This window comes from Scyliorhinus torazame, chromosome 17 (assembly GCF_047496885.1).
Source record: "Scyliorhinus torazame isolate Kashiwa2021f chromosome 17, sScyTor2.1, whole genome shotgun sequence".
Lineage (NCBI taxonomy): Eukaryota > Metazoa > Chordata > Chondrichthyes > Carcharhiniformes > Scyliorhinidae > Scyliorhinus > Scyliorhinus torazame.
Window position 1 is genome coordinate 6,256,344 of NC_092723.1, and position 144,179 is coordinate 6,400,522.

General features: G+C 48.8%; 1 protein-coding gene across 1 annotated transcript; it reads right to left on the reverse strand.

Annotated features, from left to right (window-relative positions):
* Nucleotides 1-20,483: 20,483 nt before the first annotated feature.
* On the reverse strand, nt 20,484-112,459 carry LOC140393671 (decorin-like). Its single transcript, XM_072479958.1, has 8 exons — nt 112,254-112,459; nt 77,875-78,090; nt 65,405-65,517; nt 62,774-62,987; nt 51,629-51,742; nt 46,105-46,198; nt 34,832-34,970; nt 20,484-21,007 (listed from the first exon to the last, which is right to left on the reverse strand). Exons 2-8 carry the CDS (start codon nt 78,083-78,085, stop codon nt 20,813-20,815), a joined length of 1,080 nt encoding a protein of 359 aa, XP_072336059.1. The 5' UTR covers nt 78,086-78,090; nt 112,254-112,459; the 3' UTR covers nt 20,484-20,812.
* Nucleotides 112,460-144,179: the final 31,720 nt, after the last annotated feature.

Genomic DNA, 144,179 nt, shown 5'->3' on the forward strand with positions numbered 1-144,179 from the left:
CCGGATATTCGGCGGGGGCGGGAATCGGGCCGCGCCGGTTGGCGGGCCCCCCCGCTCGATTCTCCGGCCCGGGTGGGCCGAAGTCCCGCCGATAAATTGCCTGTCCCGCCGGCGTAAATTAAATCACCTACCTTACCGGCGGGACAAGGTGGCGCGGGCGGGCTCCGGGGTCCTGGGGGGGGACGCGGGGCGATCTGACCCCGGGGGGGGTGCCCCCACGGTGGCCTGGCCCGCGATCAGGGCCCACCGATCCGCGGGCGGGCCTGTGCCGTGGGGGCACTCTTTCCCTTCCGCCTCCGCAACGGTCTCCACCATGGCGGAGGCGGAAGAGACTCTCTCCACTGCGCAAGCGCGGGAAACTGTCAGCGGCCGCTGACGCTCCCGCGCATGCGCCGCCCCGAGATGTCATTTCCGCGCCAGCTGGCGGGGCAACAAAGGCCGTTTCCGCCAGCTGGCGGGGCGGAAATCCCTCCGGCGTCGGCCTAGCCCTTCAATGTTGGGGCTCGGCCCCCAAAGATGCGGAGCATTCCGCACCTTTGGGGCGGCGCGATGCCCGTCTGATTGGCGCCGCTTTGGGCGCCAGTCGGCGGACATCGCGCCGTTTGGGGAGAATTTCGCCCCAGGTCCTGAAAGATTTGATTATTTTGTCCAAGCGAATAAAATTGTGGTACAAATTGTAGTCCCAACACAATCCCGAGTACAGTGTGGGCGGGGGGGGGGGGGGGGGGGGGGGGGGTGATATTTAACCTCCTGTGAAGTCTGGTGCAGCCAGAAAAACCAGGCTCGAAAAGCCATGATGACTTGCGGAGAAATTGCAGGCTTACCTCTCACCTAAAGCTTTGGTCATCGTCGAGAGGCTCAGGTTCCATAAACGTAACCAACAAGAAGGTGAATCAATCAGTTTATAGTTACTTTGAAGAAATTAGCTGAATACTGTGAATTTGGACATGTCTTGAACGACACCATTAGAGACAGTGTGTGATTTAAGAAGCAAAGTTATCCCAAAAGGTTTGTAACCAGAAAACAATTTAAACCTAAAGAAGGTTTAGAAGTCACGATCTCGATGGAATTAAGTTTGAGCACTCACTGGTTGGCATGGTGCGCAGTGGTTAGCACTGGGACTGCAGTGCTGAGGACCCGGGTTCGAATCCCGGCCCTGGGTCACTGTCCGTGTGGAGTTTGCACATTCTCCCCGTGTCTGCGTGGATTTCACCCCCACAACCCAAAGATGTGCAGGGTAGGTGAATTAGCCATGTTAAATTGCCCCTTAATTGGAAAACAAAATAATTGTGTACTCTAAATATTTAAACAAAACGTTTGAGCTCTGAAATCCCAAAAATTTTGGCACCGGTTCGAAATTGCCCCCAATTTACAAATACTGGGCACACAGCAGCAGATTGCTGTTGCAAAGATACAAAATGCAGGAGTTGTGGTAAAAAGGGTCACACTGAATCTGCATGTTGGAGAATGAAACAACAAATTCCAAACAAGAAGCATAGAAATCAAGAACCAAATGTATCAAGTGGAAAACGGAATGGAGGGAAAAGGACCCACGTGATACGAAAAGGACACAAAATGGACCAGTGTCACAGTCAGAAGACAAACTGATGTTGAACGTACTGGCCATTGCATTGCATGTGGGCAGCATGGTAGCATAGTGGTTAGCACAGTCACTTCACAGCTCCAGGATCCCGGGTTCGATTCCCGGCTTGGGTCACTGTCTGTGCGGAGTCTGCACGTCCTCCCTGTGTGTGCGTGGGTTTCCTCCGGGTGCTCCGGTATCCTCCCACAGTCCAAAGATGTGCAGGTTAGGTGGATTGGCCATGTTAAATTGCCCATAGTGTCCAAAAAGGTTAGGTGGGGTTACTGGGTTATGGGGAAAGGGTGGAGGTGTGGGCTTAACTCAGGTGCTCTTTCTAAGGGCCGGTGCAGACTCAATGGGCCAAATGGCTTCCTTCTGCACTGCAGCATTCTATGATGTATGATCTATTCTATGATCACCATACCCAGCTCGGAAATGCCCTTTCCAGTGCTCGCTCTGGCATGCCCTCTCCAGGCTCACATTCTCTCTATCACTGTGCCCACTCACAATGGCACAAGGGATAATCCACAGATTACCACCACTGAGTTCCTCTTCTTTAAACTATTCTCGAGCTCCTTTTCCGATGTATAGGCTCACTGTCCCAGGCCCTTTGGAGATGACCTAGGTTGTGGAAGCCATCTTCCTGCTACCATAGCCAGCGACAGAAACGTTAATGGGTCAGATGCCCACAGGGAGCTCAACTGAATTGCATAAGCAGCTAATTGAGGGTAAATTCTGAGGGAATTTTGCCTCCAGAAGGTTTGAGATCAAGGACCTTCCTTTATGAGCACTCCATGGCAATGGGTCCCCTTAACTCTCCACTGCTACCACAGGACCCCAGCTTCCCCCAACCAAACCCATCTCTCTTCGAGGGTGACCTATCATTGAGGAGTCTCACCCTGCAGCCTTAGCCATGGCCACCATGGGCAGTGGCACCGATGAGGCTGATGAAGTTGCTGAGCTGCTGGCAGAATGCAGCCCCGGTTCTCACCATCAGCCAGTCTGATCCGGCTCTCACCTGCATCCAAACACTCTAGTCAAAGTGACAGGAAGCTAATCAAGAGCTTGATGATCTCCACAGCGGAGGTTCCATGACATGAATTGTAGTCCCTTCTAAATACCACCTTGGGTAAGGTTAGTTAAATTCTTTACAGACTGGGATCAAACCTTCCTGCTCTAATAATTCTCACTTGTTCAATGAGTTTACAAATTGAGCCGGGAAAACATTGCTGTTGACCAGTTAACATGTATTGACTTCAAAACTGAAATGTGAGTGTCAGCTAAATGAGAAGGAATCATCCCTTAACAATAAGAAAAACTTACACACATCAAATCAAATTTCTTAAATTAATGACCAGAAAAATAGGTCTCGATGATTGTGGGAGATGGAAGTTATAGTGTTCAATTATTCTGAGTTTTATGTGAGTCTGATCTTTGCTAACTGTGCTTGATTGGTTGAGCCTGGTTGTAGACTCAGAGCAAAGCAAACATACACCACATATATGTGGGTTTTCTCCGGGGGCTTCGGTTTCCTCCCATAGTCTAAAGATGTGCAGGTTAGGTGGATTGGCTATGCTAAACTGCTCTTAGTGTCCAATTAGATGGGGTTACGGGGATAGTGTGGAGGTGTAGGGATAGGGTGGATGTGTGGGCTTTGGTAGGGTGCTCTTTCCAAGGGCCGGTGCTGACTCAATGGGCCGAATTACCTCCTTCTGCACTGTGAATTCTATGATTCTATGATAAGCAACGAGAATCAGAACTGTCGGTGTGAATGCAGATGGTTTGCGATTCCAGAGATATTTTGTAAATAAACCTACACCATACTTGTTATATTACGTGATCATAATATATCGTTACTCTTTGCTTTACTTCCAGAATGGTCTGATGGTTAGATTTCAAAGAAATTACCAATCTTCAATTCAAAGCAAAATAGATTTAATGAATAACAAATATAGAATTTACAGTGCAGAAGGAGGCCATTCGGCTCATCGAGTCTGCACCGGCTCTTGGAAAGAGCACCCTACACAAGGTCAACGCCTCCACCCCATCCCCATAACCCAGTAACCCCACCCAACACTAAGGGCAATTTTGGACACAAAGGGCAATTTTGGACACTAAGGGCAATTTATCATGACCAATCCACCTAACCTGCACATCTTTGGACTGTGGGAGGAAACCGGAGCACCCGGAGGAAACTCACGCACACACGGGGAAGATGTGCAGACTCCACACAGACAGTGACACAAGCCGGAATCGAACCTGGGACCCTGGAGCTGTGAAGCAATTGTGCTATCCACAATGCTACCGTGCTGCCCCCTATGGGTATAAATACTATAAATAATATAAATACTAATGAGTTTGTTCACTCTTACAGAACTGTAACTGATGATAAAGTAACTCAGAAGAAGTGTTAACTATGTTTAACTACACGTGCCAACTAAGCTATATCTCTCTAACACTCTGCTGTCAAGTCACTCCTGGTTCAAAGAGAGTGAAGATTCTCTGAGTGCAGTTTGTATAGCTGAATCTGGTGCTGCCATCTAGTGGTTGTCTAACACTATGATGCAGTTGTTAACCCTTCATATACCAGCAGGTATACAGATCACTACAACACTTAGAAACTAGCATCATCTCTGCATTACTCTGAGGCAAAACAGTCATATAAAATGTACAACAAAAGCAATGTTTTTTCACATAGATATTAATAGTTAGGAAGACAAATGGTGGAAAATAGATGCATGAGTCCTGACTGCAGCTCCCAGCGCCTCATTGGTATAGTCCTGTTCTGAATATCTTTAACTGAACATTCATATCAAAGGTTCTCCTCGTTGCTCTATCATGAGTTACAGTTTCCATTTTATCTGAGGCAGTCTGTTCCTCTCTTCCTTCACCATTACCCAATCTGAATCCTTGATCTCTAGGTTTTGATTCCTTCTTCTCAGTTGTTCATTGACCCCCCCCCCCCCCCACCTTTTCCTGAGCTAATAAAGTAAATCCTTCTCCCTTCCCCTCCCCTGCTGAATAAATTCAACAGCTGAAAACAAAACCCCGGGTATCAATGAACATCTCCGAGAGGGAAATTTGGCTGCATGCGTAAAACCAAAACTGAAGCAAAACCACATGACACTGATTGCCTTCCCTCCGAATCTCGCCACCAGGTATCCCCCGATTCCCAAAACGAGATAACGGGGCGGGATTCTCCGCTTCCCCAGCCCCATGTTTCTCGACGGCACGCCGATCGCTGGTGACACGATTCTCTCTTCCCGTCGCTTGTCAGTCTGCTTTCCCATTGAAGCCACCCCACACCTCCGGGAAAACCCACGGACGCGGGTGAGCTGCCAGCGGGAAAATCGAATCCCAACGACTGGAGAATTCGGCCAATAGCTCATCTTGCAGCAAGTCTGTTCCCTTTTATATCAGCTCATCTCCAATTAGAAATGGTCAACCTCGCATATTTTTATAAAATCTGTTTCGAAAGGACAGATTAGGCCTTTGTTTCTCGTTCTTTTCTTTTAAGACGTTCAAATTGCGGACTGTGAGGGCTGGCACGGAGGAATGACTTTTATTAAAAACATAGCTTCCAGAAAGTACTACACAGCCAGTCCATCATGCGGACACAACATCGTCATCCATCTGGAAGCCATTTAGATGGAAACATTTTTTCCAGATAAACTCACACAAGGCGCTTTGCTTCAAAACCTTACTGATCTGCCCCCAGAAATGCTTTACAACGTCGAGGGGATCTGCCAAGCACATGTGAAGAATTATGAAAGAAATGCCTGTTAAAGGGCCAGCTGTCTTACCGATCCCATCAACGGCTCTGAAAAATAATATGTACTGAATGATTTTCCAGCTTCTGACTGGGTTCTGGTGGTGGGATTAGGTGGTGACATGAAATTAGTTATTTTCGAGGATGCAGTCGTACAAAGATTCCACTTTCCAACACCAGTAATTTGACGCGGGTTCCTGGTCTGCTGTGTCTCTACAACACTCCGAAGGCAATCAATGTCAATGAGAACTGAGCGATTGCTAACCCCACTTCAACAATTAATGCCAAGTTATCTGCCAATATAGAGTAAAAATAAATGCAGATCTTATCCAACATTCTGGTTTTATCCTTTTCTGACAGTAAGGTGTATATTTTGATTTAATATATTTCACATCAGTCTAAAAACTTTTAATGCTACCTCTTAGCATTTGGTTCCAAACTATCCATTAAGAGAAAACCTATGTTGAACAAATCCAGTCCTGATCTCAAAAACAGAGCTATTTATGCCTGGAGGGAACTTTAAATCAATAGTCTTGAGTTGTCTCATTGCTTCATTAATGCGAATGATTAATACTTCGCACTAGGATCCGTGGACCTATTTTTTTGCAGTTTTTATTCAAACAGCTTTTACTGCAAACACTTCACATATCAGAAAGTACAAATATGCTATAATATCCCGGACGGGACCTGCAGAGTGGGAATGCTCGTCTTCCCCGTGCTCCTTGCGGAGTGCGAGCTCCCCCGCTGGGGGCGGGGTATCTCAATTACCCAGTGTTTATAGATTCGGCCAGTCAGGCACCGAGCAGAGAGGAAATAAAACTTTCTTCATATTTCACTCAGTGTTAACTCCCCATTTCCTTATTAAACTTACGGATTTACGAATTAGGAGCAGAAGTGAGCCATTCGGTCCCACAATCCTGTCCCACCATTTAATAAACAAAGAATAAAGAACAATACACCACAGGAACAGGCCCTTCGGCCCTCCAAGCTGTACCGGTCATAATACCACCCTTGGCCAAAACCCTCAACACTTCCTTGTGCCGTATCCCTCTGTACCCATCCTATCCATGTGTTTGTTTTCATGTGTCGGTGCAGACTCGATGGGCTGAAGGGCCTCTTGTGCACTGCAGTATTCTGTGAGGGGTAGGCAATCTGACTCCTTCTCCCAGCTCTGCTATTTAATCAAGGATAGCAGCTTCATGACCCATGGTGCCACAGTTATTCACTCAGACTGGCACCTTAGCAACCCTGGTGTCATGGACAGAATTTATGTGTTTTGTTTCTGCCCATGATCAGTGTCTTTTTTCCTACGCTCAGAGTGATGATGCCAATTTACAAATACAAAAGGTTACTTATTACCACACACTTTTTCCAAAGGTTTAAATGTACCGTCATACTCATTGAAATCACCCACACTATTACTCACACAAAGATTTGTTACAGATGAAGGAAAAATCAATACAATTGCAATTTATGAATCTTTCAGTCTCTTTTGGAACAAGCCTGCAGTTTCTGAGATGAGTTGAAGATAAGTGAAGGTCTAATAAAGTTGCAAAGCCTTTTGTAATTGATTTCCAGGAGGTTGATTCTCAGGTGAATTTTAAGTTTTACTAGTCCGGGATAGTCCTTCCCCTGTTCTGAAGGAATGACTGTTGATTACCTTGGCTGCTTCGTTGGCATGCAGCTAGATTGAACGTCATCTGGTGGCAACCTTGGAGATAGGCTGAGGGCAACATCACAAAAGAGCACATTCATGTGGCCTGATACTCACAGTCAACCTGCCCATGCATCATTTTTATTGAAAAAAATATTTTTATTGGCATTTTCAACATTGTATACACTGATATTTATTGTACAGTGTACAGTAAAAAAAGACTTTGTCTTACATTACTCGATTTACAGATTACTACTGTCCAGTTCGGCATGTCTTCCCCCCCCACCCAGCCACCCCCTCCTGCTATATTCCCTGGTCGATCCGGGGGTGTGGTCCTCCTTTTCCTTGCTCTCACCCGTCTCCCGCCCCCCCCCCACCCTTTCTCTTCTCCTTTAGTCGGCTTCGGCCGTATTGATTTGTTTTGTGGGGGATGAGTGGGGAGGGGGCGGGGGTGGTAGTCGGGGGGGGGGGGGGGCGGGGTGGTAGTCACCACTGATGTATATATTATATATTTAGGATGTTGATAGGTGCTTTACGGTAAGGCCCCTGTACGACAGGTACGGGGGTAGATCCCTGCCTGCTGGCTCCGCCCAGTAGGCGGAGTATAAATATGTGTGCTCCCAGTACAGTAGCCATTTCGTCAGACACCTGTAGGAGGCCACACACCTCAGTGTAATGATGCCTCGATTACATCCTACTCTAGTCTTTGTGTAATTGATCGTGCATCAGGGGGTTGCCCCCCCTTCCCCCCGTGTTGTCCCTCTTTGTCCGTCTCAGACTCTGCCTTCTTTCCCCCCTCCCCCCTGGGTTGTGCGTCATTGGTGTTCCTCCTTTTCTTTTGTTTTTTCCCTCTCTAGTCCTTCCAGTTCCCTGTTGCTGGCCCCGAACAGGTTTTGGAACAGGCCGACAAATTTCCCCCATGCAGTAAAGAAGCTTTCCCCTGACCCTCGAAGGGCGTATTGGATCTTCTCCAGGGAGAGAAATTCCAAGAAGTCAGCGAGCCAGGCACATCAGAGACGTGCTCGTGTCCAGCATCTGCTCGACCTACATCCGGCAGCGACTACTCGAAATCGGGGCAAAAGACCTCCAGGACATGCTAATGCTCGCCTCCTCGCTGGAGGTGGCCCGACATAATTTGGGTTTGTACCCCGCGGACTCTGCGAGCCCCCCTCGGACTTCCTCAGACTCAGCCACGTTACGGGCCTGCGCCGCGCGGCGACCCACTCATCCTGGGGGTACACCATGCTACTTCTGCGGGTAGGGCCAGCATCCACACCCACGCTGCCCAGCCCGCTCCGCGATCTATAGCGACTGCGAGAAGAAGTGGCATTTTGTGAGATTCTGCCTTGCCAGGCCCAGGGGCCAGAAAAACAAAGAACAGCCGCCCAAAAATCAGCCTCTCAGGCCCGCAGGCCTCGCAATGCAGCTGCGCACCGACCCGACACGCCCCCTTCTGATGCGTCATCCACCTCGTGCGAATCATGGGAACGGCCATCTTGTCGGCGGCCACCTTCTCGACCCGACACATGCGACCGACGGCGGCGGCCATTTTACGAGTCCGACTCGGCTGAGGACTCGGACTACCCACGAGTGGGAGCGATCACCCTCGGCTAAACTCGGTCAAACCATCTGCAGAACTCGATGATGAAGGTCGAAGTCAACGGGCGCGGCACTTCATGCCTCTTCGACTCCAGGAGCACGGAGAGCTTTATTCATCCAGAAACGGTAAGGCGCTGCTCCTTTCGCACCCATCCTGCGTCACAAACTATAGCCCTCGCATCCGGGTCCCACTCGGTCCAAATCAGGGGGCACTGTATCGTGGATCTCTCGATCCAGGGTGCCAAATACACCCGTTTCAAACTTTATATCCTCCCCCACCTCCGCGCCCCCCTGCTGCTCGGACTGGATTTCCAGTGCAGCTACCGAAGCCTGACACTGAAGTTCGGCAGACCCTTGCCCCCCCCCTCATGGTATGCAGCCTCGCGACACTGAAAGTCGCACCCCACTCGCTATTCGCGAACCTCACTCCCGACTGTAAGCCCGTCACCACCAGGAGCCGGCGGTACAGTGCCCAGGACATGACTTTTATCAAGTCAGAGGTCCAGCGTTTACTGGGAGAGGGGGTCATCGAGGCTAGCAACAGCCCTTGGAGAGCACAAGTGGTGGTAGTCCGGTCCGGAGATAAGAAACGGATGGCCGTGGATTATAGCCAGACCATAAACCGCTTCACGCAGCTCAATGCGTACCCCTTCCTCGCATAGCAGAAATGGTAAATCGGATCACCCAATACTGAGTATTTTCCACGGTCGACCTCACATCCGCCTACCACCAGCTCCCCATCCGACCAATAGACCGCCCCTATACTGCCTTCGAAGCAGCCGGCCAGCTCTTTCACTTCCTCAGGGTCCCCTTCGGCGTCACAAATGGGGTCTCCGTCTTTCAAAGGGCGATGGACCAAATGGTGGACCAGTACGGTTTGCGGTCTACATACCCGTACTTGGACAATGTCACCATCTGCGGCCATAACCAGCAGGACCATGACGCAAACCTCGAAAAGTTCCTCCAGACCGCCCGAGCCCTTAACCTGACCTATAGCGAGGAAAAATGCGTTTTCCACACAACCCGGCTAGCCATCCTCGGCTATGTCGTGGAAGACGGGGTCCTAGGTCCCGACCCTGACCGCATGCACCCCCTAAAGGAACTCCCCCTTCCCCGCAGCCTGAAGGCCCTCAAACGGTGCTTGGGGCTCTTCTCTTATTACGCCCAGTGGGTCCCCAAATATGCAGACAAAGCCCGCCTACTCATAAAGACCACCATATTTTCCCCCTCGGCTGAGGCTCGATTGGCCTTAAACCGCATCAAGGCCGGTATCACCAAGGCCGCTATGCGCGCGGTGGACAAAACTATCCCCTTCCAGGTAGAGAGCGATGCGTCAGACATCGCTCTGGCTGCTACCCTCAACCAGGCAGGCAGACCAGTAGCATTCTTCTCCCGGACCCTCACTGCCTCTGAGATTCAACACTCTGCAGTCGAGAAGGAGGCACAAGCCATTGTGGAGGCTGTACGGCACTGGAGGCACTACCTAGCCGATAGGAGGTTCACCCTCGTCACCGACTAATGGTCGATCGCCTATATGTTCGATAACGTGCAACGGGGCAAAATAAAAAATGATAAAATTTTGAGGTGGAGGATCGAACTCTCCACCTACGCGTACGATATCAAGTATCGTCCAGGGGAGCTCAACGAGCCCCCAGATGCCCTGTCCTGCGGCACGTGCGCCAACGCGCAGGAGGATCGCCTGCAAGCCATCCACAATGACCTCTGTCACCCGGGGGTTACCCGGCTCGTCCACTTTATCAAGTCCCGCAATCTACCTTACTCAACCAAGGAGGTCAAGGCCATGACCAGGGCCTGCCAGGTCTGTGCGGAGTGCAAACCGCACTTCTACCGGCCAGACAAGGCTCGGCTTGTGAAGGCTTCGGGGCCCTTTGAGCGACTAAGCGTGGACTTCAAGGGCCCCTCCCGTCCACCAACCGTTATGCCTATTTCCTCACCGTTATCGATGAGATCTCCCGCTTCCCATTCGCCATTCCCTGCCCTGATATGACCTCTGCCACTGTGATAAAGGCACTGCACAGCATCTTCACGCTGTTCGGTTTCCCCGCTTATATCCACAGCGACCGGGGTACATCATTCATGAGCGATGATCTGCGTCAGTATCTGCTCAGCAAAGGCATTGCCTCGAGCAGAACGATCAGTTATAACCCACGGGGAAACGGGCAGGTGGAGAGGGAGAACACGACCTGTGGAAGGCTGTCCTTCTGGCCCTACGGCCGAGAAGTCTCCCAACTACCCGCTGGCAGGAGGTCCTGCCCGACGCCCTACACTCCATTAGGTTGCTCCTCTCCACGGCCATGAATGAGACCCCTCACAACCGATTGTTTGTCTTCCCCAGGAAGTCTACCTCCGGGGTCTCTCTTCCACCTTGGCTGACGGCTTCGGGACCTGTTCTTCTCCGGAGGCACGTGAGGAGCCATAAAACGGACCCCCTGGTCAAGAAGGTCCAATTACTACACGCAAACCCCAGTTACGCCTACGTCGAGTACCCCGACGGCAGGCAAGATATGGTTTCTGTCCAGGATCTGGCACCCGCTGGTTCCCCCACTACAGACACCCCTTCCCTCGCAGCTCCCCTGCAGGACCCGGCACCCACTACAACACACCCCCTCCCGGCCCCACTCCGCGTTGGTGGGCGCCTACCGCGTGCACCCCCTAGCGCCCCCACACTACACACCCCGCCAGCGCCGGCACCGCTACCCTCAGCCCCACCTATTCCCCCTGCACCCCGATCCCCTACCCCGACCTGGACCAAGGCTCCCGGACGTGCTCCCGGACGTACCCTCAACTAAGACGTCCGTGTCTTCCGCACCACCGCCCGAGCTGAGGAGGTCGATAAGGACGATCAGGCCACCGAGACGAATGGACTTATGATGGCACTTCACCCCCGCCGGAACTTTTTTTTAAAAACAGGGGGTGAATGTGATGAACGGTTACTGTATTACTGCACCCTTGTCATCATGTAAGGTGATGTCCCCTTTAAGACCGGGCTTGGAACCCTGGGGGACTCCGCCTCCGGCTCCGACCACCTGGGAGCCGTATATAAGGGGCCGCCTTGCAGGCGGCACCCAGTTAGCACCCGTCTCGGCACCAGGCTAGTTCTTAGCTTATTAAAGCCTTCTTTACCGTTTACTCTCTAAGCGTCGTTATTGAGGGTACAACAATTACCGTGCCACCCATCTCAACATAATGAGATCAACCCGTATAGTATAATATACCACAAGGTAGCTTTCCAAACATTTGTACTAATTGAATGGCAGTGACTGTATAAAAGCTTCCTTTATGATGCCCATTGTTTTATTCTACATTGCAAAGGATCATAAATCAAATTAGTTCTGACTAAGCACCAGAAAAGGGGATTACAAAGCCAATAAGGGATATATTTCCATGGAAAATAAGAGGATTGACAAAATTCCATCGTGAATCATGGTGCTTCCAGCAGCAGTCTTTTTAATCTAAAAATGGCATTCCTTCTCCTGTTGAGGTGATGACTGATGGCGCAGAGAGCTGGAGAATTTGTTTTATTTTGCATCTACCTGTGGTTGCAATCCTCACAGAGTCAGCAGCACTTCGGGACTCGTTCTGCAGCCTCCTGACGGGGAAAGATAAGTTACAAGCAGCGATACATTGGCTGCCAGCGCCGATTGCCTCATATGTGCTCACTTCCATTTTAACATATTAATGTTCTGAAATGAGAGCTGATGTAAATGTAGGCATTGTTTAATGGTTCCGCGGCACTAAACATTTTGTCCAGTTCATTGAATTGCTCACCTGAAACTGTGACTCCTAAATTGCCGCACTGCAGTAATGTGCTCTCAAAATGTCGGGTGCCATCAACCAAATTTGTTCTAAGCGCGGTAACGAGTGGGAATGACTGAGTGTTTCCCGACGGTCGACCCGCGGGCATCACACCGCAAATGACTGTCCCACCAGTTGATTCACCAGGACCCCGCTAATGAGGGGGAGCAGCATTTAAACCGACCCCACAGAACAAACCCCAGAAAGCGCTCGGTCATGTCTCTGCACAGACCAGCTCCACGGTTCGGAGATGCCGACCTGGCCAGAACGATGGACGTGGCCAAGTCCAGACAGATACCCTGTTGCCCCGAGGGGGTCGGCAGGTCAGCCGCAGGTCAGCTAGCGCCGCCTGGGAGACAGTGGCAGCGGCTGTTAGCACGGGGACTGTCACCAGGAGAACCACCATCCAGTGGCGCAAGAAGCTCAATGACCTCCACCCGACCGCACGAGTGAGTTGGCATTGACGCCTGACACTGGTTCCACTTGCTTACCCCCACCCCCGATGCCCTTGCACCTGACATCGCGCCCCCTACACAATACCGCAGCGTGCCCCAGCTCACCCCACCCATGCCCGGCTGCAGTATACCCACCAGTCCTCCCGCCATGCCACCCCACCATGCCTTAAGCATGCGGCTCACAATGCCCTCTCTGTGCCCCCGCAGGAAACAGACGGGAAAGGGTCCAGACTGGCACCGGGGCTGTTTAGCACAGGGCTAAATCGCTGGCTTTGAAAGCAGACCAAGGCAGGCCAGCAGCACGGTTCGATTCCCGTAACAGCCTCCCCGAACAGGCGCCGGAATGTGGCGACTAGGGGCTTTACACAGTAACTTCATTTGAAGCCTACTTGTGACAATAAGCGATTTTCATTTCATTTCATTTTCATTTAATTTTCAGACAGCAGGGTCCTCACCCCCTGTGAGGAACGGGTCCTGCATGTCCTAGGGGTGGGCAAGGACAGTTGTCCCTGATGCCACAGAGGTGAGTATCCATCGTGTCCGTCCAGGTGATCTGTCACAGATGAGTTGATCACGCCAGGATGATGACCCTTCCCTATGACTGACCATTCTCCCGTAGGATCACCCTCTGATTGTGCCAGCTGATCTGGGGTGTCCTCTCACCCCCACCTGTGTTTCCCCCCCACCCCTTTCCACCTCGGAGGAGAACTCCGAAGATGCCACCGTCACAGCTGTCATTCTCACCTCCCACCAGCACAGAGACACACACCTCGGTGGGTGAAAGTAGTGGACAGGCTCCTGGGGCACAATCTGGTGAGCAGTACACAGTTGCAGACGCACATCAGGGGGACGCAGGAATGTCCAGGGGATGTCTGCTGGGCCCCAGGACCTAGCTGGTTGGGTGGGGGGGATGGTCGGGATGGGGGGGGGGGGGGGACGGGGCGGGGGGCGGGGAGGGAGGGAGTAGTGTGAGACGTGGGGGGCACAGTGGGGGTACATGGGTGAGGGGGGAACGGTGGGTGGGAAAGGAAGATGGAGAGGCCCGTCCAATGAGAAGTGGGCAAGGATGAGGGCCTCCCTGGTTCTCCGGGGATGCCGGAAGCTGGCCACCACCACCTGTCCAGTTCCTCCTCATTCTCCCTGGAGGTGCCCGGGTGTTCCTCCTCCTCCTCCTCCGGCATGTCACGCTGCTACTGTGTCATTAGCAAGTCCGAAGAGCCAACTGGTCATCCTACGGTGTCCCTCGAAGGGGATCTCCAACAGCCCCAGGACTTAGCTGCCGTGCACCCTCCCAGTGAAGCATGCAACATAAGAACATAAGAACTAGGAGCAGGAGTAGGCCATCTGGCCCCTCGAGCCTGCTCCACCATTCAATGAGATCATGGCTGATCTTTTGTGGACTCAGCTCCACTTTCCGGCCCGAACACCATAACCCTTAATCCCTTTATTCTTCAAAAAACTATCTATCTTTATCTTAAAAACATTTAATGAAGGAGCCTCTACTGCTTCACTGGACAAGGAATTCCATAGATTCACAACCCTTTGGGTAAAGAAGTTCCTCCTAAACTCAGTCCTAAATCTACTTCACCTTATTTTGAGGCTGTGCCCCCTAGTTCTGCTTTCACCCGCCAGTGGAAACAACCTGCCCGCATCTATCCTATCTAATCCCTTCATAATTTTATATGTTTCTATAAGATCCCCCCTCATCCTTCTAAATTCCCATGAGTACAGTCCCAGTCTACTCAACCTCTTCTCGTAATCCAACCCCTTCAGCTCTGGGATTAACCTAGTGAATCTCCTCTGCACACCCTCCAGTGCCAGTACGTCCTTTCTCAAGTAAGGAGACCAAAACTGAACACAATACTCCAGGTGTGGCCTCACTAACACCTTATACAATTGCAGCATAACCTCCCTAGTCTTAAACTCCATCCCTCTAGCAATGAAGGACAAAATTCCATTTGCCTTCTTAATCACCTGTTGCACCTGTAAACCAATTTTTTGCGACTCATGCACTAGCACACCCAGGTCTCTCTGCACTGCAGCATGTTTTAATATTTTATCATTTAAATAATAATTCCTTTTGCTGTTATTCCTACCAAAATGGATAACCTCACATTTGTCAACATTGTATTCCATCTGCCAGACCCTAGCCCATTCACTTAGCCTATCCAAATCCCTCTGCAGACTTCCAGTATCCTCTGCACTTTTTGCTTTACCACTTATCTTAGTGTCGTCTGCAAACTTGAACACATTGCCCTTGGTCCCCAACTCCAAATCATCTATGTAAATTGTGAACAATTGTGGGCCCAACACTGATCCCTGAGGGACACCACTAGCTACTGATTGCCAACCAGAGAAACACCCATTAATCCCCACTCTTTGCTTTCTATTAATTAACCAATCCTCTATCCATGCTACTACTTTCCCCTTAATGCCGTGCATCTAGCACGGTAGCTCAAGTGGATAGCACTGTGGCTTCACAGCGCCAGGGTCCCAGGTTCGATTCCTCGCTGGGTCACTGTTTGTGCGGAGTCTGCACGTTCTCCCCGTGTCTGCGTGGGTTTCCTCCGGGTGCTCCGGTTTCCTCCCACAGTCCAAAAGACGTGCAAGTTAGGTGGATTGGCCATGATAAATTGCCCTTAGTGATCAAAAAGGTTAGGAGGGGTTATGGGGTTATGAGGATAGGGTGGAAATGAGGGCTTAAGTGGGTCAGTGCAGACTCGATGGGCTGAATGGCCTCCTTCTGCACTGTAAATTCTATGAGTCTTTGATTCTATCAAAGTATAAATTTAAAAAAAAGTTAAAAAAAGTTAAATGGCCATCTGATACATCCTCCCCGTGTGTGCGTGGGTTTCCTCCGGGTGCTCCGGTTTCCTCCCACAAACCAAAGATGTGCGGGTTAGGTGGATTGGCCATGCTAAATTGCCCTTAGTGTCCAAAATTGCCCTTAGTGTTCGATGGGGTTACTGGGTTATAGGGATAGGGTGGAGGTGTGGACCTTGGGTAGGGTGCTCTTTCCAAGAGCCGGTGCAGACTTGATGGGCCGAATGGCCTCCTTCTGCACTGCAAATTCTATGATCTTTATCTTATGCAGTAACCTTTTGTGTGGCACCTTGTCAAAGGCTTTCTGGAAATCCAGATATACCACATCCATTGGCTCCCCGATCTTCAGGCAGTGACCGTGCACAAATTGGACATTCAGGGATTTGAACCCCTTCCTGTTAATGAAGCGTGCTCCCAAACCCTTGTTGCGCACAAGTTGACATGCGTGCCATCTGTTTCACCTTGAACTGGGGCAGTCTGGCGATGATGGAGAATCCTGAAGCCCAGGCACTTGATGGCCTTGGTCCAGGTCAAAGTTTATATAGTTAGCTGCCCGGGCAAACAGGGCATCCGTGACTTCCTAAATGCACTTGTGGGCTCAAGGTTGAGAAATACCACACATGTCCTCACTCAAGCCCTGGAATTATCCTGAGGCGTGGAGGTTCAGGGCTGAAGTGACCTTGACTATCACCTGGATCGGGTAGCCTCCTCCTCCACATGGTGCCAAGTCCACAAGGACAGGGCACAGGTGCCGCACTAAACCCTTGTTGAAACAGAGTCTTCTGTGGCACACGCTGTCCGTCATCTGCTCAAAGGACCAGCGATGCCTGTGCCTGTACACCTTGGGCCGCTGCCGGCTCCCACCTCCGGGTCCCCCTGTGACCTGATGGGTGGCCGGATCCTCAGGATGTGGGGCGGAATCCTGCACATGCTGACGTTGCTGCTACCGCCTTCTCTGATGTCTGGCCGCCTGACCTGCCATCCAACATGCCCTGCACATGCACTCACCAGCCACAGGGGGGGGGGCACTGGGCACCGGGAGTGGTTAGATCACGGGTGGCCCTTCGATCGGGGGTTCTTCCCGTTAATGGATTGGAGATTGTTCTCAATCAGTGATTGTTGGTTCCTTGACATGTTGTGGTGGAATCCGGATCTCACCAATGGGAGCGGGCCGATTAGATCGTAAACTGATTGGCGCCTGGTATGATTCCTGATTTCGGACTCTCCCGCTATCTAACCGGCCCACTCATTTTCGCAGCCGGCGCGATGTGGCCGGTGGATCGGGTCCGAAGATTTACAACCTTCGCAAAATTAAATTGCAACACATTTCAATGAATGACCAGGAATTGAGACCGTGTCCCACATTATTCTAGTCAGCAAAGTGAGCTGTCAGCTTTACAACACCTTCTTACCGCAGTTCACATTCCAGTTGGTGTAACTGCCAATGATTTTGACACTGCGTTGGGTATGAATTTGCCCAGATTTTTACTGAACATGGATTCAATGCAAAAGGACCGATCCAGTTCCTGAGTGAAAAGATTCCACCTCCAGAATGTGTTTCATCCTGAGTTGCAGGATTCTTCTCTTTGAACTTTGCAAGGAGGCTGTTGCTTTCATTAAAAAAAGATACAAAGACCCAAAGTCTGCCTTCAGCAGTGGCAGGAACGGGTGGTGGCAGATTGGCTGCCCATTATTTACCTTGCCTAATTGCCTTTTAAAAAATGTGACAGGAAAATCATGTGAAGTGTGCAGCAGGCAGCCAAACTGATAGCATCTGTTTCCCCACGTGGCGGAAAGTGAAAAGCTACCTCAAGTACGGCAGATTAATTGAAAGCTAGTCCAACTCTGAAAGGTTTCAATGCATGACTCAGCTTTGAACTGGCCAGCTTTGTTTTTACAGAAACCTGTGTTAACAGTAATGCTGACTCTGTATTTCCTGAAGTGAACCCCTTTCAGCACATGAACACTGCGGGAAGCAACGCGCAAGGAGTTCATTTGTTGTACTTGGTTTAAGTTGGTTTTGCTTCTGGATTCAAGGAGAGTCTTCGCCCGATCTTAATGACATTTCTCAAGGACCTATTGAAGATGCTCCTGAAATTATACGCAATCTTAGCTGGAGAACACTTGCTGGAAGCATGTCATCCTCCTCTCTCTGCTACTTAATAAAGGCATTAACTGTTTAAAACAAAAAGAAGAACACCTTATGCCAACAGAAAAGCAAATGGATGTGATATTCAACTCCATAGTTCCCATTTCCTTGGTGTGGCCACTGCAGTTTTGCCTCCAAAATAGTGTCCACGGCATCTGCTCACACTTCTGGTGCTTGCTGTACGGGGAGTGTCTGCTGGCAGGATGTTTCCCTGGGGCAACACCTCAGCAATCAGAGCTATGTGTTGGGCAACTGAATGCCCCACTGAGGCCACACTTAGTCCCACACTTTCCTGCACCAAAATGTTCCTCTTGCCAGTTCAGGGAGAGATCAAGGCACCATTTAAAAATGGAGCCCATTTCGCTAGACCGCCCACCGCGACCTCTGTACCGCCCAACATCCCAACTCACCAATTAGGGGGCCATCGGGCCCCCTGCATCCCACCTCATAAGAGCAGGGCACCAGCATGCCCGACCCCCAGAACGGGCAAGATGTCACCTGGGCATCTTGGCACTGAAGCCTGGCAGTGCCATATGGGCACCCTGGCATTGCCAGGTTGACACCCAGGTGACACCAGCAGGGTGCCAGACTGGCAGTGCCACGGTTGGTACGTGGGTGGCACTGGGGATGCCAATGTGCCCCCTGCCCAGAGCCCGCCCACCCACGGGCCCCCGGTCGCCTTGGAGACTCCCCAAGTGCTGGTACACCTGGTCCACATTTGTGGAAAGCGCTAAATTGCAACCCCTCGGAGTCTCTGAGGCGAGACAGTTCGATCCGGGGCATGGGGTAGATTCAGCGTAGGTGTATTCAATTGAGACCAACTGCTCACTTGAATGTGCAAATCAGGATCCTGACCTCAATGGGTGCGATCCAGAACATGATGCCTCATGAGAGCTCTGTAAATCTCACGAGAGGCCTTGTTGTGAGATTTAGTGGCCTTGCTGTGTCCCGGGTCGGGCGCGATGAGGCCGATAGATAGTGCCCACTATCTCTTTCTGTGGGCAATAACTCTTTGTTGGGTGAGTTATGGCTGTACTTTGAGACTTCCTATGATATAAATGAAAGTCTTTCTTTACAACTCGAGAAAAATATTGGAATTTCCCCAATTATTTTGAAGTTTGATGCCACTGCTGAACAATGTCTTCTTTTAATTAGCAAAGTGGAAGATTGAACACATTGGCCGGGATTCTCCGATACAGCGCCGGGTTGGAGATTCTTGCGCCCCCCCCCCCCCGGCGCCGGGCCGCCGATTCTCTGGCCGCCACTGCGGCGATTCTCCGCGCTCGACACGCTGAGTGCCCGCCGAGTTCCACCGGCATGGGTTACGTATGGTCCTACCCGGCGGGCCCTCGGAGTTCTGTCTGCGGGGGCTGCCCTGGTGGGAGCCAGGGGGATCCGACTCCGGGGGGGTCCTCCACAGTGGCCAGGCCCGCAATCGGGGCCTATCGATCGGCGGGCGGGCTAATTCCGGGTGGAGCCTATGTTCCTCCGCGCCAGGCCTCTGACAAATTGCCCAGGGGCCGGCGTGAGACGGCAACCCACGCGCATGCGCGGACACGTGCCGGCAATGGCGTGCCGGCTTTCGAGCGCACAGCACTCCAGCGCCGTACTAGCCCTTAGGAAGGGGTGATTGCCTGGGCCTGGAGGCCCGTTGATGCCGGTGTCGCTCGCACTGGTTTTGACGCCAGCGTCAACACTTGCCTGGGATTTTGGAGAATCCCGGCCATTAAGTTTTGGTTGGATATATGTATCCAAGAGGTTTCACGTGGAACCAATGAGGGAGGGTAGACTAATTGAACAACTCTTTCAGTGATCGAGCGTAGGCATGATTGGCTGAATAAGTGTTTGTGCTTTAATATTCTAGGGAACACATTCAACAGAATAATTCATGCATTGATATTCGACATCAGCTTATCTGTCTCCAGAATCTGGAATTGTATTCAAGTTGGAATAAGATCATTTCATTGTCCTTCCATTTTCAGAATTGAAGAACTGAGCCAGCTTTGCTTAGTTTACTTAGGAGACAGTCTTCAAGTCCATCTTATTTACTGGTTCCAAAACCTGAAGAAATAGCCCTCAGTACTCAAACAATACTTCACACTCACTGCTGCCAAGATACTCTGTAAATTCATGTGATTCTGTTCAAGATTTTGGCACTTACAGCTTTCTCCATTGGAGCAATGAACACGATACATATTACCACTGGCTCAACACTTAAGGTGTAGCAATTCTCTCACATATATTCCCATCGATGCAGACCTCATCCCCTGCAGAATTCTGGAGTGTTGCATACCTGGTGTTGTTGCTGAGAGAATGATAGTGTTGATAAATGCACGGTTTCCGATGCGTTAAATAGAGTGTTTGGGTGGCACGGCGGCACAGTGGTTAGCACTGCTGCCTTACGACGCCGAGGACCCAGGCTCGATCCCGGCCCCAGGTCACTGCCCGTGTGGAGTTTGCACATTCTCCCTGTGTCTGCGTGGGTCTCACCCCCACAACCCAAAAACATGCGCAGGATAGGTGGATTGGCCACGCCAAATTGCCCCTCAAGTGGGAAAAAAATTAATTGGGTACTCTAAATTTATTTTTTAAAATAGACTGTTTGCCATCAAATAATACCATAATATCAATATGGATATTCTGTAACATTTTTATTATGCAAACTGCAATGGAAAACTTGCTCGAAAGCTATTCTCTTTATGAATGCATGTTATTTGTGCATATTACAGTACATGCCCCTGCAGAATAGTAACTCAAGAAATGGCAAACGTATTGAAAAAAAAGGTGAAAAAATCCACATAAACTATTAGCAGAGTGAGTGTAAAAAGAAAATGTCGCTTCTATGTTTTAATTTCATATTTGCTATTCAGCAGTTTGAGTAAGGTCGTCCACTGCACAGATGGAAGTATGTGATCTGGAGTTTGGCATCTGGGACCAGTTTTCAGTCAATGTTCATCATGAGGCTTCAGTTAGGTCTTTCCAGTTGGATGAATATCCAGTCCACAGCACAGCGGAAGACTCCAGGCTCGATTTCCCAGTAGGGAATCGGGTTTCCGTACAAGCTAATCCTGCTGTACGGGCTCTTCATTGGGTCATCGATCTGAGGGCAAAAGTCACCGTCTTTTAAGTGAGCTATCTGGTTGTCATTGAGATAGAGGGCCTGTGATTGGAATCAGAAATAAAAAACCCAGTGAATTCTGAACACAACAATATAGGAAAACAAAACAGAGCTCAGTGTAATTATCATCCCTAATTGCCCTCGAATTGAGTGATTTGCTGGGCCATTTAATTTTTAAAAATAAATAAATTTAGAGTACCCAATTCATTTTTGCCAATTAAGGGGCAATTTAGCGTGTTCAATTCACCTACCTTGCACATTTTTGGGTTGTGGGGGCGAAACCCACGCAAACACGGGGAGAATGTGCAAACAACACACAGACAGTGACCCAGAGCCGGGATTGAACCTGGGACCTCGGCGCCGTGAACAAAGAACAAAGAACAAAGAAATGTACAGCACAGGAACAGGCCCTTCGGCCCTCCAAGCCCGTGCCGACCATGCTGCCCGTCTAAACTACAATCTTCTACACTTCCTGGGTCCGTATCCCTCTATTCCCATCCTATTCATGTATTTGTCAAGATGCCCCTTAAATGTCACTATCGTCCCTGCTTCCACCACCTCCTCCGGTAGCGAGTTCCAGGCACCCACTACCCTCTGCATAAAAAACTTGCCTCGTACATCTACTCTAAACCTTGCCCCTCTCACCTTAAACCTATGCCCCCTAGTAATTGACCCCTCTACCCTGGGGAAAAGCCTCTGACTATCCACTCTGTCTATGCCCCTCATAATTTTGTAGACCTCTATCAGGTCTCCCCTCAACCTCCTTCGTTCCAGTGAGACAAACCGAGTTTATTCAACCGCTCCTCATAGCTAATGCCCTCCATACCAGGCAACATTCTGGTAAATCTCTTCTGCACCCTCTCTAAAGCCTCCACATCCTTTTGGTAGTGTGGCGACAAGAATTGAACACTATACTCCAAGTGTGGCCTAATTAAGGTTCTATACAGCTGCAACATGACTTGCCAATTCTTATACTCAATGCCCCGGCCAATGAAGGCAAGCATGCCGTATGCCTTCTTGACTACCTTCTCCACCTGTGTTGCCCCTTTCAATGACCTGTGGACCTGTACTCCTAGATCTCTTTGACTTTCAATACTCTTGAGGGTTCTACCATTCACTGTATATTCCCTACCTGCATTAGACCTTCCAAAATGCATTACCTCACATTTGTCCGGATTAAACTCCATCTGCCATCTCTCCGCCCAAGTCTCCAAACAATCTAAATCCTGCTGTATCCTCAGACAGTCCTCATCGCTATCCGCAATTCCACCAACCTTTGTGTCGTCTGCAAACTTACTAATCAGACCAGTTACATTTTCCTCCAAATCATTTATATATACTACAAAGAGCAAAGGTCCCAGCACTGATCCCTGTGGAACACCACTGGTCACAGCCCTCCAATTAGAAAAGCATCCTTCCATTGCTACTCTCTGCCTTCTATGACCTAGCCAGTTCTGTATCCACCTTGCCAGCTCCCCCCTGATCCCGTGTGACTTCACCTTTTGTACTAGTCTACCATGAGGGACCTTGTCAAAGGCCTTACTGAAGTCCATATAGACAACATCCACTGCCCTACCTGCATCAATCATCTTAGTGACCTCCTCGAAAAACTCTATCAAGTTAGTGAGACACGACCTCCCCTTCACAAAACCATGCTGCCTCTCACTAATACGTTCATTTGCTTCCAAATGGGAGTAGATCCTGTCTCGAAGAATTCTCTCCAGTAATTTCCCTACCACTGAAGTAAGGCTCACCGGCCTGTAGTTCCCTGGATTATCCTTGCTACCCTTCTTAAACAGAGGAACAACATTGGCTATTCTCCAGTCCTCCGGGACATCCCCTGAAGACAGTGAGGATCCAAAGATTTCTGTCAAGGCCTCAGCAATTTCCTCTCCAGCCTCCTTCAGTATTCTGGGGTAGATCCCATCAGGCCCTGGGGACTTATCTACCTTAATATTTTTTAAGACACCCAACACCTCGTCTTTTTGGATCTCAATGTGACCCAGGCTATCTACACACCCTTCTCCAGACTCAACATCTACCAATTTCTTCTCTTTGGTGAATACTGATGCAAAGTATTCATTTAGTACCTCGCCCATTTCCTCTGGCTCCACACATAGATTCCCTTGCCTATCCTTCAGTGGGCCAACCCTTTCCCTGGCTACCCTCTTGCTTTTTATGTACGTGTAAAAAGCCTTGGGATTTTCCTTATCCCTATTTGCCAATGACTTTTCGTTACCCCTTCTAGCCCTCCTGACTCCTTGCTTAAGTTGCTTCCTACTTTCCTTATATTCCACGCAGGCTTCGTCTGTTCCCAGCCTTTTAGCCCTGAAAAATGCCTCCTTTTTCTTTTTGACGAGGCCTACAATATCTCTCGTTATCCAAGGTTCCCGAAAATTGCCGTATTTATCCTTCTTCCTCACAGGAACATGCCGGTCCTGAATTCCTTTCAACTGACACTTGAAAGCCTCCCACATGTCAGATATTGATTTGCGCTCAAACATCCGCCCCCAATCTATGTTCTTCAGTTCCCGCCTAATATTGTTATAATTAGCCTTCCCCCAATTTAGCACATTCATCCTAGGACCACTCTTATCCTTGTCCACCAGTACTTTAAAACTTACTGCATTGTGGTCACTGTTACCGAAATGCTCCCCTACTGAAACATCTACCACCTGGCCGGGCTCATTCCCCAATACCAGGTCCAGTACCGCCCCTTCCCTAGTTGGACTGTCTACATATTGTTTTAAGAAGCCCTCCTGGATGCTCCTTACAAACTCTGCCCCATCTAAGCCCCTGGCACTAAGTGAGTCCCAGTCAATATTGGGGAAGTTGAAGTCTCCCATCACCACAACCCTGTTGTTTTTGCTCTTTTCCAAAATCTGTCTACCTATCTGCTCCTCTATCTCCCGCTGGCTGTTGGGAGGCCTGTAGTAAACCACCAACATTGTGACTGCACCCTTCATATTCCTGATCTCTACCCATATAGCCTCACTGCCCTCTGAGGTGTCCTCCCGCAGTACAGCTGTGATATTCTCCCGAACCAGTAGCGCAACTCCGCCTCCCCTTTTACATCCCCCTCTATCCCGCCTGAAACATCTAAATCCTGGAACGTTTAGCTGCCAATCCTGCCCTTCCCTCAACCAGGTCTCTGTAATGGCAACAACATCATAGTTCCAAGTACTAATCCAAGCTCTAAGTTCATCTGCCTTACCCGTAATACTTCTTGCATTAAAACATATGCACTTCAGGCCACCAGACCCGCTGTGTTCAGCAACTTCTCCCTGTCTGCTCTGCCTCAGAGCCCCACTGTCCCTATTCCCTGGTTGTCCCTCAATGCTCTCACCTTCTGACCTATTGCTCCCGTGCCCACCCCTCTGCCATACTAGTTTAAACCCTCCCGTGTGACACTAGCAAACCTCGCGGCCAGGATATTTATGCCTCTCCGGTTTAGATGCAACCCGTCCTTCTTATATAGGTCACACCTGCCCCGGAAGAGCTCCCAGTGGTCCAGATAACGGAAACCCTCCCTCCTACACCAGCTGTTTAGCCACTTGTTTAGCTGCTCTATCTTCCTATTTCTAGCCTCACTGGCACGTGGCACAGGGAGTAATCCCGAGATTACAACCCTCGAGGTCCTGTCTTTTAACTTTCTGCCTAGCTCCCTGATCTCCTGCTGCAGGACCTCATGCCCCTTCCTGCCTATGTCGTTAGTACCAATATGTACAACGACCTCTGCCTGTTTGCCCTCCCCCTTCAGGATGCCCTCTACCCGTTCGGAGACATCCTGGACCCTGGCACCAGGGAGGCAACATACCATCCTGGAGTCTCTTTCACGTCCACAGAAGCGCCTATCTGTGCCCCTGAGTACAGAGTCCCCTATTACTATTGCTCTTCTGCGCTTTGACCCTCCCTTCTGAACATCAGAGCCAGCCGTGGTGCCACTGCTCTGGCTGCTGCTGTTTTCCCCTGATAGGCTATCCCCCCGACAGTATCCAAAGGGGTATACCTGTTCGAGAGGGGGACAACCACAGGGGACTGCAGTGCTGCCACTGCGCCATCGTGCTACCCTTTGCTGGGCCATTAAAGAGTCAGCCACATTGCTGTGGGTCTGGAGTCACATGCAGGCCCGACCAGGTAAGGAAGATAGACTGAACCAGTTGGGTTTTTAACAACAATGGTTCCATCAAAGTACATCACTAGACTTTCCAAAAAAAATTCCAATTAAGGGACAATTTAGCGTGGCCAATCCACCTTCAGATAATCGTCCAATTCTCATTTTGAAAGCCACGATTGATCCTGCCTCCACCGTACTGCCAGGCAGTGCATTCCACATCCTAACCAGTTGCTGCGTGAGAAAGCATTTTGGCATGCCACCTTTGGTTCCCTTGCCTTTCACTTTAAATAACCCCTGGTTCTCGATCGTTATGTCAATGGAAACAGCTTCTCCCTTCCTTCTCTGCCCATATCCTCATATTCTGAAATAAAGTGACAATCTTTCACTGCACCCTGCTAGTATAAGTCCATCTAGTGCACATTGCATAGGAAACTTGACCACATGCATATTCCACAAGTGGTGAAATAACCATGGATGAAACTGAAAGAGGCCAAGTAGACTTGGCACTAAATATGTTCAACCAAGGCAGAACAATCAAGAACAAAGCCAGTACTAACAATGAAAGAAATAAAGAATTGCATTTATAGAATAGAATCCCTATAGCACAGAAGGTGGCCATTCAGCCCATCGAGTCTGCACCCCAACCTAGGCCCACTCCCCCGTAAACCCATAACCCCACCTAACCTTTGAACATTAAGGGGCGAATTAGCATGGCCAATCCACCTAACCTGCACATCTTCGGACTATGGGAGGAAACCGGAGCACCCGGAGGAAACCCAGGCAAACAAGGGGAGAACGTGCAGACTCCACACAGACAGTGACCCGAGGTTGGAATTGGACCCGGGTCCCTGGCGCTGTGAGGCAGCAGTGCTAATTACTGTGAAGTGCCTTTCATAACCTCAAGTCATTCCAAAGTGCTTTGTGGCCAACTGTTGTATTGGGGGGAAGCCAGTAGCCAATTTGAACACAGCAAGCTCCCATAAACAGAGTCAGAGAAGTGACGGTGCAGAAGGAGGCTATTCAACCAATCAAGTCTGCACCAGGAACAGCAAATAAATGACCAGAAAATCTGATTTAGTGATGATGATTGAGGGGTAAATTTTAATCAAGACATCAGAGATAACCCTCCTGCTCTTCAAGATTGTGTCATGGTAACATTCACCCCCACCTGAAAGAGCAGCCAGAGACACATCCTTTTATGTCTTGTTTAAATGATGGTGCCTCTGACAATGCAACTCTCTCCCTCAGTATTGAACCGAGTGTTGCCTAATACATTGATGCTTAAGTCCCTGGAATAGGGTTTGAACATACAACCTTCTGACTCAGAGTCAGAGTGCTACCACCGACCTTCAGTGTGCTAAACAACATAGCTAAAACAGTGGTATATAAACCAGAGAAGATTGTGGTCAGACTGATGTTACAATCTCTACAGGGACTGATAACTTTCAAAAAGAGATTTGAACTAACGGAAAGAAATGGCATGCCAAGATTTCACGTTTTGAAATATTTGCTGTCGTAAATGAGTAAATTATCACCCTTCACCAAAAGCTATTTTCTGGTGAGCAATTTATACTCTGAACTACGGAAAGGGCTATTCCCATTTTATACTTATCACCCATCTCACTCTTCCCGGAATTACAGTTCTTATAGCAAACAGTTCCCTGCTGCCCCCCCACGACCAATGGGTTCCCGTATCCTGTTTCATCAAGTTGTAAATCTGGTGACTGTATCTGGGTGATTTCCACTGTTTTCAGAGAGTTTAAAAAAAATACCCCACCAGCAGTAAAGCCTGCTGGGATGATCCCCCCCCCCTCCCCCCCCCCTCCCCCCCCCAGCCATGCCAGGAAATATCACCCAGAATTCTCAGCTGTTTGCAGGATGTGTCTCCTTGACAAGAGATCATCTCCCTCCCACGTCCAGCTGTGGTAGCTCAAAATCCAAAACAGTCTCTTCCCTGTGCTGGCCACATGGAACTGCTGTCTGCGGCGTTCATTGATGTGTAGACGGGTCTGTAGCCTGATCTCAAAAATGGATCCCTCTGCCATCTTTGCCATGTCAAATGGAACACATCAACATTGCATCCAGGTAGAAATGTCAGTCTTGACCATAACACTCTTTCATTTTTGAAGCAACTGGGCAGTTTACAGCACAGCTGGTTACAATCCAATATGTTCAACACCTTTCTGGGACTTTGGATGTCTCAGAGTCTACCCATTGTTCACTCAGAGACAGCTGCCATTATCCCACCACCTTTTTCGCACTTTCTTCATCTTTAAAGTCCATTTGGACTTCCCAACAATCATTTTAAAAAGACACTGGGTGGCATGGTGGTACAGTGGTTAGCACTGCTGCCTCAGGGACCCGTGTTCAATTCCAACCTTGGGTTACTGTCTGTGCGGAGTTTGTACATTCTCCCCGTGTCTGCGTGGGTTTCCTCCAGGGCTCCGGTTTCCTACCACAGATCAAAGATGTGCAGGTTAGGTGGATTGGCCATGTTAAAATTGTACCTTCGTGTCCAAAGATGTGCAGGTCAGGTGGGGTTATTGGTTCACGGGGATAGGACGGGGGAGTGGGCCTAGGTGGCGTGCTCCATCAGAGGGTCAGTTCAGACTCAATGGGCCGAATGGCCTCCTTCTGCACTGTCGGGATTCTATCATTCTATGAAAACTATTGAAGCCTTCCTTTGATTTTTAACAATCAAACCACACAGGCTTACTATAAGGCAGTCATCAGAACAGGTCACATGATCCCCTACATTTAAATTAAATTTAAAATTCCAGTCCTAGAGACCTCCTAATTGGATCACTTCCCAGTGCTCTGTTCAGATCCCACCTGGGATAATGCATTCAATACTCATTGCCAGGAACTAAAAGAGGCATTTCTAAGGATCGGAGGCAATGCCACAGCCCTCTGTGAGAGAACTGGGTTCCAACAAAAGACGAGAGAATTCTGGCTCTGAAGTCAGGAAAGGAAGGAAATGAATCGTTATTTTCTGAAGGTTTAATTGAAGGAATTGGGAACGTTAACCCAGAACAATAGGTCAACCTGGGAGAGTAAAATGAAGAATCATTGGTCTATCAAAAAAAAGGTCAGCTGTGGAGTGATTCTAGAAATGTTTTCAAACAAAGGTGATTAATGTGTGGAATAAACTTCCAGAGCCAGAGTACTGGGGCCATGAAGCATGGAATATTTCCAAATGCCATTGGTTGGGATCTCTTTCGCTGGATGAGTAAATATTGACTGAATGGCATTTCCTCATCCTGAGTTCAATTGTTTATTCGCCAGCAACGCCCTCTGCCAAGTGGCTCGGACAACAAGCTGCTCGGTGATGAAGAAATACAGCTTGAGATATTGAATGTTTTTATCATGAGGACATTGCCATTCATTCATTGACTGCAGCCAACTTGGAGCCTGGAGCTTTTCACTAACATTCTGGACTCCGTTACAAAATGGCACAGATCTTTGCTTCCTATAAAAGCAAAATAGCGACTATCTGCTTCGTTCACGAGCCAAGGGAAGCTGAACGGTTTTGCAGAGGAGAAAAACAAAGGTGTTTATCACGTGGGGTAAAATGCAAAGTCACGTTTGGACTTTGCAACAATCGAGAAAGCCAAAAGCAAACTACAAAGCTGATAGTTTTTCATCTGCTCCATCAGTAAGAAACCCAAGGGATACCAGGGCAGAAATATATCCGGCAGGGGCAGCACGGTGGCGCTGAGGTCCCAGTGGGTTAGCCAGTGGGTTAGCCCTGCAGCCTCATGGCGCTGAGGTCCCAGGTTCGATCCCGGCTCTGGGTCACTGTCCGTGTGGAGTTTGCACATTCTCCCAGTGTTTGCATGGATTTCACCCCCACAACCCAAAGATGTGCAGGCTAGCTGGATTGGCCACGCTAAATTGCCCCTTAATTGGAAAAAAATGAATTGGGTACTCTAAATTTATATTAAAAAAATAGAAATGTATTGGGCAGAAACATAGCTTCGATACCCCTGAATTTAAAAAGGTCAAGAGGTGATCTTACAAAAACAACAAAGTCATGATTAAACAGAGTTGAACAGAGCTTTGCACCGACTCTATCTGGAGCACTGTGCTCATTTTAGACCTCTGTACCTCAAAAAGAGTATATTGGCCGTGAATAGGTGCAGGACAAGGGGCGTCATTCTCCGACCCCCCGCCGGGTCGGAGAATGGACGTTGGCCGCCGTGAATCCCGCCCCCGCCCCCGCCAAAGTCTCCGGTACCAGAGATTGGGCGGGGGCGGGAATCGGGCCGCGCCGGTTGGCGGGACCCCCCGCTGGATTCTCCGGCCCGGATGGGCCGAAGACCCGCCCAGAAATTGCCTGTCCCGCCGGCATAAATCAAACCTGGTATTTACCGGCGGGACCAGGTGGCGTGGGCGGGCTCTGGGGTCCTGGGGGTGGGCGCGGGGTGATCTGACCCCGGGGGGTGCCCCCACGGTGGCCTGGCCCGCGATCGGGGCCCACCGATCCGCGGGCGGGCCTGTGCCGTGGGGGCACTCTTTCCCTTCCGCCTCCGCTACGGTCTCCACCATGGCGGAGGCGGAAGAGACTCTCCCCACTGCGCATGCGCGGGAAACTGACAGCGGCCGCTGACGCTCCCGCGCATGCGCCGGGAAACTGTCAGCGGCCGCTGACGCTACTGCGCATGCGCCGCATTTCCGCGTCAGCTGGCGGGGCAACAAACGCCATTTCCGCCAGCTGGCGGGGCGGAAATCCCTCCGGCGTCGGCCTAGCCCCTCAATGTCGGGGCTAGGCCGCCAAAGATGCGGAGCATTCCGCACCTTTGGGCCGGCGCGATGCCCGTCTGATTGGCGCCCTGTTTGGCGCCAGTCGGCGGACATCACGCCGTTGGGGGAGTATTCCGCCCAAGATTTCCCATAATGATATTAGAGTTCAATTATAATATAATAATAATCTTTATTGTCATTAACACTGCAATGAAGTGGCTGTGAAAAGCCCCTCGTCGCCACACTCCGGCACCTGTTCGGGTACACAGAGGGAGAATTCAGAATGTTGAATTCACCTAACAGCGGGCGATATTCTCCCCCCCCCCCCCCCACGCCGGGTGGGAGAATCGCCGGGCGCCGCGTGAGCCACGCCACGCCGCCCCGACCCCCGCACACGATTCTCCCACCCCCCGCCCCCGAAATCAGCGCCACGGGAATCCCGCCGGGCCGCTCGGAGAATCGCCGCAAACGGCGAGCGGCGATTCTTCGACCCGGATGGGCCGAGCGGATGGTGAAAAAAATTACAGTCCCGCCGGGGCTCTGTTCGCGCCATCATGAAACGCGACTGCTTTCACGACGGCGCGGGCTCTTAGTCCCGGGAGCAGAGAATCCCGCCCAGCATGTCTTTCGGGACTTGTGGGAGGAAACCGGAGCACCCGGCGGAAACCCACGCAGACACGGGGAGAACGTGCAGACCCCGCACAGACAGCGACCCAAGCTGGGACCCTGGCGCTGTGAAGCAACAGTGCTAACCACTGTGCTACCATGCAGCCCTGAAGATAGGTTGCGTAAATATGGTTTGCATTTTCTTGAACTTAGAAGGATAAGGGCTGACCTAATTGAAGTCTTGAAAATGATAAAGGGACTCAGTAGGTTAGATTGTGTTGAAACTATTTATTCTGGTGTGGGAATTGAGAACAGGAAGTCAGGAACTAGGCTGTTCTAGAGTGAAGGTAGGAGCAAAGAATCATGGAAATCAGGAACTAGCTCCCGAGAGGCTGTGGAACCTCAGTCACTTCACTTTTCAAAGACTTAGATCACTAAATTTCAGTTGAGCGAGTAGATCAAGAGCTTTGGAGCAAATATGGGTAAAGAGAGTTAAGGTACAGAACAGGCATGGCCAATTTGAATAGTGGGGAAGCTCAAGGAGCTGATTGGCCTACTTTTGCTCTTATTTATTTATTTGGCCTACTCTTGCTCTTCTCTTCATGTTCCTGGCTACACCAGGGGGCAGTGGGCTGGTTTGAAGCATGTAATAATGCGAGGTATTGACAAGGTGGCTTCTTAAATAACAAAGTGACTTATTGGAACAATCTATCTACAGGACCAGCAGGTGAAATACACGTCTTTACACCTTGATTCCCAGGTCCACACTCCTCGGGGCCCCTGCTCTTCGTGCCCCGTGCTTTCTTCCCATTGGTCAGGTTTTGTGCACTCCCACGTGATGGACCCCAGGTGGGTCACGTGGCCCCTGAACGATCACCCCTTAAAGGGGCCGTGCTACCACATCCCCCCCCCCCCCCCCAATCCCCCCCTCCCCCCGCAATCCCTCAGCACTATATACATTACAGGAAAACAGGTAATTATTTACAATGAGGGGAGAGGCACAAAAGGGGTGGTAAGGTGCAATCTCTCATAAGGCTCTTTGGGCGACTTCTGGTGGAAGGCCTCAGTTCTCTGACAGGTTCTCCCACCATTGAGGTAGTGGTGTCATGAGCAACTGAAGGTTGTTTAAAGGTCGCAGAAGGTATGTTGGTGCAGACACCATCTCCAGTTCCCTCTGAAGTAGCAAGAGTGGCCTCTTCTGAACCAACCGATTTCCTCATTTCTGGCTTTGATGAAGAAACATTGGCAATAACCACTGGATCCACTTGACTTGCTGTTGGGGCTGCAGCCTCTCTCCTTCTTATGTGGTCTTGGTGCTTTCACACCTGTCTCCATTGTAGGTCTACCAAATACGATACAGGCCCAGACCGTGCTGAGATTCTCCCAGGTAACCATGATGGTCCAACCCCAAGGTTTCTGCCAAAAACTAGATTATCTGCTCTGAATGAACTTTGGCCGAGTCAGGGTATTTCTTTTGCGTAGTTTGTCTCGGCTTCACCCTCCCCGTTAAATTGGGGAACACCAGGTTGAGGTGAGAATGGAGATGGTGGCCTATCAACTGTTCCACTGGTGTGACCCTGGTGGTAATGTGGGGTGGGAGGGGGGGGGGGGGGGGGGGGGGTGGGGTTGTATGAAGCGAGGAAATTGGCTAACTTGGGATGCAATGGCCTGACCAGCTGTTTCTTCACCGCAGATTTAAAACTTGGTACCGTTCTTTCCACCAGACCATTTGAAGCTGGGTGATAGGGGACTGTACGGATGCGCTATATACCGTTCACCTGGACATAACGCTGGAATAACGCCCCAGTAGAGGAGGAGCAGTTCTTCTGGGAAACCATGAATTGCAAAAATCTGTTCTGCTTTAAAATATTATTACCCTTTCTTTTTAACTATCCTACTTGTAAAGAATTGTGGTCTCAGAGTCAGGCAGATCAGAACTCAGCTCCTCTCTCTCTCTCTCTCTCTCTCAACGCCTCTCCAAACTCATTGCCTCTCTGCCTTTCTGAGCTCCATCCAGCACTGAGCACATCTCCCCAAGCTGAGAAACATATCTCTGCAAGATGCAAAAGTACATTCACTTCCCAGGGGCCTCCCCAGACAATCCACGTCTTCTGGTCAATTTCACCTGCTATTTACGAGAAGCAAACCAAAATCCCTTTTAAAACATGACCATTGCAGCCAAACACACTCTAACCCCAGGCTTTTACCTCTTAACTTGTCTCAGTATTTAGAAGCTTATTTAGGGCTTATCCTCGGGGAATAGACCCAATAATGGTTTGTGATTGGTTATGATGGTAAAATGGCAGCCTTAAGCAATTTGATTAAACTTCTTTATGCCATAATTCACTGCTAGGCCCAATCTCAAACTGTGAATATCTTCTTTCTGCACCGGTAAACGTCCAGGAGGCAAGGGCCATAGGCCGACCAATGCCACCTTCCATTCTGTGTAGAACAGCTCCTAATCAAGTACCGGGGTGGGTGGGGGGGGGGGGGGCGGCCATATGGGCAGCCGGGGCGGTGATCAGGCAGGTTAGATGGAGTGGCGCGGGCCAGATAGTTGGACCTACTTTGTTGGTCCAGGTCTGCCGGCTGAGTCCGCCATCGCGTTCGGCTCAGCCTCCGGAGGCCGCCGCCGTGCGCATGCGCAGACTCGGAACTGCTGCGAGAAGCACTCCGGGGCCCTGCCAGCCCCCTGCAGGTAGCTAAATAAGTCTTAATTTTTTTAAGGAAAGTCTTGCGTGAAACGCCAATGTTTTTACGCCGGCATGGGGACATTGCCCCATTTCTAGAGAGTCCAGCCCCATGTATCTTTCAAATATGTTTAACTCGACTCCTCACTGTCTCATGGACTTATCAACTGAACCATTGGAATATAGTGAACCAAACGTTTATAAGGGGAGGGAAAATCCCCTGTTATCTCAACTGGAATTGGCTTGAATTATGGCAGGAATGACAGGTTAATGCGGCCTATTGCCGCCTTGGAAATTGAATTTTCCTTTCCCCAATCCCCATCAGGACTGCAGTTGCCCTCTCCTTCCCAGCCCTCCATGTGTAATACAGACCAGGCCAACAAGCATCCCTTCTTAATTCCTGCATTTGCCAGGGTGTAAGTCCTGGGCACTGGCAGCAAGGAGCCCAAGGAAGTCCTCTCCTGCCCAAACATCACCCTGAAGAAAACAATTCACCTCCACTCCCCACTAAATTCTTCTGAAAATCATAACTTGGAAAACATTGACGAAGTATTTGTATGTTACAACCTAGTCATGTAATTATCCAGTTAAGTGATTGTGTTACATTGCTCTGTGACTGATATTCAAGAATTCATTATTTAATGAGGGAATCAGTAGAGGTGCCCCCAAATTATGGAGGGCTCTGATTGACAAATAAGAAGGAACTGTTTCTATTGGCAGGGGGTGTGTAACAATAGGCTCCTTGGACACCTTCCAAATCCACGACCACTACCATCTAGGACAAGTGCAGCAGGCACATGGTAAGACCACCAGCTGGAGGTTCCCGTCCTAACCATTCACCATCCTGGCTTGGAAATATATTGGCGTTCCTTCACCGTCGCAGGGGCACAATCCTGGAACTCTCTCCCTGTGAGTGGTCCTACACCACACTGACTGCAGTGGTTGAACAAGGCAGCTCACCACCACCTTCTCGAGGACAATTAAAGATGGGGAATGAATGCTGGCCTAGCCAGCAACGCCCACATAACACGAATGAACAAAAAAATAAACACTACAGATAATTGTTTAAAATAAGCAGTGGTGATAAGAGGGGAAATCTCGTCATGCAATAGGTTATTTTGATCTGGAAAGGACTGCTTGAAATGGTGAAGGAACAAAATACAATGGTAATTTTCAAAGGGGAATTGGATATATGCTTGAAAAGAAATATATTGCAGAAAAGTTCTCCTATGGAGAAGGAGCAGGAAGTCAAACTAATTGAATAGTTCTTTCAAAGGATCGATGTAGTTATGACAAACCAAATAGTCTCCTTCTGTGCTGCCTGATTTTCTGAAACATTCTCATGAAAAGCTACAGTGCCTGATGTCCGAGGAGCTCTCCCATGTAAGTACTATTCAGCTTCCAACCTATTAACATTCCAAGACAGAAAGAGTAATTGCATGCATTCACCTGTCTAAACTCAATCCCAAGGGCCGACAGGAATGTCTGAATACTTCAACTGAGTCAAAAAATCTGTCTGAACATTTAACAAATTGGTTTTACGTTTTCAGGAATAAGTTGATCTCTTTCCACCGTTTCCTGTCTCCGTAAGCAGACACAACAGAAAGTGCATCAAAGCTCCACATCCCTCGCTGTCATAAGGGGCAAACCTATCCACTGGTCTCGCATTCTCACATTACCGAGTTCATCTCCTGAACATCAGCACCTTACCATAATGTTTTTGTGCTGGGGGAGGCCTGGAGGAATGGAAAGCAATCTATTGTTGTCTAGGTGGAGATCCTGGAGTTTAGGCATGTGGCCGAGAGTCCTGTTCGCAAAATACCTGATTTTGTTGGAACTCAGCCTCAACCTGCAATGAGAAAAAGGAAGAGATAAGAACCAAAAAGAGACCGGTGCAACGTACTGCTGTGAAAACGCAAGCAAATACCTTTACTGAGTGACGGCAGATTAGTCATTTGTAAAAACGGGAGTGAATGGTTCCATCGGGCCTGCTTCACCAATGATCCTCCCTATCCATGGGAATTCCAAAGAACTTGGTTCAGTTCGAGAGTAAGCAATTCCCCATGGCGAAAACTGGACCTCAAATGGAGCATACAGCTAATCAGACATGGAACGTGAGATTCCTGTTTTGGGAGAAGAATGGGAAAGAGGACCTCTGCCTGGAGTGGGTGAAACATTTGTGGTGGAATCTGATTTTACGTAAATGAATTGCAGTTCCTCTTTGAATTCTGCGGGCGGGGGGGGGGTTGCTGGAGTACCACACATAAGAACATACTGTCGCTAAGTGAGCTTCAGGGAGATCTGAAGAATGATCGTTGCTATTGAAAGGGGTTGATGACGGTATAGCATTAACTTCACTAAGCCTATTCTCTAGGGGCGTGGGTTCAAATCTCACCATGGCCATTGGTGGAACTTCAATTCAATTAATAAATCTGGGGTATAACATAAAGATAAGTGTTGAGGGTGACACAAAGAGTTTACAGAGGGAGATAGGCAGGTTGAGTGACTGGGCAAAAAGTTGGCAGATGGAGTGTAATGTAGGAAAATGTGAAGTTAGGCACTTTGGTAGGAAGAATAAAGGAGCAGAGTATTATTTAAATGGAGAAAGACTGCAGGAAGCTGCAGCACAGAGGGATTTGGGGCCCCCCATACATAAATCACGCAAAGTTAGCAGGCAAGCAAGTAAGAGGGAAGGCAAATGGAATGTCGGCTTTCATTTCAAAGGAAATGGCGTCTAAAAATAGGGAAGTTATGCTAAAACTATACCAGGCACGAATTAGATCACACCTGGAATACTGTGAACAGTTTTGGTCCCTTACCTAAGGAAAGCTATACTGGCATTGGAGGCAGTCCAGAGATGATTCACTCGGTTGATGACGAGCGTGGAGGGATTTTCTGCTGAGGAGAGGTTGAGTAGGTTGCGACTGTGCTCTTGGCGTTTAGAAGAATGAGAGGCGACCTTATTGAGACATATCGGATTCTCAGGGGGTTTGACAGGGTCGATGCTGAGAGTTTGTTTCCTCTTGTAGGAGAGTCTAGGGCCAGGGGGCATAATGTCAGAGTAAGGGGGTCACCCACTTAAAACAGAGATGATGAGAAATTGCATCTCTCTGCGTGGAGTGAATCTGTGGAATTCTTTACCGCAGAGAGCTGTAGAGGCTGGGTTATTATGTATGTTCAAGACTGAGATGGATAGATTTAATCAGTAAGGGAATCAAGGTTTATGGGGATACGGCGGAAAAGTGGGGTTGAGGATTATAATTTCAGATCAGTTATAAACTTATCAGATGGCGGAGGAGATTTGATGGGCCGAATGGCTTCTGCTCCTAGTCTTATAAAGCTAGTCTCAGTAATGATGACTATGAAATTGTTGTAAAAACCTAACTGGTTCACGAATGTCCCTTGGAGAAGGAATTCTACATCTTTACCCAATCAGGACTTCATGTGACTCCAGGCCGACAGCTATGTGGTTGACTCTTAATTGTGCTCTGAAATGGCCAAGCAGGCCGCTCAGTTCAAAGGGCAATCAGGGATGGGTATCAAATGGTGGCCTAGCCAATAACACACACATCCCCTGAAAGAATAAAGAAAACAAAACATTGCCAAGCAACAATCCTTGCAAAATATTGATCATTTTCAACAGAAGCCTCATTAAAATCAGAGAATGTTTCTGACACAACGGTTGGTCACTTGGTTCAACATGTCTGCGCCGGCTGAAGATCATCCCACTCGCCTGCACTTCGTCCGCAGCCCTGCAGCTTACAACACTGCGGAAAGGTAAAGTCACCATAGTCCCAGATGACCGTTGGCTGCTTTCCCCTAAGAGGGGGGAGAGCTGACTGGTGGTGATTTAACCCGAGTATCACCACACCTCAGGCAAGGGTACCTCAACCGGTACGGGAATTGAACCCCAGCGCTGCTGGCCTCGCTCTGCGTCATGAACCAGCTGTCTAGCCAAGTGACCTAAAAGGGACCCCCCCCTTGTGTACAGAACGGTGTACTGTTCTGGTCACCACACTATAGAAAGGAAGCGATTGCACTAGAGAGGGTGCAGAGGGGATTCACCAGGATGTTGCCTGGGCTGGAGCGTTTCAGCTGTCAAGAGGGACTGAGTAGGGCGGGGTTGATTTCCATGGAGCACAGAAGGCTGAGGGGGGACCTGATAGAGGTGCATAAAATTCTGAGGGGCATAGGTAGGGTGGACCGGAATGTACTTTTCCCCTTAGTAGATGGTCAATAACCGGTGTCATAGGTTTAAGGTAATGGGAAGGAGGTTTAGAGTAGATGCCAGGGAAACATTTTCACCCACAGGGTGCTGGGAATCTGAAAGGGTGGGAGAGGCGGGAACCCTCATAACTTTTAAGAAATATTTAGATGAGCATTTGAACCGCCATTGCATTCAAGGCGATGGGCCAAGTGCTGGAAAATGGGATTAGAAACGTTAGGTGCTTGATGGCCAGTATGGACGCTATGGGCTAAAGAGCCTCTTTCCGTTCTGTAAAAGTCTATGACTCGACTATGGTGTATATCTAGACACCCTCTAAGTGAGTTGAGGATTTCTGCCTCTACAATCCTTTCAGGCAGTGAGCCCCAGACCCCAAAAACCATCTGGGTTGAAAAAAAATGAGCTCTATTGGGAACTAAAGGGAGAAGTGACTTTTTCACGAAAGGCCGTTTCGGGCTCACTTCTACCTTTGGAAATGGCATCGAGTTGCTTCAATTTCCCAGGTCTCAATCAGGGTCAGCGCCTCTGATCCACCCTTTTAATCAGAAACGGCCCATCATGTCTTCAGCTGGCCCAGTCCATTGGGCCTGGGAATGTATCAGTGCAGGTGGGCGTGACTGGGTGTTCCACTCTGCTACACTTGCACTGGCAGAGCAGGACCTCAGGAGTCTTGACCCAAACTAACCTAAGTTGTTCTGGGTCCAAGCCAAATTGTGAGTGGCTAAATTTAAGTAGGATTGGATTGTTTGTACTTCGAACTTCCTGCATGCCCAGTTTCCATTGATTGTGCACTTTGAAAACATGTGCAGATCACAGCTGTGCGTGCATCAAACTTGCCGCATGCATAATTGTGAATTTCTGACAGACTTTAACATCTGTTTTTTGTTTCCAAATTGCATCATTCTTGGACCAGCAGCATCACAACATAACGTCAAAAATGAATGGATTCCAACATCTGTCTTAAGCCTAGTTCGCTCTCATCTATGTTGACATCTGGAGTGATTGGAAAAGAACACAACACTATGAAAACCTATTGTTCCCCGAGGATATTCCTCACCTGCGCCTAGACATGTAATGTGAGGGCAGAACTGGGTGAGATGTTTAGTGGGGGTCTTCTTTTCCCAGCGAATGGCATAGCTGTGGATCAGGCTGCCTGCTTGTGGTGAATGCTGTTTTACTGAATTCCTTCAAACAAGAGCAGGGGATATAGATGGGTAGGATAGGGATCACCTTGTGCAGGGGGTTGTTACAATTATGAGGTTTATAATATTATTACATTTTGGGACTGGAACTTTAAATCTGGGTGTAATGAAGTGCATCATGTCACCTGTTCTGCTGTCTGTCTGACAGCAAGCTTGTGTGGTTTTATTGCTAAACTTCAAAGGAGGTCTCAAATTGTTTTACTGAGAAGGCACAAGGTACAATTGTTGTAGATAATGGCAGTCATTTCTCAGTATATCTTGAGTAGACCCTGAGTTCCTCAAAGTCCCAGAAAGGTGTTGTTAGTATCCAATTGTAGACGGTTGTGCTATGAACTATCCATTTACTTCGAAGATGAAAGAGAGTTGGGACTAAAACAATGTTTCATGTTACCATGAAAAAGAGGACAGAGGAAACAATTTTTGAGATCAGGGTTAAAGGCATGCCCTAGAAATCCCATGAACATGGCACACAACAGTTTGTTTAGTGTGGTCTGCAGACATGTAAGATACAAGGCAATGAGCCCTGAATTTGAAGCAGAGAAAATGCTGACTCTATCATTCACCATACAGAAAGTGGGTGAGACGTGACTAAGTTTGTGAAGATTTAAAGGACGCTGGAGGATTTGCCTAGCTTGGACTAGTGGAAAGGAATCTGTATTGTAACCCTCAGAATGGGAACCCTCTGTGATTAGAAGCTATCCAACTGGGAAAGTGAACAGGGAGAAACCCATTGGGAGCTCGGAGCTGACAGTGTGCTATAAGGACCTTAATTCTGTGGAGAGTTCAATGTGTGATAAAGAGAATGTGTGAAGAAGTATGTACCTTTCTGTAATTCTAAATATAAATGCTACAAAAAGAAAATAAGGTTTAATCAATAGTATTATTTTTGAGTAATTTGTTGCGGAAAATTTATATTATACAAAATCTTATCGGGTTATTCTTTCAGTGAATTATTGGAAGTTCAAAGCTTTTTAAAAAAGTTATCTGTTTCTGTGGATATTGTAACAAGGTAGATATCTCAAATCAGAGCCAATGTCATCCCCTGGACTAGTTTGAATCAGTTATCAGACGGTCAGAGATGAATGTTTTACCTGCATTCCTCAAGGGCTCCTGATATAGAACATAGAACATACAGTGCAGAAGGAGGCCATTCGGCCCATCAAGTCTGCACCGACCCACTTAAGCCCTCACTTCCACCCTATCCCCGTTACCCAATAACCCCTCCTAACCTTTTTTGGTCACTAAGGGCAATTTAGCATGGCCAATCCACCTAACCTGCACGTCTTTGAACTGTGGGAGGAAACCGGAGCTCCCGGAGGAAACCCACGCAGACACGGGGAGAACGTGCAGACTCCGCACAGTGACCCAGCAGGGAATCGAACCTGGAACCCTGGCGCTGTGAAGCCATAGTGCTAACCATTGTGCTACCGTGCTGCTTTGTATCTGGTTTCCTTCCTTTCCTCTGAGATCACATTGTTCCAGGTGAGTGAGAACTCGTGATGGTTTGGACACCGGACCTACTCGGACAAGCTGAATAGACCCGCAGCTCCTTACCCATCGTGGGTTCTGGAGGTTCACTGATAATAAACATCAGCAAGCTGTTCAACATTGCTGCCAGGCCAAATCCTGTACCACCCCCACTTTCCATTGAATTACATTGAAATGGTTAGATCATTTCCGTTGTGCTAGGGCTATGACATTAAATCTCAAACAAAAGGAGGAAAGGGAAAGGCAAATAATTCACCTTGTGGAGTAACGTTTCAAGGTTGTTCTCTGATCACTGCCAATTTCAAGGGAAGTGAATGTCCTCACTTGGACTGCATAGTTCCGTCAATTTCTGGACAATTTTAGAATACTTTTGCATTGCCTGACCACTAATTACATTTTAAATCCATCACACCATCAGAATGCACTGGAGCACATGTCTGAAATGTTTTATCATTTGATTCAATTGTTAAATCTTCCTGTGGTCCTTCAGCACGTGTGACAGTGGAAAAGACACATGTCAATACTGTCATGATATTCAAACACACACATCATGATAGACACACCAACAGACAAATCAGAACACACAACACCACAGCCAATCACAGAAAGATATAAAAGCACAAACACGACACCGTGTGGTCAGTATTGGCTGGAGACAAGGACAAGGACAGACCTGCTACACGACACACTCAGGGAGACAGCACGTGCAGAGTATCCAGAACGAACTGTATACAAGAGTTAAAATAAAATAGAGTTGTACCACATACAACTGTGTTGGCTCATCTGTGCACCAGAGCACCCAACACCACATGGTACAGGAGTGGATCGATACCTGCCGGCATACCTCAGTGTACACAGACAACCAGCAGTGCCCAGGCAAAATGATAGAGCTCCCGGTTCCGCAGCCGCTCCAGTGCCACGGCGATCTCCGCGAAAACTGGCGGCGATTCCGGCAAGTGTTCGAATTGTTCCTGGTGGCAGCTGAACTCAAAGACCTGGATGATAGCGAAAAAATTGAATTTCTCCTCACCATCGCCGGTGCAAGGGCAAGAGAAATATTCACAAGGTTCAGGTTCTTCAGGAGGCAGCAAGGTACGATTACCAGGCAGTCCTGGACAAATTCTCCAAGTACTGTGAAGAAAACGCAATCCAATCGGCAAGTAAAGGTAAGAAAAGCGGCAGTATTCACCTCGTGGCCGGGATCCCGGAGCCCGAATTCCCAGAGGCTGAAATCCCGGGCCTGAGAGAGGGCTGGGTCGAGGTCGGTGGCCATCTTGCTAAAGGTATCACGCTAGCACAGTTGCGCGAGCAGTGCGCAGAACCGGAAGTTTCGTTTGCGCATGCGCGAGATGCTGCGCATGCGCAGTCAAGAAAACGGCCATCGGTAAAGGAACAGCGATCTGCGCATGCGCAGTCGCTTCCTACGTGCTACATACTGAGCGTCAGGATGTCAGAGGCCCCAGACCGCACCAATTTAAAGGGGAAACGTCCCAAATCCAATTTAAAAGGGAAACGTCCCAAATCAAAAAAACAAAAATCTGTTAAAGCTGTAAAACAACCTTTCCTCACCTGGAATGACAGCACATTGCCGCAAATTGACCCAGGAGATGAATTTGACCTCCGAAGAACCCTCCGACAAGCAGTTACCTACGCACAAGCCGATGATTCCGACCTCAAATACTTCGATTACGATCTTTACAGTGTTTCCGGACCTCGCGAGCCCAATGATTGCTCCGTGGTCCTATACGACTATGACTCGGACGAACCTTTCGTGTTGCACATTGGCGGCCCCCACATTGAATCCGACGCAGATGCGGATTCATTTTTCGAATTTGAAGATCTTCAACCCAGCAGATATGACGTCCCAACTTATCAGTACCGGATGATGCTGCAGCCTGACATTAACAGACAGGGAGCGGTGCAAGCCCACAGAGAGCGGCCTGCTGCCACACAGAGCGTGGTCCACGTCCCGCTCAGCATTCCCGACTCTATGAAAGAAGACATGCAAGACTCCAGAGCACAGTCCTTGCATGAACAAGAAGTGACTCCAGAGTCACAAGCCTCCACAGCAAGCTCGTGGAAAGACTCCACAATTGCAGAAACGCAAGACTCCAGCGCGCAGTCCTTGCATGAACAAGAAGTGACTCCACAGTCACAAGCCTCCACAGAGAGCTCGTGGACAGCCTCCACGATAGAAGAAACGCTTGACTCCGATGCGCAGCCCTTGCAGGAACAAGACCATGAGGGTCTAGCAACCTCTCCTGACCAACTAGCGGCAGATGTTGCAAGTCTGCCATGCTCACGTGAACAGCGCGAAGGCTATGACAGCCTACCATGCTCCACTGCACAGCAGCATGACCATGACGGTCTCTCATGCTACAATGAAGGGCACAGCGCTGATGACTGTTCAAGCCCAACTGAAGACAAGCCAAAGGAATCTCCTCTTCCAAGCCCGAAGGAAAAAGGTTCATGCGCTGACCTTCAGAATCATTGTAGCCGAACAGAGATTAATAATGCTGCACGGTCACAGAAGGATACTGAGGATTTGCTAAAGAAATTACCTGTATGTTTAACCACACTAACCCCAGTGATTAAGCAGTTATGTATGGGGAGTATAATGTGGGCAATTGAGAACAGTAAAAGAGAGACTGTGACCATGCCAGTCCCAGCAAAATCAGACCCAGAGACCATGAAGGCATGTACATTAGACAAAGATACATATGAGGTACCTGAGAAGAAAAGTGAAACGGAATGTTCTTTGGAAAATAGTACAATGTCGACAGAAACATTGGATCCTATATTCGAGACCATACATATGGGAGAATTTGGGGGTAATAAACAAGGTTCTGCAATGTCTGGGGGAAGATTTAAAATTCCAAAGAAGAAAAGCCCAAATGAAGGACAGCGGCAAGACAATGACAGTCCACCGACATGGTGTGCACCACCAGATGAAAACTCTGACAATTTACCCAACCCTAGTGAACAGCAAGCTGCTAATGAGGATCTATCCACGGGATGTGAGACGAGTGACGACAGCATCCCACTTCCCATGCGAAAGGTGCAAGGTGACAGACCTCACCTTGTGCGTACCGAGGCACTCGACGATCACGGTGGGACCACTGACGACTGCGGTGGTGGCGCACCGCTTCCACCCTCGATGGCTCGAGCCTCTCCACTGGTCGGTGCATTCCTGCATGTTCCGACTCCAGAAGTGCAGCTTCAGGGAATCTCGGCTGCCTCCAGTGAACCTGTTGGGACTCCGGACGGGGAGCATCGACAGAAGACAGACCGGACTCCAGATGGGGAGCAGCCAAGCGCCGACTCTGATTCGCGCACGCCAGACCTTGCTCCGGACGGGCGGTGTCGCTGCCTCGGTGATGGCACGCTCAGGGTGACGGCGGATGCCACGGCGACAGGGAGTGGATCGCGTGGCAGTCACACTGGGTCGGCAGTGGCGACCAGCACCGGCGGTCCAAGACGGACACACCAATTTGCGCCATCGCCAGACGTTGATGCGAGCAACAATTCTCTCTCCAAGGCGACATGCTACGACGTTTCTCTGCGGAGTCGCCCTTCCGGCACAGCAGGTGGCCGGAACCAGCGTGCACGGTCTCGGCCAACTTCCACATCTGGCACAGTCATCGCCTTGCATGATATTAGTGATGGTGCTTCTTCGATGGCAACGACCCATCGGCTACAAGATGCCGTCCACCAAAAACATAAAAAGAAAAAAGACTCCACCTTGTTCCTGGCATGCAGGACGGATGGATTGGGGCGTAGGCGCAATCAGCGAGCTTTGCGCCGCCTTCCACGCTCGCAACTGAACCGTACGCACACGCCGGATCCTCCACTGGTTCCCAAGGATGACTTCGTGGAGATGCCACGGATCATGCCCCTTCCATCGCCACCCGTGACCAGGCCACAGCAGCTAAAATCCTCCCCATGCAGAAGCTAAGGCTGTTTCTGGGACCTTGCCGTCTGTCAAATCCAGGGCAAACTTTATTGAAGCAGACAAGTATTTTCTCCCTTTTGAGTTGGCATGCCAGTCGAAATGTCCCCGCATAGTCAGCACATCATCTGACTGTTTACAGAAATTAATTGATAGAATTATAGAGACAATATGTGGTTGTTCTCAAGGACCACAAACCGACGAAGGTGTTCAGTTGCAGATAATTAAGGCCTCACTAACTACAGTAACATCTCAGCACATAGAAATACACGAAGGAACTGTGTTACAGGCTGTTAGAACGCGCCACAATATTCACCTGGCCAGCAAAAAAACTTAGTAAACCAAACCACAGCCAAGGCAACACTAACAAAGATGTTGAATGTTATATTTGCACGAATGAAAAACCAAGCACTGCACGAAGTACAACAAATGGAAAAGTAGAGACTTCGGCAGCAGCATCACCTCCAACAGTCCAAGGTGAACCAGTGTGAACCCAGATCTCCACAGCTGAACCGGCTTGAGGACCAGCCTATTCTTGAGGCGGTCACCCATTAGACTGGACTTATAACGCTGTTCATACGTTCAAAAAGTCAAACACTTCTGTATTATAACCTGTTGTTGTTTATCATTCCAGATATCGTCTGACCGGACCACTGTTCAAGCTGTTTTTTTTTTCTCGCATTCATGTTTTGTTATGGTACAACCTTGTTAGTGTGACGCACCCGACATCGCCCCATGTAAATAGTTACGTCATATACACACGCTGTACACAACACACACACACACACTCTTAGATGCACTCACGACACGATCATATTTATAACCACGTAGGCACATATCTTTGTAAAAAGGGGGGATGTCATGATATTCAAACACACACATCATGATAGACACACCAACAGACAAATCAGAACACACAACACCACAACCAATCACAGAAAGATATAAAAGCACAAACACGACACCGTGTGGTCAGTATTGGCTGGAGACAAGGACAAGGACAGACCTGCTACACGACACACTCAGGGAGACAGCACGTGCAGAGTATCCAGAACGAACTGTATACAAGAGTTAAAATAAAATAGAGTTGTACCACATACAACTGTGTTGGCTCATCTGTGCACCAGAGCACCCAACACCACATGGTACAGGAGTGGATCGATACCTGCCGGCATACCTCAGTGTACACAGACAACCAGCAGTGCCCAGGCAAAATGATAGAGCTCCCGGTTCCGCAGCCGCTCCAGTGCCACGGCGATCTCCGCGAAAACTGGCGGCGATTCCGGCAAGTGTTCGAATTGTTCCTGGTGGCAGCTGAACTCCAAGACCTGGATGATAGCGAAAAAATTGAATTTCTCCTCACCATCGCCGGTGCAAGGGCAAGAGAAATATTCACAAGGTTCAGGTTCTTCAGGAGGCAGCAAAGGTACGATTACCAGGCAGTCCTGGATAAATTCTCCAAGTACTGTGAAGAAAACGCAATCCAATCGGCAAGTAAAGGTAAGAAAAGCGGCAGTACTCACCTCGTGGCCGGGATCCCGGAGCCCGAATTCCCAGAGGCCGAAATCCCGGGCCTGAGAGAGGGCTGGGTCGAGGTCGGCGGCCATCTTGCTAAAGGTATCACGCTAGCACAGTTGCGCGAGCAGTGCGCAGAACCGGAAGTTTCGTTTGCGCATGCGCGAGATGCTGCGCATGCGCAGTCAAGAAAACGGCCATCGGTAAAGGAACAGCGATCTGAGCATGCGCAGTCGCTTCCTACGTGCAATATTGGCTGCAAACTTAAATGTGTGATTTCTTTGTGTGAGCACAATTGGTCCTCATTTGAGGATTGTTCAATTTGGGGCGAGTGCCTTCCACTCTCCTCCCTCTGTCTTTTAAACATTCATGGAAGATGTATGCATGTTTTCACTTTGAAATAGTTGTGGGGGTTAAATACATGCAGCCGCAGAGCTGGGAACTCCTCATTCGGTTCCGAGGGAAGGTTCTAATGGCCCAGCTGAAACATTAACTCACTTTTTTCTCCTTTCACAATGACGCCTGACGCGCTGAGCCCATTGCAGTGTAATTTTCTGTTTTTATTTCAAATACCGCATTTCAGGGTTGATTTTAAATATTGTACCTGATCAAAGTGCCGAGGTTTTTGAAGTCATCCACTTCCACTTTGAGGATTTTATTGCGGTCGAGATGCATCTCAGATATTGAACTTGGCAGATCTTGGATATAGAACAATATAAGCAGTTAGGACATATTAACAGTTTAGTCGATGACTTACACAAGGCCCTTCTCTTACTTTCATTACAAGTAAGTGATGTGTTGGGTGCTCTGGATCCGTGGAACACATACAGGCCATCAACACTTAAAATAGTGCAACACTATTTTATTAAGTCAGAAACTGTTGAACATACTTTCACTGTGGGTTAACACAATATTAGATTGAACTAAAGACCTATGCCTTGTCCTAACCAGTCTATGCACTCAGCACATGGTGAAGATCTGTGCTGCAAGCTGTAAGCTCTGTCCTACTAGGAGGCTGCAGCTCGAATTAATGGGAACTCTGATGCCCCCTGTCTTTATAGTGCGTGTGCTCTCACTGGTGATTGGCTGTGGGGTTGTGTGTGTTGATTGGTCCCACTGTGTGTCCATCAGTGTGTGTATCTGCACCATGATATACTGGTGTTTATTATGACATCCCCCCTTTTATAAAAGAATGTATATGTGTGACAATAAATAATGTATGGTGAGAATGGTCCTAACTACGTGTGGGGTGCGAAGACATATTTACAGGACTACGTACATGAGAACTAAGCTATTTACATGGGAAGGTGCCTGGTGCAGAGAAGCAGTATGCAACACGAGTAATGAGATCAACGCTATATACAAACCAGGGAAACGATCAAACAAAGCAACAGAACAATTCAAAAAGTCTATAAGTCTGCAAGGTTCATAAATTAAGTCTCTGAGGTGGGTGACGAATTCTAGTCGACCGCCTCAAGGGTGGGTCGAGAGCCGCCGGTTTCTGGAGCGGGCTGGACTGCATCAGAGTCAGGGGGATGCAGAGTGACAGGGAGCTCTGCATAGTCCATGGCAGGGTCAGCAGGAGGGCGAGGCGACAATGGAGGATCATGTAGCGAGCGTGGAACGAGATGAAGGGCGCGTCGATTGCGGCGCAGAATGGAGCCATCCGGTAGACGAACCAGGAATGAGCGGGGGGCCACCTGCCGAAAGACAACAGCGGTTGTAGACCAGCCACCATCCGTAAGATGGATGCGGACGTTGTCAGCTGGAGCCAGAGCAGGGAGATCAGCTGCACGGGAGTCATGAGCCGCCTTGTGCTGTGCACGAGACAGTTGCATCCGGTGAAGAACTGGAATGTGGTCGAGGTCTCGGACATGAATGGACGGCACCGTCGTGCTCAGGGTACGACCCATGAGCAATAGGGCTGGCGACAGGTCAGTGGACAGTGGGGCGGAGAGATAGGCCAGCAAGGCAAGGTAGAAATCGGACCCAGCATCGGCAGCCTTGCAGAGCAGCCGCTTGACTATGTGGACGCCCTTCTCCGCTTTGCCGTTGGATTGGGGGTACAGGGGACTGGATGTCACATGGGCAAAATTGTATCGCCTGGCAAAGTTGGACCATTCCTGGCTGGCGAAGCAGGGGCCATTGTCCGACATAACCGTGAGCGGGATGCCGTGTTGAGCAAAGGTTTCTTTACATGCACGAATGACTGCAGACGAGGTGATGTCGTGCAACCGTATCACCTGCGGGTAATTCAAAAAGTAGTCCACGATCAGGACATAGTGTCTACCCAGCGTGTGGAACAGGTCGATGCCCACCTTCGTCCATGGCGACGTGACCAACTCACGGGGCTGCAGGGTCTCACGTGGTTGGGCCGGCTGGAACCGCTGACAAGTGGGACAGTTGAGCACTGTGTTGGCTATGTCGTCATTAATGCCGGGCCAGTACACTGCCTCTCGGGCCCGTCGGCAGCACTTTTCCACGCCAAGGTGGCCCTCGTGTCGCTGTTCCAGGACAAGCTGGCGCATGCTATGCGGGATGACAATGCGGTCCAGTTTCAGAAGAACCCCGTCTACTACCGCCAGATCATCTCTGACATTATAGAACTGAGGGCATTGGCCCTTGAGCCACCCGTCTGTTAGGTGGCACCTGACACGCTGTAGCAAAGGGTCAGCCGCCATCTTGTGGCGAATTTGGACGAGGCGTTCATCCGTGGCAGGTAGATTGGAGGCTGCGAATGCCACATGGGCGTCAACCTGGCAGACGAATGCCGCTGGGGCACATGGAGTGTCAACTGCCCTGGAGAGAGCGTCGGCAATGATGAGGTCTTTGCCTGGGGTGTATACCAACTGGAAGTCATATCGCCGGAGCTTGAGAAGAATACGCTGGAGGCGAGGCGTCATGTCGTTCAAGTCTTTCTGTGTTATATTGACCAGCGGGCGATGGTCGGTCTCGACGGTGAATTGAGGAAGTCCGTAGACATAATCGGGAAACTTAACCACATCGGTCAGAAGGCCCAGGCACTCCTTTTCTATCTGCACGTAGCGCTGCTCCGTGGGGGTCATGGCACGTGACGCATATGCAATGGGAGCCCATGATGAGGCCTCATCACGTTGAAGGAGCACTGCCCCAATGCCGGATTGGCTGGCATTGGTCGAAATTTTGGTCTCCTTTGCTGGATCAAAGAAAGCTAAGACTGGGGCCGTGGTCAGTTTTACTTTGAGTTCTCTCCATTCGCGCTCGTGGGCAGGGAGCCATTGGAAGTCTGTCGTCTTTCTGACCAGGTTCCTGAGAGCCGTGGTATGAGAGTGGAGGTTAGGGATAAATTTCCCAAAAAATTTGACCATGCCCAGAAATTGGAGGACCGCCTTCTTGTCCTCTGGTGTTTTCATAGCTGTGATAGCAGCTAACTTGTCCGCATTCGGCTGCTCATCCAATTGGGAGATGTGGTCCCTGAGGAACTTGAGTTCCGTTTGACCAAAGGAACATTTGACCCTGTTGAGGCGTAGGCCCTGCTCACGTATACGTTTGAATACGCGCTGGAGGCGACTAACATGCTCCTGCGGGGTGGTGGACCAAATGATTATGTCGTCGACATAGACGCGAACACCTTCAATGCCTTCCATCATAACACTTCTGAAGCAGATATGATCCCAAACGGCATCCTGTTGTAACAATATCTGCCAAACTGGGTATTAAATGTGCAAAGTTTCCTACTGGATTTATCGAGCTGGATTTGCCAGAATCCTTTTGAGGCGTTGAGTTTGGTGAAGAGCTTGGCGCGAGCCATCTCACATGTGAGCTCTTCGCGCTTGGGAATTGGATAATGCTCCCTCATGATATTGCGATTTAGATCCTTGGGATCAATGCAAATTCTCAATTCGCCGGAAGGCTTTTTTACACCTACCATGGAACTGACCCAGCCGGTCGGTTCAGTGACTTTGGAAATCACTCCTTGGTTCTGGAGGTCCTGCAGCTGCTGCTTGAGGCGGTCCTTAAGGGGTGCTGGGACCCTGCGAGGTGCGTGCACAACAGGCGTGGCATTCTGCCTTAATAAGATCTTGTAGGTGTATGGGAGCGTGCCCATGCCCTCGAAGACGTCGTGGTACTTGTTGATAATGGCGTCGAGTTGCGCCCTGAAGTCGGTGTCCTGAAAGGCAGACCCGTCAGCAGGAGAGAGAGAGAGTGAACTCTCTGAACTAGGTTCAACAGCTTGCATACCTGCGCACCAAGCAGGGAGGCTTTCGAGGAGCTCACAATTTCAAAAGGAAGGATGGCTTTGCGTGACCTGTGCGTCACTTCGAGCTGACACGGGCCACTGGCAGCAATGGCATTGCCAATATAATCTAATAGCTGGCAGGCTGATGGAAGGTTGGCTGGTTTGACACAAAGCCTTTGGAGGTCAGACCGCGCAATAAGATTGGCGGAGGCACCAGTGTCCAGGCGGAATCGTATTTGGGACCGGTTGACCGTAAGGGTGGCACACCACTCATCGTCTGGATCAATGTTAGATACCGATAGAGGCTGGATTCTTTGCTTCGGGGACAGCCTGTTTTTGGTGACGATACCGACTCAAAAAGGTGACTTCAGGTCCTCAGTGTCAATATCGGGTAGTAGGTCTGCATCGGACTCGGTGACCGTGGGTTGAATGGCCCGGACATTCCTGCGAGGCTGGCTGGAGCGATATGAGTTGGCAGGCTGAGCTGATCTGCATAAAGCAGCATAGTGTCCAAGTTTGCCACATCTCAGGCATTGTCGGGATTTGGCAGGACATTGCCGCTTTAAATGGGCGGAGCCACAGTTGCTGCACGTTGTAGCGTCAGTACGTTCGCTGCACCACCGTGCATGTGCATTACGTTCATCGATGTCGCCGTCCCCTCGTTTGGTGCGCACAAGCGCGGGAGTCCGCGTAAAGCACGCAAAATGGCCACCCTCATCCAGGCTGAGGCCCTGAAGTTACTCGATTGCTTGGACCCGTTCCTCCTCGTGGGGACCTTGCTGTGCCATTTCAGCCGCTTGGATATGGGAATACTGACTAGTGGCGTGTTCGTGTAGCACGCAGGTCTCGATGCCGGTCGCTAGGGTGAGCTGCTTTACTTTGAGGAGCTGCTGGTGTAGGGGGTCCGACTGAACACCGAAAACGATCTGGTCGCGTATCATGAAGTCGGAGGTGGGCCCGTAATTACAGGACTGCGCAAGGATGGGAAGGTGGGTGAGAAAGGACTGGAAAGGTTCATCCTTACCCTGCAAATGCTGTTGGAATACATAGCGCTTGAAACTTTCATTCTCCTCTATGCTGCAGTGAGCGTCAAACTTGAGGAGGACCGTCTTTGACTTTGTTTTATCTTCAACATCAGCAAAGGTGAGAGAATTGAAAATGTGGATGGCATGGTCCCCGGCCATGGACAGAAAGAGAGCGATCTTCCTGGTATCCGAGGCATCCTCCCGGTCTGTGGCTTCAAGGTAGAGCTGGAAGCGTTGTTTGAATATCTTCCAGTTGGCCCCTAGGTTACCGGTGATGCGGAGCGGCGGGCGGACGCTGTCCATTTTGCAGGATGACGGTATGCTGGTGGAAGGCAGATCACTTGCAGGTAGGTCTAAGAAGTTCTAATACCCCTCAACTCCTGGTACCATGATGTGTTGGGTGCTCTGGATCCATAGAACACATACAGGCCACCAACACTTAAAGTAGTGCAACACTATTTTATTAAGTCAGAAACTTTTTAACTTACTTTCACTGTGGGTTAACACAATATTAGATTGAACTAAAGACCTATGCCTTGTCCTAACCAGTCTATGCACTCAGCACATGGTGAAGATCTGTGCTGCAAGCTGTAAGCTCTGTCCTACTAGGAGGCTGCATCCCGAATGAGCGGGAACACTGATGCCCCCTGTCTTTATAGTGCGTGTGCTCTAACTGGTGATTGGCTGCGGTGTTGTGTGTGTTGCTGTGTGTCCATCAGTGTGTGTGTCTGCACCATGATATACTGGTGTATATTATGACAGTCAGAGGTTTAAATATTGCAGATTTGATTCAGCTGTGTCATTGTAAATAAGTAACTCTTGACCGGGTGAGTCTCAAAATATTACAGGTTATCCTCGGCAGTGAGATATCCGACGTCCCTCACCTTTGGGAACTTCGGAAAGTCCTGTCTCAGTGATCCGGAGATATGACAGAGTTTTCAAGCCTTGAAAGGCTCCCTTTGCAATTCCTTTTGGCATCAGTGGGTTTCTACTTAATTCTACAGAGATTAGAGACATTTGTTAGGAAAGTAAAGATTTTCACTGGATATGATTATTTTCCAAGTTTTGAATCTATTTTAAATGCCCCGTAGAATTTGACAACACAGAGGATGAACATTTGGTTCATTTTGTCTGAGTCAGTTCAGACAAACATTCAACATTTTCTTTCTCGTTTTTCAAATATCTATCAATTTCCTTTATAATAGCTATCGAGGATTCTCCTTCTGTCAATATTTGGGGAAGGGCATTCCATGTTTTAGCCACTACCTGCAGAAAAGCATTCATCGTGGGCCGAAGGGCCTGTACTGTGCTGTACAGTTCCATGTTCTATGTTCTCTCCCCTGCTCTTTTGGGGAAGAATCCAAACATGTTTTCCATAGTTGACGATTTGACAACCAATGGTAAGAAACATTTCCCACTTAAATCAAATTTGAACAACCCAGTCAGATTTCCCCATGGGTGTCACTGTCCTAAGGGGAGTTTCTCTCGTCTTTTTTCATCCCCTCATCCCTGACCTGTACCTGCTCCACAGCCTGAACATTCTTCCCAGAATAGGAATTGCAAATAGGCCGCCATATTTACCAGAATGTTGCCAGGGCTGGAGACTTGTCACTACGAGGAGAGATTGTGGAGGTTGTGTTTTTTTCTTGGAACAGAGAAGGCTGAGTGGTGGCATGATTGAGGTGTACAAAACTGTGAGGGGTGGAGGTAGAATAAACAGGAGGAGCCCGTTTCCCTGGGCAGAGAGTTCAAAAGCCAGGGGGTCATAGATTCAAGCTGAGTGGCAGAAGGGTTAGAGCGGACATGAGGAAAACTGTTTCCACACAGGGGGTGGTGGGAGTCTGGAATTCGCCGCCTGAGTTGATGGTGGAGGCAGAGACCCTCAACTCTTTTAAAAAGTACCCGAGGGGCAGCACGGTGGCGCAGTGGTTAGCACTGCTGCCTCACGCCGCTGAGGTCCCAGGTTCAATCCCGGCTCTGGGTCATTGTCTGTGTGGAGTTTGCACATTCTCCCCGTGTTTGCGTGGGTTTCGCCCCCACAACCCAAAGATGTGCAGGTTAGGTGGATTGGCCACGCTAAACTGCCCCTTAATTGGAAAAAATGAATTGGGTACTCTAAATTTATTTTTAAAAAGTACCAGGATCTGCACCTTAAGTGCTGTAAGCTGCAGGGCTGTGGACTGGGTGCAGGAAGGTGGGGTTAGAAAGTGCACCTGTGTGTCTTTGGGTCGGCATGGAGAAGATGGGCTGAATGGCCCCCTTCTGTGCTGTATCACGTCTATGGTTATATTGTCCTATGCGTTTTGAGAAAATATAATGCAGACCAATGAGCTGTACCCGAACAGGCACCGGAATGTGGCGACTAGGGGCTTTTCACAGTAACTTCATTGCAGTGTTAATGTAAGCCTACTTGTGACAATAATAAATATTATTATTATTATTATGCTTCCTTCTGACAGATTATCTGCCATTCAAACAATCATGGATTCAACCCAAATCAGTGTATTTGTGTTACGATCCCAGTTGATGTTGTAACTGGATGGGAAGATCCCAGAATGGAACACTGGCTCGAAAGGCTATAATTGTTTTACCTTTTTTTGTATAAAATGTGGTGGAACAGAGTCGCGGGACCATTAATTAGTTTTAACCACAAGGAAAAAACATTTATTAAACATGAATCATTTGGACTATAATACAAATCGCCTTTGCCCCCTCCTTACTTTAACAAACACACACAGATTTGAAGACGAACATGGATTACAAAATAGATCTTAAGCTCCAATGGTCTCATTAAGGGCCTGGTTTAGCACACTGGGCTAAATAGCTGGCTTTTAATCAGACCAAGACAGGCCAGCAGCACGGTTCAATTCCCGTACCAGCCTCCCCGAACAGGCAGCGGAATGTGGCGACTAGGGGCTTTTCACAGTAACTTCATTTGAAGCCTACTTGTGACACTAAGCGATTTTCATTTCATTAACACAAAAAGTCCCTTGGAAGCACACAAGATTTCTGTGGTTACAATAAACACTCCGCTCTGAACCCAAGTTAGTGCCTTTGGTTTTTCTCCTCAGAATCCCTCCAGATGATTGTCACATGAGAGTTTCCAAACTCCACTCCCAAAAACCTGCTTTAAAATCTTCTCTCGTAATAATGCTTTCCCTTGGTGGTTTACATTCCAAAATCCAGTCCAGGTTTTACAAATGACACCTTTAAACAAAGTTTCTATTCCACTTTTAACAGCGAATCCACTCCAGGATTTCACACCAAACCCTTTAGAATTTCTTGATGTGGAGATGCCGGCGTTGGACTGGAGTGAGCATAGTAAGAAGTCTTACAACACCAGGTTAAAGTCCAATAGGTTTGTCTCAAACCCCTATCTCTGGATCTGTAAAGACTTGATTACCTGCAAATGCTCGCATTCAAAGTTTCGTCTTGCATCTTTGACTTTGTCTGGACATATGTTTCTGGAACATACCTCTTCATTCACCTGAGGAAGGAGCTGTGCTCCGAAAGCTAGTGATTTGAAACAAACCTGTTGGACTTTAACCTGGTGTTGTAAGACTTCTTACTTAGAATTTCTTGGTCTTGGCTGCTGTGCAAACTGTTCACATTACTTTAACTCTCGATTCACAGGCCCTGTATTAAAATGACATCAACTGTTTCATCCACCTCTGAAGTCTGCTGTCCCACTTTAAATCTAGTTACTGCAATTGTCTATTTAACTCAGAACACTTTGTTTACTCTTCCTTGAGTTCTTCCGAACAATACCTTGGACGCTGTTTACTTAACACCGGACTTCTTTGACAGTCTTTCTGTTTCAATTCCCTGGTTACCTGGACTGTATTTTATTTCTGAGCAAGCTTGCATCTTTGTTCCTTTTCCTGTTCAGCTTCTCCTAGCAGGGTTAAGAGCTGTTCACTCCTCAGTGACCTTGCTCAAACTGCTCTGGCTTCCAGTTAAAACTCAGAACAAAGGAAAGCCCCTCCCTCTGGAAAGTGGCCTCCTGTTGTGAAGCATATTCTATTCAGACCAGGGTGGCACGGTGGCACAGTGGTTAGCACTGCTGCCTCACAGTTCAAGGGACCCGGGTTCATTTCTAGACTCGGGTGTTGGTCTGTGTGAAGTTTGTACTTTCTCCCCGTGTCTGCGTGGGTTTCCATCGGCTGCTCCGGTTTCCTCTCACAGTCCAAAGATCTGCAGATAAGGTGGATTGGCCATGCTAAATTGCCCTTTTTGTCCAAAGGTTAGGTGGGGTTACTGGGAATAGGGATAGGGGGGGAGGCATGGGCTTAAGTAGGGTGCTCTTTCCAAGGGCCGGTGCAAACTCGGTGGGCCAAATTACCTCCTTCAGCATTGTAAACTCTATGATTCTATGATGTTTCACACCGTAGCCCACTTTAGGCACACTATAAACACAGTTGGAACTTAACCGACCCACACACATGCAAGCACCTTTGTCCAGCCGGAAACTAACTGTAGGTTTTACCCTTCCAGGCACAGAAGCATTAAATTAAACACATCTAAAACTATACCTTGGGCGAAATTCTCCCCCAACGGCGCGATGTCCGCCGACTGGTGCCAAAAACGGCGCCAATCAGACGGGCCTCGCGCTGGCCCAAAGGCAGAATGCTCCGCATCTTTGGCGGCCTAGCCCCAACATTGAGGGGCTAGGCCGACGCCGGAGGGATTTCCGCCCCGCCAGCTGGCGGAAATGGCGTTTGTTTCCCCGCCAGCTGGTGAGGAAATGCGGCGCATGCGCGGGAGCGTCAGCGGCCGCTGTCAGTTTCTCGCGCATGCGCAGTGGGGAGAGTCTCTTCCGCCTCTGCCATGGTGGAGGCCGTGGCGGAGGCGGAAGGGAAAGAGTGCCCCCACGGCACAGGCCCGCCCGCGGATCGGTGGGCCCCGATCGTGGGCCAGGCCACCGTGGGGGCACCCCCCGGGGTCAGATCGCCCCGCGCCCCCCCCCAGGACCCGGAGCCCGCCCACGCCGCCTTGTCCCGCCGGTAAATACCAGGTTTGATTTACGCCGGCGGGACAGGCAATTTCTGGGCGGGACTTCAGCCCATCCGGTCCAGAGAATCCAGCGGGGGGTCCCGCCAACTGGCGCGGCCCAATTCCCGCACCCGCCCAATCTCCGGTACCGGAGACTTCGGCGGGGGCGGGGGCGGGATTCACGGCGGCCAACGGCCATTTTCCGACCCGGCGGGGAGTCGGAGAATGACGCCCCTTATTTCTGACATTTACCAATACAAATATGAATCCCTTAAAACTTCCTTTGTTTTCCTGAAGTTTATGTGGAAAGGTAGCTGGTTATTAATGCAATATCCGTGCAGAATGTCTAAGATACTGATCCAACATTACAACCGACATTATACAACCCAGTTAGCTGCATTCCATTGATGACCCATTTCCACTCAGAAAAGAACCACAGGATTTCAGCGAGTACCTGATCTTCTAATCTCCAGTAATCCGAATGACCCAATTATGGAATCTGACTATTCACTCCTGTCTGACTCTGACACCCACCAGCCGGTACACATACTATCAACTAGAAGATGGACTGGCTGAAATGTTATGTAAACCAACATGGACCAAATCAAATTTCTACAAGATAAATCGTGCCTCGCTAAGAAGAAAAACATTATTGGAGCACGTTTCTCAGGTTGCGAATTGAAAGGTGGCTGAGGGGAAAGATTTCATGTCCAACCAACCAGGTGAGACTAGTGTATTTATTGTTGGAAAAATCGATGCTAATCAACAACGATGGACCGAAAGAACCTGATTTTCCCACTCCAATCAGGCCGTGTAAATCAGGAGATGGGGCCTACTTAAGATATGTGGTGGAAACCTCAAAAATTGACTGTCGAGGTATTCATGCAGAACCACAGGGGTAAGGATCTCAGGATGAAAAACCGAGGACCAATGATGAACCATTCCCAAAGACATCCATGAATTAAAACTTCAAGCAGTCTTCAAAACCCATTGACGGGCTGTTAGGAATGATTCATTCTCGTGAGAGGATCAAGAGGGGAAGATAGCTAAACTGCCCCCAGCCATATACATATATCAGAACCGTTTAATTTTACAGGAATGTTGAACAATTGCACTAGTGGCATGACCCACAACATTGTCATGAAAGCAGCATTCTACATTTACTTAAGCCGGTATTTGATCCATGATGCAGAGGGATGAGTTTAAAAAGTTCCCATATGGTAAGGTGTGGTACCATGGCCCCTTTAAGAGGTTGGGCTCCACAGATCACGTGACTGGTTTGGGGGCCAATCGCACGGGAGTGCGTGAACCATGGCCAATGGGGAGTTTGCGCAGGACCCTGGGAGCAGGACCCCGGGCTGTGTGGAGCAGGGAAGTGAAGAGTGAAGACCTGTGTGCAGTGCTCTGAGCCTGTTAACTAGCTGCCTTTGCCTTCCATCAATAAACCTCTTTGTTAACGACTGGATGCCTCCATTTTGTGTCTCGAGCCAGCGCATTGGCGACGAGGTAAAGTTTCTCGATTGCAGCCGAAAGTCATCGTGAATCGAGTGGGGACGAGAGGAACAGCTGAGAAAGTAGAAAAGCTTCAGCAAGAGTGGTACAGTGATTAGCACTGCTGCCTTGCAGCATCAGGGACCCAGGTTCAATTCCGGCTTTGGGTGACTGTCTGTGCGGAGTCTGTACATTCTCCCCGTGTCTGCATTGGTTTCCTCCGGGTGCTCCAGTTTCCTCCCGCATTCCAAAGATGTGCAGGTTAGGTGGATTGGCCATGATAAATTGACCAGGGATGTGCAGTTTAGATTCTGGGGTTACGAGGATAGGGTAAGGTGGACAGGGGAGTGGACAAGTGTAGAGTGCTCATTCGAAGGGCTGGTGTGAACTCGATTGGACGAATGGTCTCCCTCTGTACTGCAGGGATTCCATGATTCTGCAAAGAGTCAGAATCATTTAAACCAAGCTTGGAAATGCCTGTCGTTGGGAAACTAGACCTATTTGACCATGGAGCTGAGTCATGGAGTCAGTATATCGAACGGCTCCAGTTCTTCTTTATCATGAACGAGATCCCAGGTGAGGACAAGCAGAAGGTGATACTACTGAGAGTTTGTGGGCCCTAAACGTATAATTTGATTTGGAACCTCACATCCCTAGAGGCAGCTGACTTGAAGACCTTTGACCAGATCGTGAAATTGGTTCAATAACCTTACAACCAAGGCCCTTGATCATCCTCCAACGTTAGAAGTTTAACTCTGCAGTGAGGGACCATGAAGGGTCTGTCTCAGTTTTCACAGCCAGGCTTCACCAGCTTGCTCAGCACTGTGATGTTTGGGACCAAGCTTAGAGGCAAGTTGCACAACCGGCTGGTTTGTGGGATCCATAACCTTAATATTCAGAAGAAGCTCCTGGTGGAAACAACAATTACATTGGAAAAAGCAATTGCGATAACTCAGGCGGCGGATTGTGCTAAAAAACGTTCCATTGAGCTTCAAAGCGTGGCGGAAGGGGAGGATAACCAAGTATGGGTCGGTATGGCCATGATGTCTGCGGCAGGATCAACAGGCACAGCTCACAGGCAGACACTGTCCTTGAGACAGGAGCAGAACCCAAGGATTTGGTAAGAACTGGGCGTCTGACCGAATCCGAGGTGGATTGTGGCCATCCCCAGGAGACCCGCCATGTTCGGACGTTCGTGTGCTTGAAGCAGAGTTAAAGAGATTGGAAGAGCTGCGGATAATCAAGCTGGTTCAGCTTTCAGAGTGGGCGGCGCCTATAGTCCCTGTCCTTAAACCTGATCGGTTGATAAGGATTTATGGGGACGATAAGCTGACCATAAATCAAGATGCCCGGGTCGATTGGTATCTGATTCCCCGAATTGAGGACCTCTAGACCAAGCGATTGGGGACCTCACCTATTCAGAATTGTTCCTCGGTTATGCCTACCTGCCACTAGAATTGGATGAGGAGTCTCAGAGATTTGCTACAATCAATACCCACAAAGGCCTCTTCCAGTATACTGGACTGCCATTCGGCATTGCTTCAGCCCACGATGGAAAATCTCCACCGGGGAATTCCCTAGGTAATGGTTTACTTTGATGATGAGCTAGTCACCAGTACACCAGAAGAACACATGACCAGCCTGGAGGGAGTGTTAAAGAGGTTTTGTGATGCAGGGGTCATCCTAAAACATGAAAAATGCGCTTTTCAGGCCTCATAATTGACGCACCTAGGATTTTGCATGGATGTAACAGGGTTGCACCTATTGGAAGAACAGGTCAACGCAATACAAGGCGTCCCTGCACCCAAAATTGCAGCAAGCTTAAGTCCTTGCTCGGTATGGTCAATTACTCTGGGAAGTTTATTTCGGATTTAGCCACAATAGTGACACCATTACACCAGCTATTCAAGAAGAATCAGAGGTGACAATGGAGGGAGCCCCAAGAGGAAGCCTTCAGAGTTGTGAAGCAAGCGTTACAGTCGTCAAACCTCTTGGTGCATTTTGACCCGGGGGAGCCAATCGTGCTGACGTGAGGTGTATCTCCTCACGGTACAGGGGCTGTTTTATCCCACAAAATGGGAAATGGCTCGGAACTCCCAATCACCTTTGCTTCAATTACTTTTTCAGAAGCAGGACATAACTACGTCCAGATTGAGAAGGAGGGTTTAGCGGTTCTATTTGGTGTGAAGAAGTTTCACCAATCTGTATACGGTCGACAGTTCAACATAGTGACTGTCCACAAGCAATTACGGGGCCTGTTAAGTAAGATAAACCCCTGGCGCCCACAGCCTCGCGAAGGTGCAGCTTTGGGCCTTGTTGGCAGTTTACAACTATGCTTTTCAGCACTGGCCTGGGGCGGAAATTTCTAATGCGTTAAGTCGCCTGCCCCTACCCAAGAGTATTCCGCCACCACCGGTGCCTCAGGAGATCATTCCAGCGCTGAGCTCTCTGAACACCCTGCGAGTGTCTGCGGGGCATATCTGCAGCTGGATACAACGTGACCCTGTCCTTTCAAAGGTTAAATGAATGATACAGTCTGGCTGGCGATACGAGAAGTCTGAACAGCTGAGAGCAGATGAGTTGACATGTGCAGACGGCTTGAATGTGTGGGGTTCACGGGTGTCCATTCCGATTCAGGCCAGGGGACCGCTCCTTCAAGCGTTCCACAGAACCCACCCAGGGCAGACAAAGATGAAGATGTTGGCGCAGTTACGCCCGGTGGCCAGGCGCAGAAAAAGCCATTGAAGAACCAACACAACAGTGCCGCCCTTGCCAAATGCAGCAAACCTTGCCATCTTCTGCCACGCTTCATCCCTGGGAATTTCCAGGTCGCCCATGCACCAGGTTACGTGGGCCCATTCCTGGGCAAGATGTCTTTGTTGCTGGTAGATGCCCACTCTAAGTGATTATCAGTTCAGGAGATGGGGACCACCACCTCAGCAACCACAGTAGATGCCTTACGTCAAGTGTTTGCCATTCATGGCTTCTCGAGTCAATAGTTTCGGACAATGGCACCACATTACCGGCGATGATTTCCAGAATTTTGTGAGAGCAAATGGCACGAGGACAGCTCCCTACCACCCAGTGTCGAACTGTCTGGATGAGAAGGCTGTTAAATGTCATGAAAAAGCAATCCGATATCCACTTGGCCAGAGGTTGGCTATTTTTTTGTTGTAACCACACATTCAGCCATGGGGGTCACACCCGCTGAGCTGCTCATGGGCCGCTGTTTGATATCCCAATTTGATCCTGTATTCCCAAATTTGTCGGGGAGGATGGAAGCACGTCAGGCCTCCCAGAAGAGCCAGAGCAGAGACAGGACAGGTCGTCTGGCGGAATGTCTTGTATGAAATTCCACTGCCAATTCACCTTGGTTAGAAGTACGGGTTGTGGCCCAGTCAGGGCTGGTGTTCTACGTGGTCAATGTGGTCAACAGGGAGACTGTTAAACAGCATGTTGATCACCTGAGGAGCCGAGGGGTAGTGTCCCCCAGCGTGGATTCGACAGTCCAGTGAGCATCGTGAATACTCCTTAACTCAGTCCAGCCGAGGGGAGCTAGAGACTCACAGGAACATAGGGCCATTCAGCCCCTCGAGTCTGTCCTCCCATTCAATGAGGTCATGTCTGATCTGTGACCTAACTCCATCTACCTGCCTGTGGGCCATATCCCTTAATATCTTTGTTTAACAAAAATCTATCTCAGATTTAAAATTAACAAATGTTCCAGCTTCAACTGCTGTGTATGGGAGAGAGTTCCAAACCTCTACCACCCTTTGAGTGAAGAAGTTCTTCCAAACATCTCTCCTGAACGTTCTGGCCCTAATTTTTAGACTATGCCCCTTAGCTTTAGAATCTCCAACCAATGGAAATAGCTTATCTTTATCTACCCTGTCTTTCCCTGTTAATATCTTGAATACTTTGATCAGATTACTCCTTAACCTTCTAAATTCTAGCAAAAACGGGTCTAGTTTGTGTACTCTCTCCTCATGACTCAACCCCTGTAATCCAGGTCTCATTTTTGTAAACCTACGTTGCTCTCCCTCTAAGGCCAAAATATCCTTCCCAAGGTGTGGTGCCCAGAACTGCTCCCAGTGACTTCGAGTGGGGTCTAACCAGGGTTTTGTAAAGCTGCAGCATAACTTCTATCTTTTTATTTTCCAATCCTCCAGATATAAAGACTGGCATTCCATTAGCCTTTTTGATTATTTTCTGCACTTGTTCCTGGCATTTTAAGGACTGATACGCTTCCGTTTCTGTTCAATCTGCTGCGTCTGTCGAGGCCAGCGAGGCCAGTTCACCTGTCATACAAGTAGGCCCTCCTGAGGTGGCATCGACTGTGGACCACTCCACTGCCCAAAAGAGTGCCAAGCCTGTGGTTGGGCAATGGAGGTCCGAGAGGACCCGGAACGCTCTGGGCCAATTAACATTTTGATGGACTCTTTTTCCTAGGTTGTCCCTGTTAACCATGGTAACCTTTGTACATAGTGTTGGGGTAGTGTGTTAAGGGACTTAAGGGGGGAGGGCTCTGGTAACATGGCCCTCTAAGGGGGTGGGCTCCATGGACCATGTGGCCAGCTAAAGGCCAGTCACGCAGAAGGGCCCGAACCCTGTCCAATGGGCAGTTGCGGGTGGCCCTGGGAGCAGGATCCCGGGCAGTGTGGAACAGGGAGCTGAAGAGTAAAGACCTGGGGCGGGATTCCCTCAGCCCTGGGCCGGGCCGGAGAACCCCGCGACCAGGCCATGCCGCCCCAACGCCGGCACGCGATTCTCCGCAGAGCGGCGTGTTTGGCGCGGCGCCGGTCGCGGGCCGGGATGGGCCGAGCGGCCGCAGTTAAAACGCTGAGTCCCGCCGGCGCCATCCACACCTGCTCGCAGCCGACGGGAACTCTGCGTGCAAGGGTCGAAGGGTCGGGTGGCGGCCTGGGGGGGGGAGGGGGGTGAGGGGGGGGGGGGGGAGGGTGGCTCCAGCCCCGGGGTGGGGGCTCCGATGTAGCCTGGCCCGCGATCGGGGCCCACCAATCGGTGGGCCGCCCTCTCTGTCCCCCAGCCTCCTTTCCTACGCACCGGCCCCTGTAGCCCTGCGCCATGTTGCATCGGGGCCGGCGCATTGAAGGAGGCCACCGCGCATGTGTGCGTTGGCGCCAGCGCCATTGCGCATGCGGGGATCCCGTGGTGCACAGTTCACGCCTGTAGGGGCCAGAATTACTCCTGGCAGTGGCCCATTCACGCGATGGCGTTTACGACGGCGTGGACACTCTGCTGCGGGATGGGGGGATCCCGACCCTGTTGTACAGTGCTCTGTGCCTGTCATCTATCTACCTTCACCTTTCATTAATAAACCTCTTTGTTTATTACTGGAAGCCTCCAGTGTCTGTCTCGAGCCACCACAGCAGGAATATAAAAATCCAGGAATTTTCACCCACAACAAAGTTTCGCATAATTTACAATTATCATGAATTTGAGGGCCTTTTCTAACAATTAAATCTTCTTCAATAAACCAATTCTTCGTTCAAAATTATACACCCAGGATTCCGAATTTTTCATACCGAGAGCAAACATGTTGGACATTCCATCAAAGGGTTTCTTTTTCACATAGTTTATTTTGTTGTCACATATGTGGAGTTCAAGTAGAGTCTTTGGCATGTTGTCTGGAACACTGCTGATTAGATTCTTGGAAAGATATAAGCGTCTGAGATTGTGGAGTGAGGAAAAGGCCTTGGGGTGGATCTTCCGCAATCTGTTGTTCACAAGAATTAAAATCTAAATTAAATTAGAAACAAAGAGGAAATGAACGGAGAATTCAGGAACAAAGGTGTAATTTTCTGAGTGCACAATCACAGCCGGCACCCTCATCCATTGTCAGTGAAAATTGTAAAATTGTGGGCGTTCCTTCCACATGTGCTTACAAAACTGTCCCAGAATATCGGTTGCTGTGAAACCTCAGTGCCCCCTAACGCACTTTACGGCCAATAAATGCTAAATGTAGTCACTGTTGTTATGGAGGAAAGGTGACAGGCTATTTGTGCACCACAAGGTCCCACAAACATGTAGCAGTGATTAATTTGTTTCGGTGAGTACGGTTGAGGGATAAATGTTGCCGAAAACTCCCCCCACCCCCCCCCACCCACCCGCTTTTCGGAATCTCAAGGGAAGCAGGCAGACCATTGGCGGCACAGGAATAGAGGGCTTTTCATACACAGAGGGAATGAAGGGAATAGAGGAGCTTTTCACAGTAACTTCATTGAAGCCTAATTGTGACAATAAGCGATTATTATTATTATGAATGGTGCACGGAGAGTATATCAGCAAAGAAGTCAGGATAAATCATTATGAAACTGAAGGGAAGTACAAAGCAATGGATAGTTGGAGTACTGTGAGCAACCCTCGTACCCCTCGCCTAGAAAGGATATTAAAGCCCCAGAATTCACACAGCCTTGACTCACCAGGGTGATATTGGGAATTTGAAACCATGGAGTGAATTTGCTTCCAGGTTGAGAAGTCTCACAGTGTGGATGAAAGTGGGACCCACATCCCTGTCGGCTGGCAGTGGCCTACGATCAGGCTGCTACCAGGACTGCAATCAAATTGAGACTGGTGACCCACCTCCCAGAGCTGCTAGTCCAGTGAAGGGACGGGCCGAATCGGAGCCTCAGCTCCATCACTGGTGCAAGCGACCAGTGCTGCGACTGAAGATGAAAGGGAGGACTCTTCAGTGCTGAGACACCCTCAAAGATAGGTCAGTTCGTTTTAGGCCCCAGTGATCATGAGGGGGCCTCACGTCTCTGGGACCATGTTGAAAGGCCACCAGGCGGTCTCCCCACACTTAGTGTAGTCAACACCGACAAACTGCAGCAGAGGCAGGAAACCTCCTTTAATTGTGGATTTAAGTATCTCAATTGTAACCCATCTGGCAGTTTACTGAGGTTCCCAACACTTATAATATGTCATTATGGCGGGAAAACATCATGCTCTCTCCCTATACCCTCCCCCACAACTACTCAACATCCCACCTCCCAATGGCAGCAGGGTGGCGCAGTGGGCTAGCCCTGCTGCCTCACGGCGCCGAGGTCCCAGGTTCGATCCCGGCTCTGGGTCACTGTCCGTGTGGAGTTTGCACATTCTCCCCGTGTCTGCGTGGGTTTCGTCCCCACAACCCAAAGATGTGCAGGTGGATTGGCCACGCTAAATGGCCCCTGAATTGGAAAAAATGAATTGGGTACTCTAAATTTTTTTTTTAAAAAAACATCCCACCTCCCGTCCAATTGCCACAAGATCAATATAGTTTTGAGGGAAAAACTGAGACACTGGGACATATCCCACTGGAGCAGCGACTGCTAAGAGGAGACCTGTTCAAAGTTGCTGGAATGAGAATGGTTTTCCTCTGATTGTGTAGTTAATAAAAGGTGGCCAGTAATTTTGAAGTACCACAAAGAGAAAACGGAGAGGATTAGGAGAACTATCTTCAGCGAAGAACATGGATTCTTTACCACAGGGAGTGAGGCAGGTCGGGTTGGGGGGGGGGGGGGGTTTCAGCCTGGGTTGTTGGGGGGGTGGGGGGTCCAGGTCTGAGTGGCGGGGATGTCAAGGGGGGCGGGGGATGTAAACCGGATCAGGTTGGGTTGGAGGGGGTTTGGGGGGTGGGGATGCCTGGGGAATCCCATATGTGTGGGATGTCGGGGTAGGGAATACAGTAAGGAGTTCTTAGTTTGGGAATCTGACTTTGGGGAGCCAGGACATTACGGGCCATGAATCAGAGTATTTAGTAATTTTAGTGAATATAAGCTTTATACAATTAAACAGAAACGAAAGCTGACCCATCGGGAATGAACAAAAGGTTGTTTCTAGCTATTTATTTCGGGGTGAATATTTGTGGCAGCCTTCCATCTCAGAAGACAATGGCATGTGCCTTAGTGGTCAGCTCTGCGTTAAGTATCGCCTGGTGTGACTCAGAGGCCCCACATGGCTGCCCCTGCCACATGAAGACTGGGAATCTGCGCAATCTGCTGGCCACAGTCATCTCTGGGCCACCTTCTCGGCCAGCCGAGCTTTTCATTTCATCTCGCCTCTTCCAGTCAGTCTCCAAAGGTCCTAGCCATTAGCAACTCCCACCCAGGCGTCAGGGGAAAACTGCCTTCTACAATATCAGGCTGATTCTCACAAATGTTTAGTTTCCTCACCTGAAGGTTCTTCAGATTTTTGAAATCATTTTCCTTCAGCTCTCTGATCTTGTTATTCTGAAGATCCAGCAAGGTGGTCTCAGGTAAAATGTATGCAGGTACTTTTGCAAGACCTATAACAGACCAAAAGGTTATCTTAAATAATCCTTGACTCAATATTTGAACCATGTAAGCTCTTATAAAAGGTAGTTCAGCTCTAAAGATGGCATTAACTTTTGGCTGAATTTAATTTGCATTGGAAATTGCACATATGATTTGATTGCGGAGCTGCCTTTGCATCATTTACATGGGCGGCACAGTAGCACAGTGGTTAGCACGGTTGCTTCGCAGCTCTAGGGTCCCAGGTTCGATTCCTGGTTTAGATCACTGTCTATGTGAAGTTTGCACGTTCTCTCTGCATGGGTTTCCTCCGGATGCTCCGGTTTCCTCCCACAAGTCCCAAAGACATGCTGTTAGGCGAATTGGACATTCCGAATTCTCCCTCTGTGTACCCGAACAGGCGCTAGAGTGAGACGACTAGGGGATTTTCACAGTAACTTCATTGCAGTGTTAATGTGAGCCTACTTGTGACAATAAATATTCTTAATTAATTCTTGCTCATACTCCAGGTAACAGGCCACAGTAAGACACAAGGGTGACCATATTTCCCTCAGATGAATGCAGCACGCAATAGAACTATAGAATTCCTACAATGCAGGACTGCAATCAGCCCATTGAGTCTGCACCGACCTTCCGAAAGAGCATCCATCCAGGCCCACTCCCCTGCCCTATCCCCATATCCCCACCTAACCTTTTGGACATTAGGGAGTAATTTATCACGGCCAATCCCTCTAACCTGCACATCTTTGAACTGTGGGAGGAAACCGGAGCACCCGGGGGGAACCCACGCAGACACGGGGGGAACGTGCAGACTCCGCACAGACAGTGACCCGAGGCTGGGATCGAACCCGGGTCCCCCGCGGGGTCTGTGAGGCAGCAGTGCTAACCACTGTGCCGCCGTGCCATCCCACCTGGTAGAATGACTCATATTCATGAATCAGAACAAGGCTGTACAAATGTTCAAATAAGATCAAGTTCACTGGAAAAAAATAATGCACGAGAACCGGAATAGCTTTTGGTAATTTCTGTCTGAAACATCAGCACTAAGTGTGATAAAATGAGCACTTCTCAAAGTCACACTCCAGCTTTTCTGTCGAAACTGGAGCTAATATATTCAAATTATTACCTTGGGTTTAGCACAAGCAGATGTAAACTTGGGTTGGCAAAGTCTTTTTAATCAATTCTGAGTTGGTCTGGGAGGGAACCAACAGTCCCTCACTTGCATATATTTGATCAGCTGTGTAATTTGCTTAACAAAAAATTCTGAAACTCTTGCAACGGGTAAATTTTCCGACACTGCGCACAGCAGGAATCGTCAAGGGCGGGACGGACATTTTAACAGACCGGTAAAAGGTCCATTGCCCTCGGACAGGAATGTTCGTTTCCCCGGCGGGAGAGGCCAGAAAGGAATTGTACACTTCTTATGTTCAGTCTTCTCGTGTATTTTTGTCGGAAGATTCTGAGTAATATTACTATGGCCACTGAGAACAATTGAAAAACGTGCTGCATATGTTTGACCTGAGTTATCTGACTGTCTTCATTTACTGAAGAGATTTTTTTCTCAATTCTGGAATTGTTTGTCTGATCATCATTAAAAGAATGTGCAAGTTCCTGTGACATTTCCAGATTTTATTTTGATTTGATTTGATTTATTATTGTCACATGTATTAGTATACAGTGAAAAGTATTGTTTCTTGCATGCTGTACAGACAAGGCATACCGTACATAGGGAAGGGAGAGACTGCAGAATATAATGTTAGTTGTAGCATGGTGTAGAGGAAAGATCAACTTAATACGAGGTAGGTCCATTCAAAAGTCTGATGGCAGTAGGGAAGAAGCTGTTCTTGAGTCGGTTGGTACGTGACCTCAAACTTTTGTATCTTTTTCCTGACGGAAGAAGGTGGAAGAGAGTATGTCCGGGGTGTGTGGGTCCTTAATTATGCTGGCTGCCTTTCCGAGGCAGCGGGAATTATAGACAGAGTCAATGGAAGGGAGGCTGGTTTGCGGGATGGACTGGGCTACATTCACGACCTTTTGTAGTTTCCTGCGGTCTTGAGCAGAGGAGGATCCATACCAAGCTGTGATACAACCAGAAAGAATGCTTTCTATGGTGCATCTGTAAAAGCTGGTTAGAGTCGTAGCAGACATGCCAAATTTCCTTCGTCTTCTGAGAAAGTAGAGTAAAAATCCTCTCCATGTGTGCGATGGAATGGCAGTGTGGTAGTGAGTGATCTGGTGTTGCGGATAGACATGGATACATGCGCCTGATAATATAATTCCTAAATCAATTTGGAATAATACAAAAATATAACATCATCTGATGCTTACCCTTGGTTTGTTTCAGAAGCAGTATTTGGGCAATTTGGTAATATGAAATGCAATAGACTTGGGGGGGGGGGGGGTGGGTGCAGAAAAAATGAGCCAATTTTCTACATTTAAAGAGAAGGTTGGGATACCTGAAATGAAATGAAAATCGCTTATTGTCACAAGCAGGCTTCAAATGAAGTTACTGTGAAAAGCCCCTAGTCGCCACATTCCGGCGCCTGTTCGGGGAGGCTGTTACGGGAATTGAACCCGCGCTGCTGGCCTGCCTGGGTCTGCTTTACAAGCCAGCGATTTAGCCCACCTAAGCTGAAATATGAGTCTATCCCTTTAAAGACTGGAGATATGGTCACCCAACTGTAACTGTTGAAGCCTTCTGAGTGAGAGTCCACATGACTAGTGACAGTGACTAATGACTAGGTTTGCGTTGTAATTTTTAACAGAGTTTTCATGCATTATGGAAATATGTTTGTAAATGGATCTCCAGTCATAGGGAAAATGACAATAACAAATGAAAGCTTACTCGACAGATTCCTGACAAGAAAGTCTTTTCCCTTGACGAAAGTTTGAACAGTTGGTGCCTGTATCCATGGGAGGTTAGGGGAGTGTAAGGTGATCTTATTGAAATATATAGAATTCCTGAGGGGATTTGACCAGCTTTGTGGGAAGTCTAGGTGTAGCGGACACTGTTTAAAAGTTAGGGCTCCCTCATTTAAATCAGAGATGGGGGGAGAGAGTCTTTTTCTCTCTGAGGGTTGTTATCCTGTGGAATTTTACTCCCCAGACAGTAGTGGAGACTGGGTCAAAGCTGAGTTAGAGGAGTTTGTGATCAACAAATGTGCCAAAGGTTCTGGGGGGAAGACAAGAAAGTGGTTTTGAGGCCACAGTTAAGTCCACCATGATCTTCTTGATTGGTGGGGCAGGCTTGGGGTTGAAAAGCTTTAATCTTGCTCCGAATTCTTGTATTCTTGTGTTCTTATTAACAAACATCAGGGGCAGAGATTCCCTTCAATCTGTTTTCAGGACTGAATTAGGTGTCACCCCTGGAGGGCACTCAGCAGGGAGGCCTAATGCTGGTTCCACATTAAGCAAAGAAACCCCGTTAACAGTGTACGGATGAGCAGTCAACATCTGTCCTGCCTCCACCAGCGGTTTCCTCATTTACTGGGGATTAATTCCAGGCCTTTACGTTGGCAGCAACACAAGGAAGTGAAGGAGCAATGGGTGGGGCAGGGATGGCGGGAAATCAATCAGAAAAGCCTCAGCGCTGGGGGAAGGGTTGGTCGGTGTACTCTTGCTCCTCACGGCTGGACAGAAACGATTTTTACACATTGCGACTCTGAGTTTGTTGAAACTCCCCTCATGCCACCCTAATCATCAAAATCCACTCTCATCAGCTCTGGTAGGTTTGTCACGTGTTCCGACATGTGAGATATAAAATACGTCATGTACTGGATCACGCTGAGTGACCTTTCAGTTCTTTCTGCTCTTTTGGAACTTCCATCTCAGAGACAGCTGTGACTTGTTCATGGCACAGCTTGACTCTGTCCAGCGTGTACACCGTTCCGATTATTACGATCCCGGACCAGACCCCACTCGGATCCTGGACAGAAACCTCAATATTTTATTTAATTTGTAAGACTGTGAGGAAAGTATACCTTGCTCCTGAAGTGACTCCACGCACAAAGAGGGATATGGTATATTAAAACAAACATTATTACGAACACAGTATTACTAACTTTAACCTTATAACATAGGTTGGCACAGCGGCACAGTGGTTAGCACTGCTGCCTCACAGCGTCAGGGACCCGGGTTCAATTCCAGCCTCAGGTGACTGTCTGTATGGAGTTTGCACGTTCTCCCCGTATCTGCGTGGGTTTCCTGCGGGTGCTCCGGTTTCCTCCCACAGTCTAAAGATATACGGATTAGGTGGATTGGCATTGCTAAATTGCCCTGAGCGTTCAAAGATTTTCAGATTGTGTGGGGTTACGGCGATAGGGCTGGGGAGTGGGCCTTGGTCGGGTGCTCTTTCAGAGTCCTGCTACATTTGGTCTGTTCCCAATCAAAACAGCCATGAACTGTTTGGAAAGAAACTGCTAGTCCATCCACAGACAGATAAGTAACTGAATTGCATTGAGAGCATTGAGTTCTGTTCCCATCCCAATCTAAAACAAAACTCAAACCCCAGAAACTGCTTCAGCCCCAGGCACCTCCCATCAACAACATCATCTTACTAAGCTGAACACAATGGGCGGGCTCTTCCGTCCTGCCAGATCCGATTTCTGGTGCAACGTGCCCCCGCTGGCAGCAGGATTCTCTGTCCAGGCAGCCGGCCAATGGGGCTTCCCATTGTGGCCACCCCCACACTGTCAGGAAATCTGCGGGCGTGAGTGCGCTGCCGGCAAAGCAGAGGTCCCACCGAGGGACAATATCACCCAATGTATCTAATTATGTGATCCCAGCAAACCTCTTAATATAAACAAAAGTCCATTGCCCAAACTTTTAAGATACTTTAATTACACATCTTTTAACCACAAAGCCGGGCTGCTTTGAAAAGTAGGATTTTTAAAAATGTGACTGCAGCAGTCTCACACACACTAACCCAGGCGTTTAACCCTTACTGCACCAAATACATATATTATGCTGTATCTGAAACTCCTCCATTCATCACACACAGAACTGGCATTCTATCATCTTGACGATGTCTGCATTTAGCTCGATCCCAACTTTCCTGGTTCTTTCCTGGCATCAGGGTGATGGTGGTGATCTTCTCCACCTACACCATAGCTGTAGCTATCATCAACTGTACTGACTGTAACTTTACTAGTTTGTAAGTCTTGTCTACTTCCTGAAGGTTCCTCATCAGGCTTCATGCTCCAGTCACAATTCATAGCGCTGAGCTATCTGAAAACCTTTGCCTCTGCCAGTGCTGGTGTGACCTCTTCCAGAGCTGGCGTGGGGCAGTGATTCTTTTTCGTTGCTCGATTAACATCTTTGGAGAGCAAGCAAATCTGTAGCCTCAACCACCCATGGTCTGCCAACTGCAGTCTTTTTTCTGCTCAGGACCTCTTTTTCTGTTTCTGTTTAAATAGGACCTCCCCTGGCCCCACCCCATGCAACCCCTGCCTTTTGACCGCCATTTTCTCTCCCTTTCCTCAGCCTGGGACTCCTGTCTGAAATGATGCCCAGCCTCTGGGTCACCTGATTTTGCGGTATTTTCTTTTTACGTCGGCACACCAGGCCCCAAATCCTCGGCCCAAAGTGTACCGCGCAGGCGCTGCCCATTCCCATTCCACGCACACACGGCAACTCCCTGTGATGTTCTTTGTGTTGCTTATTTCAGGATGGTTGGCGCAGTGTTCACAAAGACCACAAAATAGCTTTAACTTAAACAAAGCTATAACTTTATTAACACTACTAACTTCGATTCGGCACGTACTCCTCAAGAATGCACAGTTGATTAATAACATCTAAATTACAGTCATCTACAGCTAATCCCACTACTGGTTTAAACTATGATCTGCTCTCACTTACACTATCTGTACCTCTGACTCTCACTAACTAACTCCTGCACACACTCTCCCACAAGGCTTAGCATCACTGCCTTATATACTTGTAACTGTAGCTCCCTCTAGTGGCCACTCTCAACACTTCATTAACCCTTTGTTATGGGCGAGGCATTTTCAGAACCCCAAAATGTATCATGGAGTTCAACCAACCTCTCCCTTTAATGGATTGTTGCTTTTGAAGCACACGGCTTGTTCTCCAGGTGTGATATTACAATTATGGACATGTGGGTTTTTAAACACAAAACAATGTTTATTCCATGAACTCAACTTAACCTCTTAAATAAACATTGGATCTCTTAACACCCCTTACTTCAAAGATAACCCCGAAAATATTACAACACTAAATAATCCTTCAGTTATCCCTTTCAACATCCATGAGACTTAACACCTTTAAACGGAAACACAAAAGGTTAAAGGCTTTACTATTATGAGTTTGAATCACCCAAATGATCCAGAGATAGTCTTTCATGGCAGAGATCACAGCAGATCCAGATCACTGCAAAACACAGACACACACCCAACCTCTTTTTCAAACCTGGCTTTCTCCCTTCAAGCAGCTCACAGCAAACCAGAACTTCTCAAGCTGCTGTCTCAAACTGGCTTTCTCCTTTTAAGCTGCTCACAGCAAAACCAGCCAGGCACTTTTAAGCTGCTCTCAGCAAAACCAGCCAGGCACTTTTCAGCTGCTCTCAGCAAAACCAGCCAGGCACTTTTAAACTGCTCTCAACAAAACCAGCCAGGCACTTTTAAACTGCTCTCAGCAAAACCAGCCAGGCACTTTTAAACTGCTCTCAGCAAAACCAGCCCGGCACTTTTAAACTGCTCTCAGCAAAACCAGCCAGGCACTTTTAAACTGCTCTCAGCAAAACTGAAACCAAAAGTAGAAGTGAGCTCAGCTCCCCTCAACCTCTGACATCACTTCAGTAATATGATCAACCGCATTCCTTAAAGGTACATTGCTTAAACATGCATTTCTTAAAGGTACTCTCACATGATACCTTGCAGTGCTGACAGTTATGATAATACCACACCCCCAAGACCTGTCAGGAATTGGGGATCCTGGCCCATGCTCGCTGACCAGATACGCCTGCCTCTTGTAACAATCTGCTTCCCTTTTGCAAATATGATTTTCTGTTGACTAAGAAGCGAGGAGAGAAAGCAGTTAAACGTTGTTTTTATTAAAATTTGGGGGAAAACAACTCGGCCCGCCCCACAAACAGCAATATCTGTCAATTGGAGTTGACCATGCTCGCACCGAGGTTTACAGTCTAGACAGCCCCACCCTCCTGGCTGAGGACGGAATTATATGGGGAGGACAGAAACATGGGGGAAATTGCTGACGAGAGTTTAACTCAACCACGTTTGCTCCACGAAGATGGAGATGAACATTAACTTAGTATCGAATTTCAACTGAGGTTTGAAATTTTAATCATCAGACCCATAAAGATAATTGCCTCAGCTGAACAGCTACAATCCGCAATGTTTTATCAAATAGACAGGACAGTAATCCTTTTACAGACTTATCTCCTTCTTTATATACAAAGTTATATACAAAACGGCTCCACAAATTTTCACCAGGGTCATGCAAGGCCGTTGGACGGGACAAGGCAGGGTCAAGCAATGCAGTCTAATTTGAATCACGTCCATTTTCAACTAATTCGGATGTTTGCATAAACCCATTTCAAACAGCGTAAAGCTGGTGGTCATGCATACTTTTGAAGCCACGCATCATCCCACAGTTAGTCCCTTTTCTCATTTCCTTCGAAACAGAATGAAGCTGACACTGTTTGAATGCGGCAATAGCCAGAATGGTAATTATGTTCACCCTGCAACGTGACTCCTGTCTGCTTTATAAAGGAAATTGCCAGTTCAGCTCTTAGGTTCCTTCCAGATCAGATGTTGCAGTGACTACTGTTCTGATCTTGCTCATTTTGTTCATTTTTTCCGACTAAATGCTGTCCTCAGGGTTTACCATTTCTAAAAATCTGTTCTCGATTAACTGAAGGGAGGACCGTGTGAAAGTGCGATAACATTTACTGACTCGATTGTACAAATTCCACACGCCAGCCTTTCAAAACGTCAGAGGTCGCAATCAGCCCCTCAGCGCCATATTTAGCCAGAGAGTCATCGAGTCCTACGGCACAGAAACGGCCCTTCGGCCCTCGCATCTGTGCCGGTCAAAAACAACCAGCTAACTAATGTAGTCAGACACAGAGGCGTTGCTGGATTCTAACTGCTCCATTCTTAATCGCTCAACATTTGGTGGCCGTTCCTTCAACTGCCTGATGCCTAAGCTTAGGAATACCCTCCGTTAACTTCACCAACTCACTTTCCCCCTCAGACATTCCTTAAAACCTACCTCTTTGATCAAGCTCTTGGTCATCTGACCTAATATCTCACAGGTGACTCAGTGCCCCATGTCGCTTTGTACTTCTCTTGGGATGTTTTATCATGTTAAAGGTGCTATATAAATATAAATTGTTGAATGTTGTGGAATGTGCTGCCTGGAAGTGTGGAGGTTCAATGGAGGCATTCCAAGGATATTAGTTGATTACTTGAATAGAAACATTGGGCAGGAGTATTGGGAAAAGGCAGGAAATGGCTTCATCGTAGAATCCCTGCAGTACAGAAGGAGGCCATTCAGCTCATCGAGTCTGCATCCACCTTCCAAAAGAGTACCCTACTTAGGTCCAATCCTCTGCCCTATCCCCATAACCCCATCTAGCCTATGGACACAAAGGGGAAATTTATCATGGCCAATCCACCTAACCTGCACATCTTTGGACTATGGGAGGAAACCGGAGCACCCGGAGGAAACCCACGCACACACAGGGAGAACGTGCAGACTCTGCACAGTTACCCGTGGCTGGAATTGAACCTAGGTCCCTGGCACTGTGAGGCAGCAGTGCTAACCACTGTGCCACGGTCCGGCCACTGCTTGCTCAGAGAGCTAGTGCGGACATGATGGGCCAGCCGACTTCCTTCTGCACCGGAACAATTACGTGATTCTTCTTAACCCCAATGAGTATAGGCCCAACCTGCTCAAACCTTTCCCATAAGATAACTTCTTACCCGCAGGATTCAGTCAATTGAACCTTCTCTGAACTGCTTCTACGTAAGGAGGCCACGACTGTACCCAGTGCTCCAGATGTGGGGTGGAGGTCTCCGGTCCCCCAAGCATGGTTCTCGGCCGCGCACCGCGCACCTGCAGGAGGATTCTCTCTTTCCACCGCTTGTCAACGGGATTGACAACCTCAACCTTTATGCCTCCGGGATCGGATTGCTGAAAATGCATTTCCGATGTCTGTACCGCTCTGGTGGTGCCCTGCAGTACACCACCCAGAGGGTCTCCCGCTTTGTGGTGGTCTGCTCTGCCCTCCACAACCTGGCACAGCAGTGGGGTGTCATGCTGGAGGAGGAGGAGGGACATGCAACCTCATCTGACGGGGAGGCCGATCAGGAAGGGCTGGCGGATGAATCCGGGGAGAAGCCAGAGGATGGAGGACAGGCGGAGGCAAGGGTCACCCTGCCGGGTTGAGCAGGGAGGCCCTCATCATCTCCAGAGTCTCATAGGACAAGGCTGGGTCTATGGGACCTTCAGGCCATCTTTAAATATCTTATTGATCTTTTGCGGTTTGCTGCTCCGTCTAGGTGTGTCCCAAGATGCACATCAGAGGTGGAGGAAACCTGCTGCTTTCTGTGCCCTATGGTCTCTGGAGGACCTGGAGACAGAGGGCCCCGGCCGTCTTATCGGCATCACAGATGTCACCGTGCCACCCTATTCTGTCCACTGCCCACGAGATGGCAACCTGCCCTTGCATCTCGGTGGAGGGCGTTGGTCTTATTCCAACATTGGTTGACGTTTCTCCCCACAATGCTGCCTGAACTGGCAGCTGCTGCCACTGCCTCTCCGGTGGCATTGTTGACCCTGCTGCTGGTCCTCTGTCCCCCTGAGGAGAACCGCTTTCCCACCTCTCATCCGCAGCATCGAGAAGCCTGGCCAGAGCGGCATCGCCAAAGCGAGGAGCAGGCCTGCCCACTGCCGTGCTTGTGTGTTGACTGGGATTGAGTGGTGAGGGGGGGTTTAAAAGCAGCTCCCTCTTGATAGTGGCGAGGTGCTGAGGTGCGAGTCTGGCGAATCAGACGGCGAGGCAGCCAATCACGGCGAGAATCTCATGGGGAATTATTTTTGGATGATGTGCCATTGAGGACGGGCCACAATCTCGCCAGCGCGGCGGTCGAGAAACTCCCCGCCAAACATGGCCAAATGATACTTTGAAATGTTTCCGTTAAATCATGCCCATGATTTTCAACTTTCATCTGACTGGGAGTTTTGCAATTTGAAATTAAACAGAAAAAAACTAATTCAAAATGTAAGGCCACCTTCCAAGGTATCGGTGAAAAACCGCCAAACCCAGAGACCCAACAAGCTCGTCACTGTCTGAAGAAGATGCAAAGTGCCGGTTATTGAAACAAGTGGTGCAGGGAATGTGAAGGAAGTTTTAAACGAAGCAAACAGCCCAAACTATCTATATATCTATATCTATCTATCTATGAAAATCTGCACTCTCTCCCCCTCTCTCGTTTGAAACAAGTGTATTCACTAGTTCTGACGTGAACTTCTGTAGAGGCCTCCAAACGAAGCGGGATCATGTAACAATTGCAATATCTTTTATATCTGACCACATCCACACACCAACACCAAATCGGCCACAATGTTTAACAATCTACCTCTCAAGGACAAGCAGAGGACACTTGAATGTACATTTAACTTATTTTTATTGAATTCTAACTTCTCTTATTTCTGATGTGTGTTTTTACTTCTTTTTATTGGGTTTCGTGGACAATAAATTTGCTGTTTCTGAAACTCAAGAAAACGTTTGTGAGGGCCACGAAGAATCCAGCATGAGTTTTAGACTCAAACAGAAAGTAACTTTATTTATAACAAGATGTACAATGCTCACTACTGATTCTTTCTCGAGCCAGTACCACACTGGCCAGCTCCATTTGTACAGCTTCACTGCTAATGATTCACCCCCCACCACCCCCAATTGGGGGAGCTCATGTGGGGCTGGATTCTCTGTTTTTGGGACCATGTCCCCACGCCGTCGTAAAAACTGTGGATTTTCACGCTAGAAAACCTGGCGTGAAAGAGCCACATATTCCTTGCCCAGTAGGGGGCTTGCAGTGACCCAGTGTAAAACTAGCAGCTTTTGCTGCAGATACGGGCCCCCGCACTTCCGGGTCGGAGGTCGCGCATGCGCACGGCGCCGGCCTCCAGCGGCTGCGCCGTTCTCCATGGCGGACTCAGACCGCGGAGCTGGACATTACAAATTGACCTCCCCGATCGGCTGCCAGCCCAACCCTGACTGCCCACCCAAACATTGCCCAGTCGCGTATAAGGCCCCCCCCCCTGCCCTCCGATCGGCCCGCCCCAACCAGGGCGGCCGCGGACTGAGTGCGTAGCCACCACGCTAGTTTCCTGACCGGCAGGACCATGAGAGTCCACGCCATCGGGACTTCGGCCGGTTGGGGGCGGAGAATGGCGGGGCGGGCTTCCAGCAATGGCTGCAGAATCTCTCCGAGTACGCCGCTTTTCGGGGCCCGCAGAATCGGGGAACCGGCCCCGGTCCCGTTCAGGGAAAAGGATTCTCTGCCCCGGCGCCGGCCGCGATTTCGGCATCGGGGTGCGGAGAATCCAGCCCCATATTCCCCAAGGAACATGGGGTAACCAATTGTCCCAAGCCAAGAGGATCCGGGCAGGTTATAACAAAAACCTTGTTTGATTGGCTCCTTGTTACTCACTGCTTCAATGGTTAAATACATTCTGCTTTGTAAAAGTCATAACCCCATTAAAAAAAAGAGACTGAAACCTTTGTTGTGAGCAGCCAAGGAAGTTGAATAGAGGGTAGCCAGTTCAACCACTCTCCTGCAGTTAACAAACATGTGTGTCAACATTAGGTAAGGACTAAGCTGTCATGGCCATTGAGTGTTGCTCATTGACTAGACTCAGAAAAAGAAGGGTTGCTTGGTGTTATGTTTCTATGTTGCCACAATGAGAAAGGTATGGAGGTAACTATAATCTGGTATATTTAGGGTGTTGCTCATACAACCGAGATGGTGATCTGATCAAAGCCCGCTCACACTCTGCTGACCTCGCTGCACATCACGTGATGCTGAATCAGCAAGAATGTATTCCCAGATACGGAACACATCGTAACCCAACATCAGACAATGCATTCGGGAAAGGAAAAGAAAGTCATGGACATTAAATGAAGGAAAGTCAGAATTTATATGGAGCTGACGGGCCCCTCAGTTACTCCAATGCCTAAAGAAAGTGTTTCTGCCCCAAATGTCCTTGTGTACTTAAAGCAGGAGATCTTTTCTGAATGAATTTTGGAAGGGGACCAATCAGAATGAGAAACATGTGCAATTTCAATTCTGCTTTCTTGCAGTATAAATGGTTTGAGCTTTGCTTACCTAAATTCGAACACTGCACCACACTCATGTGACAGCGACACCTGGGTGGACATTTGTATCGACGGACAACAGGAAGCTCAGGAGTTGGCCCGGCTGCAGATCCTGATTCCTCTCCCACAAAGTCGAAGAAGCTAGATTGCTTGAAGGGTTTCGCCTGGCAGAGCACGAAAGCCACCAGACAGGATATGAAGACCTGAACCGCTCCACTCATGGTGACTGAAATGAAGAGAACAGCAGGATTACAGCATCTGTGTAAGTTGTTGCTGCTTGCATTGGTCTAAGGTCTAACTTACATCCCTTTCAACAACACTTCCTGTCCTTAACATTCCCCATTTTCACAATGCCAGACAAAGGAGGGCCTTACTTTGAGGCAGTTTATTTACTCAATATAGTTTTATACCCTTGCTAGCCGTCTTCCCTTCTGTTACGTACAAACTCCTCCTCAAAGAACATGTTGGCAGCCAATGGAAGTGCGTGTCTCAATGCTGCTGCACAGCAGACACCTGGGGAGATCCACCTCTTTGTAACCTACACCAGCTCGACTAGTCTCTGGGATCTTGGGATCCCTCCAATTCTGCTCTCTTGTGCATCCCCGGTTTTCATTGCTCCACCAATGGCAACCAGGCTTTCACCTAACTCGGTCCAAACCGAACCTCTCTGATTCTCTAAATCACCCCCCCCCCCCCCCCCCCCTCACCCGTCCCGCCCCTGTAAAATGTTCCTTAACTCCTACCTTTCTTGAACGCCTTCTCATCACAGGCCATAATATCTCTTCATCTGGTTCCGTGTCAACCTTTTTTGATCGCACTTCTGTAAAGCACCTTGGGCCTTTTTGCCACCTTAAAGATGCTATACAAATGCAAGTAATTATTGTTGCTGAGACTGCCCCATCAGTTCTTCCCACACTGCACTGGCACATTTGAGCACTAATGGACTTTAATCGAGTAAATTCACGAAAATAGTCAAAAATCAAATGTTGCAAAGCATTGATTTTTAAAAATGTATTTTCATAGCCATCAAATTGAGAGATTTTTTAAATACACAGAATTACAATCCTTTTCCAAGAATTGCTTCCTGTGAGAAAGCAGGAATAATGGGCGCGATTCTCCACTCCCACGCCGGTTGGGAGAATCGCCTGCGCCGCCAAAATTTCTGGGGACGCCAGTCCGACGCCTTCCCGCGATTCTCCCAAGCGGCGGGAATGGCCCGGTCGAGTTTCGCGGTCCGCAGGCTGGAGAATCGCCGGAGACACCGAAGATGGCGATTCTCCGGCACCCCTGCTATTCTGAGGCCTGGATGGGCCGAGCGGCCAGGCCAAAACGGCGGGTTCCCCCCAATGCCGTCCACACCTGGGGCGAAATTCTTCCCCAACGGCGCGATGTCCGCCGACTGGCGCCCAAATCGGCGGCAATCGGACGGGCACCGCGCCGCCCCAAAGGTGCGGAATGCTCCGCATCTTTGGGGGCCGAGCCCCAACATTGAGGGGCTAGGCCGACGCCGGAGGGATTTCTGCCCCGCCAGCTGGCGGAAATGGCGTTTGTTGCCCCGCCAGCTGGCGCGGAAATGCGGCGCATGCGCGGGAGCGTCAGCGGCCGCTGACAGTTTCCTGGCGCATGTGGGAGCATCAGCGGCCTCTGACAGTTTCCTGCGCATGCGCAGTGGGAGAGTCTCTTCCGCCTCCGCCATGGTGGAGGCCGTGGTGGAGGCGGAAGGGAAGGAGTGCCCCCACGGCACAGGCCCGCCCGCGGATCGGTGGGCCCCGATCGCGGGCCAGGCTACCGTGGGGGCACCCCCCGGGGTCAGATTGCCCCGCGGCCCCCCCCAGGACCCCGGAGTTCATTTATTTAAACGAGGCACATGTGAACATATCCACATGGATAGAAAACTTGAAGACATCTGCAGCAGGGCTGTGTGCACTGCATTCTGCTCACAGGCTAAAGTGAAACGGAGGCTGGATGACATGACACACTTCCCTTCTACTGATGTCATGCTGCTATCCCTTCAAGGCATATTACAACACCCCCTTTCTTATTAAAGATACTCTTCCCCCCTTTTAACGTCATAGAGCCATCGAGTTTTTACAGCACGGAAAGTGGCCCGTCCCCACTGTGTCTGCCCTTCCCATCATGCACCTAGCTCCTCTATCCCATTTTCCAGTACTTGGCCTGTAACCTTGTATGCTGTGGCATTTCATGTGCTCATCGAAACACTTGTTAAATGCTGTGAGGCTGTGAATTTGTTGTCACAGCTATAAACCTGGCAATTCCACACATATATTTTATCATGAAAGTTGATCATCCCCTCTTGCAGCTTTAAGAGATGCTCCTTACTTTCTGAGCGAGTAAAATGGGTGAGAGGAGGTAAATTGCTATTCACTGCTCTGCCAAACATGAGCTCTGTTGGTTTGGAAGAGTTGCACTTGAAGGTATTTCTCTCAGATGTAACATTGCAATGTGCAGATCTTGCTTATTCAGTCACATTTAAGAATTTGGAATGTTACTGTGTGCATCATTCATTCAGCTTGGCTGTTAGATCTAGGGTGATGGCGAAATGTAGTGTTGTTGATATTCCACTTCTCATATAAATCCTGAAATGGCTTAGCAACAAATCGCAGGCCATTGCCCATAATGATTGCTCGAGGCACAGCAAATAAACTGAAAATAGTAGTTAGAGTGTGCATAGCAGTTGTGCCTGATGTGTTGTTAAATAATGGGGTAATTGTTAGAGTAATCGACGATGACGACAAGGTCAGTGCCATGTACATGAAAGAGATCAGATGAGCTTTTGGACCAAGAAACTTCTTCTTTGTGTTCATTGTGTGGACTTGAAGACCCACTGAAGACCACATTGTGTTCTTCACATGCCTCACACTTCTTGGCAACAACTCCAATGCCTTAGCTCATTCCCAGCTGTTTGCGGGATTCTCTGTCGGTGGGATCCTCCGCTTCGCCGGCAACGCACCCATACCCGCGGTTTTCCCGACGGCGTGGGCTGGCCACAATGGGAAACCCCATTGGCCGGCTGACGGAACGGAGGAGCCCACTGCCGGCGGGGGTGCACCGCGCCGGAAAACAGGGCTGGTGTGTCAGAGAATCCCAACCTGTCTCTCCGCGAGTCTTCCCCTCCAATCTATGTCCATGTGTCATTGATGAAGTTGTTGAAGAATATCAGGTCCAAAGATCCCCTGGGAGATGCCCAGCCGTCCCGATTAGGCCAAAATGGTCTCACGTGTCCGTGAATTGAATCAGGCCATATTTCAGCGATGGTTTTCCACAGTTTCTGGGATTTGCGTGGTGCAAAATGTACCACATCAATTTGGAGAACATCTTCAAGTTTGATGTCAATGAAGCAAACCTGTGGTTCTAAGGATACATCTTCTGTTTTCACTGGGTTAGGCAATCGGCAAAGTGTATCCGGTGTGACCATCACGTGACCTGGCTTGTAGCTAATCTCACAACCATAGCCTTGAATCTTTACCAAGGCACGTTGAAATCGTGACGGTATATTGGTCAATGGTTTTCGGCAATCCATCTCCGGTGGCTTGTGGTCGGTTTCCACCACTAGGTTGATCTGCCACACGTCAATGGCACATTTCAGACAGTTGGACACCAATCCATCATTGCATGCTGCTTCCGTCAATAAATGAAGATTAGGTCATGTTAGTGCTCTGTTCATCCAACAACAGCAACGCCATTGGCAATACAGATACATTCTGGCACAATGCATGTAATGCAGAACATATGAGCTTCAACGGGATCCTGGATAACATATAACCCAAAGGAAATCATTGAAAACAGTATCGTCCAAAATGGGTATAAAATGTATATTCAGCTCCTCGGACTTCTCCACGAGATGTACCGACCGGTAACCATGCTTGTTATCAAGTTTGCAAAGTATTTTGCACCTGCTAATCTTGGATTTAACACTTCTGATGCAAGGACAACATTTCAAAGCTGTATTTAAAGTCATGAATCGAGATATATTCTCGGTGATCCATCCTCCACGGCACTCGGCACTAAACGATGCAATCTTGCATTCTTCGAATAATTCTGTCTTTCTCCATCTTGTCCCGATTGACCTTCAATTTGTCTTGTAAACTGATGCTGCATTTATGTGGTGGATTAATTGACTGACTTGCATTCTCCTGAAAATGTAATTTTGCAGCTGCCTCAAAACTGCTGCTTTTGTCAAAATATTCTGGGTATTTTGATCCGGATTGCAATCCTTAGGCAATTAGAAAGAATTTTTTTATGCCACGTGAAAAACACCATGCCTGAGCACAAAACATCTGAGGGTCACCTGAGCATGTCAATCAAGCTGCATTTAAACAGCTCGCAGCACTTGATCTCATTCAACCTGGGAGGGTGGCAGCTAGAAGACCGGCTCCCAGATTCTCGGAGGGGGCCCTCACTCGAGTGCTGGATGTCATGGAGGAGAGGCGGGTCACAGTCTATCCATGTGTTGACAGGAGGCCCTCCAGTAAGGTCACCGATCCCGCCTGGGAAATGGTGGCAGGAATGGTCAGTGCCAGCAGCCTGACCAAGAAGATGGGAATTAATGTAGGAAAAAAATGAATGACCTACAATGACCTAACTAGGTTTAGCTCAGTGGGCTGGACAGCGGGTTTGTGATGCAGAACAAGGCCAGCAGCGTGGGTTCAATTCCCGTACCGGCGTCCCTGAACAGGTGCCGGAATGTGGCGACTAGGGGCTTTTCACAGCAACTTCATACTTGTGACATTAAAAGCTTATTATTATTATTGGGCAGCACGGTAGCACAGTGGTTAGCATTGTTGCTTCACAGCGCCAGGGTCCCAGGTTCGATTCCCGGCTTGGGACTCTGTCCGTGCGGAGTCTGCACGTTCTACCCGTGCCTGCGGGTTCCCCCGGGTGCTCCGGTTTCCTCCCACAGTCCAAAGACGTGCAGGTTAGGTGGATTGGCCATGCTAAATTGCCCTTAGTGTCCCAAAAAAGTTTAGGAGGGGTTATTGGGTTGCGGGGATAGGGTGGAAATGAGGGCTGAAGTGGGTTGGTGCAGACTTGATGGGCCGAATGGCCTCCTTCTGCACTGTATGTTCTATGTTCTATCAGCAAAGGTAAGAGCCCCCCGTCTCCCCTTGGCGCACAACCCTTCTGCCACATCCCGGAATGTCACCTCTATCCCACATGTCACCACTCCGCAGGTTCCCAGCACCTGACCTCCAGCATCATCCTGAAACCTCCTCCCAGCATTCCTCATCAGTACCCCTTCCTGCGTAAATGTAGCGCACACACCTGTCAGTTGTCCTCAACTCTGACCCGTTAGGCGGCTGGCTCACGTCATCCCCATTTGTGTCTATAAAATCTTAGGAAACCCCAGAAGGTAAATTAAACAACACCTAATTCATAAACATAAAGTAAAGGTCGTAATGCGGCTTACAGCTCACAGGTTCCAGTCGGGAATACCCGGAAGTGCCGATCCCCATTTGGGTCGGCATGCTAAAGGACGGATGTACGAGCACCAGCTGGGTGGATCTTTGCCCAATAGCGGGGGAGCTTGTATTCTGTGAGTCCCATGGGGAGATCAGTCAATATGTCCCTGTGCATCTCGTGAGGGTTATTATATCCTCCCCCACACACCATGTCCAAAGATTCTCCTCCAATGGGTTGTTGGGGGGGGGGGTGGTCTCCTTCGCCATTGTGGCTGGCCTTCCACCAACTGTGAGGCTGGGCTGGGGGACAAATATCATGTCAGAGAGCATCCTTTTTGTGCAGAATGACAACAGGGCAATATTGGGGTTCTGGGTCTGACTGTGACCTCCTCCGAGAGTACTGCGGGTTCTGTGTCCATATCCGAGACTGAGTCATCCATGGTGTCATGTGAGAGTGCCTTTAAGAAATGGATGTTTAAGCAATGTACCTTTAAGAAATGCAGTGATGTCAGAGTGTGGGTGGAGCTGGGCTTTAGATCAGCCATTTTGCAGTTTAGTTTTCAGTTTTGAGGAAAAGAGCTTGGGGTGTGTCTGTGTTTGCAGTGAGCTGGATCTCTGCCATGAAAGACTATCTCTAGATCATTTGGGTGATTTAAACTCATAATAGTAATGCCTTTAACTTGATGTGTTTCTGTTTAAATGTGTTAAGTCTCTTGGATGTTGAATGGAATAACTGAAGAATTATTTAGTGTTGTAATATTTTCGGGGTAATCTTTGAAGTAAGGTGTGTTAAGAGATCCAATGTTTATTTAAAAGGTTAAGTTGAGTTCATTGAATAAACATTGTTTTGTGTTTAAAAGCCCACGTGCCCATAATTGTAATCCCAAACCTGGAGAACAAGCCGTATGCTCGGAAAAGCAACAATAGCATTAAAGGGGGAGGCTGGTTGAACTCGATGATACATTTTGGGGTTCTGAAAATGCCTCTCCCATAACAATGGCCCGGGGGGAGCTCCGATGCAGCCTGGCCCGCGATCAGGGCCCACCGATCGGTGGGCCGGCCTCTCTGGCTGGGGGACTCATTCCCTAAGCGCCGGCCCTGTAGTCCTGCATTGAAGGAGGCCACTGCCCATGCGTGGATCCCGCGGGACCCAGTTCGCACCGGGATCGGCAGCTGGAGCGGTGTGAACCGCTCCAGCGCTGTGTTGGCCCCATGTAGGGGCCAGAATTAGTCCTGAGAGCGACGGCGTTTACGATGGCGTAAACACTCTGCCGCGGGATGAGAGAATCCCGCCCAGAGTGTGGCGCAGGAAGTTCCGCCTCAACAAGGAGCCAGTGCGGCATCTGTGTCATGTCCTCGCGGACTTGGCACCATGTGGAGGAGGAGGGCACCCGTTCCCGGTGGCCGTCAAAGTCACTGCAGCTCTGAACATCTATGCTTCAGGGTCATTCCAGGGCTTGAGCGGAGACTTGTGTGGCATCTCACAAGCCACAGCCCACAAGTGCATCCGTGAGGTCACGGATGCCCTGTTTGCCCAGGCAACAAACTATATAAACCTTTAACGTGGCCCAGGCTCATCAAGATGCCTGGGCAGCAGGATTCTCTGCCATCGCCGAGATGCCCCAGGTCCAGGGGGTAATAAATGGCATGCATGTTGCCTTGCGCTCACTGGGCCGTCTGAGAATGTTCTACATCAACAGGAAGGGGTTCCACTTCCTGATCTTCCAGCTCATGTGAGACCACCACATGAGGATCATGCGTGTGTGTGCACGCTTCCCATGGAGTGTGCACGAGGGCTACATCCTGGGGACATCCCCAGCCTCTTCGAGGACTATCCCAGGATAGCTGGTTAGCTCTTGGGGGATAAGGGGTACCCAATGAGGACCTGGATAATGATGTCAGTATGAGGGCTGATGACCGATGCAGAGACCCGATACAACAAGGCCCATGTGGTCACCCGGGTGTCATTGAGCGGATCATCGGACTCCTTAAAATGCGGTTCCGATGCCTCGACCACTCCGGTGGTGCAGTACACCCCCCAGAGGGTCACCAGCTTCGGGGTAGTCAGCTGTGCCCTCCACAACCTGGCACAGCAGCAGAGCGATGTGCTGGACTTGGAGAGGGAGCAACATGAGGCCACCTCCAAGGAGGTGGACGGGAAGGAGCAGGAGCAGGTGGGGCTGGAGGGTGAGTCTCGGGAGGACCTGCAGGATGAGCCAGAGAATGGAGGACAGGTGGTGGCGGCGAGGGTTCGGCAAACCCAGAGGGCCGGGGGAGACCTCACCCTCACCCGCTTCACATAGGACGTGGCTTTGTCTGTCATCCTGGCAATGCCCACCTACGACAGGGACATGCTTTGGAGTGCCTCGGCAATGTCCACCTGAGGCTGGGACACGTACCCCAGCATGTCGGACATACGCCGAGGCCCGAGGCCATGGCCGTCACTGACTACGCCACACTTTGGACACCTTCACTCATGCTCCCAACGTCGTGCGCCAGGCTCTCTACTGCAGTCGCCGCCCTGAAAGTGTTGGCCTCAGCGCCACTCATTGCCGGCACCATCTCCTGTGCCTGCAGTCTCTGGTACTCCTCCAATCGGCTATGGACCTGCTGGAGTGTCGCGAACATCCCCTCTGAATCTCACCCTATCCACTGCATCAGCTCCGTGTAAACCTGGTGCAGAGACTCAGCATCTGACTGGGATCCAGCTGGGTCCTGGGATCCAGCAGCCCTCCGACTGCTGTCTCCCCTGGGCATTCCAGCCTCTACCTGATGCACATCAGCAGCTGTGTGTTGCTCACCAGAATGTGCCTCACTGAGACCTGACCACTACTGAAGCCCACCGAGGTGTCTCTGCGCTGGTGGAGGTTGGCATGGGCGGCTCTCCCTGGTAATGGGTGGTTTGGGGCACAGTTATAGTGCTGGGCGGGGGCACTGCCAAGGGGCCGGTGCCAACCCACCCACCTGTGCGGACCGGTGGAGGTCGTTGATCGTACGGCACTTGATGCCGGTACTCCTGGTGATGCTCCTTGATCTGATGGCCGCTGCCACTCCCTCCCAGGCAACACTGGCTGACTTGCGGCTGACACTCCGAGCCCCTCGGTGGACCAGGGCATCCCGTCTGCGCTTAACCGCATCCAACAATCTGGCCAGGTCCGCATCCCCGAATCGTGGGGCTGGCCTCCTCGGTGGCCTGGCTGTGGGCGGTGTGGGGTTTGCTCCCCCTTGTTGGTGGGGATCTGGTGGGTGCGGTCCCGGCGAATCAGCCGGCGGGACCATCATTCACAGCACAAAGTCTTATTTTGTGTTCTAGTTAATGTTTTATAGCAGTGACGGCCACGCTGGGCCCAGCGCCAAGAAGCTCGTGGCTTTTCCCACTCGCTACCACACTTCGTAACCTTTCCATTGAATCGTGCCCTTCGACTTGCTATCTTCCAATAATTTCATTGTCCAGCTTCTGTTTTTGAAGGAGCTGAGAAAGTTATTTCCTCCCTCGCTACTAAACTCTACTACCTCGAGTCCAGTGAAAACTAAATCCAAAAGATCTTTTTTTTTAATGTATTTTATTCTGAACATATTAAAATTATAACAACACAAATCAATCATATTTTCAACACCCCCACACCTCACAGTTTGCACAATTTGTAATAATATGTATATTGACTGGGATGTAAAGAGTTAACAAGTTAATGATAATGCTTCTTACCACTAGAGGGAACCACAGAACAGTCATATATATATCATGTGACTTGGGATATTCTGGGAATTAGGAGTTAGAAGAGGGTCAGGCAGAGAGAGCAGATGTGTACTTGAGAAATTCTGCAAGTTAGAGATAGCATAGTTTCACACAGTAACCTTCAACTTTAGGAATGTGAACAAATCTTAGTAGTGTCATAAATTTATAGGTTTGTTCGTTAACAAAGCTTTGTGTTCTCTATTTAACACTACACATCCAAGCCATCCAGATAAAGCAAAATAGAGAACACAACAGAGTTTCCCCCCCCCCTTTTCACCCCCTGCACTCCCCTTGCCCCACCCCCGCGACAATCAATTCCTCAAACATTGTCATGTCCAGACCCCACCCTACCTCAAAGCCCTCTGCTGATCCCCTCAACTCGAATGTCATCTTTTCCAGCCGAAGGAAGTCGTACAAGTTCCCCAGCCAGGCCGCCACCCCCGGTGGTGTTACCGACCCAGCCAGGTGCCACCCCCGGCGGTGTTACCGACCCAGCCAGGTGCCACCCCCGGCGGCATCACCGACCCAGCCAGGTGCCACCCCCGGCGGTGTTACCGACCCAGCCAGGTGCCACCCCCAGCGGTGTTACCGACCCAGCCAGGTGCCACCCCCGGCGGTGTTACCGACCCAGCCAGGTGCCACCCCCGGCGGTGTTACCGACCAGCCAGGCCGCCAATCCCAGCGGTGTTACCGACTGCCAATCCAGCAATATCCTTCGCTGAGCAATTAGAGAGGCGAAGGCCATGAAATCGACCCACTTCCCCTCCATCAGCTCCAGCATTTCCAATACCCCAGAGATCATCACCATTGGGTCTGGACTGATCTCCACCCCTACACTCTTCCATCGAGTCCCAAACACGCCTCCCAGAATCCCTCCCACTTCTCACAGCCCCAGAACATGTGGGCAGTAAAAGCTGAAACTGCGTCGAACCTGTGTGTCTTGTTTCCCTCTCCTGGGATATCGACACTCATAGAATCCCTATGGTACAGGAGGAGGCCATTGAGCCCAATGAGTATGCACCGACATGCTGAAATAGCACCCTATTTAGACAATCATCCGTCGCACATAACAACCGTACTGACCTACCCACTGCTCACCTTCAAAACGAGGCCTGATTCAGTTTGATATCTAGCAAAGCTCTGATACCAATTCAGCCATGCTCCTGCTTGGCCTATGTCCTTCTGAAGGCTTTCTAATAGTGACAGAGATGCCTCCAGAATTGCCTTTAATGTGCTGTCGCCAGATAATATTTCTGGGAGTGTTCAACTAATACAGAATATAGTCTGCAGAGAAATCGATAGGGGCTGGATTCGCCAATTTTGCGGCCTTGTCCGGAGGAAGCATCCGGTCGGAAGACCAAAAAGTTGCCGCCGACCCTGCACCGATGCTCCGCCCGGTGGGGGGCTAGCAGGCGCGCCACGTAAAGCCCCCGACTTTACCTGCTGATATGGACGTGAATTGCTGGGTCCGTGGACGTGCATGCGCACGGCGGCGCCCTGCGGTGGCCGCGATGTACAACATAGCACCGGCCACGTGGACCCGGTCTGCCAGATAGTGCCCGCCTGGAAACCCTCTCGCCACCGCCAGTCCTCCCAGCCCCCGCGGGAGACCCCCTGCCAGCGGAACGGCTCCCCCCCCCACTGACTATGGCGGCGTTGGACACAGTCCGCAGCCGCCAAGCCAGGTTCACGACCGTTGAGAGGACATGTGTCCCACGCCATCGTGAAGTCGACCCCTCGGGGGAGGAGCATGAGGGGGGTCCTCATGTGACGTTTTTGAGGGGCCTGAGCATCTGAAAAACAGCGGCGCCCCCGATTTCGGCATTAAAATGGATTCTCCGGCTGATCGCCAAACGCGATTCCGGTATCAGCAATTCCGTCCAAGGGCTTTATTGGAAAACATCTTACTGCTCTGGCCATGTCATCCACCAGGCGTAACGAGGGAGCGCAAACCATATGATGCTGCCTGGCTTCCTGTGGTAATATACACAGAATCTTAGCAGATTAAGCAGTTAGAATTAAACCATTACACCAGAACCTGGTCTAAGTTGGCTTGGGTAAGCCGGAGTGATGTCGGGCTGCAACAGTTGACCTCCGCCCCCCTTGACATGGGTGGAGAAAACCAGGTAAAGTTCACATTCATGAACTTCACCTGGGAACCCCTGATAGAACCTGTACATTGTACAAAACAAATAAGGACAGATCTGAGCTGTGATGTTCCCGTTGTCAACGCCTGTTGACCCTCGTTGTCTAAGTCCGCAGGGATCAGTGCTGGGACCTTTGCTGTTCGTAGTCTATAAAAATGATTTGGAGGGAAATGTAACTGGTCTGATTAGTAAATTTGCAGACGACACAAAGGTTGGTGGAATTGCGGACAGCGATGAGGACTGTCAGAGGATACAGCAGGATTTAGGTCATTTGGAGACTTGGGCGGAGAGATGGCAGATGGAGTTTAATCCGGACAAATGTGAGGTAATGAATTTTGGAAGCTCGAATGCAGGTAGGGAATATACAGTGAATGGTAGAACCCTCAACTGTATTGAAAGTCAGAGAGATCTAGGTGTACAGGTCCACAGGTCACTGAAAGGGGCAACACAGGTGGAGAAGGTAGTCAAGAAGGCATACAGCATGCTTGCCTTCATTGGCCGGGGCATTGAGTATAAGAGTTGGTAAGTCATGTTGCAGCTGCATAGAACCTTAGTTAGGCCACACTTGGAGTATAGTGTTCAATTCTGGTTGCCACACTACCAGAAGAATGTGGAGGCTTTCGAGAAGGTGCAGAAGAGATTTACCAGGGTGTTGCCTGGTATGGAGGGCATTAGCTATGAGGAGCGGTTGAATAAACTCGGTTTGTTCTCACTGGAACGACGGAGGTTGAGGGGCGACCTGATAGAGGTCTACAAAATTATGAGGGGCATAGACAGAATGGATAGTCAGAGGCATTTCCCCAGGGTAGAGAGGTCAATTACTAAGGGGCATAGGTTTAAGGTGCGAGGGGCAAGGTTCAGAGGAGGTGTATGAGGCAAGTTTTTTACACAGAGGGTAGTGGGTACCTGGAACCCGCTGCCGGAGGAGGTGGTGGAAGCAGGGACTATAGTGACATTTAAGGGGCATCTTGACAAATAGATGAATAGGATGGGAATAGAGGGATACGGACCCAGGAAGTGTAGAAGATTTTAATTTAGACGGGCAGCATGGTCGGCACGGGCTTGGAGGGCGGAAGGGCCTGTTCCTGTGCTGAACTTTTCTTTGTTCTTTGTTCTTTGTTCAGTTCCGTATTATATCAGGTGAGCAAGGTACTGGAGAGTACCTTGGATTGGACCAATGGATTGCTCCTCCAGCAAAATCGGTCAGCAGAGGAAAGGAGAAAACAAGGGGATAGGACCATGTTGGAACGCGGTACAAGTGGAATGATAGGATGGTGGCCGTTATAATCAGAATATTAAGGGAAGTTTTACTGTCGTTTTACAAAGCCCTGATATATAATTCTCAAATCTGACCTTGGAAACAATATTTTGGTATGTGATTGGCAGGTGTACTGCATAAATTCACCAGAATGTTACCAGGGTTCCAGGAGTTATATATGGAGATTACTTAAATCAGGCTGGAATTTCCTGAAATGAAGATTGTGAAGTGGTGAGTTTTTAGGATTCTGAAAGGAATTGATAGGGAAGATGGAGGGAGACTGCTGAGGGAATCTACAAAGGGGATTTAACTGTAAAATCAGAGCCAGCTATTCAGGAGAGAAGTTAGGAAACATTTCTATACAATTGCATTGTCCCACTAAAAGTCATGAATGCTAGCTCAATTAACAATTTTAATGGTTTAGCTGGAAAATAGGGTATATGAAGGGAGACGGTGCTAAGGCGGGTGGATAGAGTTAAGGTACAGGTGAGCTGCGATTTTGTTGAATGACAGGACAGGTTCAAGGGGCTGAATGGCCTCCTCCTGTTCCTTTCTTCGTTCAATGTTGCAATTCTCCCAGAAGGCCAACCTGGACAAAAGAAATACTAATCTGCAGTTTCATAATGATATGGCAATGTGTCAGGCTCAGCCATGGGGCATTAGGAATGGGATTGAAGGGAAGCTGAGCATGTCAGTTCGAAAACAGGGAAGAAATTTGAGAGAGGATTAAAATGAAAAATTCCAGACAATGGTGGTAAACTACATGTGATAGAAATATTGAGACATCCGGAAAGTGAGAAAGCTGATCCGTACTAAAATTCAGACAATGACTATGACACAGATTATACCGAGAGAAATGGTTCTGTTAATAAGGCCCTTGTCATTCCATGAGAAACAGATGTCGCTCTATATATATATATTCTATATATCGGCAAGGACCTTACCCGACGACGGCCAATATTGCACCTTTGACTAGGCTCCCCTCTACTGGATACGTGCATTATTACACAACAATCGTATATTAAAGACCACAGTTCAATTTCTTGGGCAGGTAAGTCCAACTCCGGGTCTGACTTCCTCAATGTTTTCCTTCTAGCCACTGAACCTCAATGTAAACACAAAATGGTTTAAAAGTCCTGCCTTAATTTCCACTAGCTCATTGCCTCAGTTTGCTCCTGATGCACGATCAATTGCACAAAGACTAAAGTTGGGTACAACTGTGGCTTTATTACAGTCAGATGCGTGGCCTCCTGCTGCAGCTGGCGAAATGGCAGGGCACTGGAGGTCATGCATATTTATACAGTTCTCCGTGGGCGGAGCCAGCCGGCAGGAGCTACTGGCGAACCTGTAGTGCAGGTCCTACCTTACATCTCCTATTACAGTGGTTCACCAAAGCTCCCCCATCTCCCAAGGAATTAAGTACAAAGTTTTCAACCACTTTTTTCAAATCCCTCTGCAGCCTCTCCCAGTCTCATGGTCCAACGCAGTTTCCCCTTTTCTGTGCATTGACCATCCTTCTGCTCTATCTATCTGGCAACAGAACAATAGAGCCACAGGAATGTTACAGCGCAGAACGAGGCCCAAAGTTATAGGAAAAAAGAAACCAGCGGCTCATTTTAATCCCACTTTCCAGTACCTGGTCTGTAGCTTTGCAGGTTACAGCACTTCACATGAAGATCCAGGTGCGCTTAAAATGAGGTGAGCATTTCAACCTCAACCACCAATTTGGGCAGTGAATTTCAGACGCCTACCATTTTCTTGGTGAAAGGTTTTTTCCTCGTTTCCCCTATAATCCTTCTATCAGCCACCTTAAATCCATGCCCCCAGTAATTGACCCCTCAGCCAGGGGGAAACAAGATATTCCTGTCCACCTTGTCTAAGCCCCTCATAATTTTGTACACCTCAATTAGGTCACCCTGTAGCCTTCTCTGTTCTAGGGAAATCAACCCAAACTTAGCCAATCTCTCCACAGAGCTGCGATTTTATAACCATGGGGACATTCTTGTAAATCTCCTCTGCTCTCTCTCCAGAGCAATTATGGGCAGGATTTACCAGCTGTTGCAGAAATTCCGGTCCTACGGCGCCGCACGGGTTTCCCGGCAACGAGGGACGCTGTCACCAGGAAATTCCATTGACAACGGGCAGCACGGTAGCATTGTGGACAGCACAATTGCTTCACAGCTCCAGGGTCCCAGGTTCAATTCCGGCTTGGGTCACTGTCTGTGCGGAGTCTGCACATCCTCCCCGTGTGTGCGTGGGTTTCCTCCGGGTGCTCCGGTTTCCTCCCACAGTCCAAAGACGTGCAGGTTAGGTGGATTGGCCATGATAAATTGCCCTTTGTGTCCAAAATTGCCCTTAGTGTTGGGTGGGGTTACTGGGTTATGGGGATAGGGTGGAGGTGTTGACCTTGGGTAGGGTGCTCTTTCCAAGAGCCGGTGCAGACTCGATGGGCCGAATGGCCTCCTTCTGCACTGTAAATTCTATGATAATCTATGAACGGCAGGCCGCCTCCGTTGCCGAAAAACCTGCGGTGTGGTGTTCTTTGTGGTTCTGATCCGAGGATGGTTGGCGTAGTGTTCACAAAGACCACAACTAGCTTTTATATTGAACAAAGCTAAGGATTTATTTACACTACTTAATTGGATTCAACACGTACTCCTATATAATAAACAGTAGATAATAAACATACAATCTACACTCATCTACTACTAATCTCTACACTAGCACAATAACTATGATCTGCTCTCACTCACACTATCTTTCCTACAGTCTGTCTTCAGCCACTCACCCACAAGACTTAGCATCAATGCCTTATATCGTTCTGCATCTAGCTCCCTCTAGTGGTTGATTTGGACATAGCATTAACCCTTACAGTTCTGTACATTTATTATAATGTCACATGGGGCAGTGTTGTTGGTAAATTCTGCCCTTTATCCTTCCTTTAATGTGGTGACCAGAACTGTACACAAAACCCCAGCTGTGGCCGAACCAGCGTTTTATGCAATTCATCAGTACACCCCTGCTTTTACATTCAATACCGCACCCAATAATGGTAAACATTCCATACGCTGCCTTGACCACCTTGTCCACCTGTCTTGCCACCTTAAAGGACCAGTGGACATGTACTCCAAGGTCCCTCACTTCCTTAAACCATCTCAATACGTTCCCATTGACTGAGCATTCCCTTGCGTTATTACCCCTCCCAAAATGCATTACCTCACACTTTTCCGGATTGAATTCCATTTTTCACTTCTCTGTCCGCTGAGACAAACCATTGATATCATTCTGGAGTCGACAGCTATCCTCTTCACTATCTGGGCGGCACGGTGGCACGGTGGTTAGCACTGCTTCCTCACAGTGCCAGGAGCCTAGGTTCTAATCCAGCCTCGGGCGACTGTCTGTGTGGAGTTGCAGGTTCTCCCCGTGTCTGCGTGGGTTTCCTCCGGGTGCTCCGGTTTCCTCCCACAAGTCCTGAAAGATGTGATTAGGTAGGGTTATGGAGATAGGGTGGGCAAATGGGCGTAGGTAGGGTGCTCTTTCAGAGGGTCAGTGCAGACTCAATGGGCGCGAACGCCCTCCTTCTGCACTGTAGGGTTTCTATGGTTTCTATCAACTACATGCCAATTTTGTACCATCTGCAAATTTCCCAATCATGCCTCACTGATTTTAGTCCATATCATTAATATATACAACAGCAAGGACCTAACACTGAGCCTTGTGGAACACCAGTAGAAACAGCTTTCCATTTGCAAAAAACATCCTTTAGCTATAAATGGCAACATTCTTCGAACTTCTTAGACGTGAACTGAGTATCATTGTCACTTACAACCTGCTGTGGTGTTCCAAATCTTGCGAATATTTCCTCTAGCTTTGTTGTGTTATCACGGATTTCATAATCACTACTATTATGTTCTGTAGACTGGCCAAAGTGAACGATGAACTACAGAACATCTAGTTTAAATAATTTATTATGAAACAACTGCGTGATAAAGGTAACTAAGATAAATAAAATAATAAACTACTAACGCTAGTTAACTATTATAGAGCTTTTGCAAAATACGTCTGTCTTCTGGCACGACTTACTCCCAACTCCCCGGTCATAGGGTCATGTGGTGGATTTACACTGCCACCTAGTGGTCGCAGGTGGTGCATAACCTTATGCGCAAACTTGCTTCATGCATATCATCACAACTACTTCTGGCCATTTAGAGTGTATGACAACTATGAGAAATGTGCAGATGTTAAAGTTTGTATTTAGTATTTTTGCTGTGATTACAAAGGGAGAGAATCATTGACTTGGAAGGAGCAATGTAATCATTTGGAACATGACACAAGAATGTTGGGTGCTTTTGGATTGGAGGTGACATAGTTAATGTGAGGGGCCAAGTTTGTCAATTGTTTGTGGAACACCAAGCTGGACAGACGGGGTTCAGTTTGCTCTTACAATTCTCTCTCTCTCAGAGGCTTTGTACCAACATAAGCAACTGGAAATCCTTCTTGTCGTTTTTATCCATGAATGGTATTTAAGATATGTTGATTTGTTTAATTGGAATATATCTATCTATATAGATGCAGGATGAGAAAACAAGCAAAATATTTGAACCGTTAAATGTGAGCTATTTCTTTGTTGCTCATGTGTATAATTCTGTGTTTAAATTAAAGTTTGTTTTATCATAAAAGCTGTCTGCTGGTCAGTGTTGTCACTCATAAATTTCCAAACTAAAAAGTTGGGTTCACGTCCGGAATCCCATAACAAATCGGGGTTCTCGTTCTCGGATCCAAAAGAATTGGGTTCTAGTCTTGGATCTTTACAAAACAATTGGAGTTTTGGTCCGGATTCATAAGAAGTGTGCATCCGCAGTCACTAGGAACATGGGACCGTCAACGGGGTCAATATAGTCTGTCATGGGTGTGTCAGCCATTCCCACAGTGACCAGTGATGTGCCTCAGGGGTCGGTGGGACCACAACTTTTCAAAATGTACATGAACGATCTGGAAGAAGGAACTGAAGGCTAAGTTTGCAGTTGATACAGGTATGTCGAGGGACAGGTAGTATTGAGGAAGCAAGGGGGTTGCAGAAGGACTTGGACAGGCTAGGAGAGCGGGCAAAGAAGAGGCAGGTGGAATACAATGTGGAAAAGTGTGAGGTTATGCACTTTGGAAGGAGGAATTGAGGCACAGACTATTTTCTAAATGGGAAAAGGCTTTCGAAATCAGAAGCACAAAGGGACTGAGTTCAAGATTCTCCTAAGGTTAACGGCAGGTTCAGTTGGCAGTTACGAAGGCAAATGCAATGTTTGCATTCATGTCGAGAGGGCTAGAATACAAGAGCAGGGATGTACTTCTGAGGCTGTACAAGGCTCTGGTCAGATCTCATTTGGGGTATTGTGTGCAGTTTTGGGCCCCATATCTAAGGAAGGATGTGCTGGCCTTGGAAAGGATCCAGAGGAGGTTCACAAGAATGATCCCTGGAATGAAGAGCTTGTTGTGTGAGGAACAGTTGACTCTGGGTCTGTACTCATTGGAGTTTAGAAGAATGAGGGGGATCTTATTGAAATTTACAGGATACTGCGAGGCCTGGATAGAGTGGACTTGGAGAGGATGTTTCCACTTGAATGAAAAATGAGAAACTGAGGCCACATTCTCAAACTGAAGGGACGATCCTTTAAAACAGAGATGAGGAGGAATTTCTTCAGCCAGAGGGTGGTGAACCTGTGGAACTCTTTGCCGCAGAAGGCTGTGGAGGCCAAATCACTGAGTGTCTTTAAGACAGAGATAGATAGGTTCTTGGTCAATAAGGGGGAATCAGGGGTTATGGGGAGAATGGGGATGAGAAACATATCAGCCATGATTGAATAGTGGAGCAGACTTGATGTGCCGAATGGCCTAATTCTGCTCCTATGTTGTATGGCCTTACGGTCTTAATGGTTTCAGTGGTGAAGTGATTCTTAATTTTGCACAGGGTTGACCTTGCCCGACTTTTTCTTCGATTTGTGCATCTAACCCTGGCCAGCAAAATAACTGGGTGCCAGTTTCTTCACCCTCGCCACACCAGGATGTCCTTCATGCAATTGGTCAAGGACTTTACTACACAAGCTCAAAGGAATAATCGCTCAGATTTCCCATAATAAAACTTCATTCTGAACTATCGACTCAAGTCTTCCTGTGATGTAGATGTAGGGCTTGATCTCTGGATTGTTACAATGTAGGTCTGCCGTTGTCTCTTTTTGGAACAAGTCCATCACCTTCCCCATCACTGCATAGGTTTTTGTGTATCTTTGAACCTGAGATGAAGTCACAGGTACAATATCCACAGAATGAGAAATATAGGATGTTGAGGATTTGTTCTTCAAATTCTTGCTTGATTTATAACGTCAATCTTGACAAAGCATCAGTATTTGCATATTGCCTTGACTAACGATATTGGATATCATAAGTGTGTGCCGGTCATATCCAAGAACATTGTTGTAACCTACCAGCTACTAAAGAAGGCATACCTTTATACGGCCCAAAGATTGTCGTCAAGGGTTGGTGATCGGTCAAAAGAGTAAAATAGTATCCTAACGGTAGTGGTCAAACCTTTTTACCCAGAATATGATGTCCAAAGCCGCTTTTTCTAGCTGAGCAGAATTCTTTTCGGTACTCATAAGAGTTTATGAAGCAAATGCTGTTGGACGTTCCACTCCTGAAGGCATTCTGTGCAAATTAACTTCCACAACTCCAAAGGGCGATACATCACAAGCAAGTTGTAACTTCAGCTTGGATCTGTCGTGAACCAACAGCTCTGGATTCTGCAAGGCATCTTTCACCTCCTTGTATTCATTTTCACATTTTTCTGACCAGTGCCTTACCCGTTTGGCACATAAAAAGGATAGGTGGGGTTATGGGGTTGCACCCAGGTAGGGTGCTCTTTCTGAGGGTCAGTGATGACTCAATGGGCCAAATGGCCTCCTTCTGCACTGTAGGTGTTCTATGAGTCTAGTCTATGAAATTCCCTTTTGTTACATAAGTTCATAAGATACAGGAGCAGAATTAGACCATTCGGCCCATCGCGTCTGCTCCGCCATTCTATCATTGCTGATATGTTCCTCATCTGCTACCTACAATGTTACAGACCAAGAGCTGGATTGTGAAATCAGCCAGAGCATCTCCTCCCTAGAACACATGACCTAGGAGCGGGAGTCGACAATTTAGCCTCCTGAGCCTAACACCCTCAATGTGATCATGGCTGATCCCATCCTGGCCTCAACTCCACCGTCCTGCCCGCTCTCCATAGCCCTTCAACCCATTTCCAATTAAAAATCTCTCTAACTCCTCCTTAAATTTACTCACTGTCCCAGCATCCACCGCACTCTGGGATAGTGAATTCCACAGATTCACAACCCTTTGGGAGAAGTAATGTTTCCGCAAATCTGTTTTAAATTTGCTACCTCTTATTCTAAGATTATGATCTCTCGTTTTAGAATGTCCCACAAGAGGAAGCATCCGCTCCACGTCTATTTTATCCATATCTTTCAGCATCTTACGAAGTCTTACAACACCAGGTTAAAGTCCAACAGGTTTGTTTCGATGTCACTAGCTTTCAGAGCGCTGCTCCTTCCTCAGGTGAATGAAGAGGTATGTTCCAGAAATACATATATAGACAAATTCAAAGATGCCAAACAATGCTAGGAATGCGAGCATTAGCAGGTGATTAAATCTTTACAGATCCAGAGATGGGGTAACCCCAGGTTAAAGAGGTGTGAATCCATACCTCTTTGTCTATATATGTGTTTCTGGAACATACCTCTTCATTCACCTGAGGAAGGAGCAGCGCTCTGAAAGCCAGTGACATCAAAGAAAAGAAAAAAAAAAAACCTGGTGTTGTAAGACTTCGTACTGTGCTCACCCCAGTCCAACGCCGGCATCTCCACATCATTTCAGCATCTTGTAACTTTATCCATACCTTTCAGCATCTTGTATACCTCAATTAGTTCTCCCCTCATTCATCTAAACTCCAGACAATACAGGCCTAACTGTTAAATCTCTCCACTTACGACAAACCATGGGCGGGAATCTCCGCGAACCACTTCAGCGCCGAGGAATGGCGTGAACCGCTCCGGTGCCAGCCACCCTGAAGGTGCAGAATCCTCCGCACTTTCAGGGGCTAGGCTGGCGCCGGAGTGTTTGGCGCCATGCCAACTGGCGCCGAAGGGCCTCCGCTGGCCAGCGCGAGTTGGCGCATGCGCGGGAGCGCCAGTGTGTGCTGGCGTCATCCATCCCAGCGCATGCGCAGGGGGATTCTTCTCTGCACCGGCCATGGTGGAGGTTGGCAGCGGCCGGTGCGGAGGGGAAAGAGTGCCCCCACAACACAGGCCCGCCCACCTGTGGGCCCCAATTGGTGGGCCCCAATTACGGGCCAGGCCACCGTGGGGCCACACCCCGGGGCCAGATCCCCCCGCGTCCCCCCGAGGACTCTGCAGGCCGCCCGTGGAACCAGGTCCCGCCGGTAAGGACCTGCTGTGACTTACGCTGGCGGGACCTGCCGAAAAGGGGCGGCCACTCCACCCATCGCGGGCCGCAGAATCGGGGGGGGGGGGGCCCAGCAGCTGCCTACCGGCACACCGCGATTCCCGCCCCCGCCAAAACTCCGGCGCCGGAGAATTCGGCAGCCGGCGGAGGTGGGATTCACTCCCGGCGGGGTTCGGAGAATCCCGCCCCACTTATCTCTGGAATCAATTTAGTGAACCCCCGCTGAACTGCCTCCAATGCCACGACATCTCCTCAAACAAGTGGACAAAAACTGTGCACAATACTCCAGGTGCAGTCTCACCAATACCTTGTATCGTTGCAACAACACTTCCTTACCTTTATACTCAATTCCTTTTGCTATAAATGTCCACATCCCATTTGCTTTCCTTATTATCTTCTTCCTCCCTCCTGGGCACCAGAGCCGCCTGTGGTGCCACAAAATTGGTTCTGACGACATTCCTCTGAAGATCCAACATCCTCACCACTACCCAAAATGGAAAACCGATAGATGAGCGGGACCCCAGGGGATTCCTGCATCTACTGCCTAGTGGCCCATCCATTCCCATTCTGCCACCAGGCTCCGAAGCTGCGGCATGACTATGTCTCTGAATTTACGATCCATGTGGCTCCTAGCTCAGCGTCATGTACCGCGGTGACTCCAGCCAGCACTTGAGCTCTGAAACCTGGTGCTCAAGTTTCTTTCAGCTGGTGAAACGTTCTGCACATGTGACAGTTTTAGACACCGGTCATATCCACAGGTTCCCACATATTACAGGACATGTATCACACACGACTAAACTGTCCTGCCATGGCTTCAATTTACTTCCCTAATGTTAAATTTATTTTACTTTTGCTTATCTGCATTACTTTATTTTACCTGGCCTTGACTTAACTTTACTTCGCTATTTCTTGTGTTTCTTACTGAAATCGAAGCAGCTACTTTTTAAAAGAAATGTGTTTTTCTAATTTCAGCCACTTAAAGACCCTCCCTAACAGAAGCTTCTCTCCAACCAATGAACCTATGTTTCTCCCCTATTCAAGCTCAGCCCTCTCATACTGCTTTTCTGTTTTCCCCCAGAAATGTAAAGTGCCCAATTCTTTGTTTCCAACTCAGGGGCAATTTAGCGTGGTCAATCCACTCACCCTGCACATCTTTGGGTTGTGGGGACGAGACCCGCGCAGACACGAGGAGAATGTGCAAACTCCACACGGACAGTGACCCTAGGCCGGGATCGAACCCGGGTCCTCGGCGCCGTGAAGCAGCAGTGAGAACCACTGTGCTGCAGTCGGTCCTTCTCCTTCAGGTGGGTCCCCTGGAGAAGACTATGTCGTCGTTCATACTTTTCAGGTGGGCGAAGACTCTCGATCTTTTCACTGGGCCGTTAAGTGCCCTGATGTTCCAGGTGACTATCTTGATTGGGGGGTTCCTGTCCCCCCCCTCCTGCAGGATCACCCATACTTGCCTTGTGGATCTGCCCCTGCGCTCCGGCGTTTCCCTTTGTCCAGGGGCCATCCAACATGGCCGCCATCTATGTGTACGCCATGTGGCTAAGCCCCTGCACTCCGGGGTCTCCCTTTGTTTGGGGACCTCCAAGGAGGCTGTTTGCGGTGCCTTTGCGTTCCTTGCTGGCCTGTGTGATCTGTCGTAGCCAGCCTAGCACCCTCCCCCCCCCCTTATCCCTCAGTTTTCCCCTTGGTTTGGTCTCCCTCCTCCCCATCCTTGTGAGTGTCCCCCCCCCCCCCCACAGCTTTTCCCCCACTGTTTACTCCCCATTGTCCCCCCATCTGTGGTGTTCTCTACTCCTGCCACCAGGAACCCTCTCCCCAATGGGAGATGTGCCGCAATGCTGGTTATGTTGCCTCCCCAGTCCATAATAATCTTTATTGTCACAAGTAGGTTTACATTAACACTGCAGTGAAGTTACTGTGAAAAGACCCTAGTAGCCACATTCCGGCGCCTGTTCGGGTACACGGAGGGAGAATTCAGAATGTCCAATTCACCTAACAGCACGTCTTTCGGGACTTGTGGGAGGAAACCGGAGCACCCGGAGGAAACCCACGCAGACACGGGGAGAACGTGCAGACTCCGCACAGACAGTAACCCAAGCCGGGTATCGAACCCAGGACCCTGGAGCTATGAACCAAAAGTGCTAACCACTGTGCTACCGTGCCACCCATATGCTTGTGGATGAACTCCTTTGCGTCCGCCGGTGTGGTGAAATAGTATTCCCTGCCCTGGAACGTCACCCAGAGCTTGGTGGAATACAGGATTTCGAAATGCACCTTGTTTTTATAAAGGGCTGCCTTGGCTTTGTTAAATTCGACCGATTGCTCTGGTTGGTTGCGGCCTTCTCCAGCTCCCTGATCATCGCTTCCTGCATCTCCAGCCGCCTTTCCGTCTTCTCAAGCGGCGCTTGCAGGGTGCCTAGTGCCTCCGCTACTGTCACCTTTACTGTTGTCATCATTTCCATTTTAATGGCATCCTTGTGCTCTTGACGTTCCTGCGTCAGGAACTCCCTCCATTCGTTCTTCTGGGGAAGATCCTGCGTTCGCTCTGCCGTTCCTTCCCGCTCAGGTGTGGTGAGGCCTCGTCGCCACGCATGCTTGGCATCACCTCAGTCCTCCTCTCACAGCTCTTACTGCCTTTGCCGCCTGTTCGGCCCCGAGGGTCGCTGCTGCTCGACATGTCTTGATGGTGTTGGAGGAGGTTGAGGGTTTTTTCCCCCTGCATTTAACGGGCTATTTTGGGTTGAAAGTGCCTACATTTGTTTCGAGAGGCAGAGCCACCTTTCGTGCATCTGCACAGCACATCCCCGACACCGGAAGCCCTCATGTATTATGTTTCTAAGTTCCCCTGTGAATGATCAATCTAAACTCTCACATCTAGTGATTCCAAATAAACTGTCTGAGAAACATGAATAGTTTGTGGAACTTAACCTCAAATTAACATTTGTGGTCTTTAAATTATAAGACAAGAGAAACGCGAAATGTAAACCATACATTTCTGTGTCTATAATTGCAGATTAACTTTTACTTTGGTAGTTGACACTCGGAGTGCTCACATTGACATCTATAATTTCGCAACCGCATCACAGCACAATTCTCAGGCTTCATGTTATTTTGATAGAACAAAGGGACTTTTTTGGGGATCCGTGTTTAATTCCAACAATGGAACATTGTTTGATTTCCTCACACCGTATCGCTCAGCAAAGGAAAAGGAGTCATTCAAATATTAATGTTTATTTTTAAAGAAGTACATTTTCTTCCATTTTTATCCCCATTACCCACATGAATCCTACTTTTTGTTCATTTTCCACAGATATGAAAACAAAGATTGTTGTGGCTGGACACTCACTCATCAGCTCGGAAATCTAGCCAGTTACGGAGCAAAGAATCTGTGGGTTAAAGGTTTGTGATATGGTACGAATTAAGTAATGGCATGATGGGAAAACTGGTCAATGGGAAGACTGGTCAAAATGTTTGATGCAATGTAAGAAAGGCTGAACTACTCATTGCAGCTCACCAGGCCCATGTAAAGAATGCTCACAGTTCACCAGACCTCTGTAAGAAATGCTGCCCTAACCATTTCAGACTGAAAGACTGATAAGGCCAACTCTGCATAATTTGAAGTCTGAAAAAGATCAGAGAAGGTCAAGCCATTCCAAAACACCGGACCTCGGCAACTCCTGATAAAACTAACTCGTCATAACCCAGGGCCATAGGAATTAAACAAGATAAGTTATAGAATTTACAGTGCAGAAGGAGGCCATTCGGCCCATCGAGTCTGCACCAGCTCTTGGAAAGAGCACCCTACCCAAGGTCAACACCGCCACCCTATCCCCATAACCCAGTAACCCCACCCAACACTAAGGGCAATTTTGGACACTAAGGACAATTTATCATGGCCAATCCACCTAACCTGCACATCTTTGGACTGTGGGAGGAAACCGGAGCACCCGGAGGAAACCCACGCACACACGGGGAGGATGTGCAGACTCCGCACAGACAGTGACCCAAGCCGGAATCGAACCTGGGACCCTGGAGCTGTGAAGCAATTGTGCTATCCACAATGCTACCGTGCTGCCCCGTAAATAATCACAGCCGATACGAGAATTGAAGATGTCCTGCTCACTTTGCTCAGCATCAAGAGCCAGCTGTCCCACCCACTGAGTTAAAGCGCAGCCCAAACGTTTGAAGTCCGAGCCAGCCAGGTGTCGAACCTGGAATCTCCTGATTCGTAGTCAGACGCGTTATCCATTGCGCCAGTGGCCCATACAGGTCCAGTTCAGGAAGAAATAATTCTATTCCGACCTTTCAATGTTCCCTCCAAGGACAAGATAATGGTATGAGTGATGTGACCAAAAAAGGTCTGTTCTATGCTTCCGTTTGTATTTCCGATCAAATTCCTGACTATACTATTGTCACGCAGTCTTGATAATGATAATGTATAAACATCGAGCTAATTCTCTGCGAAAGCGCGGAACTTGCGAAAGACTCAGCAGATTTGTTGACTGCTCTCTGACTTCAAGTTTCAGCCAGTACTGCATGCAGTCTTTTCGAAAATAAAGCTTTGTTATTCTGTCTTAATGAGTGTGTTGAATCTTTCTACTACAGAAGTGGGAAAATATTGACTTTAGCGGGGTGAGGAAAAAGCAATGTTCCTGACGGTGACCTGCACATAACGTCTGCAAAGTTAAAGTGAGGTTATCCCTTGTGCGAATGTAATTAACACATATCAACTCAATGGGGCTTATAGTTGTAAAATCGCACATTTTTGTCTTATTTCTATATTTCTAGCAAACATTAATCTCCCCAGGATAAACAGATTGTCAGCCCAGCGCTGGTGCATTATTAACTTGAAGAAAAAGCATGCAGTTAATGGGATTTTACTTGTGTTTAGTGAGGCGGGGTGTGTAGCTATAAATGTGTTACATGGTTTGTGATGCTGCGTGTGCAGAAGAGTTGGAACACAGGAGTACAATCAGGAAATGATTATTTAGCTTATTGTCAGCTTAAACCTTTGTGCAGAAAGTGCACCAAACCTTTGCGAACCACAGGTAAAGCAGCGAAATGTGAAGCAGACACTCAGGGGACAGATGAGGCTGCAGGGAAATAATTTGTTTCAGAGGAATTAATTTTATTGAAGTAAAAGCAAAATACTGCAGACGCTGTAGGTCTGAAGTAAAGGGCGGGAGTTACCGACCGACCCCGCCGCGTGTTCTTCAGAGGCAGAGCGGGCCCATCAGCGGCATTTACCGATCCCGCTGTTGTTGACAAAGGGATTTCCCAGTGACTGCACCCCCCCCCCCCACCCACCCTCCCCATCGCCGGGAAACACCATGCGTAGGCGTGGACACCATTAGGCTGTACCCAAAAACAGAAAGGGCTGGAAAAACTCAGCAGGTCCGGCAGCACCTTTGCAGACAGAAGCAGAGTTCACGGACGCGATCTATCGGCCTTGCCGCACCTTACTTGGGAGGCGATGAGGCTGGTAAATCTCAAGAGAGAGAGAGAGAGCTTTGCACGGGATTTACCGGCCTCGTCATGCCTCGAGAGATCTAATGGGATCTCGCGGTGTGTCGCGATCTGGATCTCGCACATTGAGGAAGGGATCCAGATTTGCATATTCAAGTTCGCAGTTAATTTCACTTGAATATGTCAACGCTGGATCTACCCAGTGGCCAGAATCTAATGGCATCGCCTCAGAGACCCCGAGCGGGTACCGTTTAGCACTGGTTTCCACAAACATGGACCAGGTTTACTGGCACTTGGGGGGGGTGTCCCAGACAGGTGATTGGGGCTCCTAGGTGGTCAGGTTCTGGGCCGGGTGGTACCCTGGCACCCCCAATGCCACCTGGTCACTGTAGTACTGTCAGCCTGCCACCCTGGCTGTGCCAAGGTGACACTGGCAGGGGCACTGCCAGAGTGCCAGGCTGGGGGTGCTAAGGTGTGCAGGTGGCATCTCACCCATGCTGGGGATCGGGCCCTGGGGGTGCCTGACCTTATGAGATGGAGTACGGGGGGCCTGATGTCTCTCTTATTGGGGCATTGGGGAGGATCTGGAGGCCGCGGTGGGGAATCCAGAGATCAGGGCGCCATCGTTAGTGCAGGAGATGGGACTAAGTGCGGTCTCGACTGGGCGTTCCTCGCCGAGGCTCCGGAACGAAGCAGAGTCCCGTTTAGTAGCGGGGAAGTTCTCAGCCTTGCCAACACGGGGAAACCCCCGGCGAAACATCTCCGACATGGCAGTCTGCTTCATTTCCTCTAACTCGCGCCCAATGTTTTGAGTCCAATGTGGCTGCGCTTTGGAACTTAGTTTTTACTAATTTTAATTGGACATGGATATCCTTCTAAAATCTTGCTAGGTTCTTGAATAGCAGGTTCTGGACTGAAGTTGTATCTGCTTCGTGAGTGAGCAACCATCATTTGCAATATTCCGAGTTCAATTAATATAAATACGATTTTACACATTTCTGTACTTTAACAGAATAGTAAAGAATAATATGAAAGCTACGGAGCAAGTTAGGCTTTTGCCTTAAACTCGGCAGTCGTCACTGAGACGCCCCAGCTGTATTTTTCCTAAACATCACAAAATCGTACATTGACCTAAAACATTGATCGTTCAGATGAGGGGGTGGAGGGTGTGGATGCCTGTTTGGTTGGCCCAGATGTGCAAATGGCCTGTTTATATGCTGTACATTCTGTGTAAATATTTAATATTAAAGGACCACCAATTTTTATCCCTGTTGTTTAGGCTTTTACCATATGCTTCACTCAGCTGAATTCACATGTTCATAACATTTTTGGATTCTTTTCAAATTCACTGACAAAGGACTTGGAAGAGACTTGTCAAATTCCTGGCTTTGATATTGGCAGAGAATGAGGCAGTGTTGATTAAATTGTCTTTCTCCATCTCAGTGAAGCAGGAACATTCAGATAGAAAGTAGCTCGAGCAACTCAATTAAGAATCGACAGAATTCATAGTCCACAGTGGCTGGAGGTTTTGAGGCTCAGTTGTATGGCTACATACATATATACTATATAACTATATAACTATTTACAATATAACTACATAAGGCAGCACGGTAGCTCAATGGTTTAGCACTGTGGCTTCACAGCGCCAGTATCCCAGGTTCAATTCCTGGCTTGGTCTGTGTGGAGTCTGCATGTTCTCCCCATGTCTGTGTGGGTTTCCTCCGAGTGCTCCGGTTTCCTCCCACAAGTCCCGATAGATGTGCTGTTAGGTAATTTGGACATTCTGAATTCTTCCTCTGTGTACCCGAACAGGCGCCGGAATGTGGCGACTAGGGGCTTTTCACAGTACATTCATTGCAATGTTAATGTAAGCCTACTTGCAACAATAAAGATTATTTTAAAAAATGTAAAGAATTATATGCCTGACATGTACAAAGAACAAAGAACAATACAGCACAGGAACAGGCCCTTCGACCCTCCAAGCCTGTACCGGTCATACCAGCCTTGGCCAAAGCCCTCAGCACTTCCTTGTGCCGTATCCCTCTGTACCCATTCTATCCATGTGTTTGTCAAGATGCCTTTTGAATGCCGTTAATGTATCTGCTTCCACAACCTCCCCTGGCAACGCGTTCCAGGCACTCACCACCCTCTGTGTAAAAAAACCTGCCTCGCGCATCTCCTCGAAACTTTGCCCCACGGACCTGAAAGCTATGCCCCCGGTAACTGACAATATGTCGGCAACATCTAATGTCGAGTCACCCATGAATTATCCGTAATACTCACGACCCTTCATGTTTTTAAGTAATTTTTTCTTAAAGATTATTTTGGAATCCAAGAAATAGCATTTACAATTCAGCATGCTTAAAAAAAAAGGTTCTTTTTCAAAAGGAGAGCCATGGCTTTTTTTTAGAATTACTCTTAGATGAACAAGAACCCAAACTCTGCAAGGAAAGCACGGCAATTGGATGGGTTTCAGTCAATCTCCTGTTCCTCTGAACCATCGGTGCACAGCAAATCCAGTGAAATAACTCACAGAAAAAAAACACATAACGCTCTGTATTAGAGTGGCAGTGTTAAAACGAGCTGTGCTAGCAGCCTTTGTTAAACATGTTGTACGAGACTTTGGTTTCTTGGCAAAGTTTCTGCTTTGTCCATGGTTGTGAATTGTTCCACTCAGTGAACTGAAAACATACTTCACTAAAAATAACTACTTTCTGAGTCAAAACATCAAATAGTGCTCCAGTGTGTAGTCTAGACAGCTGAGGTATGTGTCAGCCACAAAGCATCCGCAATGTGCCTACTCCTGCCCACAGTGTGAACTCAGAGCAGGCCTATTATTTGGATTATGCTCTCATACTCTAACCTTTGCGCCGCCTTCCATAGATTAACGCTGGTCCATTCAAATATGTTTGCTTTTTAACTATTAGGGGCTGATCCATGTACCAATGCAGTCAGTGTGTACTTGTGACTAAATATCTCTAATCCAGTCGAAAAGTAGTTGCATTTTTGAATTGGAAAGTTGTTTAAAGTGTGGCATCTTTCTCGTCTTACATTCCACGCATGATCCAAATACGAAGAAAATACCTCCAGATGACGATGAGTGCATACTCTCCTTTACATCTTGGGTTGGGTGTGAAATATGTTTTTAGGAGGGGTCATCTGGAATCTGTGAGGGGTTTGTTAGCTCAGTCAGCTTGACGTTTGATTTGTGATGCGGAGCGAGACCAACAGCGCGGGTTCAATTCCCGCACCGGCTGAAGTTACTCATTCAGGCCCCGCCTTCTCATCATAGATTATCATAGAATTTACAGTGCAGAAGGAGGCCATTCAGCCCATCGAGTCTGCACCGGCTCTTGGAAAGAGCACCCTACCCAAGGTCAACACCTCCACCCTATCCCCATAACCCAGTAACCCCACCCAACACTAAGGGCAATTTTTGGACACTAAGGGCAATTTTAGCAAGGCCAATCCACCTAACCTGCACATCTTTGGACTGTGGGAGGAAACCGGAGCACCCGGAGGAAACTCACGCACACACGGGGAGAACGTGCAGACTCCGCACAGACAGTGACCCAAGCCGGAATCGAACCTTCTCGACCCTGACCTGAGGTGTGGTGACCCTCAGGTTAAATTACCATCAGTCAGCTCTCTCTCAAAGGCGAAAGCAGCCTCTGAGACTGTGGCGACACTTAAGTTTTGGGATATATAGCCCTTTAAGAACATTTCTTAAGAGGATGTTTCGATTGGTGGTCCTAGCATACCACTTGTCTGTATTTACATTGTTTTCCCTGAGTTTCCACAGCTCAAAGATAGAGCAGACAAGCTGGGAATTCACTCCCATACTCTCACTAAGCCCCTCGAATCAGTGTTTCTTTAAAGAAGGATCATCTCCTTCTCAGGTGTGAAGCCCAGTTTGTATCTCTGCTGAATGAAGTTTCCTTGTTTTCTGCACCTTATACAGAAAAGTACAGTCAGACCATTATCGCATCCCTGGTTGATGACTTGTCCCCCCCTGGGTGAGATACAGACTGCAGTTGAGAAGATGAATCACCCAGGTGAACAACCTCTGGATCTCCATCAGTGCTACCGCCAGGTGGGCTATACAGAGGCCTGTACGATTGGCCCAGCGTGACCTGTTAACCTCTGTGGGGCGTGGTTGACCTCCACTCATTGTCTTGTTACTTCAGTCTGATTTTTTGAAATGTGCCTCTTTTTACTGACTTCATGGAAGAGACTTCTGCTATTTTTTCAAAACCAACGTGCTCTGGTTCATTTAACTTCTGAACAGGCACAATGGAGAGGATTAACACCAAAGGTTAACTATGAGTCAGCAGAATTGCTTAGGAACCTCAATCTAACCAAAAATATACTATCCTGGATGAAAGATCTGGACCGGGATTCTCCAATCCCGCGGCCAAGTTCTGACGCCGGTGTCAAAAACGGCGCGAGCCACTCAGGCGTCAAAGGGCCTCCAGGCCCAGTTATTCACCCCTGCCAAGGGGGCTAGTACGTCGCCGGAGTGGTGTCCGCTGCTCCGGCGTTCGAAAGCCGGCACGCCACGGCCAGTGTGCGTCCGCATGGGTTCCCGTCTCCGTGCCGGCCCCCGGGCAATATGGCGGAGCCCTACAGGGCCCCCCACGGAATTAGCCCGCCTGCCGATCGGTAGGCCCCCATCGTGGGACAGGCCACAGTGGAAGCCCCCCCCCCCCCGGAGTTGGATCCCCCCGTCCCCCCCACCAGGACGGCCCCCGCAGCCAGAACTCCGAGGTCCCGCCAGGTGGGACCATACGTAACCCACGCCAGCGGGACTCGGCCAAACTCGGCGGGCAGAGAATTGCCGGGAGGGGGGGTCTGCTTTCAACGATCCCCGACCGGCATGGCAGCGACCCCACGAGCGCCGGAGAATCGGCGCCGGAGAATCAGCGGCCCGGCGTTGGAGCGGAATGGCAAAATTCTCGTGCCCCCCCCCCCGCGATTCTCCGACCCGGCGCGGGATCGGAGAATCCCGGAGTCGCTACGAATCATAAGTTCTGCCTTATCAATCTGCAACACATCTCTGTGTATCATGTGAACATATACGCACACAGACATTCGAATTAGGAGCAGGTATAGGCCCCACCAGCCTGTTCCGCTTCATGACAATTCATGGCCAATCCGTTTGAGGCCTTTAACCCCTTTCTCAGTCAAGAATCGATCGAACTCAGACTTAAAAATAATCACCAACCCGGCCTCCACTGCTCTCGGCGAAAGAGAATTCAACAGTCAAAGGACCCACTGAGAGAAAACAAATTCTCCAAATCCCCATCTTAAATGGGAGACCGCTATTTTTGAAAACCGTGCCCCCTAGTTCCAGTCTCCCCCATAAGTGGAAAATCCTTTCAGCATCCACCCTCTCAAGTCCCCTCAGGAATCTGCGTGCCTCACGCTTCTAAACTTAAATGGACAGAGGCCCAGTCTGTCCAACCTTCCCTCATAAGACAACACCTTTATCCCAGGAATTAGCTGAGAGAACCTTCTCTGCACTTATTCCAATACAATTTTATCCTTCCTTAATTATGGAGATCAACATTGTACCCAGCACTCCAGATGTGGCCTCACTAAAGACCTGCACAATTGTAGCAAAACTTCCCTACTTTCTATTCCATTCCCCAGAATCAATGACAGCAACCCATTCTAACCACTTGTTGTACTGGCATAATCCTGTTACATGAGGTTTGAAGCTGAATTCAGAATTGAAATGTGAAGAGGGCATAAAGTGGAGCACATATCTTAATAGTAATCTTTATTATTGTCACAAGTAGGCTTACATTAACACTGCACTGAAGTTACTGTGAAAAGCCCCTCATCGCCACACACCGGCGCCTGTTCGGGTACACAGAGGGAGAATTCAGAATGTCCAATTCACCTAACAGCACGTCTTTCGGGACTTGTGGGAGGAAACCGGAGCGCCCGGAGGAAAGCCATGCAGACATGGGGAGAACATGCAGACGCTGCACAGACAGTGGCCCAAGCCGGGAATCAAACCTGGGACACCGGCGCTGTGAAACAACAGTGCTAACCATCTCTGCCATGCTGTGTTCGCTCCACATTATTACAATTTCACAACTCTTCCTTGAGGCTTGTCCTTACCTGGTTGATGCTCTGTAACTACAAATCTGTAAAGGGGAATATTTTTATTAAGGTTTTCCATCTCACTGAGGCTTGAAGCCAATGTTCATCCAACAACCTGCTCCAAAAACTCTGCGCACTTGTTAGCAGATGTGACAAATTCTGGCACAGCAATTCACAACATTCTAAAACGATCCGCAATATTTTTTTAAAAGGGTCAATTTGCCCCAACCTCACAACATTAACAGATGGAAACTTTACAGAAATATCAAGGATCTGGATTTAGATCTGCATCAAACATTGAGCCAGTTCTTCCTCAGGTCACACTCTGTACACGGGTCTCATTGAAACAACATCCATTAGATTTTGTGATATATTGTTCACAGACAAACAGAGGTGAAACCATTACTTCTGCTCAACTTGAGTGGGTGAGATAAATACAGGTTAGCTGTGAAAGGCCACCCCTCGAACAGACCTTAGTTTCAAACTATATCTGATTGCTGTGTTCCCAGTGAGGGATGTGTTAATGGACTGGACACTTGGTTGGCTGATTTGATTTGGAAGTTTAAAAAATATATATATTTGTATGCACAAGGAAAACCATAAGTCAAAAAAAAACCAAGCAGAGTAATGAAATGTAGTTGGGCCAAATAATATAAATATGCTCCTTGTATTCAGCCACTGAGATTTCTTCTGTGTACTGTCTAGTAAACTCAGATATGCATTTACAGAAGGAACACATTTATGAATTTAATACACTTAATTCATAGAGGAAACCTTAGCCCCAAGTCAGGTTTTTTGTGATCTTGCTGACTATAAGCTCCCTTGTTTCTCACCTTCCATTAAGTTGCAATGGATGTTGCTCCTTCACCATGATGCACTGAAACTAGACCAAAAACATCCCGGGATTTCCAGGTGGTAAACACCTAGTTACTCAAAGACCAACTACGGGATTCTCCACCGGCGGGATTCTCCGTCGGCGAGATTCTCCACCGGCGGGATTCTCCGTCGGCAGGCCGTGCACCCATGCCCGCGCCCCGCCAGAATACGGGGCTGGCGGGTCGGAGAATCCCACCCCCGATGACACATTGCAAAGAGCCCATGACCATTTACACATTTAAACAATACACATGAAAGAGGACAGCCCATCTGTCCTCAAAATCTGTTAGTGGCCATTCATTGTTTGATTGCCTAACCCTTTCCTCATAGAATCGTATCGCACAGGAGGAGGCTAGTTGGCTGACCGTACCTGCATCAGCTCCTAGAAAGAGGTGTTCAATTAGTCCCACACCTCTGCCCTCTCCCCATAACCCTGCGTTTTATTTTCCTTTTCAAGTATATATCCAATTCCCCTTTGAAAGCCACCATTGAACCTACTTCCATCTCCTCTCAGGAAACCCATTCCAAATCACAACCACTCGCTGGGTAAGAACAAAAATCTGCCCATCTCTCCTTCTTGGCATTTTATTTGCAAATGATCTGATCACTGATTCTCTTGCTTGCGAAAATGGTTTCTCCTGGGCTGATGAAACACTTATAAATCAGGCATAGACATGATCACTTATTTATATTAGAATTACATGGTAGCAAAATTGCACAAGAGAAATATTTTTTTGGTTAAATCACAAGTACGACTCCTGCCTTTAATAGACCAGTGTCGAGTGGTCGACAAGTCGCGAACATAAATAAGGTAGCTTCACCTCTTGTAAAAAAAATACAAACAATGCTCCCTACCTGGTGGCTCTGAAATTTGATCTTCAGAATGTCAGGTTTATGGGTTAGACCAAGCCTCCGGATTTAGTCCATTCAGGAATGGCTTAGGGACCAAGTGAAGTCCAGTGAAGATAAGAGAAAAAAAAAACAAAGCCTTGCAGGGTCTCTACCCTCACAACCTCAGTGTGTGTGGAGGTGGCTCACTGAAATAACAGTGCGTCGAATCATATGGAAGTGATAAATGCTGTATCCAGGCCAAGAGTAACTTTTATGGCCTAAGCTGGCACTTAAAATGTCCAGCCCCAGGGAGTGCTGAGGTGGAACGTTTCTGTTCTGCTTTCCTTTGAAACATTTCTTTTCCTTTGCTGAAGAAAAATATATTGTTTGGCCAGTTAATGCTGCCCCTTTGTGAAAGAGACAATTATTTTTTTGGGGGGGGCTGCTGCCGACTTGATCTTGGGTGACCAAAGTCCAATATCACACAACGCGCCTGACACAAAACCCCAATTTTGCAATGGGTTCCAAAATATTTTTGTGAAATATTCCACTGGAATCACGCAATTTAATTATAAGCAGCCATGCGGATAAAAAAATAATGACCAATTTCCACAGAATGTTGTAATTGCCCGAACAAGGAGAGCCATTAAAAAAGAGCTGTTAACACGGCACAAATAATGCGAATGAGATTTATGACAGTTTGGGGGCAGCCACCTGGCCAAATAGAGCTGTGCTTGTTTCTAAGGGTGGGATTTTCTGCCTGGTGCGATCTTCCTGTTCCGCCGAAAGCTGCTCCCCTGTGACGGCTTCCCCAGGGGGCCATCCATTGAAAATGGTTCCACAACACTTGCCCTTGTTTAAGCCAGGAGGATGGCAACTAGGAAACCAGCTCCTCGATTTATGGAGGGGGCCCCTCAGTCGTTGCTGCATGCGGAGGGGGAGAGGGGGAGGGGGGGGGAGGGGGGTAGGGGCATGCCCTCGGGCTGGCAGGAGGTTCCCCAGCACGGTGACCAGTCCCACCTGGGAGACTGGGGAAGTGCTGGTCAGTGTCAGAAGCCTGACCAAGGGGAAGGGAGCTCAGTGCAGAAAAACAATGAATGACCTGCTCTGATCGGCCAGGGTAAGTGCTCCGGGTCTGCTCTCTGTACTCCACCCTTCCCTCACTCCCCAGAATGTCAACTCGATCAAACATGCCGCCATCTCGCAGAGCCCCTGCACCTTACCTCCCAGCATCAGCCTCAAACCACCCCCCAGCCCGCCCCTGCACTACTCATCAGAACCCCACTCTGTTTAGGCGCAGTGCCAACACATTCCAGGTGTCATTGAATTTTGACCCACCAGCTCACTGATGCACTATCAATTACGACGAGACGAGAGTAGAGAGTAATCGAAGCTTTATTGCACAGAGATGTGTGGCCTCCTACAGCTGCTGCCAAAATGGCTGCAGTTCGGAGAGCACACACATTTATACTCCGCCTACTGGGCGGAGCCAGCAGGCAGGGATCTACCCCCGTACCTGTAGCACAGGAGCCTTACCGTATTACATCTCATATGTGCACTATATACAACAGTGGTGACTACCACACTCACATTGTCCCATTTATGTTCCTGTGGGAGAAGCTCGCTCACAACTGCCCCAAGTGAGAGAAAATGGGCGGTGAGATGCCTGGGTTGAGGATCCTGACTCCACATGAGGAGTGAGCCCTGGAGCTCACGGGGAAGGAGCGGGAGGGGGCCTGCGCGAAGAGTGAGGTTGTCCTGCGAGAGAAAATGAGGAGCCACTGCACCTTTTTCCAGATGATCAGTGTCAAGTGATTTTTGTGTAGTCCTTGACCAGGCCATGTACTAAATCCATGTTCCCTGCCTTAGAGGAACATCAACCGAAGAGATGAGTGGCACCCAGGCCAACGTGGCAAAGCTGGAGTCTGCAGCGGAATGTCTGGGGCAGGAGATCAGATCCACGACGGGAGAATTCCAAAGCATGGCTCAATCCCTGAAGACCATGTTTGAGAGCTTGAACTGCATGGTGGAGATAATGATGGGTACCAGGACTGGCAAGGTCAGGTGATGCTGAGGCGTCTGAAGCTCACTCCAGCTGCCCTTCCATTCCATGGAGTAACACAGAAACCCACGAGCATCCAAAGGGAGGAAGATTTGCTGGAGCGACCATCCAATCTGAACCCTCCCTTTCTTAGACCAGCACAACTCGGGGGCCACGGGCAGAACAGGGTGAAGCAGCAACACCAGCGCCACCCGAAGGTAGGATGTGGTCCTCCATGTCCCAGCCCTCCAGAGGACGCCTGCCTAGGACATCCCTGACAACATCTCTGATGTACATCCTGGGAACACACCCAGACTTAGTGTGAGGGTTCGCAAGTGTAAGGAATTGCATGGGCAGAGTGTGGGCACAGGTGAGGTTAGGCACAGGCAATTGGGGTTCATTGTCACTGTAACGTGTGCACATGTCATGGAATTAAATAGTATTGTTCTTCACAACATTCTTTAACCCTCCTCCCAACACTTCTCCCCATCTGGACACAGCTGTCCTCAGTGGCCCGCAATGCCCGCCAGGCAGTTAGGCCCACTCAAATGTTTCATTCACAGTGATCGGATTCAGGCATGATTCAGTGAACCATAGACCCTCACCCCGATCCCCCTCTACTGCACAGGGTCAAAGTCATGACGGCAGAATCTCTCTGAGGTATGAGTCGGGGGTGCTGACAGCAGGCAGACAGGAGTCAGACATAAACAGCAGCTGAGGAGCCTCACAGACCATTTCTCATTGCGAGTCATCAACACTATCCTCCAGCATTGACTGGGCAGCAGGCACTCAAGGACACCCCCAGCCCCCGCACCCTGATAAGTTATATCTCTGCAACCTTTGTTCCCTGGTCGCAAAGGGCTCAGCATGTCCTGCGGCGGGGGCGGGAGGAGAGAAATGCTGGTTCCTGCTCCATGACGTGGAAGGTAATGAGGTCATCCCTAGCCCTCCAGCCCATGCGCACACTCACCCCTGCCTGGTCTTCATCTTCCAGATCCTCAGGAACCTCTTCCTGATCTCCCTCCTGAACATTCTCCTCTTCCGAGGACATAAGCCGCTCCTCTACGTCTTCCTCATGAAGCTAATGCCCTGCTGTAGAAACAGGTTGTGTAGGGGACAGAGACCATCACGATGCAGGAGACCCTCTGGGGAATGACTGGTATGGAGGATTCCATCGTACCTGTTGAGACATCAGAAGTGTATCTTTAGGGGGCCAGTGCACCGTTCTATCACATTTCAGCTGGCACTATGAGCCTGATTGTAGCGGGTCTCTGTTGCGATCTCTGGCTTCCACACTGGCATCATCAGCCAAGATCTCTGGGGCACATTCTGAGTCCCCTACAAGCCATCCCTGCAGACCCATTTTATCCTGTCCTTGGATGACATAATGAAACAAATGGAATCTCCGCTGCCTGCCCCTGCATCACTTGGCTCTGCCAGCCCTGGCTGTTCCCCATGGTCCGCACCATCGTGTCGACGCCCTTGGTGATGCTCCTCAGTGACTGGGCCATGCTCTGCAGTGAATCGGCAATGCCCACCTGCGACTGGGACCAGCTCCGCAGCACCTCGGCCAATCCCATCTGAGAGTGGGACATGTCCCGCAGCACCCCATCAAGGCCGTCCTGGTAAAGGGTGACATTCAGGTGAGCAGTGAATCATAGAATTTACAGTGCAGAAGGAGGCCATTCGGCCCATCGAGTCTGCACCGGCTCTTGGAAAGAGCACCCTATCCAAGGTCAACACCTCCACCCTATCCCCATAACCCAATAACCCCACCCCTAATGGCAATTTTGGACACTAAGGGCAATTTTTCATGGCCAATCCACCTAACCTGCACATCTTTGGACTGTGGGAGGAAACCGGAGCACCCGGAGGAAACCCTCGCACACACGGGGAGGATGTGCAGACTCCGCACAGACAGTGACCCAAGCCGGAATCGAACCTGGGACCCTGGAGCTGTGAAGCAATTGTGCTATCCACAATGCTACCGTGCTGCCGTGCAGACATTCTGCAATTGTGCTGTCCACAATGCTACCGTGCAGACATTCTGCCGAGACCCTCAGCCATAGCCATCAATGACTCCCAGGAGACCACCTCGGAGGAGAGTTCCGAGGCAGACGCGATGAATGCATCACAGCTGCTGTCCCCACCCGCCACCAGCGCAGATACATGCACTTCGGTGGGACAGGTTAGTGGACAGGCGTCTGGGGCATAATCTGGTGAGCACCACACTGCTGCTGATGTACATCTGGCGGAGGCAGGGACCCCCAGGCGAGACAGCAGTCGGAGGTCTGCTGGATCCCAGGACCCAGTTGGGTCCCAGCCTGATGCTGAGCCTCTGGAACAGAGTTACCCGAAGCATCATCGAGGGCATCGAGCAGCCAGGGCTGGCAGTGCCAGATGATGCAGGGCAGGCAGCGGAGATTCCATTTGTTTCATCCAAGGGCAGGATCAAATGGGTCTGGAGCATTGCCAATGTGAGAATGAGGAGTTTAGGCGATGGTTTGCGGAATGTTACAGTGAGCTTTAAGGAGGATGACGAGATGATTCAGTGTGATTTTGACAACTTGAGTGAGCGTGAGTGGGCAAATGAATGGCCGGTGCAGAATAATTTGGATAAATGTGAGGTTAGATAGCAAAAACGGCAAGGCAGATTATTATATGAATGGCCATAAATTGGGAGAGGGGAATGTGTAACGAGACCTATGTGTCCTCGTACACCAGTCGCTGAAGGTAAGCAGACAGGTATAGCAGGCGGTAAAGAAGGAAAAGAGAATGTTGGTCTTCCCAGCGAGAGGATTCGAGTACAGGAGCAGGGTGTCTTGCTGCAATTATACTGGGCCTTGGTGAGGCCACACCTGGAATACTGTGTCCAGCCTCCTTATCTGAGGAAGGATGTTGCAAGAACCTCCATACACCTCCTCACCCCTCCTCTCATGGGCATCGACCCCCTTAGGCCCGGACCCTCGGCAGTGCCACCCTGGCACCTGGGTACTGGCACTGACACCCTAACACCTTGTCAGTGCTCCTGCCAGCCTGACAGTGCCACCCTGGCATCTTGCCAGTGCCAGAGTGGCAGTGTCAAGGTGCCATCCGGACAGTGCCAAAGTGCCCTGGTGCCAGGGCGAGAGACAGGGTCACATTCTGCCCTGTCCCTGACCACCCAGGAGCCTACAACAGCTTGGGAGCCCCCCCCCCTCCCAAGGTGCTGTTCCACCCGGTCCTCGTTTGTGCAGACTGTATTAATCGTCGCGCGCGGGGCCCCTTGCTGGTGAACCCATTCAATTCCAGGAGGCTGGAGGATTGGGCGACCATCTCGATAATGGAGATTGGCCTTAATTGGAGAGAATTGTTTTCCCGCCACGCCTAGGTGATTCCCGGAGTCCGCCTACGGGAGTGAGCCTTTTCGATGTCAATTCGCTTGGCACCTGGTGAGATTCCCACTTTAGGCCGCTCCCGTGATCGAACCGACTGGCACGGATTCTCGCCAAGTGCGACAAGGGCATTAAGTCGCCAGATATATGTTTTCAGGAAGCATTTAGATCTAGCATTGAGGGATATGGGATCAGGCTATTTGATTGGATGATCAGCCATGATCATAATGGATAGCAGAGAAGGCTGAAAGGGCCAAATGGCCTCCTCCTGCTCCTGTTGTGTATGTTTAGATTCACAGTCAGAAAGTCATACAGCGCAGAAAAGACCCTTCGGCCCATTGAGTCTGCGCTGGTCAAAAATAACCACCTAACCATTCTAATCCCATTTCCCAGCACATGGCCCATAGACTTGGGATCGCAAATGCACATATGTTATGAGGGTCTCTGCCTCCATCGCCCTTTCAGGCAACGAGTTCCAGACTCCCACCACCCTCTGGGTGAAAAGGTTTTTCCTCACATCCCCTCTAAACCTCCTGCCCCTTACCTGAAATCTCTGCCCCCTGGTCATTGATCCCTCCACCAAGGGAAAAGCATTCTTCCTGTCTACTCTATACAAGCCCCTCATAATTTTATACATCTCCATCATGTCCCCCCTCAGCCTCCTCTGCTTTGAGTTTTACACATTTCGATCACTTCCTCACAACTGCAACCATCCACAGCCTCACCTGATGTTTCAGGTGCTGCGTGTAAGTCAGACGGCGTTGAAAAGTGTGTGACAAACTTGAAAACGTTGGCCTGGTCATTAGCGAAATCAAGAGATTGCTGCTTTGTTAAATGTTGCGACGTGGAGCTGTGAAACAGAAGAGGAGGCCGGGTGCGGGAGAAATACAGTCCAGGTTCTGATTCGAGTTCCATTTCTCAACATGGCAAATTAACGTTTTCACTCAACCGTTCAAGCAACCCCATCAAAGATGAAAGGAAAAAACGAATAAAGTCAGAATAAAGAGATGCAGGATCTTAGTGTAAAAATTACTTTGTGCTCAAGTAGTGCGAAGTTTCAGCCAAAAGGAGGAATTAGGGTTAACTTAGACCTGGGGCTACACTTCATTTAAAGTGATATTGCAAGCATACAGTGAATTTACTCACAAATCTTTCCACATTGCTCTGGGTCTGCTTGGCTCCCTAGGCATTTCTAGCTGTGCAATAAACACTTAATTGCTCACAGAAGCAGCGCACGAAAATCAGAGAATTTACTTTGATGAAATGTTTTTGGTTCAAGCTTTTCTGATTCAAATACTGACATTAATGCCAGTAAGATGAATCCTGAACTGCACATTCCCCTTCTACAGGCAAAGTTAAAACTATGCAATGGCATAAAGGCAACTTTAACTCGCCCAGGCGAGAGGGACACTCAATCTAATTCAGGTTCTTCTTCAGGCTCCGAGGCTGCCGCCTGGGCCTGTAACATCCACTTTAATTGGAGGTCCTTTAGAAATTCTCTGCTCGGTCAACCTAATAGCAGGTGGAGATGGAACAAGAAGAGCCAGGTAGATTTGACTTTTCTAGTTTCCTTGTGGGTCTATCCTGCGGCTCCTTGCTTTACCTTGGCAGATTGACAACCCCCCCACCTCCCCAAACGCCCACCTAAAAACTGTCAAGTCATGCTCCAGTTGTATAGAACCTTGGTAAGGCTGCACCTGCACTAATGCGCACAATTCTGGTTACCACACTGCAAGGATGTGGAGGCTTTGAAGAGGGTGCAGAGGAGGTTTACCAGGATGTTGCCTGGTCTGGAGAGTGTTAGCTATGCAGAGAGGCTGAATAGACTCGGACTGTTTTCATTTTTATTATTATTATTATTAGAACGACAAAGGTTGAGGGGCGACCTGATAGAGGTCCACAGGATTATGAGGGGCATGGATAGAATGGATGGACAGGCACTCTTTCCCAGGGTGGAGGGGTCAGTCACCAGGGGGCATAGGTTTAAAGCCGTGGGGCAAAGTTTCGAGGAGATGCGCGAGGCAGGTTTTTTACACAGAGGGTGGGTGAGTGCCTGGAACGCGTTGCCAGGGGAGGTTGTAGAAGCAGATACATTAACGGCGTTCAAAAGACATCTTGACAAACACATGGATAGGACGGGTATAGAGGGATACGGCACAAGGAAGTGCTGAGGGTTTTGGCAAAGGTTGGTATCATGACCGGTACAGGCCTGGAGGGCGAAGGGCCTGTTTCTCTGCTGTATTGTTCTTTATTCTTTGATCTTTATGCCTACTACTTAGCCTCCTGCTGCCTGACAACCCACTCTATTTCCATTTTCGTTCATCAGTACCCAAAGGACATAGCTTGATAAAAGGGAAATAGGATCGGTTAGAAGAAGCATTTGTTTCACAGATGCTTGTTAGGACATGGTGTTCCTATCAGAAAAATGTGGGAGCAAACTGTATAATCATTTTGAAAAGGCAAGCATAAAAATGTATCAAATGATTATTTTTTGAAATGATACAGGCAAGGTAATGAGACAAATGAGATCTGTGTTCAGTGATTCACCTCAGCGGGAATAGGCCCCGCTGCAGATGTTAACCTGTGGATCAGTTATCACCGCCCTTCTCCACATATCCCTCCCGAATGTAAATTCAGATATGAGAAAGGTCCTTCCCCTCACCGAGCTTGTAGTGGATGGCTGCATCAACATCTTGTCCTTGACAGCAACCTGGCTGAAGGCTGATGATGCCTTCCTCCGAACTGAAGCCTCCCTACCTGACTATACCTTCAAATGCTTGCCTTGCCTTGCTTGCGCAAACAGCTCCGATGGTAGTGTGGCACTTACCACTGTTCTGCGGTCTTTGTCCTCCAACACCTGTATCTGTCTCCAACTCTTGTTGCATTTTCAGCACTTTGGAGCAGCTCACCTTGTTGTACCCCTCTTACTTTAGATTTAAAAAGTCTTCATTGTCTGCACAGAAACCCACCCTGGGAAAGAGTGGGCCGTTTGGCGCTTCGAGCCTGCTCCACCATTCAATATGCTCATGGCTGATCCTCCATCGCAATGCCATATTCCCGCTTTCTCCCCAGAACCCTGATTCCATTAAAATCTAAACATTTACCGATCTCGGGCTTGAATACATTCAGTGATTTGGCCTCCACATCCTTCTGTGGTGGTGAATTCCACAGGTTCACCTCCCTTTGAGTGAAGAAATCTTTCCTCATCTCAGTCCGAAATGAGGGACTGGTTTAGCACACTGGGCTAAATCGCTGGCTTTTAATGCAGACCAAGGCAGGCCAGCAGCACGGCTCAATTCTCGTACCAGCCTCCCCAAACAGGCGCCAGAATGTGGCGACTAGGGGCTTTTCACAGTAACTTCATTGAAGCCTACTTGTGACATTAAGCGATTTTCATTTTTCATTTTCAAATGGCCTACCCCGTATCCGAGACTGTGTCCCCTGGTTCTAGCTTCCCCGACCAGGGAGAACATCCTCCCGGCACTCGTCTGTCCAGCCTTGTAGAATTTTATACGTTTCAATCAGATCTCCCCTCATCCTTCTAAATTCCAGTGAATACTGGCCCAGTCGAACCAATTTCTCCTCGTGGGACAATCCCACCAACCCCAGTATCAGCCTAGTGAACCTCTGCTGCACTCCCTCAATGGCAAGTATATCCTTTCATAGGTAGGGAGTCCACATCTGCTCGCAATACTCCAGGTGTGGTCTCACCAAGGCCCTGCATAACTGCAGGAGGATATCCCTACTTCTGAACTCAAATCATCTTGCAATGAAGGCCAACAAACCATTTTCATTCTGAATTGTTGCACCTGCCTCTCCACTGTCATTGGCTAATGTACAAGGAAACTCAGGTCCCTCCGTAAATCCACACTTCCCAATATGTCACCATATAAATAATACCCTTCCTTTATGTTGTTCACACCACAGTATATAACTTCACATTTAGCCACATTGTACTGCATCTGCCATGTGTTTGCCCACTCACTCAACCTGTCTAAGTCACCTTGAAGCCTCCTCACAACTTACAATTCAGCCCAGATTTTTGACACCACATCCACTGTTTCTTCCTGATCCATTCTACCAGTTATATCCTCAAAATGCATTGGGCTCGATCTACCCGAATGGGGACAGACTCCCGTAGCGCGGGAGGTTAACCCGGTGTTTTCCGGTTCTTGGAGCGCCGGGAAACACCACTCCATCGAACGGCACCCGGGTAGACTGGGGCCTCAGCGGGGAACTCAAATGGGCAGATCAGTGGCTGATGGAATTTATCCCTGAAAAGTGCAAGGTGATGCCCTTTGGAAGGAGTGGCAAGGGGCGCGACACAGTGGCACAGTGGTTAGCACTGCTGCCACACAGCGCCAGGGACCTGGGTTCAATTCCAGCCTCGGGTGACTGTGCAGAGTCTGCACGTTCTCCCCGTGTCTGCGTGGGTTTCCTCCCACAGTCCAAAGATGTGCGGGTTAGGTGGTTTGCCAATGCTAACTTACCCCTTAGTGTCCAAAGATGTGCGGGTTAGGAGGTTTATGGGGACAGGACTTGGAAGGGTCCTAGGTGGGCTGTAGTTTTGGAGGGTCAATGAAGACTCGATGGGTCAAATGTGATGTGATTGCTCTGGAGAGGGTGCAGAGGCGATTCACCAGGATGCTGCCTGGGCTGGAGCAGTTGAGCTTTGGGGCGCGATCTATCAGGCTCGCCGCACCCAACCCGGGTCATGACGAGGCTGGTAAATCTCACGAGTGGCCTCATCATGCCTCGCGAGATCTAACCATGGCACTGCCAGCCTGGCACAATGCCCAGGTGCCATCATACACCTGTCGGCGATCGGGCCCAGGCGTGCCCTGCCCTCATGAGGTGGAGTGAGGGGGAGTTGATGACCCCCTCATTGGTGAGTTGGGGGGCCCGGAGGCTGTGGTGGGGGTGTCTAGAGATTGGGGCGCCATTTGAAAATGGGGCTAAGTGCGGGCTTGGCGGGGCTTTCCTTGCTGAGGCCCAGAAATGGAGCAGAGTCCCGTTTAATAGCGGGATTGTTCTCAACGCTGTCAGCCCGGGAAACACCCGGCTAAACACGCTCGACACGGGACTCTGTTTCACTTCCGTTAAATCGCACCCGAGAAGAGACACTAGATAGGCTGGGGTTGTTTTCTTTAGAGCAGTGGAGGCTGAGGAGGGACCTGATTGAGGTGTACACGTTTGTGAGGGGCATGGACAGGGTGGATAGGAAGCAGTTGTTTCCCTTAGTTGAAGGGTCAATAAGAAGGGACTTAATTTTAAGGTGAGGGGCAGGAGGTTTGGAGGGGATTTGAGGAAAGTTGGAGTCTGGAATGCGCTGTCTGGGAGGGGAACAGAGGGGGGAAACCCCACAACCATTAAAAAGTTATTTTTTATATAAATTTAGTGTACCCAATTTATTTATTTCCAATTAAGGGGCAATTTAGCGTGGCCAATCCACCTACCCGGCACATCTTTGGGTTGTGGGGGCGAAACCCACGCAAACTCGGGGAGAATGTGCAAACTCCACACGGACAGTGACCCAGAGCCGGGATTGAACCTGGGACCTCGGCGCCGTGAAGCTGCAGGGCTAACCCACTGCGCCACCGTGCTGCCCCCATTAAAAAGTTATTTATGGCTATTGGCCAAGTACTGGAAAGTGGGATTAGTGTAGTTTCGTGTAATTTTGTTGGTGCAGACTCAATGTGCCAAAGGGTCCCTTCTGTACTGTGTGACTCTGTGACTCTATTATTCTTCATTCTAACAGAGAGCATTCGCACCTACATACTGCACTGAACACATTCAATCCCACAATAGCAACTAGACTTCAACTCTCTTTGGCTCTTTAACAGGCACACATAACTTATAAAAATAAATTATATATGTAATATTTGTATGTGTATTTCAGTTGTGTCTTCAATTTGCACAAAAAACATCTCATTATTCCATATCATTCTAAATGACTTTCTGTGAATAACTTTTCACCTCGTTACATTTGATGAACAGCTGGTAACTTGTTTGGCTCAGTGGGTGGCATGTATGGCATTTCACAGGCGGCTGCCACCCATAAAAGCCGCCGTGAGGTGGCATAGAACATACAGTGCAGAAGGAGGCCATTCGGCCCATCTAGTCTGCACCGACCCACTTAAGCCCTCACTTCCACCCTATCCCCATATCCCAATAACCCCATCTAACCTTTTTTGAACACTAAGGGCAATTTATCATGGCCAATCCACCTAACCTGCACATCTTTGGACTGTGGGCACGGGGAGAACGTGCAAACTCTGCACAGACAGTGACCCAGCGGGGAATCGAACCTGGGACCCTGGCGCTGTGAAGCCACAGTGCTAACCACTTGTGCTACCGTGCTGCTCCATGATGGATGCACTCTGTGCAAGGGCCCATCGGACTTCATTCATTTTGACCAGGCCCAGCAGGACGAGAGGGCTATGGGATTCGGCACCATGGCTGATCTGCCACAGGAGCAGGGGGCCATTGATCGCACTCATGTCACTCTCAGCGCCCCCTGGCATCAGGAAGTCCACCTTCAACAACAGGAAGCGGTTCCACTCCCTCAATGTCCAGCTGGTTTGTGACCACCAGATGAGGTACTGCGCGAGTGTGCCTGTTTTCCAGGCAGCTGGCACGGCAGCTCCCGTACCAGTCTCCCCGAACAGGCGCCGGAATGTGGCGACTAGGGGCTTTTCACAGTAACTTCATTTGAAGCCCACTTGTGACAATAAGCGGTTTTCATTTCATTTTCATTTCTTGGGCAATCGCCAATCCCTGGAATTTTCACGGGTCATCCAGACTGCAGGAATGGCTTGTAGGGGGCAAGGGATATCCCCTGAGGTCTTGGCTGATGGTGCCACTTCAGAGGCCTGAGACCGAAGCAGAGACCCAATATGATTCTCACAGCGCCACCCCGGTCTGTGATATTACAGGGCAGTACGGTAGCACAGTGGTTAGCACAGTTGCTTCACAGCTCTAGGGTCCAAAGTTCGATTCCCGGTTTGGGTCACTGTCTGTGCGGAGTTTGCACGTTCTCCCCGTGTCTGCGTGGGTTTCCTCCGGGTGCTCCGGTTTCCTTCCACAGTCCACAGATGTGCAGGCTGATTTAGCACAGTGGGCTAAAGAGCTGGCTTGTAAAGCAGAACAAGGCTAGCAGCGCGGGTTCAATTCCTGTACCAGCCTCCCCAAACAGGCGCGGAATGTGGCGACGAGTGGCTTCTCACAGTAACTTCATTTGAAATGACAATAAGCAATTTTCATTTCATTTCATTTTTCATTTCAGGCTAGGTGGATTGGCTGTGCTAAATTGCCCTCAGTGTCCAAAAAGGTTAGGTGGGGTTACTGGGTTACAGGTATGGGCTTAAGTGGGGTGCTATTTCCAAGGGTCGATACTCGATGGGCCGAATGGCCTCATTCTGCACTGTAAATTCTATGATCCTATAATATGGCATGGGATTGGCCTCTTCAAGATGCCCTTCCGCTGCCTCGCCAGGTCCAGTGGGTCCTTCAGGACAGCCGCCAGAGGGTCTCCCGTGTCCTGGTGGTCTGCTTTGCCCGACATAACCTCGTTCAGCAACGGGCAGCGACCTTACTGATGAAGATCTGGAGGACCGGCATGTATCCAGGCTTTTCACCGTGGACGCCACTCTGGCAATGTTGGACTCGGTTCCACGCATCACCGGCAACATTTCCTGTGATAGAAGGCTTCTGAACTCCTCCATTCGGCCCTACAGTCACAGGAGTGTCGCTGACACCCCTCCTGGTTTTCCTGGTTCTGCATTTGCACCTCCATCAGCTGAGGGGAGAACGCGTCCAGAATCACGGCACTGGGCTGGGGCACAGCAGATCTCTGACTGTCCGCTCCCTGGGACACTCCTGCCCACACCTGATGTGCATTAGAGGCTGTTGAGTGCTCACCAGAAAGTGACTCTGAGGCCTGCCCGCTACGTCTGCACACCGAGGTGTGTGTCTCTGCGATGGTGAAGGTGCGGGTGATAGCCGTGACACTTCATCCATGTCCTCCACTGCGGTCTCCTCCGAAGCAGTGTCAAGGGTGGGTGGTGCAACACTCTGCTCGATTGGCCAGAATCTTCAGTTGATGTTTTTGTAAAGCAAAGGACATGTTTTAGTACATGGGCGGAATATAGAAGGCCCGCTTGCCGTGGGCGCTAATCTGGTTGTGGCTGCAAAATTCCGTGAGAGGGCCATAACTGGATTTGCACTGGAGAGATTTCAGAACGTGAACTTTGATGCCACCCCCCCCCCCCCCCCCCGCCCCCCCCCCCCCCCCCCCCCCCCCCCCCCCCCCGCGCCAATGACGTGACCTTACACCAGCGCAAATCATTACTGGTTTAAAAAAATCTGAACCAGTGGTGGTGAATACGCTGGGTGCGCGGAAATTAGCATCTCCCCGGGGTCTTGAGGGACATGGCCGGGCAGTGCCCTGGTGCTGCCTCCTGGAACCCCGGTGCTTCTCCCTGGCAACACCAACCTGGCTGGCAAGGCCAGGATAGCAGTGCCAGAGGCAGGCCCTCTGGGTGCCCCATTGGGGTGGTGACCCTTATGTTGTGGGGGGGGGGGGGGGGGTTTGCTGATAGTTGATGGGGGAAAATTGTGCAAGTATTGGGGTGGGGGGAGCCAGAGACTGTGAAGGGGGGTGGGCTAAGAGACTGTGAGGTGAGGGGTGGAGTTTGCCATTCTGTGTGCGAGTGTTGGGGATGTTCACCTGGACTGCTGGGGCGGGGGAGTGTCCAGATGTCCATGGGGGGGGTATAGAGTGGCCTTTAATTTAACTTTGAGATCAGTTCACCCTTTTTCTAATCTCAGAGTCTCAATTTTGCCAGTGTGTTTAGCCCCCCCCACCCTCCACCACCCCATTCCCATCCCAGCTGGCTGTCTGATCCAGCAAATGCCTGAGGGCCCCCACCCTAAATGTAACAACTGGTTTCCTAGCTGCCATCCTCCTGGTTTGAATTAGAGCAAGTGTCGTAGATCTGTTTCAATGCAGCTCATTGAAATGCTCAGATAATAATAATCTTTATTAGTGTCACAGGTAGGCTTACATTAACACTGCAATGAAGTTACTGTGAAAATCCCCTAGTCGCCACACTCCGGCGCCTGTACGGGTACACGGAGGGAGAATTCAGAATGTCCAAATTACCTCACGTCTTTCGGGGACTTGTGGGAGGAAACCGGAGCACCCGGAGGAAACCCACGCAGACACGGGGAGAACGTGCAGACTCCGCACAGACAGTGACCCAAACCGAGAATCGACCCTGGGACCCTGGCATTGTGAAGCAACAGTGCTAACCCCTGGGGTGGGCAAATCAGACGCTTCCCGCCTCAGGCGTGGCGTTTTTCACATAGGGAAAGTAATGTTTCTAAAATGCCTGCAAATTGCGGTCTGCCTCGCGCCATCAGGATTCGCGCAGTTTTCCTCGTCGAAAACGGCACTCTTCCATTTTTGGGGGGGAAACTTCCATCAGTTATTTCTTGTGCAAACTGATGTATTTTTGAACACATTTGAAAGTATTCCACACATCATTAAAAGTCCTGAAGGATTTCGAACGGATACAGTAGAATTCCTCAGGATAAGTTTAGACTCCTTGAGGACGATTTGAAAGTCTGTCAACCTCCTGTTGAGATCTTCATTTAATTACTCTACTTTTATCTCTTTCTATTTTCACAGCTGTTCACCCCCATTTACTTCCTTCAAATGGGGAAAGCAGCTGGACTGGACTGGGGTAATGCTACAGCTTTGAAGACCACCTTTGCTTCAGACTGCGCCTCTCATTTAAAGTGAAGGAAAGGAGGGATGTAGACTTGTCTTCCAGTTGGGATTTCCCCTCTCTCTTACAGCTTGTCTGAGACGAACAATTAATGGCAGTGTTCATACCCAGATCCAAATAGTCACAACAGTTGTAGTTATTTATTTTTATTCATTCTTGGGATTACTAGCAAGGCTAGAATTTATTGCCCATCATTCATTGCTCTTGACAATATACTAGATCATGAATACCGAACACAATAAAGTCTTGTTGAATTGCATTAATCAGGATGAAAAGGGGGGATGGGAAATGGTTATCAAAGCAGCCTTGCCAAGAAAGGATTGAGGATGTAAATATAAATGGTGAAAAATCTAAGTTACAAGAAATAGGCACAGCTTGCATTATTCAGTATGAGGTTAAAATTTTGGAATTAAAAGATTTTGTATATTTGGGAGCTACAATCCTTTCAATTGTCAATTTTGTGGGTGCAAAAGTTTGATCTGACGGTTGTGGAATTGATTGCCCGAATTTTTACTCTGAGTGGCAGCAGCCTTGCCGACTCACACAGTGCTGGCTCACTGCTGGCCTTGAATAAAACTGCCTGTAAAGTTTCACTTTCCCCAATGATGTATTTGTTTCTGGCTAGAACTACACTGGACCTCTAGTGTTCGGCAACAGTGATAACCTCAAACAGGCTAAACAGCCAATCACATCGAAGAATTCCCACAGACAGCAAACCAAGTTAAAATGCATTGTTGTCATGTATTAATCCTTCAGAGAGAGTAAAAGAATCATGGGGATAGATGAATGTTGGAAGTGTCTTCAAGGGCTGAATGACCTACTCCTGGTCTGAAGCCATATCTAATACTCTGCATGGTGGTATAAGACTGATTTAATTATTCTGATTATGATTAAATATGGCCAAATAATTGTTGAATGCATACATGTTATAAAAAGTTGTCTGCACAATCTTCCTAATCCTACATCGGGTTATTTTACTATGCAATTGAATTTAGGGTGCGACCTAACCAAAAACAAAACGTTTAGCACCGGCTATCTAACAGCACTCTGTTTTATTCTTAGGCCTCAGTAAGGAACGCCCCGCCAAGGCCGCACTCAGCGTCATTTCCTGCAATGAGGAGCTCGTCTAGCGGAGGCCCTCAGTTCAGGATGAGATTAATGCATCATTTTTAAATGGCTCCCAATCTCTCGACCCTGCGATGCAACCCCGGATCCCCCAATGCACGCATAGGGGATCCTTGGCACTGCCAACCTGGCACCCTTTCAGTGTGACTGCCAGCCTGGCAGGTCCAGGGTGGCACCCATGTCGCACTGTCAGGATGCCTAGGTGGTGCTGTCATGGTGCCAGGCTGGTGGTGCTAAGCTGCCAAGCTGGCATTTTGTTCGTGCCAGGGATCGGCCCAGGAGGCGCCCTGCCCTGCAGGTTGCATCAGCAGTGCCAGGGTGTCACCCTGCCCAGATGCCAACCACCCGGGGGCCTCTGATCACCTGGGAGATCTCCCCAAGTACAGTTCTGCCTGGTCACCGTTTATGGGGACCAGTGCTGAACGGTGCCTGGCTCACATAACTCTGAAAGCATGAGTCCCGCCCACTGCGGGCAGGATCCAGATCGCGACGTCTCACGAGATCTCGGTAGATCTCGGGAGGTGTAATGACCGTCGGGACGTCCTGATGCTGGTGGGACGTATGTAATAAAGGGTTAACGTTAAAGAGCAGCTCACATTCCGTTACTTAAGATCTTCTGTAACACAGGCTGGCTGGCTTGGCAATCATTTCAAACTTTCACTTTATTATTAAGTTAGGCTAACGTGCAGGGCAACAGGTAGATCAATGCCTCAAGGCTATATTTTCAAAAGGCAAAACCCACAGGGCTTAAAGTCACCAAAGGTTACTTCACGAGAATGTATATTCCAGAAGCCGTTCACAATGCCTCATTCATCGCCGCTACACTCGTTGTTTTCAGTTCAAAGGTTCATTAATATCAATTTTCAATAACACAAGTAATTTGTTTGCATCCTCGTGCTTTAAGAGAAACACAAGTGCTGACATCCTCACCATTAAGCTCTGTGGTACAGTGACAGCAACCAAGATGTGGCTCCTTTAAGAGAAGAGCTGATGCAGAAATTTTCCAGTTAATGAGAACCATCTGTTCAAAGGAATAAAGTTAATTTTATCTTGGAGTTGATCTACTCTTCCCCCATCTCTGGTCAGCAGCAATGGCTCATTGCTCGCTTGCATTCTTTGATCTTTTAACTCCTTACAGAGGAAGAAATACTGGTGGGTAGTTTAATTCTAAATTTGTTATCTGTCTCTTTTTCTTTGATGCCATTTTTCTCACCTCTTCAAGTTCCAATCCATTGCTATCTTTCCACACAACAGAAGGCTAATTGGAAAAATAGTTTGCTGTCAGATGTACAAGATGGAGTCCTGGTTCTCCAGTTTGCCTGGGTCTCCCTGGGAAAGCTTGCGGCCTTCCCTCAAGAGCTACATTTTTGCCTCTGGAAGTGACGATTGGAGTCGCGGTTGTTTTGGAGTCAGCAACTTGCCCCCTGGCGTTAAACTGATTTCATGAGAGTAAACCATTGATATGGAGACGGGTTTCCTATCCGATTAATGCCATTGAGGATGTGAACAGAGGCCGGGGGCCAGATTAAGTGTCGGACCGATTTAGACTGTGCACAGCAGCCACCTCAGTACATAGAAACATACATAGAGAATAGAAGCAGGAGGAGGCCATTCGGCCCTTCGAGCCTGCTCCGCCACTCATTCTGATCATGGCTGATCATCAAGTTCAATACCCTGATCCCGCCTTCCCACCTTTTAGCCGTAAGAGCTATATCTAATTCCTTCTTGAAAATACACATTGTTTTCACCTCAACTATTTTCTGTGGGAGCAAATTCCACAGATTCACCACTCTTTGGGTGAAGAAATTTCTCCTCACCTCAGCCCTAAAAGGTTTACCCTCAACCTCAAACTATGACCCCTAGTTCTGGACTCCCCCACCATCGGGAACCTTCTTTCTGAATCTTCCCTGTCTAATCCTGTTAGAATTTTGTAAGTTTCTCTGAGATCTCCCCTCATTCTTCTAAACTTCAATAAATATAATCCTAACTGATTTAGTCCCACCTCAAATGACAGTCCTGCCATCCCAGGAATCAGCCGGGTAAACCTTCGCTGCACTCCCTCCATAGCAAGAACATCCTTCCTCAGATAACGACACCAAAACTGCACACAACATTCCAGGTGTGGCCTCACCAACACCCTGTACAATTGTAGTAAAACATTCCTATTCCTATACTCAAATCCTCTCGCTGTGAAGAGCAACCATTTGCCTTCTTTACTGCCTGCTGTACCTGCGTGCTTACTTTCAGCGACTGATGCACGAGGACATCAAGGTCTCTGAGTATCCACCCCTCTCGATTTACACCATTTAAATAATAATCTGCCTCCTATTTTTTCTGCCAAAGTGGATAACCTCACACTTATCCATGCTATACTATGTCCGCCGTATATATGCCCACTCACTCAGCCTGTCCAAATCCCGCTGAAATACCTCTACATCCTCCTCACAGCTCACCCTCCCACTCAACCGTGTATCATCGGCAAATTTTGAAATATTACATTTAGTTCCCTTGTCCAAATCATTAATAATAATAATTTTTATTATTGTCAGAAGTAGGCTTACATTATCACTGCAATGAAGTTACTTTGAAAATCATTAATATATAATGTGAACAGTTGGGGTGCGGTATCCCACTAGTCACTGCCTGCCTATCGTAAAAAGACCAATGTATTCCAACCTTTTGCTTCTTGTTTGCTGACCAGCTTTCTATCCATCTCGAGACACCACCCGCAATCCCACGCACTTTAACTGTACAGAGTAATCTGCTCTGTGAGACCTTGTTGAAAGTCGTCTGAATGCTGCTGACTGTCCGAAGGAGATCAAAGGCGTCCACATCACTGGAGATGTGAGAGGAGAGCAGGAGGCCGGACACCGAGGGCAGAGCTACTTCTGACTTTGTCAATGCCAGCCTGATCTGCTGCTGCTGGTCGTTAGAGAGAGGAGGGAAGTCCTCCTCATGGAGTGTAGCAGGAGGAGGCCACCTCATTGTGCAACAGGTGCACAAGTGTTTTGTGTCATATTCCTCTGTCTGCTCTCCCTCCTCCTGTCTCACCTCAGGATCCTCCCCCATGAACTGTCTCCTCCCAGTACCTCATGGTTCTCAAGGTCCATACCTCTTTAGAGGGTCGTGTCATGGAGAATGCAGCAAACCATCACAAAATGTTCACGACACTCAGGGGAGAGATGCAAAGGGCTCCATTCAACCAGAATCATATTTTCCACAAACTGAACGGCCTACTCAGTGGTTGTCCTACTGATTAGGTGGCATTGGTTGTATCACTTCTGTCTGTGGTTCCTTTAGAGGGATCATCTCTTCAAGGACACACCTTTCCCGAAGATCCAAACTCGCAACATGTGAGAGTTGAAGTGAAGATCTGAGGCAGCCTGAAATGGCGGAGAATGTCATTCCAAACATAAACATTGAGGTATCACTGTTGTCATTGGATATTAATTAAACACTAAGGGAGTGGAAGCCCTTCCTGTCGGTGGCCCTTTCTGGCTGGCCACTCAGGGTGTTAGTTGGCACCTGAGTGAAACCGGTGATGCCTTCCAAATGGGGCAATCCAGCAATAGTGGGAATAGCCAATGCCCTCCGTCCCTGCGAGATTGCCCAGCTGGCCCTCTTCTTGGCCCGGGGTGGTGACATGAGGCAGCCTCGACCCGCCCCCTTACTCTATACCCACCTGCCTTCAGCAGACCCGCAGCAGACACATCCTGGAATCCCTTCAGAATTCTACCATCTCCTCCAGGAAACCTTGAACAAAGTTTGCAAAGAGTTTAATTGGCCTCTATCGGGAGCAGAGTGGACTGGTTAACATTGCCAGTAAAGCCACTTTCCATTTGCCTTTCCTGCACTTCAAAAGGAGGCATTTTATTAACTGCAGGGAACAATCTTTCTGGGTGATTTGATTGATGTAAAGACAGTATTCTCCCGCTGCTCTTTGAAAGTTTGATTCTTATCTAATGAACAAAAGCTGAACTTTAGTCAGTATTTTCTTATGAGGACTACATTTCCTTTCTGCCAGATTACTTCTCAGCAGGGCACATGGAGGCCAAGATAAAGTCATGACCGTACAGTCAAAAACAAACACTAGATTCAGCTGAAGCATCAGGAAGTGTTTGGATTTCTTTGCTACTCTAACGCATACCTTGAAACAACATCTTTTATTTATTTAGTGCCTTTAACATGATAAAACATCCCAAGGTGCTTTGTGGGTGTATTATAAAATGAAGAGGATGCAAAACACTAAGCCAAGTGAAGAGATACAGACCGGATTTTCATCGAGTCAGATGACACAGGGGCCCTTTCAAAGTGGTGAGCGGGTCCTGATTCCTGTTTTCCTGACCTCATTCCCGGGCTGTCTGATTTTCAGGAGTGCCTCTAAAAGGTACACAGGATGGTTTGTGTTCACTCTCACACCCGGCTCTCCTGGCCGAGCCAGCTCTACACAGGCTTGGCTAATTGTCCAAAAATCCATTAACCTTGTTGAAACACCAAGCCCCAGGTATTTGACAGCGCTGACTCTCTGACCTCTGCTGTCAATTTCACGATGAATGTTGGCATCCAAGCTTTTACACATCCTACTGTCATAAGGGAAAGCGAGATTCACAGGCAGCTGGAGGGGTAAGGGCTTAAGAAAAATGGCAATGCCGAGATTTAAAGACTGTGCCCTGATCTCCAGTTTAAATCAAAGGCACCCCCCCCCCGCCCCCCTGGCACTGTGAAGCAACAGTGCTAACGTCTGTGCTACCGTGCCGCCCTGAGGAACTCCTGCAGTGATGTACCAGGACTGAGATGATTGACCTCCAACCACCACAACCATCTTCCTTTGTGCCGGGTATGTCTCCAACCAGCGGAGAGTTTTCCCCCTGATTCCCATTGTCTCATGTTTTGCTTGGGTTCCTTGATGCCATAATCGGTCCAAAGCTGCCTTGATGTCAAGGGCAGTCACTCTCACCTCATCTCTGGCATTCAGCTCTTTTGTCCATGTTTGAACCAAGGCTGTAATGAGGTCAGGAGCTGAGTGACCCTGCAGAACCCAAACTGAGCGTCCGTGAGCAGGTTATTGCTGAGTGAGTGCCGCTTGACAGCACTGTTAATGAAGCCTACCATCACTTTGCTGATGATGGATAGGGTGATAATTGGCTGGGTTGGATTTGTCCTGTTTCTTGTATATAGGTCACACCTGGGCAATTTTCCACATTGCCGGGTAGATGCCAGTGTTGTAGCTGCACTGGAACAGCTTGGCTAGGGGTGCGGCAAACTCTGGAGCACAAGTCTTCAGTACTATTGCGGAATATTGTCAGGGCTCATAGCCTTTGCAGTATCCAGTGCCTTCAGCCGTTTCTTGATATCACATGGGGTGAATTTTATTGGCTGAAAACTGACATCCATGATTCTGGGGACCTCCGGAGGAGACTGAGATGGATCATCCACTCAGCACTTATGGCTGAAGATTGTTGCCAATGTCTCAGCCTTTTTTTTTTGCACAGACGTGCCGGGCTCCTCCATCATTGACGATGAGGCTATTTGTGGAGCCAGTGAGTTGTTTAATTGTCCACCACCATTCACTGCTGATCCATTGGTTGTGGAATGGCTTAGCTCTGAATATCACTTGCTGCTTATGCTGCTGACATGCAAGTACAGTAAGAAGTCTTACAACACCAGGTTAAAGTCCAATGGTTGATTCACCTGAGGAAGGAGCAGTGCTCCGAAAGCTAGTGATTTGAAACAAACCTGTTGGACTTTAACCTGGTGTTGTAAGACTTCTTACTATGCTCACCCCAGTCCAACGCCGGCATCTCCACATCATGACATGCAAGTCGTCCTGTGTTGTAGCTTCACCAGGTTGAACATTTCACTTTTAAGTGTACCTGGTGTTGCTCCTGCCATACCCTCCTGGACTCTTCATTGGACCAGGGTTGATCCCCTGGCTGGGTGGTAATGGTAAAGTGGGGGATATGCCTGACGATGAGGTTGCAGATTGTGGTTGAGTACGATTCTGCTGCTGCTGATGACCTACAGTGCCTCATGGATGTCCAGTGTTAAGTTGTTCGATTTGTTTGACCTCTATCCCTTTTATCACTGTGATAATGCCACACAACATTATGGATGTTGTGAAGGGTATGGATGAATGGAGGGTATCTTCAATATTAAAATGGGACTTCACGGGCAGCACGGTGGTGTAGTGGTTAGCAATGCTGACTCACGGTGCCGAGGACCCGGGTTCAAACCTGGCCCTGTCACTATCTGTGTGGAGTTTGCACAATCTCCCTGTGTCTGTATGGGTTTCACCCCCACAGCCCAAATAGATGTGCAGGGTAGGTCAATTGGCCACGCTAAATTGTCCCTAATTATAATAAAAGAACTGGGTACTTTCAATTTATTTTTTAAAAATGGGACTTTGTCTCCACAAGGTCTGTAAGGTGGTCACTCCTATTGATACTTTCATGGACAGATGCATCTGTGGTAGGCAGCTTGCTGAGGGTGAGGTGAAGTTTGTTTTTCCCTCTTGTTGGTTCCCTCACTACCTGCTGCAGTCCCAGTCTGGCATCTATGCCCTTTAGGAACTGGCTATCTCAGTCTGTCGTGGTACTACTGAGCAACTCTTAAGGACGGATATTGAAATCCCCCTCCGAGAGCACATTGTGCACCTTTGTCAGCCTCAGGTGTTCAACATCAGCAGAGGGGGACAGTATGAAATGAAATGAAAATCGCTTATTGTCACAAGTAGGCTTCAAATGAAGTTACTGTGAAAAGCTCCGAGTCGCCACATTCCGGCGCCTGTTCGAGGAGGCTGGAACGGGAATGTGTGTCATATCATCAGGAGGTTTCCTTGCCCACTTTGATCTGGTGCATCAGGGTCAATGTTGAGGACTCTAAGGGCTTCTCCCTCCTGACTGTATATCACTGTGCTGCCACACCTGCTGGGCCTAACCTGAGTGAGCCAGCGCATACTCAGAAATAGTGATGGTGTTGTCTAGGACATTATCTGTAAGCTATGATTCTGTGAGTGTACCACAGTCCGACTGTTGCTTGACCAGTCTGCGAGACAGCTCTCCCAACCTGGGCACTAAGCTCCAGTGCCTTTTGTGTTGCAAAGCATCCCAAGGTGCTTCACGTCAGGTTAACCAGATTAAAGTTGACATTGGGACAAAGAAGGAGGCAATTCGAACAGCTTACTAAAAGCTTGGTCAAAGAGGTAGATTTCAAGCATTGTCTAAAAAGGACAGAAAAGCAGGCTTCAGGGAGACAACCTCAGAGTTCAGGCCCTCGTAGCTGAAGGCATGACTGTTTTTTTAAATTGCGGATTACTCTGTCCATCTTAAAAACATGAACAAAATCAGCCTGAGAAAAGACCTCTGCTTCTGCCACCCCGCTATTCTTTATTGTTCAAACCGCACTCTAAGCTGAGCATGTGCCTTGCATTAGGAATATAAGGGTTTCAAATTAACCAAATCCAAAAATTTGCTTAAGCTTTGCCTCAAGTTTATCACATCATCTGAGCCCTCTACGCTACTTCCTTGAAACACATTTTTAATATTGCATTTTGGCAATAGTCATAATAAGATGATTTAGCACAGTGGGCTAAACAGCTGGCTTGTAAAGCAGAACAAGGCCAGCAGCGCGGGTTCAATTCCCGTACCGGCCTCCCCGAACAGACGCCGGAATGTGGCGACTAGGGGCTTTTCGCAGTCACTTCATTTCGAAGCCTAATTGTGACAGTAAGCAATTTTCATTCAATGTTTCGTCTACATCAGTATATTTTTCTCATTGAAATAAAATTATTGTATGGAGCTCTCCATTAAAGACATTTTATAATCTGACCACACCTTCTTACAGCTCCGTAGAGGCGTTTGTAAACTAATTTTGGTCATTCAGCTGGGAGAAATTTGAGACAGTCACGATCCAATGGCGACGCTGGACCCGAAAAGTAGCTCGCCGCGGCGCAACCGATAGAAGCCAGGAAATCTCTCTCCTGGGATTTACCCAGCCCGCAACACCTTGCGAGATCCATTGTGGGCAGGGTCACCTTTTGGCAAATCTGCATATTAGAGCGAGACAGCGAGTCTCACTCTAATGTGCAGATTCCCGAGGTACCTGAGGCTTTGAGATTCATCCCCTTCGCATTGAGACCTCGGGCGAATGCCGTTCAGTGCTGGTCCCCACCAACGGGGATCAGAGGTGCAGCACTTGTGGGGGCTTTCACAGGGGATTGGACTCCCCCAGCTGCCTGCCCTTTGGACAGGGTGGTGCCCTGGCAGTGCTGGTGCCACCTGGGCACTCTGGCAGTGCCAGCATGGCATCCTGATAGTGCCACCTGAGTGACAGACTGGCACTGCCATGGTGCCAGGTTGACACGCACAAGTTGGCATTTTGTGCACATGTGCAATCGGGCTGGGGTGCCCTGCGTGAGTGGGGGGGACGGGAGGCAGGCGGGGACCCTCAGCAGTGCGTTCGGGCTTGGGGGGGAGTTCAGGGATCACTTCAAGGGCCTCGGAGATCAGGACACCATTTAAATCTGGCGTCCCGATCTCTTGCTATACTGAGGATTTCAGGCATGCGGAACTCCGCCAGTGTATAAAATGGGTCTATGTGTAGCCTCGGCCTCACGTTCCCCACTGAGGCCCTTTGTACAACGTGAGACGTGTTGCATAGCCATGTGTTTCTGGGCGCTGCGAGCTCCAGGAAACACGGGCGTAATCACGCTTGCTATGGGTCTTTGTTCCTATTTCGTTGAATTGAGCCCAGTGATAGTTATTTCAGGTCATCCCTTAAGATGGGGACAGAAGTGCATCCAGAGAGGTTAAATTCAGCACTGCCATTTGTTCCATCTCTGTTAATACACATGCTTTGCCCATTATGCACTGAAACCTGTTGAGTTTTTTATGTTACAGCATGATTAAACTCAGAGTTCGAGTTTGCTTTAAAACACACAGTTCCAAAACCTGCTGACAGCTCAGAAAATTCTCCACAACCTTGTTCCCAGTGAATGTAGCGGGAGAATTGAAATGCAGCTTTATGAAATAAATTACATAGATGCCTAGCACTTTTGCTGTGATTGGGTTAGAGGAGCCTCTCTTTATCCAGGCAGCTGATTAAATTGTTCCAATTTGAAACAGTATGTGTCACCTTTTTACGTGAAATTGAAAGCGTTGGATTTCAGTTAGAATTGATTTCCGATGATCACAGCCAGCTCCCCGGATCCTGCCAATCCCTGCTAATTGAACTTTTACTCTGTAACGTTTATGCTGTGTGTGAATATGATCATCCCCATTAAATAAAAAAAATGAGTAATAGTGTTATGACTTGTCACATCCAAATACAAAAAGATTTGTGTTAAATCCTACCTCTATTCTCATACAGCTGTAAGATTGAAAACATGTGCAAAATCTTGAAGGTTGCAATGTTTTGAATTAGTCACAACTCTTTTGAAGATTATTTTTAAATTGCTTGTAAACCACCCACCCCCCCCCGCCCCCCCACCCCACCCAAAAAACGTCCCCATGAAATCTGGCATCATGTTAAAAAAAATTAAATAATTCTAAATCACAAGTTCCATGTTGTGACAAAGTTGTGTAAATACAGAAGCTCTGGTTTCTGAGGGAAACATAGAAAACTCACCCAGAGCTCAGAGAGTAGTCATAAACCTGGGATGTGATTTTACTCGAATCTCAATTATCTTAAGCAACCCTATTAGAACGAAGTCTTACAACACCAGGTTAAAGTAAAAAACTTTTTAAATCACTAGCTTTCGGAGCACAGCTCCTTCCTCCATTCACCTGAGAAAGGAGCAGTGCTCCGAAAGCTGGTGATTTGAAACAAACCTGTTGGACTTTAACCTGGTGTTGTAAAACTTTGTGTAAAACTGTGCTCACCACAGTCCAACACCGGCATCTCCACATCATGGCTATTAGAACGAAGCTGAATGGTATTGCCATTTCAGACACTAGAGGAGCTCGAAAGGCAGGTTCTGCTTTGAAGTGCTAAATTAATTGTGTCTCGATGTCCTTTAACAAAAAGACGTTGATTGCATTTTGTACCCATAAGAAAAAATGCTGGAAAATCTCAGCAGGCCTGGCAGCATCTGTAGGGAGAGAAAAGAGTTAATGTTTCGAGTCCAGATGACCGTTTGTCTTGCTAAAAGACAGAGAAAATGGGAAATATTTATACTGTGGAGTGACAGAATGAAAGATGAGTCATAGCCACAGAAACCAAGGGAACAGTCTGCTCATAGCCACAGAAACCAAGGGAAAGAGTGCTAATGACTTCCCCAGAGAGAACAAAAGGTGTGAAAGGCCAAACAGCAGAGAAAGTAACATCAGAGGGTAAACTGTAACAGATGTAGATGCGCGGGGAGGCGAAGGGGGAAGCAAAGGGGAGAAAAGGTAAGGAAAGGGGGATAAGATAGTTGGGGGGGGGGGGTAAATATATATCTTCTGTTTAGGCATGCCTTCCGGTCTCAACATCGAATTCAATAACTTCAGGTGATCAGCTCTACCCCACCTTGACCCATTTGTTTTCATCCCATTTCATTTTAACTGTCTTTTACCATTTCTTTCTTTTTTGTCTTTCGTTACATACGATGTGGAGATGCCGGGGCTGGACTGGAGTGAGCACAGTAAGAAGTCTGACAAAAAACAGGTTAAAATCCAACAGGTTTGTTTCAAACACTAGCTTTCAGAGCACAGTCCTTCATCAGGTGACTGAACATAAGAACCAGGAGCAGGAGTAGGCCATCTGGCCTTAACCCTTAATCCCTTTATTCTTCAAAAAACTATCTATCTTTATCTTAAAAACATTTAATGAAGGAGCCTCTACTGCTTCACCGGGCAAGGATTTCCATAGATTCACAACCCTTTGGGTGAAGAAGTTCCTCCTAAACTCAGTCCTAAATCTACTTCCCCTTATTTTGAGGCTATGCCCCTTGGTTCTGCTTTCACCCGCCAGTGGAAACAACCTGCCCGCATCTATCCTATCTATTCCCTTCATAATTTTATATGTTTCTATAAGATCCCCCCTCATCCTTCTAAATTCCAACGAGTACAGTCCCAGTCTACTCAACCTCTCCTCGTAATCCAACCCCTTCACCTCTGGGATTAACCTAGTGAATCTCCTCTGCACACCCTCCAGTGACAATACGTCCTTTCTCAAGTAAGGAGACCAAAACTGAACACAATACTCCAGGTGTGGCCTCACTAACACCTTATACAATTGCAGCATAACCTCCCTAGTCTTAAACTCCATCCCTCTAGCAATAAAGGACAAAATTCCATTTGCCTTCTTAATCACCTGTTGCACCTGTAAACCAACTTTCTGCGACTCATGCACTAGCACACCCAGGTCTCTCTGCACAGCAGCATGTTTTAATATTTCATCATTTAAATAATAATCCCTTTTGCTGTTATTCCTACCAAAATGGATAACCTCACATTTGTCAACATTGTATTCCATCTGCCAGACCCTAGCCCATTCACCTTAACCTATCCAAATCCCTCTGCAGACTTCCAGTATCCTCTGCACTTTTTACTTTATAATGGAGGAAGCTGTGCTCCGAAAGCTAGAGATTCGAAACAAACCTGTTGGACTTTAACCTGGTGTTGTAAGACTTCTTACTGTTTCTTTATATATAGAGAGAGACTGCCCTGTGAAGGGGTTTCCACCACAATGGCCAGTTGGCTGCTGAGGCCATTTTATAATTTTAATACTTCAAAGTTGCGGAGAGGGTGCCTCAAGTTGGCCCTCGCTCCCTCAGCTAAACTGGAAGCTACCTCTTCTGAGCAAGCGGGCCTTCTATTGGCATTCTGGCTTCAGAGGCCCATCCACTCTCCTGACTGGATTACAAACCCACCCTCTGATCACTAATTGGCCAATTCAAGAAAAATCATTGCTGGATATCTGTCTCACACAGAGTGTGGGATCCTGACCCCCATTGACGCTGGTGTAGGGGCTCCAATCCAAAACACAGTGAGGGCATCTCCAGGTAGCTAGCACAGTTTTAGCAGCCAATCACATTGAAGTATTCTCACAAACAGCAAACCTAGAAAAGCATGGAATTCTTTCTCTTGGCATTCTAAATTTTACAAAAGTCAATGTCAAAGCAATAAATTGACATAAATGTCAAAGCAATAAATTTTTAAAATGTGTGATTGGAACATACACAGGAGATTGAACTATCACAAACAAGCTTTAAAAATAATTTATGAATGCAAATTTTATAATACTGAAGGAATTTAACATTCATCAAATATAAAATTACTCTTTTGGGGTCAGTGAGGCTCTTTAGGATATTTGTGTAACCTCCCCCTATGGGCAGCATGGTAGCACAGTGGTTAGCACTGTTGCTTCACAGCGCCAGCATCACAGGTTCAATTCCCGGTTTGGGTCACTATCTGTGCGGAGTCTGCACGCTCTCCCCGTGTCTGCGTGGGTTTCCTTCGGATGCTCCAGTTTCCTCCCACAAGTCCCAAAAGATGTGCTTGTTCGGTAATTTGGACATTCTGAATTCTCCCTCTGTGTACCCGAACAGGCGCCGGAGTGTGGCGACTAGGGGCTTTTCACAGTAACTTAATTGCCGAATTAATGTAAGCCTACTTGTGACAATAAAGATTATTAAAATTAATTAGCACCGTGGCTAATACTGTTGCTTCACAGCACCAGGGACCCGGATTCGATTCCCGGCTTGGGCTACTGTCTGTGCGGAGTCTGCACGTTCTCCCCGTGTCTGCGTGGGTTTCCTCCGGGTGCTCCGGTTTCCTCCTTCTGAGACCTGCTTCAGTATACACATGGGTATTCTGCATTCTTGGCAAGTTACCACCAACAAAGAAGCTTTGGCTTCTTGGCTTGGCTCACTAACCAAGTTTTGTTCTTTTTCTGACTCTCTGCTTCCACAAATTAGGTGTGCAACTGATGTTGAGACAATTCATGTTAGTAAAGTCAAGGTTTTCTATGTAGACTTTACAATTGCCCAGAATTCAGTCGCCATACAGCCAAGTGGATAAAATGTTGCTGTGGTCTGGGTTTTATTGTCGTTCATGCGGCACGGTGACACAGTGACTAGCGCTGCTACCTCACAGCGCCAGGGACCCAGGTTCGATTCCCGGCTTGAGTCACTGTCTGTGCGGAGTCTGCACTTTCTCCCCGTGTCAGCGTGGGTTTCCTCCGGTGCTCCGGTTTCCTCCCACAGTCCAAAGGTGTGCAGGTTAGGTGAATTGGACATGCTAAATTGTCCCGAGGTGGCGTTACAAGGAATAATAATAATAATCTTTATTGTCACAAGTAGGCTTACATTAACACTGCAATGAGGTTACTGTGAAAAGCCCCGAGTCGCCACAGATAGGGTGGGGTTTGGGTCCAGGTTAGATGCTTTTTCAGAGGGTCGGTGCAGACTCGATGGGCCGAATGGCCTCCTTCTGCACTATGATTCTGCGGTATGGTTTGCTATTTTGCAAACATTATTTAGTTTGTCAAAAGCGGTACCCATTTTGCCAACTTTAGCTGTTTAATCTCTTCCAACATAGTATCACTGCCGATGGAATATATACCATAGCGGAGGTCTCTGCTCCATCTCGCTAAGCCTACTGCTAAAATTAGTAACATCCGCACTCTCTGTCATGACTCTCTTTCTCTGGAGATATTTTTAGTCCAACTCATTATCCAATTTGTTAATGACGGCTGTTTTACTTTATATTTCTGGCAATTGTGCTTTCCCAACCACAAAATCTGTCAGAGTTTGTTCCATCATTTATCTTCTCTGCTTCAGCACAACATCTGATCTCTGGCCACTTGGAATGTCAGACGCATCACCGCTTTAATTTTAATCACCCCTTTGACCTATTTTCCACCTTAGCAAACTATTCCACTCCAATATAGTGTTCCTTAATGACACTTTCCTTTCTGAGGAAATCTATAACAGTGTGAAGTTACTAGTGTCAGTCCTTCTAGATTGCGAAAGAGTTATGCTAATAGGTTAATAATGAAGTTCATATGTTGTTCATTCCTAGTTTTGCCAGGCTTTGAAATAATTCAATGACATGAGTCTGAGTTGATTACTGAGCAGTGAGGCCCCTGCTTCCCCACCCCCGGGAGTGGCTTCTAGTAGATAAGGTGTTCTGTGAGAAGGTTCAGTCAATGATCAGAGACTCAGAGACTATGTGGACTTGGATCAGAATGGGGAGGTATCTGTGGCCACATTTTGGGAGGTGTTGAAGGCGATGGTTCAGGGGGAGGTTATCTTGTTCAAGGTGCACAGAGATCGGAGAAGGAGAGATTAGTATGGACGGTTGTTGGACGAGATAGCCGAGATGGACAAGAAATATTCAAAGGCGCCCACCAAAGAGGGGCTGGTGGAGAGAAAGAAATTCCAGGGGCATTTCAATTATCTGATGGTGGGGAAGGCAGTGGGGCAGCTATGGAGGGTGAGGGGGGTGCAGTATGAATGTGGAGAGAAGGCAAGCCGCATGCTATCCCATCAGCTACGGAGCCAGGCTGCGTCTAGGGAAATCCTGAGAGTACGGACACATCTCTTGGGGATGTTTAGCGAGGCGCTGGAGGAGGGGGAACTGCCAGAGACACTGACCCAGGCGATGATCACGCTAATCACGAAGAAGTGGAAAGACCCGCTGGAGTGTGGGTCATACAAGCCCATATCACTGTTAAATACGGATATGAAAGTGTTGGCTAAGTTAGTGGTGGGGAGGATGGAGGGATGCATTCCGTGGGTGATTGCAGAGGACAAAACGGGTTTTGTGAAGGGCAGGCAAGTTTCCAGTAATATTAGGTGGTTATTAAATGTAATCATGATCCTGTCGAAGGGACGGGTACCGGAGGTAGTGATCTCTAAGGACACGAGGGAGGCTTTCAATCGGGTGGAGTGGCGGTAGCTGTTCGAGGTTTTGGGAAGGTTTGGGTTTCGGCCGAAGTTTGTGGTGTGGGTGCGCCTGTTGTACGTGGCCCCAGTGTTGAGTGTACAGACAAATGAGATGACTTCACGGAGCTTGGGGCTATACTGGGGAACGTGGCAAGGGTATCCGCTGTCGCCGCAGCTGTTCGTGCTGGTGATAAGAGCCCTTGGCAATGGCCCTTAAGGGGTCAGTAGAGTGGCAAGGGATTGTGAGGGGGAGTAGGGAGCACCGGGTGTCACTGTACGCAGTCGACCTGCTGCTGTTCGTATGAGACCCCCTGGAGAGTACGGGGAGAATTATGGACATACTGGAGAGGTTCGGGGCCTTCTCAGGCTATAAGCTGAATGTCGGTAAGAGTGAGGTGTTTCCGGTGAATGGGGCAGGTCAGGGAGCCAATCTGGGGGTGTTGCCATTTAAGGTAGCCAGGGATAGGTGTAGGTATCTGGGGGTCCAGGTAACGGGAGAGTGGGCGATAATGCACAAATGGACCCTGACAAAGTTGGTGGAGGAGGTTAGGGAGGACGATGGGATACATCACACCTGACACTGGCGGTGAGCGTCCAGGTGGTAATAATGAATATTCTGCGAAGGTTCCTGTTTATATTCCAGACCCTCCCGATCTTCATTCTGAAGGCCTTTTTCCAGAAACTGGATGCAGCGATTTAGAACAAGGAACAAAGAACAAAGAACAATACAGCACAGGAACAGGCCCTCCG

What these genes read in the sequence shown, in the direction of transcription:
- LOC140393671 (XM_072479958.1), bottom strand. Translation starts at nt 78,085, where the DNA reads ATGAGTGGAGCGGTTCAGGTCTTCATATCCTGTCTGGTGGCTTTCGTG. An exon ending in AACCTCGGCACTTTGATCAG is followed by an intron (nt 34,971 to 46,104) that starts GTACAATATTTA and finishes TTCTCATTGCAG; the next exon opens with GTTGAGGCTGAGTTCCAACA. An exon ending in CCCAGCACAAAAACATTATG is followed by an intron (nt 21,008 to 34,831) that starts GTAAGGTGCTGA and finishes TTCCAATCACAG; the next exon opens with GCCCTCTATCTCAATGACAA.